The sequence below is a fragment of the Protomyctophum bolini genome (genome assembly GCF_963924005.1).
Source record: "Protomyctophum bolini genome assembly, chromosome: 11".
Classification (NCBI taxonomy): domain Eukaryota; kingdom Metazoa; phylum Chordata; class Actinopteri; order Myctophiformes; family Myctophidae; genus Protomyctophum; species Protomyctophum bolini.
In genome coordinates this window covers 31,617,546-31,761,031 of record NC_137872.1, presented here as the reverse complement: position 1 = coordinate 31,761,031, position 143,486 = coordinate 31,617,546, and the positions used below count along the sequence as shown (strand labels likewise).

Here is a 143,486-nt window from a genome sequence, read left to right as displayed (position 1 = left end):
CAGTGTGGCGCAGGTGATAAACCGGGGGTTTGTAAACAGGACATTCAGGGTTCAAGTCCCCTGAAGAACATTTTCAATGTCCATCTAAATTCTAAAAGGATGGTTAAATATGAGTTCCCGGTAATTCCTTACATGCCAGTGTGGCGCAGGTGATAAACCGGGGGTTTGTAAACAGGACATTCAGGGTTCAAGTCCCCTGAAGAACCTTTTCAATGTCCATCTAAATTCTAAAAGGCTTGTTAAATATGAGTTCCCGGTTAAACCTTACATGCCAGTGTGGCGCAGGTGATAAACCGGGGGTTTGTAAACAGGACATTCAGGTTTCAAGTCCCCTGAAGAACATTTTCAATGTCCATCTAAATTCTAAAAGGCTGGTTAAATATGAGTTCCCGGTAATTCCTTACATGCCAGTGTGGCGCAGGTGATAAACCGGGGGTTTGTAAACAGGACATTCAGGGTTCAAGTCCCCTGAAGAACATTTTCAATGTCCATCTAAATTCTAAAAGGATGGTTAAATATGAGTTCCCGGTAATTCCTTACATGCCAGTGTGGCGCAGGTGATAAACCGGGGGTTTGTAAACAGGACATTCAGGGTTCAAGTCCCCTGAAGAACCTTTTCAATGTCCATCTAAATTCTAAAAGGCTTGTTAAATATGAGTTCCCGGTTAAACCTTACATGCCAGTGTGGCGCAGGTGATAAACCGGGGGTTTGTAAACAGGACATTCAGGTTTCAAGTCCCCTGAAGAACATTTTCAATGTCCATCTAAATTCTAAAAGGCTGGTTAAATATGAGTTCCCGGTAATTCCTTACATGCCAGTGTGGCGCAGGTGATAAACCGGGGGTTTGTAAACAGGACATTCAGGGTTCAAGTCCCCTGAAGAACATTTTCAATGTCCATCTAAATTCTAAAAGGATGGTTAAATATGAGTTCCCGGTAATTCCTTACATGCCAGTGTGGCGCAGGTGATAAACCGGGGGTTTGTAAACAGGACATTCAGGGTTCAAGTCCCCTGAAGAACCTTTTCAATGTCCATCTAAATTCTAAAAGGCTTGTTAAATATGAGTTCCCGGTTAAACCTTACATGCCAGTGTGGCGCAGGTGATAAACCGGGGGTTTGTAAACAGGACATTCAGGGTTCAAGTCCCCTGAAGAACATTTTCAATGTCCATCTAAATTCTAAAAGGATGGTTAAATATGAGTTCCCGGTAATTCCTTACATGCCAGTGTGGCGCAGGTGATAAACCGGGGGTTTGTAAACAGGACATTCAGGGTTCAAGTCCCCTGAAGAACATTTTCAATGTCCATCTAAATTCTAAAAGGATGGTTAAATATGAGTTCCCGGTAATTCCTTACATGCCAGTGTGGCGCAGGTGATAAACCGTGGGTTTGTAAACAGGACATTCAGGGTTCAAGTCCCCTGAAGAACCTTTTCAATGTCCATCTAAATTCTAAAAGGCTTGTTAAATATGAGTTCCCGGTTAAACCTTACATGCCAGTGTGGCGCAGGTGATAAACCGGGGGTTTGTAAACAGGACATTCAGGTTTCAAGTCCCCTGAAGAACATTTTCAATGTCCATCTAAATTCTAAAAGGCTGGTTAAATATGAGTTCCCGGTAATTCCTTACATGCCAGTGTGGCGCAGGTGATAAACCGGGGGTTTGTAAACAGGACATTCAGGGTTCAAGTCCCCTGAAGAACATTTTCAATGTCCATCTAAATTCTAAAAGGATGGTTAAATATGAGTTCCCGGTAATTCCTTACATGCCAGTGTGGCGCAGGTGATAAACCGGGGGTTTGTAAACAGGACATTCAGGGTTCAAGTCCCCTGAAGAACCTTTTCAATGTCCATCTAAATTCTAAAAGGCTTGTTAAATATGAGTTCCCGGTTAAACCTTACATGCCAGTGTGGCGCAGGTGATAAACCGGGGGTTTGTAAACAGGACATTCAGGTTTCAAGTCCCCTGAAGAACATTTTCAATGTCCATCTAAATTCTAAAAGGCTGGTTAAATATGAGTTCCCGGTAATTCCTTACATGCCAGTGTGGCGCAGGTGATAAACCGGGGGTTTGTAAACAGGACATTCAGGGTTCAAGTCCCCTGAAGAACATTTTCAATGTCCATCTAAATTCTAAAAGGATGGTTAAATATGAGTTCCCGGTAATTCCTTACATGCCAGTGTGGCGCAGGTGATAAACCGGGGGTTTGTAAACAGGACATTCAGGGTTCAAGTCCCCTGAAGAACATTTTCAATGTCCATCTAAATTCTAAAAGGATGGTTAAATATGAGTTCCCGGTAATTCCTTACATGCCAGTGTGGCGCAGGTGATAAACCGTGGGTTTGTAAACAGGACATTCAGGGTTCAAGTCCCCTTAAGAACATTTTCAATGTCCATCTAAATTCTAAAAGGCTGGTTAAATATGAGTTCCCGGTAATTCCTTACATGCCAGTGTGGCGCAGGTGATAAACCGGGGGTTTGTAAACAGGACATTCAGGGTTATACCTAGTAGAAGTGTGCCGGTTCGAACCTGACTCATATCTTTACGTTCAAGACCGATTTCAGAAGAAGAAAACAAACAAAAAAGCTTTGTATTAGTATCCAGCAGTTAGCTCAGTGTGATGAGTGGCAGTGCTTGTGATCCACAGGTCCAGGGTTCAAATCCAGGTCAAAACTGTGACACTTTGCTTTACACACTGATTTCCAGAAGGACAACTTTAAAGCAGCCCAGAAATTCACCATGTTTGTGTGCCTCAATGGCCCAGTGGATAAGTCAAATTATATCCGTAGTATACCTAGTAGAAGTGTGCCGGTTCGATCCCGACTCACTCCTAGTAGGCGGTGATGGTTCAAATCACTGACACCTAGAGTTGGAGTGGCCCAGTGGATAAATCAGATGATATCCATAGAATACCTAGTACAAGTATGCTGGTTCAAATCACCAACACCTAGAGTAGGAGGAGAGTAGGGGGCAGGTAGGAGGAGATTAGGGGTCAGGTAGGAGGAGATTAGGGGTCAGGTAGGAGGAGATTAGGGGTCAGGTAGGAGGAGAGTAGGGTTCCGTTAGGAGGAGAGCAGGGTGGTCAGGTAGGAGGAGAGTAGAGGTCAGGCAGGAGGAGAGTATGGGTGAGGTAGGAGGAGAGTAAGGTTCAGGTAGGAGGAGAGCAGGGTGGTCAGGTAGGAGGAGAGTAGGAAGACAGTAGGGGTCAGGTAGGAAGAGAGTAGGGGTCAGGTAGGAAGAGAGTGGGGAGGGCCAGGCAGGGGGAGAGTAGGAAGGGGAGGGGCCAGGCAGGGAGAGAGTAGGAAGGAGAGGGGTCAGGCAGGAGTAGAGTCGGAAGGGGAGGGGTCAGGCAGGAGGATAGTAGGAAGGGGAGGGGCCAGGCAGGAGGAGAGTATGAAGGGGAGGGGCCAGGCAGGGGGATAGTAGGAAGGGGATGGGCCAGGCATAGGGATAGTAGGAAGGCGAGGGGCCAGGAAGGGGAGGGGCCAGGAATGGGAGGGGCCACGCATTAGGAGAGTAGGAAGGGTACGGGCCAGGCAGGAGGAGAGTAGGAAGGGGACGGGCCAGGCAGGAGGAGAGTAGGAAGGGGAGGGGCCAGGCAGGGGGAGAGTAGGAAGGGGAGGGGCCAGGCAGGGGGAGAGTTGGAAGGGGAGGGGCCAAGCAGTGGGAGAGTGGGGAGGACCCAGGCAGGAGTATGGGGAAGGCCCAGGCAGGAGGAGATTAGGAAGGGGAGGGGCCAGGCAGGGGGAGAGTAGGAAGGGGAGGGGCCAGGCAGGGGGAGAGTAGGAAGGGGAGGGGCCAGGCAGGGGGAGAGTAGGAAGGGGAGGGGCCAGGCAGGGGGAGAGTAGGAAGAGGAGTAGCAAGTAGCAAGTAGCAAGTAGCAAGTAGCAAGTAGCAAGTAGCAAGTAGCAAGTAGCAAGTAGCAAGTAGCAAGTAGCAAGTAGCAAGTAGCAAGTAGCAAGTAGCAAGTAGCAAGTAGCAAGTAGCAAGTAGCAAGTAGCAAGTAGCAAGTAGCAAGTAGCAAGTAGCAAGTAGCAAGTAGCAAGTAGCAAGTAGCAAGTAGCAAGTAGCAAGTAGCAAGTAGCAAGTAGCAAGTAGCAAGTAGCAAGTAGCAAGTAGCAAGTAGCAAGTAGCAAGTAGCAAGTAGCAAGTAGCAAGTAGCAAGTAGCAAGTAGCAAGTAGCAAGTAGCAAGTAGCAAGTAGCAAGTAGCAAGTAGCAAGTAGCAAGTAGCAAGTAGCAAGTAGCAAGTAGCAAGTAGCAAGTAGCAAGTAGCAAGTAGCAAGTAGCAAGTAGCAAGTAGCAAGTAGCAAGTAGCAAGTAGCAAGTAGCAAGTAGCAAGTAGCAAGTAGCAAGTAGCAAGTAGCAAGTAGCAAGTAGCAAGTAGCAAGTAGCAAGTAGCAAGTAGCAAGTAGCAAGTAGCAAGTAGCAAGTAGCAAGTAGCAAGTAGCAAGTAGCAAGTAGCAAGTAGCAAGTAGCAAGTAGCAAGTAGCAAGTAGCAAGTAGCAAGTAGCAAGTAGCAAGTAGCAAGTAGCAAGTAGCAAGTAGCAAGTAGCAAGTAGCAAGTAGCAAGTAGCAAGTAGCAAGTAGCAAGTAGCAAGTAGCAAGTAGCAAGTAGCAAGTAGCAAGTAGCAAGTAGCAAGTAGCAAGTAGCAAGTAGCAAGTAGCAAGTAGCAAGTAGCAAGTAGCAAGTAGCAAGTAGCAAGTAGCAAGTAGCAAGTAGCAAGTAGCAAGTAGCAAGTAGCAAGTAGCAAGTAGCAAGTAGCAAGTAGCAAGTAGCAAGTAGCAAGTAGCAAGTAGCAAGTAGCAAGTAGCAAGTAGCAAGTAGCAAGTAGCAAGTAGCAAGTAGCAAGTAGCAAGTAGCAAGTAGCAAGTAGCAAGTAGCAAGTAGCAAGTAGCAAGTAGCAAGTAGCAAGTAGCAAGTAGCAAGTAGCAAGTAGCAAGTAGCAAGTAGCAAGTAGCAAGTAGCAAGTAGCAAGTAGCAAGTAGCAAGTAGCAAGTAGCAAGTAGCAAGTAGCAAGTAGCAAGTAGCAAGTAGCAAGTAGCAAGTAGCAAGTAGCAAGTAGCAAGTAGCAAGTAGCAAGTAGCAAGTAGCAAGTAGCAAGTAGCAAGTAGCAAGTAGCAAGTAGCAAGTAGCAAGTAGCAAGTAGCAAGTAGCAAGTAGCAAGTAGCAAGTAGCAAGTAGCAAGTAGCAAGTAGCAAGTAGCAAGTAGCAAGTAGCAAGTAGCAAGTAGCAAGTAGCAAGTAGCAAGTAGCAAGTAGCAAGTAGCAAGTAGCAAGTAGCAAGTAGCAAGTAGCAAGTAGCAAGTAGCAAGTAGCAAGTAGCAAGTAGCAAGTAGCAAGTAGCAAGTAGCAAGTAGCAAGTAGCAAGTAGCAAGTAGCAAGTAGCAAGTAGCAAGTAGCAAGTAGCAAGTAGCAAGTAGCAAGTAGCAAGTAGCAAGTAGCAAGTAGCAAGTAGCAAGTAGCAAGTAGCAAGTAGCAAGTAGCAAGTAGCAAGTAGCAAGTAGCAAGTAGCAAGTAGCAAGTAGCAAGTAGCAAGTAGCAAGTAGCAAGTAGCAAGTAGCAAGTAGCAAGTAGCAAGTAGCAAGTAGCAAGTAGCAAGTAGCAAGTAGCAAGTAGCAAGTAGCAAGTAGCAAGTAGCAAGTAGCAAGTAGCAAGTAGCAAGTAGCAAGTAGCAAGTAGCAAGTAGCAAGTAGCAAGTAGCAAGTAGCAAGTAGCAAGTAGCAAGTAGCAAGTAGCAAGTAGCAAGTAGCAAGTAGCAAGTAGCAAGTAGCAAGTAGCAAGTAGCAAGTAGCAAGTAGCAAGTAGCAAGTAGCAAGTAGCAAGTAGCAAGTAGCAAGTAGCAAGTAGCAAGTAGCAAGTAGCAAGTAGCAAGTAGCAAGTAGCAAGTAGCAAGTAGCAAGTAGCAAGTAGCAAGTAGCAAGTAGCAAGTAGCAAGTAGCAAGTAGCAAGTAGCAAGTAGCAAGTAGCAAGTAGCAAGTAGCAAGTAGCAAGTAGCAAGTAGCAAGTAGCAAGTAGCAAGTAGCAAGTAGCAAGTAGCAAGTAGCAAGTAGCAAGTAGCAAGTAGCAAGTAGCAAGTAGCAAGTAGCAAGTAGCAAGTAGCAAGTAGCAAGTAGCAAGTAGCAAGTAGCAAGTAGCAAGTAGCAAGTAGCAAGTAGCAAGTAGCAAGTAGCAAGTAGCAAGTAGCAAGTAGCAAGTAGCAAGTAGCAAGTAGCAAGTAGCAAGTAGCAAGTAGCAAGTAGCAAGTAGCAAGTAGCAAGTAGCAAGTAGCAAGTAGCAAGTAGCAAGTAGCAAGTAGCAAGTAGCAAGTAGCAAGTAGCAAGTAGCAAGTAGCAAGTAGCAAGTAGCAAGTAGCAAGTAGCAAGTAGCAAGTAGCAAGTAGCAAGTAGCAAGTAGCAAGTAGCAAGTAGCAAGTAGCAAGTAGCAAGTAGCAAGTAGCAAGTAGCAAGTAGCAAGTAGCAAGTAGCAAGTAGCAAGTAGCAAGTAGCAAGTAGCAAGTAGCAAGTAGCAAGTAGCAAGTAGCAAGTAGCAAGTAGCAAGTAGCAAGTAGCAAGTAGCAAGTAGCAAGTAGCAAGTAGCAAGTAGCAAGTAGCAAGTAGCAAGTAGCAAGTAGCAAGTAGCAAGTAGCAAGTAGCAAGTAGCAAGTAGCAAGTAGCAAGTAGCAAGTAGCAAGTAGCAAGTAGCAAGTAGCAAGTAGCAAGTAGCAAGTAGCAAGTAGCAAGTAGCAAGTAGCAAGTAGCAAGTAGCAAGTAGCAAGTAGCAAGTAGCAAGTAGCAAGTAGCAAGTAGCAAGTAGCAAGTAGCAAGTAGCAAGTAGCAAGTAGCAAGTAGCAAGTAGCAAGTAGCAAGTAGCAAGTAGCAAGTAGCAAGTAGCAAGTAGCAAGTAGCAAGTAGCAAGTAGCAAGTAGCAAGTAGCAAGTAGCAAGTAGCAAGTAGCAAGTAGCAAGTAGCAAGTAGCAAGTAGCAAGTAGCAAGTAGCAAGTAGCAAGTAGCAAGTAGCAAGTAGCAAGTAGCAAGTAGCAAGTAGCAAGTAGCAAGTAGCAAGTAGCAAGTAGCAAGTAGCAAGTAGCAAGTAGCAAGTAGCAAGTAGCAAGTAGCAAGTAGCAAGTAGCAAGTAGCAAGTAGCAAGTAGCAAGTAGCAAGTAGCAAGTAGCAAGTAGCAAGTAGCAAGTAGCAAGTAGCAAGTAGCAAGTAGCAAGTAGCAAGTAGCAAGTAGCAAGTAGCAAGTAGCAAGTAGCAAGTAGCAAGTAGCAAGTAGCAAGTAGCAAGTAGCAAGTAGCAAGTAGCAAGTAGCAAGTAGCAAGTAGCAAGTAGCAAGTAGCAAGTAGCAAGTAGCAAGTAGCAAGTAGCAAGTAGCAAGTAGCAAGTAGCAAGTAGCAAGTAGCAAGTAGCAAGTAGCAAGTAGCAAGTAGCAAGTAGCAAGTAGCAAGTAGCAAGTAGCAAGTAGCAAGTAGCAAGTAGCAAGTAGCAAGTAGCAAGTAGCAAGTAGCAAGTAGCAAGTAGCAAGTAGCAAGTAGCAAGTAGCAAGTAGCAAGTAGCAAGTAGCAAGTAGCAAGTAGCAAGTAGCAAGTAGCAAGTAGCAAGTAGCAAGTAGCAAGTAGCAAGTAGCAAGTAGCAAGTAGCAAGTAGCAAGTAGCAAGTAGCAAGTAGCAAGTAGCAAGTAGCAAGTAGCAAGTAGCAAGTAGCAAGTAGCAAGTAGCAAGTAGCAAGTAGCAAGTAGCAAGTAGCAAGTAGCAAGTAGCAAGTAGCAAGTAGCAAGTAGCAAGTAGCAAGTAGCAAGTAGCAAGTAGCAAGTAGCAAGTAGCAAGTAGCAAGTAGCAAGTAGCAAGTAGCAAGTAGCAAGTAGCAAGTAGCAAGTAGCAAGTAGCAAGTAGCAAGTAGCAAGTAGCAAGTAGCAAGTAGCAAGTAGCAAGTAGCAAGTAGCAAGTAGCAAGTAGCAAGTAGCAAGTAGCAAGTAGCAAGTAGCAAGTAGCAAGTAGCAAGTAGCAAGTAGCAAGTAGCAAGTAGCAAGTAGCAAGTAGCAAGTAGCAAGTAGCAAGTAGCAAGTAGCAAGTAGCAAGTAGCAAGTAGCAAGTAGCAAGTAGCAAGTAGCAAGTAGCAAGTAGCAAGTAGCAAGTAGCAAGTAGCAAGTAGCAAGTAGCAAGTAGCAAGTAGCAAGTAGCAAGTAGCAAGTAGCAAGTAGCAAGTAGCAAGTAGCAAGTAGCAAGTAGCAAGTAGCAAGTAGCAAGTAGCAAGTAGCAAGTAGCAAGTAGCAAGTAGCAAGTAGCAAGTAGCAAGTAGCAAGTAGCAAGTAGCAAGTAGCAAGTAGCAAGTAGCAAGTAGCAAGTAGCAAGTAGCAAGTAGCAAGTAGCAAGTAGCAAGTAGCAAGTAGCAAGTAGCAAGTAGCAAGTAGCAAGTAGCAAGTAGCAAGTAGCAAGTAGCAAGTAGCAAGTAGCAAGTAGCAAGTAGCAAGTAGCAAGTAGCAAGTAGCAAGTAGCAAGTAGCAAGTAGCAAGTAGCAAGTAGCAAGTAGCAAGTAGCAAGTAGCAAGTAGCAAGTAGCAAGTAGCAAGTAGCAAGTAGCAAGTAGCAAGTAGCAAGTAGCAAGTAGCAAGTAGCAAGTAGCAAGTAGCAAGTAGCAAGTAGCAAGTAGCAAGTAGCAAGTAGCAAGTAGCAAGTAGCAAGTAGCAAGTAGCAAGTAGCAAGTAGCAAGTAGCAAGTAGCAAGTAGCAAGTAGCAAGTAGCAAGTAGCAAGTAGCAAGTAGCAAGTAGCAAGTAGCAAGTAGCAAGTAGCAAGTAGCAAGTAGCAAGTAGCAAGTAGCAAGTAGCAAGTAGCAAGTAGCAAGTAGCAAGTAGCAAGTAGCAAGTAGCAAGTAGCAAGTAGCAAGTAGCAAGTAGCAAGTAGCAAGTAGCAAGTAGCAAGTAGCAAGTAGCAAGTAGCAAGTAGCAAGTAGCAAGTAGCAAGTAGCAAGTAGCAAGTAGCAAGTAGCAAGTAGCAAGTAGCAAGTAGCAAGTAGCAAGTAGCAAGTAGCAAGTAGCAAGTAGCAAGTAGCAAGTAGCAAGTAGCAAGTAGCAAGTAGCAAGTAGCAAGTAGCAAGTAGCAAGTAGCAAGTAGCAAGTAGCAAGTAGCAAGTAGCAAGTAGCAAGTAGCAAGTAGCAAGTAGCAAGTAGCAAGTAGCAAGTAGCAAGTAGCAAGTAGCAAGTAGCAAGTAGCAAGTAGCAAGTAGCAAGTAGCAAGTAGCAAGTAGCAAGTAGCAAGTAGCAAGTAGCAAGTAGCAAGTAGCAAGTAGCAAGTAGCAAGTAGCAAGTAGCAAGTAGCAAGTAGCAAGTAGCAAGTAGCAAGTAGCAAGTAGCAAGTAGCAAGTAGCAAGTAGCAAGTAGCAAGTAGCAAGTAGCAAGTAGCAAGTAGCAAGTAGCAAGTAGCAAGTAGCAAGTAGCAAGTAGCAAGTAGCAAGTAGCAAGTAGCAAGTAGCAAGTAGCAAGTAGCAAGTAGCAAGTAGCAAGTAGCAAGTAGCAAGTAGCAAGTAGCAAGTAGCAAGTAGCAAGTAGCAAGTAGCAAGTAGCAAGTAGCAAGTAGCAAGTAGCAAGTAGCAAGTAGCAAGTAGCAAGTAGCAAGTAGCAAGTAGCAAGTAGCAAGTAGCAAGTAGCAAGTAGCAAGTAGCAAGTAGCAAGTAGCAAGTAGCAAGTAGCAAGTAGCAAGTAGCAAGTAGCAAGTAGCAAGTAGCAAGTAGCAAGTAGCAAGTAGCAAGTAGCAAGTAGCAAGTAGCAAGTAGCAAGTAGCAAGTAGCAAGTAGCAAGTAGCAAGTAGCAAGTAGCAAGTAGCAAGTAGCAAGTAGCAAGTAGCAAGTAGCAAGTAGCAAGTAGCAAGTAGCAAGTAGCAAGTAGCAAGTAGCAAGTAGCAAGTAGCAAGTAGCAAGTAGCAAGTAGCAAGTAGCAAGTAGCAAGTAGCAAGTAGCAAGTAGCAAGTAGCAAGTAGCAAGTAGCAAGTAGCAAGTAGCAAGTAGCAAGTAGCAAGTAGCAAGTAGCAAGTAGCAAGTAGCAAGTAGCAAGTAGCAAGTAGCAAGTAGCAAGTAGCAAGTAGCAAGTAGCAAGTAGCAAGTAGCAAGTAGCAAGTAGCAAGTAGCAAGTAGCAAGTAGCAAGTAGCAAGTAGCAAGTAGCAAGTAGCAAGTAGCAAGTAGCAAGTAGCAAGTAGCAAGTAGCAAGTAGCAAGTAGCAAGTAGCAAGTAGCAAGTAGCAAGTAGCAAGTAGCAAGTAGCAAGTAGCAAGTAGCAAGTAGCAAGTAGCAAGTAGCAAGTAGCAAGTAGCAAGTAGCAAGTAGCAAGTAGCAAGTAGCAAGTAGCAAGTAGCAAGTAGCAAGTAGCAAGTAGCAAGTAGCAAGTAGCAAGTAGCAAGTAGCAAGTAGCAAGTAGCAAGTAGCAAGTAGCAAGTAGCAAGTAGCAAGTAGCAAGTAGCAAGTAGCAAGTAGCAAGTAGCAAGTAGCAAGTAGCAAGTAGCAGACTTTTTTTTATAAATTTTAAATTTTAAATTTCAAATTTCAAATTTCTAAATTTCTAAATTTTTAAAATTGTTCCTAGTCTCCCCCTGCCTGGCCCCTCCCCTTCCTACTCTCCCCCTGCCTGGCCCCTCCACTTCCTACTCTCCCTCTGCCTGGCCCCTCCACTTCCTACTCTCCCCTGCCTGGCCCCTCCCCTTCCTACTCTCCTCCTGCCTGGCCCCTCCCTACTGTCCCCCTGCCTGGCCCGTCCCCTTCCTACTCTCCCCCTGCCTGGCCCCTCCCCTTCCTACTCTCCCCCTGCCTGGCCCCTCCCCATACTCCTGCCTGGGTCCTCCCCACTCTCCCCCTGCCTGGCCCCTCCCCTTCCTACTCTCCCCCTGCCTGGCCCCTCCACTTCCTACTCTCCCTCTGCCTGGCCCCTCCACTTCCTACTCTCCTCCTGCCTGGCCCCTCCCCTTCCTACTCTCCTCCTGCCTGGCCCCTCCCCTTCCTACTGTCCCCCTGCCTGGCCCGTCCCCTTCCTACTCTCCTCCTGCCTGGCCCCTCCCCTTCCTACTATACCCCTGCCTGGCCCCTCCCCTTCATACTCTCCTCCTGCCTGGCCCCTCCCCTTCCTACTATCCTCCTGCCTGACCCCTCCCCTTCCGACTCTACTCCTGCCTGACCCCTCTCCTTCCTACTCTCTCCCTGCCTGGCCCCTCTCCTTCCTACCTGACCCCTACTCTCTTCCTACCTGACCCCTACTGTCTTCCTACTCTCCTCCTACCTGACCACCCTGCTCTCCTCCTACCTGAACCTTACTCTCCTCCTACCTCACCCATACTCTCCTCCTGCCTGACATCTACTCTCCTCCTACCTGACCACCCTGCTCTCCTCCTAACGGAACCCTACTCTCCTCCTACCTGACCCCTACTCTCCTCCTACCTGACCCCTACTCTCCTCCTACCTGCCCCCTACTCTCCTCCTACTCTAGGTGTTGGTGATTTGAACCAGCATACTTGTACTAGGTATTCTATGGATATCATCTGATTTATCCACTGGGCCACTCCAACTCTAGGTGTCAGTGATTTGAACCATCACCGCCTACTAGGAGTGAGTCGGGTTCGAACCGGCACACTTCTACTAGGTATACTACGGATATCATTTGACTTATCCATTGGGCCATTGAGGCACACAAACATGGTGAATTTCTGGGCTGCTTTAAAGTTGTCCTTCTGGAAATCAGTGTGTAAAGCAAAGTGTCACAGTTTTGACCAGGATTTGAACCCTGGACCTGTGGCTCTCAATGACAGCCTCTCATCACAGTGAGCTAACTGCTGGATACTAATACAAAGCTTTTTTGTTTGTTTTCTTCTTCTGAAATCGGTCTTGAACGTAAAGATATGAGTCAGGTTCGAACCGGCACACTTCTACTAGGTATACTTTTGGTATACATTTGACTTATCCACTGGGCCATTGAGGCACACAAACATGGTGAATTTCTGGGCTGCTTTAAAGTTGTCCTTCTGGAAATCAGTGTGTAAAGCAAAGTGTCACAGTTTTGACCAGGATTTGAACCCTGGACCTGTGGCTCTCAATGACAGCTTCTCATCACAGTGAGCTAACTGCTGGATACTAATACAAAGCTTTTTTGTTTGTTTTCTTCTTCTGAAATCGGTCTTGAACGTAAAGATATGAGTCAGGTTCGAACCGGCACACTTCTACTAGGTATACTTTTGGTATACATTTGACTTATCCACTGGGCCATTGAGGCACACAAACATGGTGAATTTCTGGGCTGCTTTAAAGTTGTCCTTCTGGAAATCAGTGTGTAAAGCAAAGTGTCACAGTTTTGACCAGGATTTGAACCCTGGACCTGTGGCTCTCAATGACAGCCTCTCATCACAGTGAGCTAACTGCTGGATACTAATACAAAGCTTTTTTGTTTGTTTTCTTCTTCTGAAATCGGTCTTGAACGTAAAGATATGAGTCAGGTTCGAACCGGCACACTTCTACTAGGTATACTTTTGGTATACATTTGACTTATCCACTGGGCCATTGAGGCACACAAACATGGTGAATTTCTGGGCTGCTTTAAAGTTGTCCTTCTGGAAATCAGTGTGTAAAGCAAAGTGTCACAGTTTTGACCAGGATTTGAACCCTGGACCTGTGGCTCTCAATGACAGCCTCTCATCACAGTGAGCTAACTGCTGGATACTAATACAAAGCTTTTTTGTTTGTTTTCTTCTTCTGAAATCGGTCTTGAACGTAAAGATATGAGTCAGGTTCGAACCGGCACACTTCTACTAGGTATACTTTTGGTATACATTTGACTTATCCACTGGGCCATTGAGGCACACAAACATGGTGAATTTCTGGGCTGCTTTAAAGTTGTCCTTCTGGAAATCAGTGTGTAAAGCAAAGTGTCACAGTTTTGACTAATGTGGGATTCGAACCGTGGACCTGTGGCTCTCAATGACACCTCTGATCACAGTGAGCTAACTGCTGGATACTACTACACACCTTTTTTGTTTGTTTTCTTCTTCTGAAATCGGTCTTGAACGTAAAGATATGAGTCAGGTTTGAACCGGCACACTTCTACTAGGTATACTACGGATATCATTTGACTTATCCACTGTGCCATTGAGGCACACAAACATGTTGAATTTCTGGGCTGCTTTAAAGTTGTCCTTCTGGAAATCAGTGTGTAAAGGAAAATGTCACAGTTTTGACTAATGTGGGATTTATAACCCATCGTTTTTTTCATTTTTTCATTTTTTTCAAATCCTCCAAAATGATGAAAAACGGCGTGCTATAGTATGCCGTACGATATGGGCTATAGCCCATGGTCCAAAATGATGAGAAACGAGGATAACTTTTTTTTTCCAAAAAAAAAAAAACATGGGCTATAACCCATCGTTTTTTCATTTTTTCATTTTTTTCAAATCCTCAAAAATGATGAAAAACGGCGTGCTATAGTATGCCGTACGATATGGGCTATAGCCCATGGTCCAAAATGATGAGAAACGAGGATACTTTTTTTTTTCAAAATTTCAAAAAACATGGGCTATAAGCCATCGTTTTTTTCATTTTTTCATTTTTTTCAAATCCTCAAAAATGATGAAAAACTACGTGCTATAGTATGCCGTACGATATGGGTTATAGCCCATGGTCCAAAATGATGAGAAACGATGATAACTTTTTTTTTTCAAAATTAAAAAAAAACATGGGCTATAACCCATCGTTTTTTTAATTTTACATTTTTTTTCAAATCCTCAAAAATGATGAAAAATGGCGTGCTATAGTACGCCGTACGATATGGGCTATAGCCCATGGTCTAAAATGATGAGAAACGAGGATAACTTTTTTTCAAAATTAAAAAAAACATGGGCTATAACCCATCGTTTTTTCATTTTCTCATTTTTTTCAAATCCTCAAAAATGATGAAAAACGGCGTGCTATAGTATGCCGTACGATATGGGCTATAGCCTGTGACGGCGGATGCCGTCACTATACCTAATGCAGAGGCTAACACAATTCTATGTATAATGTAAATAAGGACACAAATTGTAACAAATGCATTTATTGAAGTTAAGGGGGGACACTGAGTTGTCGGTGATTCTCTGAAGTGGTGGATCTCCTCATACACCTACAAATGAGCAGAGATAAGGCACATTAGTTTAGGAATAAATAGGACAGCATACTTTCTAATTGACCAGTATAAGGAGAAGACTTGTAAAGAAGGAATGTAAATCTCTGTCTAAACTTACCTCTGTTTATTCTCATCCTCCTCTCAGGGTGGTGTTCGGGCAAATGAGTTCCCTCTGGGTATAGGCACCCCTCTTATAGTTCCGGGAGGGACCAAGTGGGAAATGGAGCAGGGGGGATTGGGATGGACTATAGTCTATAATGAATGTAATCCTGTATGTGTTGTATATATATTCTATGCTAACTACTAATTGTAAATAGGTATGGAGGGTGCATAATAGGGGGAGTAAGTTTATATAAAATGGCATTGTGTGATTCTAAGAATGGGGAATATGGTTATGGTTACCCATGGGGAATGGTATGGGCTAACCAGGGAATGGACTGCACTATAAAAAGCAGTCAGTTGTATTGAACCCGAGATATGACAGGTTGTTATGCATAGGCCTGTCAAAGTGATGGAGAAATAAAGCCTTATTGAAGGTGCCCTGGACTGGTCTCTATTCATTTGTTGCCTTGGCCGCTCGACACTCTCACATAGCCCATGGTCCAAAATGATGAGAAACGAGGATAACTTTTTTTTTTCAAAATTTCAAAAAACATGGGCTATAACCCATCGTTTTTTTCATTTTTTTCAAATCCTCAAAAATGATGAAAAACTACGTGCTATAGTATACCGTACGATATAGGCTATAGCCCATGGTCCAAAATGATGAGAAACGAGGATAACTTTTTTTTCAAAATTTCAAAAAACATGGGCTATAACCCATCGTTTTTTTCATTTTTTCATTTTTTTCAAATCCTCAAAAATGATGAAAAACTACGTGCTATAGTATACCGTACGATATAGGATATAGCCCATGGTCCAAAATGATGAGAAACGAGGATAACTTTTTTTTTCAAAAATTAAAAAAAAACATGGGCTATAACCCATCGTTTTTTTGATTTTTTTCAAATCCTCAAAAATGATGAAAAATGGCGTGCTATAGTATGCCGTACGATATGGGCTATAGCCCATGGTCCAAAATGATGAGAAACGAGGATAACCTTTAAAAAAAAACAAAAAAAAAAACATGGGCTATAACCCATCGTTTTTTTTTTCTTTTGAAATCCTCAAAAATGATGAAAAACGGCGTGCTAGAGTATGCCGTACGATATGGGCTATAGCCCATGGTCCAAAATGATGAGAAACGAGGATAACTTTTTTTTTCAAAGTTTCAAAAAACATGGGCTATAACCCATCGTTTTTTTCATTTTTTCATTTTTTTCAAATCCTCCAAAATGATTAAAAACGGCGTGCTATAGTATGCCGTACGATATGGGCTATAGCCCATGGTCCAAAATGTTGAGAAACGAGGATAATTTTTTTTTCCAAAGTTTCAAAAAACATGGGCTATAACCCATCGTTTTTTTCAAATCCTCAAAAATGATGAAAAACGGCGTGCTATAGTATGCCGTACGATATGGGCTATAGCCCATGGTCCAAAATGATGAGAAACGAGGATAACTTTTTTTTTTTCAAAATTTCAAAAAAAGTCCTCCGTATTCCTCCGCAACATTTGCTAATGTTTCTCATCCTCCGCAACACTCCTCCGCAACTATCTTAATATATAACAAGGTTGGATGGTCCTCCCTGACAAGAGAGACGAGAACTACATTGGCACCTGTTCTTGTATAAAGCCATGCTTGGAGATTGTCCTAAATAAATCTCATCTTTCCTGAAAAGGGACTCTGAACCCTACCACACCCGTTCAAGTAATTCCCCCAAATTCAAGTTATCAAAAGTTAACTCTGAACTTGGTAGATCTGCTTTTAGCTTCTATGGCCCTAATTGCCTAATACATGGAATGACCTGCAAACAACATTAAAATGTACCACATTGGTACCCTTGAGTCGTTTTAAAACCTTGGTGAGCATACAAACCCCCACAATATGTAACTGTTTTATATCGTTTTGAATCTTTTTCAAATTGTGCAATGCGAGTGTGATATCTGGGGTGCATAGTGCATACATTTGTTAGACATACTATCAGTCCGACAAGCATTAGTCCGACAACACCGTCGCTCCCGACATGCATATACAGTACAGTATGGAGGCGTGGGACGGACGGACGGGAGATGCAGGTTTTCATAGTAAATGCGACCTATGGTCGCAACAATATCTCACACTTATATAGCACCTTTCTGAGTACCCAAAGATGCTTTACATGAGGCAAGAGGAAGCAACAAAAATAAAAACAACTTTATTATCCCATGCCATCAAAACCTCAAATGTCCTTTTGAACATAGTCCAATACCCTCACACAATAGTCCACATTTCACATAAAAAAACCTGTATTCCAATACCTTAAAATCTCGGCCACTCCCTCACACTCGGTCACTCCAGCATGGTGGTGTTACGATGAAATTGGTGACCTGCTGAAATATGTGAAAATCGTGTAGACAATCACAATGTCAATGTCTGCTGATAAATGAAACGTAACAATTTACATTCAGAGTAAAAAAACCTAGTGATATTTAGGCCTTGTATTTAAAGATCTCCATAAAGTTGTGTGAAGTCCACAAGATCGATGGTCACATATTTCAGCAGGTCACCAATATCACCGTAACACTACCATGCTGGACTGTGCGAGTGAGCAAGTGGCCGAGATTTGGGGTATTGGAATTTAGAAGAAACATCAAGCAGAACCCGACTATGTCGGGGGAGAGAAAGAGGAAATACAGGCAATAGCAGTAGCAATAGAAATAAACATAATAGTGATATATAGTACAACAATGTCAGATAATACGTATATAGTGGAATAAGAATGTTAAGATAAAATACAGTGTAGTGGTGTGGTGTAATATAACATGGTAGCAGTGCATGGTTGTGCTCTGTGAGGAGGCAGAGTCCATAGTCACATAGGCTCTGTGAAGAGGGTTACAGCAAAACATCAAATGGAGATGGTGATGGTTCTAATTCTACCATTATGAGAATGTTTTTATTTTATATGTGAATAATGTAAGTCTGAACCAGGACCTTAAATTAAAATATGTCCAGACCACCATGAAAATGTAAATAAAACCCAAATAAATTATCCTAATATAGGAATATAGGACTGTCAGTTTAAGACAGTAAGAAACTTTTTCAAAAACCTTAGGCCTAGTTGTCAAATATAGTGCGCTGTCAATTTAAGATAGCACAATGGATAAACCTTTGAGAGAACTTTGAATGGAACCAAATTAATCGGTATACATTATCTTTTGCAAATGAGTGAAATACCCTTTGAATAAAATCCTTTAGTCACCTTAACCAATCCTAGAAAAACCCTTTGAACACAATCCAGGCAATGGATAAAACACCTTGTTAAAAGACCTTTAAAAAGTAATTGGAAGACGAAGGAATTCAGACCACACCTAATTATAAAGTTTAGAGGAATTTATATAAATTGATTCTCAGTGAAATGATGTTACAGATCCAGGCTTGACATAGCGTTATTCCATGACTGAATCACAACATTATTCCACAGTTTTACAACTTAATATAGTAGGGACAGAGACCAGGGGGTTAATCTGGCAACATAAATATCGTAAGTGATAGGCCCTGAAATATTTGTTATGCATAACAGGATGGGGACAACACAAAAGTGGACTCAGATAAAGAAACCCTTCTTTATCTGAGTCCACTTTTGTGGCAGTTGAAGCAGAGAGAGGTACTCACCCATCTCTTCCAAAACAAGTCAACGAGATACTGCACTTTTTCACCCTTCAGCAAAGTCTTTACAAGTCTTTTGTGCATTTCCATTGCTGACACACGGCAAAGGCCAGGTCTGGGTTGCTACCAGTGGGAGTGAGTGAATTCACATCATATATCTTCTGCAGATCAGCTTCCACCAATATGGAAGGAGGTGGTGTTAGGTGGTGTTAGGATGTGTTAGAAGGAGGTGGTGTTAGAAGTTGGTGGAAGCTGATCTGCTGATCTACTTGCACCTGTCATATATACAGGGGACTTCAATTCCCAACACAAGGTTTGGGGTTACAGTCAAACATCAAATGAAGATACACAGAGCTAATGGGCCTCTAACACACTACTGTTTGACCAAAAAGAGCCCCCAAGCTTCTTTCTCGTGGGTCAGCAATGGAAATATAATTATCAGCACCTCAGTCATGCCACTTGAGCTTGTTGACTTGTTTTGGAAGAGATGGGCGAGTACCTGCCTCTGCTTCAAGAGCCACAAAAATGCACTCGGATTAAGAAGAACCTGGCAATGGCAGACGTTATGATTATGGACGATTCAGTGCCAGAGAGGTTGTGGGTGTGTCGGGAAGAGTCAAGCAGATGATACCTGATGCAAAGGGAAGAGTCGCATACCTAAGCCACTACAAGCAATAACATTCACCCACTTGTTCCCACATACATAATGCCTGCTACAAGCGACTGTCCTTTTATTTCGCCCTTTTTGACATGATTTCTGACATCATTGTTGCCACAATGATGTCAGATCATATGAAGTATTACTTTTAAGATAAAATGCAGCGTTGTGATGTACTATGATATGGTAGCAGTCCATGGTCGTGCTCTGTGAGGAGGCCGGGTCCACAGTCACACTCTTCATAGGCTGAGTGAAGGCTCTGTGAAGAAGCCTGGTCCACAGTCACACTCTTGATAGGCAGCTGGGGGTCCATATTACAAGTCCATGGAACTGCAGAGTGTGAGACAAAAATAAACACCAGGGAGTGGCTCCCCGGATGATGAGTTAGTGGCAGGCCTTACTGGACAGTGAGTCAGTCTGTACAATGTTTATTTATTTATTTGACAGGGAAAATGCTCATTAATCAACATGTCAGTTTTCACATCCATGTAAATGGGCCAGAGTTAGCCAAAAGCTAGTTTACATCTGTAGTCCCTGAGTAGGCTCTTAAAAACGATGATAAAACTATCCATACAAAAACACATACAATAAGTGTTAAACAAACAAGTGTTAACTGATTGGAAATGATCCCACACAACCAAGGGGTTAGGAGAGGAGAAAAGTTAGGGGGATTTTTTTTTTTTACATGTACTGTATATAGAGCAAAGGTCCGACAGAGATACTACCCAGAGCAAGCAATTTTACAGGCAAATACATTACAATATAATGATATAATTGTGAATACAATTATATATTATCTGACCACATTGATATACCATAACAAGAGGTTGTCATGGTAAAGTTTATTTGAAACAATAAAAATGAAAATAAATGGTACAGGGAATGGGTTAACGATGAACGTGTCTGCTTTACTACATATTTTCTAAATTTCACATGACTTCATGACAGATCAGCTTCCACCACATAATTCAAGGAGGTGGTGTTAGGTGGTGTTAGAAGGAGGTGGTGTTAGGAGTTGGTATTAGAAGGAAATAGTAGAGGAGGTGGTGGAAGCTGATCTTCAGAAGACAAGAAAATGTGAATTCACTCACTACCGCTTTTACCTGCACGTGCTATCTATACAACACTCAAATATCATTCCCAACACAAGGATTAGCCGTTACAGCTAAACATCAAATGGAGAGACACTTGTCCACCCTTGTCCACAGGTCTTTCCAGTGTGCTTGTCTTGGCCTGCACACAAATGACCAGCTCCTTTCCTACTGTATAGTATCGATGCATAGTTTATTATATAGAAATTTTAACGGTTAGGTTCTTCACTTACATATGATACTTGATGACTATTCCCTGCAGGCAGGCAGACACTCTGTTGCTGGCTCCATGAAGAGGCCTGGTCCACGGTCACACTCTTGAGGCAGCTGGGGGTCCATAGTAGAAGTCCATCGACCTGCAGAGTGGGAGACGAAAAACTCCGGGGAGTGTCTCCCCGGACGATGAGTTAGTGGCACGCCTTACTGGACCGTGAGTCTGTACAGTGTTAATAACAGCCACACTGATGGGAAACACAGGGGGGGGAGGAAAGGGAGGAGGGGGCAGGGAATATAAAATGCCGCCCCCAGGCTAAAAAAAAACTTGAATAACCTCCCTATTCTGCATCATACCGACACTTTACATGTAGAGCAAAGGACCGACAGAGATACTAGCCAGAGCAAGCAATTTTACAGGAAAATACATTACAATATAATATTATATCATTATTATATTCACAATAATATAATCTGACATTGATATACCATAACAAAAGGTTTTCATGATAAAGTTTATTTGACACTTATATGGTTAACATTGAAGGTGTCTGTTTTTCTCCATGTTTTTAGTGATGGGAGATTAATCGGCAAACACATCGGTATCGGCCAATTTGAGTTGTTTTTAGATCAATCGGCATCGGTTCGATGAATCAATTAGACCGAATAATTCATCGGTCCGATTAATCGGTCTGTCTTCACAGATAAACAAGCCCAAAATAACAGCTTGAACAGATCTACAAGCTCACAATATTAAATATAAAGGTATTTAAGTTAAATCTGACTTGCCTAAGCCTGTAGTGCAGTTACCCTGTTACATGTATTTTTCAGAATGGACAAAATCATTAAAAAAATCAATACAGAATGACATATCAACATCGGTAATATCGGTTATCGGCCATAACAGCAATTATTTATATCGGATATCGATATCGGCCAAAATGTCTCATCGGCACATCCCTAATTACCTTTACATATATTTTCTAAATTTCACATGTCTTCTGCAGATCAGCTTCCACCACATTATGGAAGGAGGTGGTGTTAGGAGGTAGTGTTAGAAGGAAGTGGTGTAAGGAGGTGGTGTTAGGTGGTATTAGGAGGTGGTGTTAGAAGGAAATTGTAGAGGAGGTGGTGGCAGCTGATCTGCAGAAGACACGGAAATGTGAATTCACTCACTACCGCTTTTACCTGCACGTTCTATCTATACAAGGGACTATCATTCCGGGTTACAGCTAACATCATTAAATGGAGAGATACTGCTCCAAAAAAAAGATTTATCATGAAAACAATAAACTTAAGTGTCAGTCTGTGTCAGATGAGGCATAACTTGTCCACAGGTATTTCCAGTGTGCTTGTCTTGGCCTGCACACAAATGACCAGCCCCTTTCCTCAGGTATCATCTGTGTGACTCTATGCATAGATACTGCTACTGTATGTCAAGTTTCATTACATAGACATTTCAACAATTAGGTTCTTCGCTTACATATGATACTTGACTATTTCCAGGCAGGCAGGCACTCTGTTGCTGGCTCCATGAAGAGGCCTGGTCCACAGTCACACTCTTGAGGCAGCTGGGGGTCCATAATAGAAGTCCATGGACCTGCAGAGGGGGAGACATAAACTCCGGGGAGTGTCTCCCCGGACGATGAGTTAGTGGCAGGCCTTACTGGACCGTGAGTCTGTACAGTGTTAACAACCGCACTGATGGGAAACACAACCAGGATCATACCGATCAGTCCCCAAGACACTTTACATGTAGCTAAAAGGACCGACAGATACTAGCCAGAGCAAGCAATTTTACAGGCAAATACATTACAATATAATGATATAATTGTGAATACAAATATTATCTGACATAATTTATATACCATGACAAAAGGTTGTCATGGTAACGTTTATTTGACACTTATGTAGTAAAGCAGACACGTTCATAGTTAACCATACCCTGTACATGTCTTTTTCATTTTTATACATATTTTCTAAATTTCACATGTCTTCTGCAGATCAGCTACTACCACATAATGGAAGGAGGTGGTCCAGCCTTACTGGACTGTGAATCTGTACAGAAGAGGAGAAAAGGGAGGAGTGGATGGGGAAATAAAAAATGCTACAATATCAAATATAAAAGTATTTAAGTTAAATCTGACTTGCCTAAGCCTGCAGTGCAGTTACCCCGTATGTATTTTTCAGAATGGACAAATTATAATTTTTCAATACAGAATGAGATCATATTGACATCGGTAATATCGGTTATCGGCCATAACAGCAATTAATTATATCGGATCTCGATATCGGCCAAAATGTCTCATCGGCACATCCCTATATTTTCTAAATTTCACATGTCTTCTGCAGATCAGCTTCCACCACATCATGGAAGGAGGTGGTGTTAGGAGGTGATGTTAGAAGGAGGTGGTATTAGGAGGTGGTGTTAGGAGGTGGTATTAGGAGGTGGTGGTGGTAGAAGGAAATGGTAGAGGAGGTGGTGGAAGCTATTCCGCAGAAGACGGAAATGTGAATTGACTCACTACCGCTTTTACCTGCTATCTATACAAGGGACTATCATTCCCAACAGAAGGATTAGGGTTACAGCTAAACATCAAATGGAGACATTGAGCCAATAAATAAAATGTATCATGAAAACAATAAATGCAAGTGTCCGGTCTCACAGATGAGGCATAGCTTGTCCACAGGTCTTTCCAGTGTGTGCCCACGCGCCTACTGTGGCCTCTAAACTAACCGTACACAGCAGATTAAACATAAAAATAAGATAAATACACCATACCAAAAGCAAATAAAGTACATAGCAGCAACATCTAAACCACATCAATCAATATTAATAATGGCCCAGTATGCGCCCAATCATTGCACATTAGGCCATGGGACAACGGCTTCTAAAAGCTTTAGATTTTGAGATAGTTTGCCCCCAGCCAGCACACAGCAAATAAACAAATCAAAATAAGATAAATATGCCAAACCAAATTCACATAGTAAAGTAAATATATTGTAAATATATATTTTATAAATAAAACATTAGGGCAATAATCAGTGAGGCAAGATACTAAGATAATAAAGTGACAAGTTTATAATTAGCTCTCCTAGGGAACATTTGATTATTAAGGTCAAACAAGACAACATGGAAACAGACTAAAGTGCACAAATGAACAATATGGCCAACAGTGGCATATGCTCAACCAAACAAAAGCCATTAGCAACATTGGCTGCAACAAACAAGGCCTACCATGTGCTTTCTCCTTCACCCTGCATGAGAGGGTACCCCATTTCCTGCAGCAGAGGCAAAATGGCTCTCAACTAGGAGGAACAAGACTTTTGTGCTTCCTGCTGGTCATGTGACTAGGTCAGGTGCAGTAGGTTTGATTGATTGATTGATTGAAATCTTTATTAACAGTTTGCAGAATTACAGTACATTTCAAGCACAAACTCAATACAAAGACTGTTAACTGTGAGTGGACGACCCAATTAAGCCTTACACTTGTTTACAACAGGGTCCACATTGTTCAATTCATCAAAAAGGTGCACCCATTTACCTGGATTCCCACATACATTTTGACCATATTTGAAAATAGCCGATCTACAAGCTCGCAATGCGGCGCATTGTTTGAGCTTGTACAGCTGCTATTTTCTAAAAGGTTTTTATACATTGGAAAAGTTGAAATGGGACATTCTGCACAATGAGCATAGGCGGATCTAGAGATAAAGGGCCCCTGGGCCACCGACCCCCCGAACCCCGAATGTTTTTTTGATTGTTTTTTACACCGAGCACATGACATAGAAGTAGGCTACACAGCAAGCAATTTCAAAAAATAAATAAAATATAATTGGTCCTCACTAATTAATGTTCCTGATAAAATACAATTTTCTAACACACTGAGCCACTGGGTCCAGACAAGTCACATTGCATTGGAGTTCCAGACCCACAGGAACGCACCCAGAGTGCCGGCCCGATTCCAAAGCGAGCCGCCCCGCGTTCGAAACGGTTGAGAAATGACAGAGTTACAACCATGCCGTTTTCGTGCTCACACATACCCAGCCAGCCAGGCAGGGACCCACCCACACACATACTCACTTAAGGAAGTGACACTGATTGTGTACATATTTTGACAGGTTTTACATGAATGTGTGGATGTACATGTACGACAATACGGATAAATACTTCCAGGCTAGCAGGTTCAACAAATTGTCCAACATGAAACGTTTATTAAGAAAATATGACGGGTAGACACTGATGTTATACTGTACAAGAACAATGCATTGTAGTTAATAGTTTCAAGCAATCGCATGCAGGTGTGATTGAAAACTGATGTCTAGAACTCTAGATGATTCCTCATGATTGATATAAAGAAAAATAAGTGTGCCATGTCAATGTTTACAACAGTAGAGAACTAAGTATATTGTGTTGGTATCTGTGACTGTGACACAGAAATGTGATCCGATGTGATGAAACAAGTTGTCTGGAGTGATAAGTCTAGAACAGTGGTTCCCAAACCTTTTAGCTCAAGACCCAAAAGAGAAATTAGACGATTGCCCGGAACCCAAACTAGTGAAAATAACAGATCTACAAGCTCACAACACGTCGCTTCGCACAGCGTTGCACGCTTGTAGATTGGCTATTTTCACTATTTCTTAAAATTTGATTTGTTTTTCGAATTTATGGAATTTCTTAGATTGGTTGTTTGGAAATGTTTTTTGAAAGTGTTTTGAAATAATTAAAAACGTAGGAAACACAGAAATAGCATACTTTTTACACCAAGTGATCCAGTCGTTTGTGGAGTACTAGGGCTGTATTTTGCGTGTCTTATTCCCTAACTTGAGTAAACTAAAGACCTGGAGGCGTGATCAATGCTCTTTGGCCACTCAGAATAGCCAAATGGCATTGATTACGCCTCCAGGTCTTTAGTTTACTCAAGTTAGGGAATAAGACCTGGTACTTAAGACACGCAAAATACAGCCCAAAGTGTGATATATGAACACAATAATAGAGAAAATAGACCCATAATATCACCGCTGTCAGGTCAAGTGTAAACCGTGTTTGTCCAAAACCATTACTTTTCAGTAAACAACAAAAATAATAACCTGTGTTCCAAGGGATCTAATAATAATAATTTTAAACACCCGTGTCAATAGCTTTCATTGGTTGAATATTTATAGAAACCCTCTGACATACGTAACCACTTCCAACCATTAATTTATGAAAAAAATAACAAAATGAAATATGGAGATGCATGGTTTCAGCAACATGATATATACATTTAAAAGCCCCATGCGACTTAATTGCAGACAGAAAACAGATGCACCAAAATGATAACAAATGAAAACAAACCTATTTTAAAAACAATTTATCCATAATTCTATATTACATTTCTACCGTAACTGAAATTCTCATTTGGTGCAATTTCATGGACAATGGCCAAGATCCAGAATGTCAATTCTTGATTCATGTTGTATTATATAAGTATTAATTATAGGTTGAGACTGCTTGCATTTGAAAGCTTGTCTCGGTTCAGTTTCTTGCATTATGTTTCCTATTGTAGATCATAATATAAAATAATAAATGTACATTGAAGTTGTGGCATTTTAGTAGCTCAACAATGCCTCTAGGTGTACCCATTTTTATTCGTCAACGATAAAGTACTAAAAACATTAACATACAAAGCCTTGGGGAGCTGACCTCCTCCATCATGTCATTTTATAAAATGCATTGTTTTGTGTGGAGGAAATACAGTAAGGGTACTTCTCCAGACTGTATGAAAAATTATATTATGTACAGTCCATTTTTGTTCATGTTCTGTGTGCTTAAGTGCGACTCCATGCACACATTACAAGTAGAAGTGTCTGGGCTCAGGTATCCTGTCGTGGCGTTGCTCTCCGGCCGTCTGTCGGTCTGTAGGGAGCTTTCTTCAGGTCTGAGACAGAACACAGACAAGTTGACTTATATTTCTGATTTACAGTATACTCAGAAAAACTAAAAACAGCCAATCCACAAGCTCATAATGCGTTGCACCGCACGCTGCATCGTGAGCTTGTAGAGCTGCGATTTTCAGACGCTATCGTACAACGGAAAATAAATTAGACGTTAGACAGAGGGAGAGCTAGCAGAACTCATAGCATTGTTGTAGAGAGAACGTGCGTGTGTGATTATGAATCATTAATCCATCCACACTTCATTTCACTTTGTGCCGCGCTGAGATATTGTACGTCTGCTATTTTTGAAAAATCTTGAAAGTGTGAGAACTACTGGTTTAAGCCTCGGGTCTTAATGGGTTAATGTGTTCCGTTGAATGTACACCGTTTCAGTTTGAGCGACACTTGTCAAAAGAGTTTGTGTACAAAAGAAAAAGAGTTGATATACAACAACACACCTGTGATGATGTCCTCCAGACCTCCGTCCTTCACCTGCGGCTTCACCTGCCTCTTCTTCAGCTCTGCTATCAGGTCCATCTGGGGCATCCTGGGAGTCATGGGGGACTGCAAACAAACAAGATGGATACTGTAGCAACATACTTAAAAATCACCCGTGTGAAGTGAGGGGCGCTCTTATCGCCATACATCATCAATGATACCGTCATCTCATGAACAACTGAATTCATGCGATTGGTTATAGGCAATTTGCTGTAACTTTTCCCTTCATTGTCAATGGCATTTAATGTTTGTGTTGCCACAAATTTACATCATATTCTCCTTTCATTGTCAATGGCAAATATGAGACGTTAGGGGACAAAAGATGTATCAAACATCATTTTTTTGTATGGTATTTGTACCATACTTTTTTTATTTGTATGTCTGTCTGTACGTCTGTAATGCACATAACCTCGAGAACCCGGTGTTGAGTCTGTCGGATAGCCAGTTAGATAGATAGATAGATAGATAGATAGATAGATAGATAGATAGATAGATAGATAGATAGATAGATAGATAGATAGATAGATAGATAGATAGATAGATAGATAGATAGATAGATAGATAGATAGATACTTCATTTGTCCTTTCAGAAATTTGTTTTGTGCACAGCAGTCATCAGTACATAGACAATAAAGAAACAGTGCCAACAGAAGGCCACCAGTCATAGTTCCAAGAGGCATCACATCACACTTTATGCACGGAACTGAGATGGGGCCTGCTTGTTCATAGGTCCTATACTTATGGGAACAAACGATCTTGAGGCCCTAGCCTGCAGGGAAGGTACCATATACCGTCGCCCTGATGGTAAAAGATGGTATTGGCTGTGTAACAGAACCATCACAAAGGCCTCTGCCCAGGCTCTGGACCTTCATATTTGGGCATGCCTGACACAGAACTCCATATATAGGAATAAAGTGACACAGAGAGACAGATACAGAAATATCCATATATGGGCATAAAAAGTACACAGACAGATGGGTGGAACGGGTACTCTGACACAGGTACAACAGGTATTGCATAGCCTGGTGGGAGGGGCACCAACTCGGTGCTCTACAGCTGGGCACCGGTCTAGTAAGACAAACATTAAAAGTTAGTTAGCTGACTGGGGTACCCCTGGGCTCTATACCAAGTCTGCAGTATACACTAGACTAGATTAAAATGTTAGGGGGGGATCTGAGGGTCTAGTGGAGAAGAGAGGACAAGGCATTTTATGCTTGGTTGTGCTAGGGTGTTGCTGAAAATGAGTATACAGGAAATCTATTGAAAATACAGGATCAACCTCAAACTATAATTGCAAAAGAACCAAACTGATTTTGTATCTTCAATATTTCCTGAACAACAATATAAGGCAAATATTTTCTAGATTTCCTTTTGCTTTAAGTAGCATGTGACATGTCAAACTAGAGGGTTATCATGATGCTGAATCCATTCCAAGCATTAGTTTTGCATAAAAAACACTCCTTGGGCTAAAAACGGCCATAGTCGTCAGCACATTGCCCAAATTTAGCCCAATGAGTGTTTTTATGCAAAACGAATGCTTGGAATGGATTCAGCATCATGAAAACCCCCTAGTTTGACATGTCACATGCTACTTAAGGCGAGACACCCCAGGTGAATAGGGAAAAAAAGTTAAATAATAGCTATCACACTGAAACTTCTCCAGTTGATTACTTATATTAAAACTAAGATTTTTTGTATTACAAGTTTTCTGAAATTATATGTTTAAATATGCAAATTATGCATTATATGCGCTAATTTGCATACATTTCGGGACGATAAATCTGAAGATCGGATAAAGCCAGGTTCAAAATTATCATTTCATTTTGTTGACACATTAGAGACAAAGAAAATTACACATGGGATTTTTGATATCTCTAATTATCACTCCACAAATCAGAAAATAGTGTCAACAGGCATAAAAAACCCAATTTTCGGCATTTTTTTGGTATAAAATGTGATGTAAATCAGGCTGTGAATGATATATCAACAAATCCATGTGTAAATGTCTGCGGAATATAGTTAGGAATAAGACTGGAAAGTTTGGTGTATGTGAGTTCAACTGAAGTGGAGATTCTTTGTCCCAAGTATGAGGAAAACTCATTTTGAGAAAACGGCCTTTAAAGATTTGTATTGTAAAATTCCAAAACGTTTTATTTGAAGCCACTATTTTGAGACAAAATATCTCATCCAAACCTTGGCAACAACATATAATGGCATATATCATTGGAAAGGTCTGGACCTCAAGCTGACTGTGGTCTGATCCAAATATGGTCACTTCCTTTGTACCAACAACCAATCATGAAAATAGAGATGGTGGCTTTTCACCCCGAAAAACGAGCTGTCATTGGCTAAAATAAACTATCCAACTAAACATCTAAATCTGTATTTTGAATGTGTATTTTGCTTTAGTTTGAAAGAAAACATGTTTAGGAAGCAAAATAGCAAAAAAAAAAAAAAAAGAAAAATCATGATTTCACCTGGGGTGTCTCACCTTAAAGCAAAAGGAAAATTAGAAAATATTTACCTTATATAGGATGTCAATACTGTATACAGGCCATTTTCTAAACTTTATTTCGTCGCAAAACTCTCGTTCTCAACTAATACTAATCGAAAAATAATCAATATCATAATATTCCGAGGATTGAGGTGGTGAGTGACGTGCGTTATGTTGCATTTAATCCACGTGCTTTAACTGTTTTGAGCCCCGTTTGGCTTACCATTGGCAAGACAAAGGAAAAACAGCGCCCCCTTAAGAAAAGTCAGTATTTGACTGTTGAAAAGTAAAAACGTGACTTTTCCATGCGATGAAAAGAAGTGGAATGTGTATCGGAGGAGGCACGTGTTTTCAATACCATGCCTAGGAGCAACCAGTCCGAAGGCAAACCAGAAGAGGGTTGGCAATTGGCATGAAGACAAAATTAGAAAAAAAAAGGGTGGGAAATTGGCGCACACACAAAAACGTTAGCGTATCAAGGGGTGATCATGTATACCTGTTGTGCCCCAGACTTGTTTGGAGAAGTTGTTTGGAGAACTTTTTCCTCAGTGCTCTCCCTTTCCAGTTTATTTTTCTGCTCAATGTCCTGTTCTGCTTTCTGGGGAAATAAAACAAACAAGACACTAGAACAATGGTTCCCAAAGTGGAGTCCTGGGACCCCAAGGGGTCCTTGAGGGAGTTCCAGGGGGTCCCCAGCTAAATGATAGTGTGGAACCAAATGGATCCTTGTGGGTCTGTAACTCTGAGAGTGTACAAATGGAACCAAATGGACTCAGAGTTAAATTAACATTGATTTTACAATATAAATTGGGGGTCCCAGAGATAGAAATGCCATTAAATGGGGGTCCGTAGACTAACGCATGTAAAACTGGGGGTCCTTAATGGTAAATGGTGCATTTATATAGTGCCTTTATCCAAGGCGCTTTACAGAGATTGTGTATTACATTCACACACCGATGCCGGAGGAAACCCATGCAAGGCACCAACCTGCACATCAGGAGCAATTAGGGGTTCAGAGTCTTGCTCAAGGACACGTCAACTCTGGGGGAGCCCGGGTTCGAACTGAGAACCTTGCGGTTCCCATCCGATCACTCTACCGCTGAGCCACTGCCGCCGCAGAGAATCACTGCTAGAGCCGTAAACATCTTCTCTTATGGGGGTCCTTGGCATATCTTTTCAAATGGGGGGTCCGCAGGCTAATGAGTGTCAATTTGGGGGTCCTTGACATGAAAAAGTTTGGGAACCCGATGATTGAGGCCTTTGAACATATACTTTCAGAACACCACAAGCCAGTTGGTTGGGACACATCCTCACCTTATAGGCCTTCACAAAGCGGACGAATGTGGGGAAGAACATCGAGGGTTGCGTGGTTTTGGGGTTCTCTCCGAAATACTCCACCGCAAAGCCATAGGCCTCCTAGAGGAGGAGCAGGGAATGTGAGAGGAGAGCGAGGAACACTACGTTTATGATTAGTGCGTTGCTCAAAGACGTTTTGTCATGTCCCACCACCAACCTGTGCATTCTTGCTGTCTTTGATCAAAGCATCCAACTGTTCACTGTTCGTCTTGATGAACTCCTTCAACACCGTGTTGTCTTCCTGCACCAAGAACTCCTTCTTACTCAGCTCCATTCCCCGCTCTAAGGAGCGAATGTCCTGGAGAATACCGTCCAAGGAGACTGGCAAAGAATAAAAACAAATAAGAGTCAATCACTTAAACCCTCCAGTCCACACGGTGTGCATCGATAGAGAAGATAGCTGTTCTACAAGCTCATGTGTTGTGAGCCCAGAATCAGGATGCTAGGGTTCATGTAATCACTAAAGAACAGATTCCGAGCTGTGCTATCAATCTGTCGGCAGGGGTATTCAGAACCTGTATAGGCTACATTGTCGTTAGTGGCAATGAAAAAAATAGGCACCCCACCAGAAGGCGGACCTCACCAAACAGGCAACATCCTGCCATCCAGAGTTAAATTCCAAGGAAAACAGGGCACTGTTTTTTCTTTTTTTTTTTGCTAATGGGTTCCCAGATTGGGGTTCGCATGGTTAAATCAGGGTTTTACTGGCATGTCTACTTTAGCGGACGAGTCTTGGTATGTTGTGACATTTTTATTACACATTTATAAATGATACGTTTGAAAAGTCTATTTTACCTAGAGCAGCCTTGTCCAAAAAGTGCAGCTCCGAGTGAAAAGGGTATTTTTTGAGGTCAGGGTATTTCTCCTGGACTATGCTGCAGATGAAGTGAAGGAGAGTCTGGGAGCGGTCCGTGGACTTTGTCTCCAACAACTGAAGAAAAAAAAAATGAAAACAATAATAAGAGTGATTGACGGGGTCCCAGGTGGTCCCCAGCTAAATGGAGAGTTGATAAGCAAAATGGACCCATGTGTGTGTATTTACAATTTAGGCATTTAGCAGACGCTCTTAATCCAGAGCGACTTAACAAAACAGAACAAAAGCATGGGAATACATCACATAAAAACATTTATCATGAAACATGCGTAAGCTAAGAAAGTAACAGTGGAATATCTATATAATGAAACTTATACATATAAACTATACCTGTATATACTACTATGCTATACATATGTACTATGGCGTGCTATGACTATATACAATGCAATTCTAGTGCTGTCTACATAACATGCTATAAGTCTGTATTGTATTCTTTTGTTTTGGGTCTGCAAGGCTAAATCTCATGGTGGTCCGTGGCTCAAATGCAGAATAAATAATGGGCCTTGATAAGAAAAGAGTTGAAAACCACTGTTTTAACCCATTTTAGGCAGGAACCCCCTTTGGTGTTTTAAGCATTATGTTATGCTTTAGCTATTGAAAAATAGCAGATCTACAAGCTCATAGCACGCCACCGAGTGGTGCTCTACGAGCTTGTATAGGTCTGCTATTTTTTGAAAAGTCGTTCAAATGTGTCGCAAATCATTGAATATATATTTCAGAGCGAACATTTAACTAAAATATTTGCTTCTGGGGGGTCCCTGGAACTACATATTTTGAGATGGGGGGTCCGTGGCCCAATAGAGATAATTCTGGGGGTCCTTGACATGAAAAAGGTTGAGCACCACTGACATTTTAATCGACCTCAGTCCAAAATGGGTTAAAGGCAGAACGAAGGAACTGACCAGGTCCAGGCTCTGCAGGCGAAACCCGCCGGCTGCTCCCCTCTTACTGCTGTTCATGTAGTTACCGAAGGCTAGGATGATCTGTAGGACAACGGAGGAGATGGAGAACATCACACACACACCCACTGCTAGGACTGCACCATCTGTACCTGCTGTGCTCGCTGCCATACTCACTTCTAGCATCTTTTTTAGTTTGGCTGAAGACTTTATGGACAAGGATGCAGCGATGATGGAGTCCAGTTGCTGTGGATGAGAGATAAATAAAATGCGTTTCTGCTTGTAAAATAAACCTCAAATCTTAACACACACACACACACACACACACACACACACACACACACACACACAGTAAAAGTGTCCCATCCTCAGTATTCCAGACATGATGCTAACCGGCTGCAGGCGCTTCACGGTCTCCGGGAAGTTTCCCATGTAGGTGAGGGTGTTGATTCGCTGGCTCAGGCGAGGGATCTTCCCGAAACGAATCATGAACTGGTCTTCGTCGGACAGCTCCTCCACGGGACGGCCCTCCTTCTCGTAGTTGAGCAGGAGCTTCAGCTCATAGTCCGACGGGACAAAGTGCTCCAGCAGCTCCAGGAAGTCCAACTCCAAAGCCTGCTGGTCATAGCTGGACAGACCAGACGATACAGGATCAGTGAAATCATGTGCAAAGTATTAATAATCACATTCATAGCGTGCAAACATTTGACGACAATACGCAAACGTTCATTGAAAAAAACGGCAAATCTATAAGCTCACAAGGCCTTGCGTCACAAAGCGTTGTGAGCTTGTAGATAAAAAAAAAATCACACTCGTGTGAAGTGAGACGCCATTTCTGAAAGCCAGACGTTGGGAGGGGCTAGCGAACCTCATGAAGGAGGGGTCCGTACCCTGATCAACGAGGTGTATATGGGGTTTAAGTAGTTCATATTTATAATTATAATGTGATAATGATAATAGCTGTAGTGTTTATTGTTGAGATGATCAAAGCAGTGAGATCAGTGCATACGTCTCTATAGCGGAGCAGATGTCCACTGGGCTCATATGCGCCTTGCGGAGCGTGATGGCCAGGTTCTTGGCCTTGTTGCCCTCGATCAGGGCCACCTTGCTGGGGGTCTTCTTGGACGCCTTCATGGACACCCTCACCGTGGACAGAGCCTTCGGCGTGCCCTGGGCTTTGGTCTTGAACTGCTCTGCAAATAGATCCATGTCCAATTCCTAATGAAACACACAGTGAGAGAGAGAAAGTAACCCGGGCTGCAGGGAGTGAACGAACGAGCTCTGCGTCATCATCGGTTGGAAGAACGGAGGACGTGATGATTCACCGTACCTCCAACACCTGCTCGTCATCCAGGTCACTGAACACGGTGCCCGACACCTGGTTGGGTTTCAACGCCTGCCAGTTTAACAGTGGCATCTTGAACTTGGTCTCAATGGGCTTCCTCTTCTTCGCCGCTGAGGAGAGAAATACAATGTAGGCATTTAGCAGAGGCCATTTAGACCCGAGTTAAAAACATTCACTTTGAAGAAATATATATTCAAAGATTTGCTCCACATTTTTACGATTTTTCAAAGATAGCAGAACTACAAGCTAATAGCGCGCCACTCGGTGGCGCCCTATGAGCTTGTAGATCTGCTATCTTTCAATAGCTAAATTATAACATAATGTTAAAAGACCAAAAGGGGTTCCCGCCCCAAAATGGGTTAATCCAGTGACATTTACAGTAAGCAAGAAAAACACATGGTGATACATCAAATACATGGAAATAGTCATCAAGAATCATAAGCTAGCTAAGAACCTAACATCCGTCCAACAGTATAATAAGAAAGAAAGAAAGAAAGTGATTAAACAGTAAGAACGATAAATGCAATACAAGAAGTGCCTTCAGGAATGATGGCGTTATACGATTGTACATGAACGTTCCATAACATAGGGCTGGTCCTCAGCCAGTCTCTTTACCGGGTTCACTGCCCGGGGCAGGTGGCGCTCCAGGGGGAGGTGGGGGTCCGGGTGGGGGTGGCGCTCCGGGAGGGGGTGGGGGTCCAAAGCCAGGCGGGGGAGGAGGAGGAGGAGGAGGCAAACATCCAGGCGGGGGAGGAGGAGGAGGAGGAACGGGAACAGAAGAACCCAGTGAGGGAGGAGGAGGTGGTGGTGGTGGTGGAGGAGGAGAAGCAGTCACCCCTCCTAGACCACCAGGCAGAGGAGGAGGAGGAGGAGGAGGAGGAGGAGGAGGTGGAGCGGTGGCGGCAGGGAGGACGGACGGTGACGGTGAAGAAGCGGAATCGGGCGTGTCGCTTTGGGAGGGCGTGGTGGGCCGCGGGGGGTCGGAGGCCGCCGTGGCGGCGGCGGGGGCGGGGGCGGGGACGTACTCCACCACGGTGACGGGGACCACCTGGAGGTCCAGGCCCCCGGAGGGGGAGCGGCCCAGGCGGAGCAGCCCCTTGTGCTGCAGCTCCTGGACCTTCTGCTCCAGCTCCGTGTGGCTCACGCGGCGCTCCCGGTCCTTCTCCCGCTCCCTGTCGAGCTCTCTCTCTCGCTCCCTCTGCTGCAGGGAGCCCACCTGAGAGCTGTACTCCCGCAGGCTTTCCTGTGTTAAGGAGGAGCGCGTGCACAAACACACACACACACACACACACACACACACACAGCAGACGGTGGGGATGGATTTAGAATGCCATTTATAAAGCTCTGACGGGGATGGAAATAAATACCACCAAAAAAAGATGTGATGTAAAAGTCACGCACACACAATATCTCAGCGAGATATAAAGGCTATTCTGGAAATTCTGAATACTCCCTCCATTAATTACCAGCTCAGTGGCTTTGAGGTTACAGCGTCCGCCGCGATACTAGTAGGTCTGTGTTCAATCCCCGGTCTGGTCATACCAAAGACTATATTCATTCTTACTTTGCTATCTGAAGAAGGCGGACGCTCTTTCTCCCTCCCTCTCTCTCCCACCTTCTATTCCCTGCTACCGCGTGGTCCCTCTCCACTGTCTCCTGTCTATCTCTGAACAAACATGGAACTAATTAATTGGTCTTTGAGCGCTTTCGACAAGATCTTCTCGGACAAACACTCCGGTGCCGACGAACCGACCTGCCCACCAGGTTCTTTCCCGGCTGGGTACGCCAGAGATGGTTACCGTGAAAATTGGAATATCCTCTGTCTCTCCGTGCTTACGGTGGTAGACATTGAAGACATCTGGATTATTGGCATAATGGTGGTAAAAGGGCTGCTTTTTGGACTAGGCGGCGGCCTGATCTACCGGAAAATTATTCAAATTGCTAAAATGTTGAAGGGAGGTGTCGCCAGCACCGGCGGGCCTTCCATACCGCTCGCCGTGACAAATGATCTTTGTAAACTAGTGGGGAGCATGTCCATGACTTTGGCTGAGTTGATTCGCAGGAATGACAACAACGCGCAGAGACTTTCAGAACGGCTCAGCGCCTTGGAGCAGAGGCTGGGTATAAGCACGGATCGAGAGACTAAGTTTCAGGGATCTTCTTCACGGGCAAAATTTACTAAAGAAGATGAGTGAAATAAAACTTTCTCTCGCCATAATCTGAGAACTCGGCCCAAGGATGGAAGACAGCGGACAGGAACGAAAGCACGTGCCCCCCCCCCCCTATCCCTCCCACAACCTACTGTGGAGCCTTGCGCCTGGGAACCAAGGCCGTAACGTCTGTACAGCTTGCTGTTATTCCTCTCACTATCTGGGACTCTGAGACGACGTGACCTCTGGCGACCAGATACGATAGGAGCCCAGGAAACGCTAACATAAACAACGAACTCTACACAGACTATTGATCTCCACACACACACCTCCACGACACACCGCCTTCACCCACACCCCCCCCACTCTACCCCCCCCCCCCCCCCCCCCCCGCTGCCGGCTGAACGTTTTTTTTTCCTGCCCTAAGGCAGCCCTTCAAAGAAGCGTGGCGTTAGGATCAGTGTTTTTTATCTGTTCAGACCCAAAATCAACCCCACCCCCACCCAAGTCATTTCGTGCCTGCACAATGCAACTGTAATGTGTGTGATAATCTGCCCCTACCCCCCCCCCCTCCCTATCTGTCATTACCCCCCCCCCCCCCCCCCCCCCCACCCAAGTCTTCTTACCCCCCCCCCCCCCCTCTCCACCCCCCCTATCCTTCTTCTTCCTCTTTTTTTCTATGATGCAAGAAAGATGTATTTGGCGCTGCACTGTGGCGACATGGACTAGGGCTACGCTTGCATGCGGGCCCTTTGTCTAAGACTAATTTCTTCCTCGGGAGACTAATAAAGTATATCTCTATCTCTATATCTCTATATAAAATGAGTACCCATTGCCTCCCTGCTTGGCACTGAGCATTATATAAGCACATATAAGTACTCTATTATACGCCATTTAAAAAGACACATCATGAATGCATTTTTTTAATAAATGTATTACTGTCTTATTAATGTCTTATTCTGAAGCCCTTATGTTCACCAGCTCACAACCCGGAAGTAAACCGTGTTATATTCGCTGGCTCGACAGAACTCTTGGTGGGTAATTTCCATCGCCTGTGCACTATTACGCACTGAGAAAACATTTAGTCCAGGAAGTAAGTGAGTCCATTGTCCATGACATCAGAGAGACACTGGGCTCACTGCTAAAATCTGAAATATCTAAAACCACATATTATATTAAACGATTAACATAATTATATTTTTTTGGAAAAAGGGTGAAGTTTCCCTTTAACCACTGTCTTAAAGCCTCCAGTCAGAGACTTAGTAAACAAGACCAGCTTTGGCCCTGTACTCGCGGGTTCTTTTTTCTGTCACACTAAATGTCTTAGCCCAAAATAGCGTAGATCGGCTATTTTGGGCAATGTTCCCCCGCAGAATGTGGATGCCGGCGGGGTTTTAAGTGGTTTTGAGTTCATCAGGCTGTACACGCAGAGTTGGTCCACACGAGGCAGTACAGCGCGGTGGTACTCACCTTGAGCAGGCCGTTCTCCTTGGTGCGCTGCATGAGCTGAGTCTCCAGCTCAGCGGCTCTCTCTGCAGTCAGAGTCTCAGCCTCCTGCAGCCTCTCGCTCAGCTAGAACAGCACATAATATAAGAAAGAGTCCCGCAGGATTTTAATGACATTTACATAAAGGCTCGGTTATATTATGGACAGACCAGGGACTCTTATGCCAGATTTAGACGTGGATTGCCGATCTACGAGCTCACAACGGGTGAGCTTGTAGATCCGCTGTTTTTGATGTGCAACGTCATGCGGCTCACGACCATACAGTTTTTACTTTCTTCCTGAAATGATATTGACTTTTGTTGTCTATCCCTTTTAGACTAATGCTGTCCATGCTCAGCTATACCCTTTATCCCTAAACTTCTTTGCCTTTTTTTACTATTTTGAAAACATTTTTGAATAGTTCAACTAGCCGATCTACATCGACACATTGTGAGCTTGTAAATTGGCTATTTTAACTATTCAAAACTTTCCAAATAGTAAAAGAAAAGGCAAAGTAGTTTAGGGATAAGGGGTTTAGCATGGACAAAAATAGAGCCCTCTGTGTTACTACTGTACTCCGTTGCTGTTTTTACATAATGTCTAATAAAACTATAAAAATATTTTGTTGACTACATGGTAAATGGTACATTCATCTAGCGCTTTCATCCAATGCGCTTTACATGGATTTATTGTGCATTATTTACATCCACACACACCGATGGCGGAGGAAACCATGCAAGGCACCAACCTGCAATTAGGGGTTCAGAGCCTATAAAAACTTAGCAGAATGTTATTCAAAAGACTAGATGACTAAAACTAAATCAAAATCAACTCCTGCACACGACCGAGCGTGAGCGGGACCTCCTGGGCGTGCCATGCCGCGGGCTGACCTGTGCGTTGTGCTCCTGGGGGGCTAACCTGTGCGTTGTGCTCCTGGGGGGCTAACCTGTGCGTTGTGCTCCTGGGGGGCTAACCTGTGCGTTGTGCTCCTGGGGGGCTAACCTGTGCGTTGTGCTCCTGGGGGGCTGACCTGTGCGTTGTGCTCCTGGGGGGCTAACCTGTGCGTTGTGCTCCTGGGGGGCTAACCTGTGCGTTGTGCTCCTGGGGGGCTAACCTGTGCGTTGTGCTCCTGCAGCTGGTTGACGTGATCGAGCACCGGCCCTCTGCTCTCTGCATCCTCCAGCAGAGCTCCAACGTCCAGCACGTTGTCCAGGTACGCCTGGATCTGCACCTGGAGCTTCTCGCTCTCCGTCAGCGACAGAGTCTGATGCACACGCGCACACACACACACACACACACACACACACACACACACACACACACACACACACACACACACACACACACACACACACACACACACACACACACACACACACACACACACACACACACACACACACACACACACACACACACACACACACACACACACACACACACACACACACACACACCTTTATTTGCATTCACATTTTACAATACATTTCTTGAACACAAACAATAGTGGATGCGCACACTTGAAAAAAACTCTACAACAAGTGCTTCAGGATACAGAAACGGGTACAGAAAGCATCACCTTCTCCATATATGGCGACTGCCAATTATTGCAGACACTGAACAGAATGTTGCCGATGCCTTAGCTCTCGGCTTATTGGGCATGCCTGCAATCTGCAGGCCCCTCGTTTGTAGCCAAGCTGTATAATAGCATCCTTAAGGTGCTGGTACTTAAGCACCTTGGTTAAGGAATGCCTCTTCCAGACTGTGGTCAAATGTACATGCCACTTCCAAAATGGTCACTTCTCTACTGTCCTCATCAACAACAACAATATCACAAGTAATGGAGGTAGTCTCGGGACCGATCGAAGTGTACGGATCGATTAAAATAGGGTGCATTTTGCATCCCAAAATGCAGTTTATAGTTGAGGGACACAATAAAACAACGACCTCTGCATCCACAGGATGCACTACTGTACTGTTTTTTTATTCTAGTTTATTTTGCTAGCTTTAGTTCTAATAATCATTTATTATTCTGTTTTCTTACTTTTCTACATGAATATAACCAGTTAAAATGCTGCAATTTGTAAAAATGGCAAAATATGACTCCTAACGTTGTTGAAGTGGGACTCATAAAATGTGCCTGGTACTCATTTCTAAAAAGACCATCCATGCATCCCGGGACTCATTACATTGAAAACATATTTACATCACTGTCAAGCATCAGCTTACCTCCAGATACTGGTCTAGGCCGAGGTGAGTGAACTCGTACTGGAGATGGACACGGAAGTTCATGTTCTCCACCGAGTGGACCACGATGTTGATGAACTGCATGCAGGCCACCTGGGGAGATGTACACATTTGGTCATAACCACAGCTTCGGGGCTCACGTTTGTAAGCAAATTATTTTCTAGGCATTATCTGTGCCTCGTAACTCGTTGGTATTGAACAGGACAGTGGAGACAGGCAGGAAGACATAGATGGACGAGGACTCATGCAACACTGGTTCCAAACTGGGGATTCGAACTCAGGACATTGACATTTTTAATACTGCATTCTAATACGTGATGTACCCGAGTCGCACAGCGATAACAACTTGTGTTTAGGCAAAAGGCACGTCATGTTTTACACTTAAAAATCACTTGTCTGTGTCAAACAGTGACATCTTCTTTTATTGTGATGACATGAAATTAGGCTTAACTGCTTGTACCCCCGAGGATACCATCCCTCCTTTTTTGATTGGCCAAAGTGTCAGCCATTATCTAGACCAGTGGTTCTTCTTAATGTCCTGGGGGGGGAAGCTTTACACGTTCAAATAAAAACGAGAGATTGTTCAAGAATGGCATTATCGCTATGTCTACTATATAAAGAATAATGGACCAAAGGACAAAATATCAGACAGAATCATGGGATCCCAGAGATAAAGATCTTGTGGTCCGTGGCCTAATCATACACATTAATGTCGATCACATACCATGAAGTCAATGTTGCTGTCGTCATTGGCGAAGTAATCCATCAGCTTCTCAAAGCGGTTCTTCTCTCTGCTCACCTGAGAGAGAGAATGTGTTAAAAAGAAAGTCTTATATATTGTTTTTATTGTCTTGTTGTGTTTTGAATGTTCTTTGGTTGTCTTGATTTGGAGTTTGTGCTTTGTTATTGTGTGTGTTTTAGTTTTTTTTGTATTTGTCACTCTGTTTTTATTTCTCAATTTACTTCTATATTTGTAAAAAACAATAATGTAAAAATCAATAAACCGAACATAAAAAAAAAAAAAGAATGTCCACTCCACCAAAGATCATGTTCTTTTGCGAGTTCGTTTCTGAAGCCAACCCATGAAAGTCCTCATTTGTTTTTGCACTCTGCATATTTCTAAAAGCAAGCAAACATCTGGTATTCAGATCGCCACTCAAAACCAGTGTGAAGTACTGTAGTGCACGCAACTCAGTTGTGGTGTAATTACAACACTCACCACCTCATCAAAGACAAACGTAATCACCTGATATACAGTATGTCTTTAATCAGCCTCTCATTGAACAACAGACCAGCATGGGACTGCCAGACTAACAGGAAGTTAGTGTTTGCAAGCGCTGCTTTCTCAAGCAGTGTGTGTGTGACAGACACACACACACACACACACACACACCGACACGCGAGCACCACACGCAACGTGTGTTGCAGAGAATTGTATCTAATCTAGGAGGCTACTAGACAGAAATAAGTGAAGAGGGCAAGTGAAGAATTGCATTTTATGTAGTCATAGCACTTTATAGTACACATGTAATATATATAATATAGTATAGTATAGTATGTATACCGGTAGTTTACATAGTTACTCCACTGTTACGTTCTTAGTTTATACATGATTCATGATAACTACTTTTTATATATGTGATGTATGCCATGCTTTTGTTATTGCTTAACGTAAGTCGCTCTGGATTAAGAGCGTCTGCTAAATGCCTAAATTGTAAATCGTAGAACATTATTGCTCAATTGATCATCGGTGTGTGAGTGCGAGTTCCTCTAGCAGAGACGAGGAAAAGTGGAGCACGAACGATACCGACAAATAACCACTGAGCATTGAAACCATTGCCTATTGAAAAGTGTGTATTTATGATACTAAACCTCATTGATGTGTACATTAGAATGCAACAACGCATAACGGCCGCCTGACGTTGATCCCTTCCTCCTCTCGTCTCGGAACACCAGGCTGTGCATTCTAATCTATGCTATACAGTTTGCACAGAAGCTCACACTTCATTGTAGAATTGCCTACACCGTGTTATACAGTATACATTATGGCAAAAACTAGGGGTACAATATTTACATTGCAATTAATGTATGGGCAAATCAAATGGGCTACCAAAACGAACAAATAAAAACCTCAGTTCAATCAGAGTGGATTAGACCAAAGGGTCCTCCTCTGGAGCCATTGTTCTCACAGTGCTGTGGAGATTTGGGCGTTTTGCTTCTATTGGCATATTAATGATGGATTGATTCTACAGGCATATAGAGGGCCGAAGTCTTGATGCCACTCGCTCATCCTGGTTTGTAATTTCTCTATGGAGAACAACATGGGGTCATCTTAAAATCGTCTCATATAAAAATTGTGGTCCAAAAATTGTCTCCGCGATATTGGCGGGGAGGTGTCTCTGTATAGTTTACAACTTTACACCATGAGTCACTCATATTTGAAACTGTCTGTTTCTAGCAAAAATGTAACAAATTCGTTAATTTTCCTCATAGACTTTTCAAAAAGTATTTATTTAAAGACGTTTACGCCACGCGGACGCGATTGTCATGATTTGTCACAACTCGAGTTGGCTTTGTCCGCGGCGTAAAAGTCTTTAAATAAATACGTTTTGAAAAGTCTATGAGGAAAATGAACGGGGAATTATTTTCCGGGTCTCTCGAGGGGGCGGGACTGCGACGCTCTATTGGCATACTTAACAGGCCCTGTAATGCTAAATGAGGGCAAAGATAGAGCCAAGTTTGAGGTACTATAAAACTCCTTTATGGCCCTTTTGTGGGTGAGACTTGATATCAACATTGAATTGATAAGAAATTGTTTTTTCTGAGGATGTAAACCCCTTCGGACATGTGGAATGGGACTTTTAAGGTTTACCAAAAAAGAAAACATGCATTAACATTGATAAACCACAGGGGGGCATAAGGAACCCAGATGCCTGGCTTCTGCTTCTCAAACTTGTATACTTTTTACCTGATGAAGGTCGTTTAGACCGAAACGCTGTCATCTAATAAAACTACTACTCTATAAGTGAAAGACAGTGTGCGGGACCCTTTTCTTCTCATACTTTTTACACCTGCCATGAATGTAAACCTGGTCTTCCATCAAACAGATATCCTGATGCATGTAAACCTGGTCTTCCATGATCAAACAGATATCCTGGCTCACTGATATATGCTTCAGTTGCACAACAGTATACAGATTGGCGCCTGCTGGCCAAGTGGTCCAGGTACATGCCACATATAGGCAGCCAGCGTGTCACATGTTCGAGTCCCGTTCATGACAACCTTAGCTGCGTGTCTCTCCCCTTCTCTCTCCCTCTTTCCTGTCTATCTTCACTTGAAACTATCAATAAAAACTTTTTTTGTACTCATAGTCTGGTAAACTACAGTTCTGCAATACAGGCCTGTTGGGTTAGTGGGTTTACATTTAGAGCTCTTGCTCTACGACCTGTGTGCGCACACAGCTCTGCGCTTTCTAAATAAGAGTATGTATTGGATATATTGTGCCAGGAAGTTTAGCCCGATTTATACTTGGTTGCGCACCGGAAACAAGCAGATATGCAAGCTCACATCGCATTACTGCCTGATGCGTCGCAAGCTTGTTGATCGCCTATTTTCGGTGGGCGACACCCACACCCGCACGCAACTAAGTATGACTCAGGCTGCAGTCAGAGGACGAGTCGTCAGAGAAGGGAAGTTTGGAAAGAAATGGCACAAATGAACAGATGTGATGAAATTATAAAACCATATGACGATGACGCCTCACCTCTCTGAAGTTGTCAAAAGCAGAGAGAATGATGTCGTGGCCTCCTCTCACCAGACACACGGCAGCCAGCAACTCCAACACCAGCGCCTTAGTTCTGTCACAGAGGATGGAGAATAAATGAGAGTTCTCATTGTGCACTTAATGTCCTCAAAGTCACGCATCCAACAAGCTTTGAACTGAGCAGATTGAACCAGAGATAATGGCCAAAACACCTTGAAAACACACTTAACCCCCATTTTTAGATTGCCGATTTTCAGATTGAGTTTTGGCCATTGTTGCCGTTTTTGAGTGGTGCAACCACTCCTACAACCAGCAATGTCCATGTACCTGTATCATGTTGTCATGAGCACGAGTATGTGACTTAATAATACCAGTAGGGGGCGCCAGAAACAGAGAGAGGGGTATTGCTGTGCCTGCTGCCTGCTAATGAGAGAGAGAGAGAGAGAGAGAGAGAGAGAGAGAGAGGTGGGGGGGGGGGGGAATTGCACCACTCAGTTCACACAGGTGTGATTTTTCTTTAATAACACAGGCTAGGAAGGTCGGACAGCTACAAACTAGATAACGTAGTAAAGTTCACTTTGGGCTGCATCCAACACATCCACTTCCGTTGGTCTTACCGTTCGGCTGCTATAGGGGCAGTTGAAATGTAACATTTTATGGGGTAGTAGACCCGACAACGTCGGGTTGTGTCGGGTTCGGGCAGGGTCGGGCAGAATTTGAGAACTCTGACTAAGATATGGACGCACGCATTTATGTACGTACCTGCCATTCTTGCTGTTGAGACTGAGGGTGATCTCATTGACACAGCGCGGATGAGTCATCACCAGGTTAAAGCCAGACTGCAAGAAAAGGAGAAATGAGTGTTTTAGCACTTGAGACAGATTTCTAAGAATAGAAGATCACAATGCATTCAGATCGGAAGGCAACATCCTCTCTTTTTATCTGGCCAACAAGGTGTTCAATGTCGTAGACGGGGTCAGATATATATATCTGGGTCACATCATTAGGTATGACCTCAGTGATGATGATGATTGCATAAGCCAACATGTTATCTCAAATTTTGCATGTGTACTGATGATGTCAAGATAGCCCTTTTTAGCTTAATGTACGCCACTGTATACTGCCCACTTGTGCAGCTACAGTAAAGGTAAATACAATAAGTTGCAGGTACTCTTCCGGTTTCTGAAAACACTGGAGAGAGTGTCTGTATGTTTTTTAGATTTTTGTATGTTTTTGTTGCCGTTTTTAATTTCTGTTGTATTGTCCCCTGTATTGTTAATTGTTATGTACCATGTAGTCTGAAATAAAGATTGATTGATTGAATGAATCACATCAAAACGTATTGTAAGGTTGTAGATATGCTGTGTGTGTGCGTTACCAGAATGGTTTAATTATACTTAATTATACACCTGTTGTTTTTGTTGACACCAGTTACAAGACACCGATTCTAGAAGTAGGCTGGGTTTCTGATTTGTACATGGACAAGGCTTTTCAAGAACCATTCAAAGTGCCAACAGTTACTTAGAATCATAACAAACTTCGGGTACAGATAGACTCTCCATATCTATTTTATATTATTATTTTCATTGGTGTACGTTTTCTTTTTGTTTCTGTGCTAAATGTATTATTTTTCCCCCTTTGAATGGGGGGGTGGGAAGGGTTTGTGTGTGTATTATGTGTATGTGATGTGATTGTTTGTCAAGTATGTCTTGTCTTTAAACCTGAAAATGTATAAATAAATTTGTAAAAAAAAAAAAAGAAAAAAAAAGATACTCTCCATACTAATATTTGGAAGCCTGGGCCATGTACTGTATATAAACTGACCATCAGTTCAAGCCTGAACATCGCTGGCATGAGAAAGAGCAAAGCCAAACAACTTTTATTGCTCTGTTTCAGCTGTTATAGGCAGTTTGTCTGTGTGGAGGGGAAGCTGCTATATGTACCTTTAGGTGCCCATCAACTGTCTAACACCATTACATGCGTGCGTGCGTGTGAGCGTGTGTGCGTGCGTAAGAAGCAAAGGGCAGGTTGAGTACCTGATAGTTCATGATGGCTCTCAGACACATGATGCACACGTGCACATCATCCCGCTGGTTGGCTGAATGTGGCTTCTTAATATGGATCCTGTGTGTCAGAGTGCCTAGCCTGCAAAGGTGACATGTCAGATGATCGATTAAAGTTTTTGATTTACAGTTTGTAGGATGGGTACATTTCAATACAAAAACTGCTACAATGATAAAACCAGAAAGAAAACTAAGACTTGTTTACATCAGGGTCCTCCACTTTCAATTCATCAGAACATTTAAAGACGTACAAATACACTTCTATGGAAAAAAATTGAAAACATCATAGTTAAAAAAAAAATGGGGAAAAACGTGTACAGTATTGAAAAATCACACCCGTGTGAAGTGAGGGGCGCTATACTACAACCACAGTATACTGCTAATCAACTTACAAATTACATAATTCATACATATAATTTACATATACATACATGTATATGTAATCTGAAACCTATCTTTATTACGTCGCCATTGTGAGCCAGAGATCTGAAAGTTCGTAGCGGTTGACAGTACTTGAGCACTAATAGGCTTGGTCATTTATGGCCTACTTGTGTGCAAAGCGCAAGTAGGCACTCGACAGTGCAGTTCTAGTTGTCAATGCGTTTACAAAACAAACTTTGAACTAAAGATTTCTGATTTTTATTGAAGGGACAGCCCCTTGAGATGCAGCATCTCATTTTCAAGAGGGACCCATAAACAGACAAAATAAATACAAAAAAGCATACTGTACAGTGTACACAAAAACACAAACATACAAATACATACATAGACGAATAACTTGCTCACCCTCTTCCACCTACCACCACATAATCAGCTGTTACACAATGGAGATAAGGTCACCATCAGGTTAGAATAGACAATAGACAAGTTGAGTCTAGATGTGAATATAAGGAAGTCCTGAAACTACTAAATTATGAGATGGATCTAAGAGATAGAGGGAGATTGTTCCAATCAAATGGGGCTTTGTAGCAGAAAGGCCTCCGCCCAACCACACTGGAGATTTTGGGGATTTTAAAGTACGGGTATTGTAGATGTTTTAGTGCAGAGGTTCCCAACCACTGGTACTAGTAGTAGTGGTACTTGAGCCCTCTTCTGGTGGTACTCAGAGGAGTCACCCAAAAAAGGAGAAAAAAGACAAAAGTGGAATGATATATATATTACTACCGGAATTCCTTCTGACCAAGCCATTGGTTGAAAAAAGCTATCCAGCCGTGCTGAAATGAGCATGACAGCACACCTAGCCGTTAATAGAAGATTTGAGAACGGATTAATCACATTAGAAACATCATCAGTTGTGCTGATTAGTGATTAGACGGTTTTGTCAGAGCAGCAGCATTATTGGCTTAGGAATGGAACAAAAAGGGCAGGTATACGCTCCTGTATTTTATATCATATATATATATCAGTTATTATGGTGGTACTTATGGAGAGCCAAATATTTTCTGAGGTGGTACTTCAGTATAAAAAGGTTGGGAACCAATGTCTTAGTGGATATGTCGAGGTAGACTGAGTCTAGGTACTGCTTCAGGGCACCTAAAATAAATGCATTTATAAATGAAGAGATACCAGTGTAGTTGCCGTCTTGCTTTAGGCTGCAGCCAATTGAGTGATTTGTACATGAGGCAGTGGTGGGTATCATATGGAGATCTCAATACAAACCTGCACAGGGAGTCATATAAGACAAACATTAAACCTGTGTAGGAGGGGCTAGCGGGGGGTAGAAGTTGCTGTACTCGGTCGTCAACCCTAAGCCATTGCAGCCTATCAAAAAGGGGAGAGGTGAGGTGGGTTCTGGCAGTAAGGACCGTAGTAGCCTGACGAGTTTGTTTTGGGATGGGCCTTTGAGGTGCTGTGGTACCATGAGGTGCATGCATAGTCACTAATTGGATAGTGTCTGGAGTGTGAAGGAAGTAGGGAAGGGGCCCAAGTTCTTTCCAAAATGGCGTGTGTGACGTGTGTGCATAGAGCCCATTAGGGGTCCGGTGTCTTCCTCAAGGACACTTCGACAGCAACTGTGGGGGAGCCCTCTGAACGACGACGATGATGATGATGATGCTAAGCATTGACAAAATACAGTCCATTACTGAACCTGTATGTTCCTATCTGTGGTTCCTACCTTATAGTGAGGGCACGGGCTCTGGTCATCTGCTGGGGGCTGATGACACTCTTATGCAAGTCCTCCAGTGACAGCTTTCCTCTGTCTGATATTGTGCCACCATTTTCAACTGAGTCAACATCAAACCTATGGAGAGGAAAAAAATGTATACAAGATATACTTTCATTCACAACACAAATGCTCAATTTATGTATTTTTGGCACTTTGACCAGATCACTTGAAAGAGTTACGATAAGTTCACATGGTTTATGCATCGTAAAAAATAAAACACATTTGTCTTGTTCTTGGTATCATGTCTGAGCACACAGAAGCGAATTCCAAATCATAATTTGTTTTGTTGCAAAAGATTATGTTATTGCGAGTCTATGTCATATCTCTCTCTCTAAATGGCTCTGCCAGGATGTCAGAGGCCAATGTCCACTCACGAGGAGTCGCTCTGTGCATGTGACAGGTACTCCACCAAAACATCCAAGCCATTGTTCTGGTCATTGAGAAACTCCTGGGCCCACCTACAATCAAATGTGATGGAAAAACAGAAAGAGGAATGGATTAAGTGACTATTTATATATCAAATGACTGATGATGATGATGATGTATACAGACAATGTCGGAAGCTGTATGCTCAAGCAAACACTATTGCCCAAAAGTTCTGTCATTGTTCCACCAAAGTGAAAGTGTCCTTGTTCAAGGCATACTGCAGTGCACACCGCTTTATACTGCACACCTGTGGTCATGTTATAAAAAGTCTAGCATGCACAGGTTGCAAGTTGCATAATAATGATGCCATGAGAATACAACTTAAACAACCCAGAGGGGGGAGTGCTAGCCAGATGTTTGTCACTGCTGGAGTGAGGACTTTTAAAGCACTCCTAAGAAATCTAATGTTTAAGTCTGGATGTGTCAACAAAGAGTATCATTGTAGCGCTTTCAAGCCCCTCAGTGAGCTGTTCACGTTATACATCAAGATTAAGGGTACACTGGCTAAAATGCCTGTATGTTTTGCCTGTTATGTAAGTTATGTATTTGTTTTACATTCTTTTATGATTTTTATTGCCTATTGTATCTCTGTATGTTAACCCCGTGTATGTATCCCTATGGACCTGAGTCTGCTAATAAAGTTGAATTGAATATATATACACTTCTATGAAAATAATGTGTTCTTGTTCAGCTAGACACCAGGAAAACACCTACGGCTGCTTGCCATAGGTGTCACAGCTGTAAATCCGTTGTTGAGCAACACATGGCGTCCGTGACACTTTGTCAAAGCTTAAATTAGGCTTTTTGGCGCTTACCCAATGTGATTGGTGCGAAGGGATATCTCCAAGTCTTTAAGGATCTGGGTGGCATCTTGGTCACGCTTCCTGAACTAGAATGAGTGAAAGAAAGCATCCATAAGGCATTAGAGTGACTGTGGAATTACTTTGATTGTTTCATTGAATTTTAGGCTGCTAAATTTGTATTTAAATACCAATACCATTATTGTGGCGCTTGTCTCTATTCCATTCAGCATACTCGCTTCCATTTATTATTATGCCAAGTCCTTCTCTACATGTTTTTATGTTTTTTTTTTAAAGCATTGGGAAAGTAATACAAGACATCACTCTGCAGGGAAGTAATGTATTGTTTATAATTGAAATCAAATAGGTAATATATAATTATTTAGACATTTTTATTGAGTTGTCATGATATTATTATTTAAAGTTGTAGACAATGTACTGTAGACAATGTAAACATGTCTATCAATTCAGGCAACATATGAATTGCATTACTAATGTTACAGTTCGTTTCTTTTTGTCTTGGTGGTGTGGGTGTTTCTTCTTAACCATGATATAGAGGACTGTTTATGTTACATAAACATAATACAAAAAAGAATGAACACAACAGGAGAGGGATTCTGAATACCAACCCTGCGTGGCACCCCGCCTTGGTCCTGGTAGAAGCTCTTGATCTTTGTCAGATAGATGGAAGGAGGGTTCTTCACTTGGAAGCGTTCCTACATGGGACAGGTGGACAGAGACATGTGGAGGAGGGAATCAGTGAGATGATGTGACCCTGTAAAGCAGTGGTTCCCAAACTTTTTAGCTTGTGACGCAAATGTAAAAAGAACCACAGCTCATCTGCTGAAAATAACTTAAGTGAGGTGCTGGAGTCACAAAGGGATAATGAAAAAAAATAAAGGGGAGCTCTGCACACTCAGATCTGTGCACAATCAAAGGATTTATTTTGCAAGCTTTCGGTCTACTGACCTTCTTCAGGCGTCTTGTGACCCAAAAAAAGAAATGAGACGTTTGCCCGGGACCCAATGAAACTAGTGAAAATAGCAGATCTACAAGCTCACAACACGCCGCGAAGCGCCGCGTTGTGAAAAATCTTTGAAATTTGTTTTTAATGCAAGAAGTTTGGCTTTTTTGGGGGAATGTTTTTTGAAAATGTCTTGAAATTAGAAACAAAAATGTTGGAAACAAAAATTATAAAAGGGACCATACAAATGTGTCCCCGAACCACAAATGGGTCCCGACCCAGTGATTGGGAACCAGTGCTGTAACAGTACATGTGTGACGTAACAACAACAGTGTGTTCTCTTAAACTGTTAAGAGCCACAAACCCTCAGACATCCGCTGCCGCCACAGGGTCCATGGGTCTAAGCTACAGGGACTCTTTTTTTGTTCAAAATGAGTACAAAAAACAAGAGCATACAAAAAGGCACATGTTACCCATCCCAGCCCCAAGGTTCCCGCTCCGAAAGAGCCACAACCCTGGATTCTACTACCATTAGCAAACTAAAATACAAATGTACAAAAACTAAAAACTAAAGTATACAAGACATATTAACATAGATAAACAAGTCAAAGAAGTTAAGTATACACACACACCACACGCTACAGTGACTTCCTACAAAATCATGACTTGTATTTTGCATGGTGCCATGCATTACACAGCAAAGTTTTGGGATTATATACTGTGTGTGTATATATATATATATATATATATACTAATGTACTGTAAAACTGGAAGACTGGAAAATGATACTGTTGAGCTAATCTGTTCATTGTATAATGTTGTAAACGTGAAACTCTCACGCATGTATTTGTATGAGTACTATTTTAGGTGTGCCTAAAATAGTCCATCTACAACTATCTCAGACTGCGCAAGAGGATGTAGAAATCAGGCTCTACTGTACCTGATCACAAACCAGCTCCCATTTCTTATCGTTGTCATACTGACTTAAAAGCTTCAGTTTGTCTGGGGGTAGGTTCATGTGGCCCTGAAAGACAAGTCGGGGGTTAGTAAATGCAACAGACACAACAGTGCACAAATGTAGGTCTCAGTTTAAGAATACAGACATGGTTTTGTTCAAATATCAGGGAAAAGCCTAATATTTTATATCGCCAGCTCCTGCCTGTACACTAGAGAAAAACCTGAGAAGGTTGAGATCCACATGGACACCGTTAGATGCCGTCTTGTTACTTACTTGGTGTGAGTTTTAAATATTTCTGCAGTAGGACCAACTACTTTCACCAGCTAGGAGAAAAATTAATCATTTTCTGTAGTAAAATGAAAGAATATCAAAACTGTTTATGCCCCAATACCTCATCAAGGGATTTAAGGCCAATTCTTGCTTACTCTAAGATACTCATTTGCATAGTGATTTCTATTTTCATGTAATGCTTTAAAACATTATGCCTTTCTGGGGCAAAACGTTTTTTTTGGTGTCAGGAGGAGGAACAAAACCCCTAATAATGTCTGGCAAGTGGCAACAGCTTGTGGTTTCATTTTCATACACAATAAAACCCCCGCCTAGGCGGGTTTACAGGCCCTTGCTTTGCAAGTGAACGACAAACTCATGGTAGGGGTGATTGAGGGTTCTCATTGTGGTTCTGTGGAATAATAAAAAAAAACTCAGTAAGCACAATGTGTCTTTAAATTACATTAACCTGTACTTTTTAAAACACTATTTGGAAACATAGCAGAAATGTGTTCGCCGTTCTTCTTACTGATGCGTTTCCCATTCACTGCTGAACGACCTTCACCTACTCTCACTCTCAGTTGTTGATGGAACAAATTGTTGTAGTTTAGTGTAAAGGGAAGTGACGTGAGATCATATTTTCATTCTTCTAGATATTGTAGGCGTTGGGCAGGAAATGTTGGGTAGGGACTATACTTGCTCAGTTTAACGAAGCATAACGGAATATCTTTTATGCACATATTCTGAAATACGAATGTCATCTCAATATGCTGCATATTAATTCCCTTCATTTTGGAACTCAGACGTTCTACCATGTGACATTTGTATTCTATTTGAGGGGGGAAAGATTCATAATCTGAGTAGATGCAAGGGGTGATGGATGATTCATGGGTAAAGAAAATTATGCATATTTATCCAATTCTGTCATATTATTTACAGACTGTTACTGTTAATTATTGAATTAATATTGTGGGGGTTTTACTTAAGGGCCTAAGGTAAAACCTCCACAATAATTCCATAGACTGAAAATGGCTCAAATAGCGAGAGTGATAGAGTGATACAAGCGGTATTCCTCCTGCTTCTAAATACTGGAGCCAATGTTTATTTTTCCAACTGATTTGGGCTTAATGGAGTGACCTTTCATTCTGGTACTTGGGCTATCCCTGTTGTTTTTGTTTAGGACCTATTGTGTCTGAAATAAAGTTTCGGCTGGACCTTCATCAGGCATCATTGATTAAATCTAATTACTCCGACGCACATGTCCCTCCATAGGTGTGCATAAAGACTTTTTCTTCAAAGCCACCATTGCATAAAAACATAAAGGCAAAATAATAAAACTGAATTAAGTAGAGTCACAAAATGTTTTCAGTTCTTTAGGGCTCTAAGGAAGGGGTCTGTCAATCACTCATTCAACATTTTACTCGTGCAACATATCTCTTATAGGGCAGATTAATTTTAGTCCTATTTATTCTCTAAAAATAGCAGTATGAATCAGCCTAAAAGCTACTGGTTGGATTGCCATAGAGCTTGCTGTGATTGTGAACCTTCATGCTCCCCACAAGCTGAACTCTATAATGATTATTTTGGATGACCCCATGGCCTTTCGTCTAACAAAACCGTTTTTTACGCTAAACCAGTAAAACCACAACCACATTGGTGTGGTCTACCTTAAAAACCGTTTTGTCCCTTTTTTTTGTTTTGTCCTTTTGACCCTTTTTGTGTGGTTTGGGCTTTAGACCTCAATTTGTAATTGCACACACTATGGGCTGTATTTTGCGTGTCTTAAGTACCAGGTCTTATTCCCTAACTTGAGTAAACTAAAGACCTGGAGGGGTGATCAATGCTCTTTGGCCACTCAGAATAGCCAAATGGCATTGATACTTTGTTAGATACTTTAGAAGGTGTTTAGCCTACTATGTATGTAACATGTTGCTCATTTTCATTCTTCTATAAAAAAGGAGGATCTAGCTTTGCTAGAATGATCTAAAACGTTAAATTACTTAATTATAAAACGAGACTATTTCAGCAATTTGATTTTATCAACATGTAATTCAAAGGTTTTAAACTGACCGGTCAAAAAAGAAGCATGCGTGTCATTATTGTAAAGCTGTGTAAATCTGTGTTTTCCATGCAACATTTTGAAACGGTTGACATAATGTTGAAACATGTCTCTTCCGGTCTCGTGATTCTCGTAAAATGTGTTGCTTAACTTCCTCTTGACAACACTTCTATCCTCCCCAGATAAAAGAGAAGGGAAATACTTATAATAATATAAAGTATATTTATTTGACTATATTAATTTAAAGATCCTTCTTCTGCCACTGTACTCAATAAAAGTGGTGGAATTTAGAATTTAAGTAACCTTTACTTAAGTACATTTTCTTAAGTAGTACTGTACTTTAGTACAATTTTGAGGTATTTGACCTTTACTTGAGTATTTCCAATTTCAAATACTACTTCTATCTCAGAGGCAAATATTGTACTTTTACTCCATTACATTTAAATGAAACTTTAGTTACTAGTTACTTTGTAGATGTTGAATATTATCACAAAACATAGGCTACATTAACCACTTCAGCCCTATAGACCTTTGGGCCATTTAACAATAGCCGATATACAAGCTCACAACGTGTCGCGACTCGCTATGAGATGCATTGTGAGCTTGTAGATCTGCTATCTTCGAAGGACACATACATTTGAAATCTTTAAATGGGACAGTCTGCATAATGAGTACTTTCACCTTTGCTACTTTATTGTAGGCTACATGTTGATGCCAATACTTTTACTTCCAGGCGTTTACTTGTAACAGTATTTCTATAATGCAGTATTGTTATTCTTACTTTTACGTACTTTTAAGTAAAACATTTGAGTAGCCTAGTAGTTTTTCCACCATACATAGACTGCCAGCCAGTGACTCACCAGCACCACGTTGAATCTTTCCACCAGCTCCTGCTCAGGGGGCATGGGCAGTTTGGGGGGCGCCGGCTGCTTCTTCTGGAAGGCCGGTGGTGTCGGGTCAGAACTCACAGAGCTCCTGGACTCCCGGTGGCTCTGCCGGTGGCCCTGAGTCACCGCCTGCTGCTCAGAGCCCCCCGCCACATTGCCCATCACTAATCTCCAAAAGTACATCCAGGACAGGAAAAAATAACAAACACCTTCCTCAGAGAGAGAAAAGAAAAACACTTGTATTCCACAACAAAGTGTGGAAGCCGCCTTGGCTTCAACTCAAACCAAAACACAAAAACTGTCTGTTCAGTCCCCAAAAGCCTTCAGAACTTAAGCCTCAGACTAACTTCCTAGCAGGTCCTTTTGGACTGTCTGTCAGTGAGAGAAAACATCAAGTCACCGGTCTACTGCACCTGTCTTAGTCCTGTGGTGTAGCTGGGCAACTGAGAAAACACATTTTGTTTGATGCTCATGCCTGTCCTGTCCACTCTTCAAACTGTCCTTACTGTCTCTTTCCTTCTACAAGTATAGGCCTACTTCTAAGAAGAACAGTAGGCTAGTAGGCCTGGATCCAGTTTGGGCCCAACTATAGAGCACAGTGAAATGCCCTCCCAGTAGCTTACAGTTACACACTCTTACCTTAGCTCTATATCTTTAGTTCAGAGATCTGCACAGAGGGTGTGGGCGGAAGGAGAGGAGTTTGACACTGACAGAAAAACCACAGCCGCACAAAAGCAGAACTTTAACTTCCTGTGTGAAACAGCCAGAAGAAGGGGGTGCAGGGCTGGATGAAAACACGGTAGGCACAACAAGAGAATGGAAATACAAATAGGCCTACGTACAACAAATGATGCCATTCTATGATTGGAAAGCCATGAGAATGGCCTGATTAAGAAAAAACATTCCCTCACACATTCATGAGTGCTGTCACTGCTGTGCAAAGTGGTACATTTTCATGAGGAAAGTTAATTTGCACAAGCCTAACATCAGCACCATGCACGGAGTCGAATACATTCATCATGTGATCATGTCAAGTCCATTCATTGGTGAGAATTGTTTGTAACAGGATTGATTGTGTGCAGGTGAGCCGGTGAGGTGGTCCACTGGAGCATTGTCCAATAGCGCCACCCTGCGTTTGAAGCCACACGCTGCATGCAGTAAAGAGCAAAGAAACTGAAAGCATTATAAAGCTATTATTAGACACCACAGCCTGGATGGATGTCGCATCAGCGGAATTTACCTGACAGCTGACGAAAAGCCAAATAACGTAGCTTTTATTAACTTTAATTAAAATAATAATTAATAAGAATAAAATAAGAAAAACCATTGAAAACATACAAAAGAAAATCATAACTCAACTGTCGCCACGGGCAATGGGATGGGATTTAGACAAACCAATGTGTTTTCGGCGTTGGCAGTTGCTTGACAACCACCCAGCCAATCACAGAACAGTCACCCCTCCGGGCTATGGGACACAGACTCTCCCATAATAACAAGTAAGTTGGTCAAAGATGACTGATCCAACGTTGCCAGAGGACCATTGGAAAGTAAGTAACTTCAATGTAAATCATCTCAATTAAATTGCTTTGCGCGTGTGATTAGTTATAAAAAACGAATAAGGACAAACATTGATGTTTAGCATATCACTGGCGCTGTGGTCGCAGAAGTTTAGCGTTGTTAGCTTGCCTTGGCAGCTAACTTGCTAACAGCTAACGTAGTAATAGTGGAGTAGTAAGTTACTTATTAGTTAATTGGAGTAAAGTACGAATGTCATGTTATAAATGATCTCTGTCTGTTCTGCTCTTTGTCCATCAGTTGTAGTTGTCCTTTATGTTGATTGCTGACTGCCTGGTCATAAATAGGACACAGTCAGCCTACACTACACTTAATGTAACTATTATAACTGTGGTCGGTGTCCTAGATTAGACAATGGACCGAGGCTGGGTTCCTGGAAGCAGTAATACACTACTGGGTGCTTCTCTTTATGCCCTCCCCGACTACCAATTACCCAAATCGGGACGATTCTCAGCAGGACTCAGAGTGACCACCTATCAAGACGCTGGGCTATTATTATAGCAAATATAGCCCCTTTTGTTACACTACTTTGGGTAGCTCATTTTAACTTGTGATGCCTCCCCTCCTCATCTCTCTCTCTTTTTGATCTCCTTATATTTCATATTTCACTGCCTGCCTTGGTGATGATGGCTCAACAGGCTGATGGTGCTTTCAGTGACAACGGCTTCGACCACAGTGAGTATTGCAGCATCATTCTTGCTGACAGATTGAAAATTGTATTAACAGTAGATTTGGTACAGTTCAAGGAAAGTAAAGGTCAATACAAAAACTGGTGAGAGGAGACTTGTTTACATAAGGGTCCTCCATTTTTCAATTAATCAGAACACTTAAGACAGAAATATACACTTTATGCAAAAATGGTCGTTCCATGTTGTGAGAATTGCTTTGACGACTCTTGTTATCCTGTTAGGTTTCTTTGCCGAGACTGCCAGAAAGGGTGCTCCAGGTGTCTCCAGGGCTAACAGCATCGGATCCACAAGTGCCTCGTCGGTTCCAAACACTGGTATGGTTTGTCGATTTCACTGATGGTGCTGCAGTCTGCTGTGACCAACATTTATTACAGAGTAACATTTACATAGCGTTTAGAACAATATAATATCTTAATGCATAGATGGGTTTTTATTCTCACCCTTTTCTATCCAAGTCTTTAAATTAAAAGTTAAGTGTGTTTTGCGTGAGTGTGCTTTTTGTTATCAAACTGTCATTACTCATTATGTGTGTTGCCAGTCACAGTCTAATATGTGTCTGTAACTGTATTTTCTGGTTATAGATGATGAAGACAGTGACTACAGGCATGAGACGTCATACAAGGACTCTTATAAAGACAGACGGCGACAAGCACACACACAGGCTGAGCAGAAACGCAGGGACGCTATCAAGGTAAGTAGATGGCAGGCCATTGTATTAAAACCTATTTAGACCTGAGGACGATTATACAAATGTCTTCTAAATCACGACAGTTTTCTGAAAAACCTATGTTTCTATCTCAGTGGTTCTCAAAGTGTTTCATGTCAAGGAACCCAAAAACTATGTAATTCGCCGTCGACCCCCATCTGAAAATATGTTGTTCCAGGGACCCCCCCCCAGGAGCAAAGATTTGAGTTGAAAACGTTCGCGCTGAAAGAATATATATTCAAAGATCTGCGCCACATTTTCGTGATTTTTGAAAAGTAGCAGACCTACAAGCTTGTTGTAGATCTAAAGTATAACATAATGCTTAAAACATCAAGTGGGGTTCCCGCCCAGAGTGGGTTAGATAAGATAAGATCTTTATTTGTCACTGTATGAGACAAAACTTTGAATCGAGTAGTGTTTTCACAGCCTTTGGGGGAAAAGCTGTTACTCAGCCTGTTGTATTACTCGTATCACAAAGACGGATCAATATGGAAATCAACTTTTTTAAATTTGCATATTTTTCCCCCGATTTAGTCTTTAGTCTACTCTGTACTAATCAAGGAATGTTTATTGTCACTCTAGAAAGGCTATGATGACCTCCAGTCCATCGTGCCCACCTGCCAACAGCAGTCTGACTTTGCTGTTGGAACGCAGAAGATCAGCAAGGCTACTATACTACAGAAAAGTAAGAGCAATAACTATAGTGCTCCATAGCTATTTCTACAGTAACACTTGATGCAAGTAATGGTTAAATTAAAATCATCAGCAGGTAGATTTTCGAGCTATTCACAGCCCGCCTTTGAGACAGATTGAGTAGCTAGAAATGGTTCTAAATGGTCCTTTAACCACTCAGCTGCTGTTCTACCAAGCGTTTTAATGCTCGTCTAAGTCAATAAATCCCTGACCAGTGCATTTTGGTGTTTCTCACAGCCATCGACTACATCCAGTTCCTTCACAAAGAGAAGAAGAAACAAGAGGAGGAAGTGTCCATGCTGAGGAAGGAAGTGATGGCTCTGAAAATCATGAAAACGTAAGATGATAGCTGTTTTCAGGTAAAATGTACTACTGTACAGAGGCGGAAAGTTCTTATAACGGCAGGGGGTTCAAGCAGCCACGCCCCCCCCAGCGGTGGAAAAAAAACGAGTTTTGTTTTTTCGAACAAAAGCCACCTTATTAGCATTTGAATGCGGCATGCGCGGCGGCCCAACACCTATCTTGTAACCCCTTTGAATTGAATTGTAACCCCTCGTAAAGGTATGTGACTGTATACGTGTATTTTGCCAAAATGCAGTGGGTTCAGTCGCGCCTTTGCCAAAATGCCAGGGGGTTCAATCGCGCCTCTGAACCCACAGAGTTTCCGCCACTGCTACTGTACATTCATATAAATAGAAATAATTTGGATTATTTGGAACAGCTGGATTCTGGACTCTGTCAGGTGGAGGAGAAAATGGGATTTCGGGATTCGTCTGAGGAGCCGAACAAAAATAAATGTTACACTTAGAAAGATAAAGACCACCTTGAACCTTGATGATCCAATTACTACTAAACTGTAAAATTGGTGGAAAAATAACAATGCCAATGTCCTTTATTTGTATAGGAACTATGAGCACATAGTTAAGGCCCACCAGAACAACCCTCAGCAGGGAGAGGAGCAAGTGTCGGACCAGGTCAAGTTCAGCATCTTTCAGAGCATCATGGACTCTCTGTTCCAGTCCTTCAGCAACTCTGTGTCAATGAACAGCTTCCAAGAACTTTCTGCCTGTGTCTTCAGTTGGATTGAGGAGCACTGCAAACCCCAGGTAAGGAACACGCTGATGTAGCACTCAGACCAAACACATTGGCTTGTGAGAACTGAGAAACATTAGTTCTTGCTGTTAGATATGTTGAGATACAAGTCCCATGACTGTATTAGGTATACGTTTGAATATTCATGCCAGTTGATATAACAAGATTAATGTTTTTGTTCATGAAAACCGGTAGATGCAATACTGTTATCATAGGCTATGATGGTGAAATTTAGATTCATGGCGATAACATTCTTTCTGTTGTTTTGGTCTGTCATGCACATCCCTACTACAGTATGTAACCTGTGACCCCTCTTTTCTTTCCTAGACACTGAGAGAGTTTGTGGTTGGAGTGTTAAGGCAGCTCAATGGCCAGCTGTACTGATCCTCTACTACCACTGGACTGATCACTCTCCCCAGAGATGGACCGTGGGCCCACTCTGGTCTTGGGGTGTTGTAAAAACTCGTGTTTGCCAGTTTGGTCACCCATTAGGCCAGTCTGCACTGCAGTATTTACAAAGTCCTCATGTGTTGTGTAGGCTGCAATTGGATTATCTCTATGGAAAGCATGCAATGTGACTGCAGTATACCAATCGTAACTGTTAACGTGGGCAAGAGATACCACATTGTCGTAAATGGTAAAATATATCTTTTCTCCAAAGCGCGTTACATAGTGCATTACATTCACACACACATTCATACACCGATGGCAGAGGAAACCATGCAAGGCACCAACCTGCACATCGGGAGGAATTAGGGTTTCAAAGTCTTACTCAAGGACACCGACACTAACTTTGGCATAACTACAAGATTTGCATAGATAAAATACAGTTGTAGTCTGCAGTAGACCTCTGAATGAAGTGGAGACTATATATAGCCATGTTAATAGTTTCATGGCAAAGAATCTCCTCTTTACACAGTATGAAAGCCAATAGTTTAAACATTTGCTTCAAAAATGTTGACTGGCTGCTTTCAAATAGATAATTCTAGTATTGTATAAATTGTACAGGAGAATTCCATATTAATCTTAAAAATAGAGTAGATAGGACTGTGAGGGGGTGTCTGAGAATGTTTTGACGACTGACTGTTGTAATTGTGAGTGTTCAGTGAAGAGTTGTTTTTACTTTTTTGCATTGTTTGAATGAAGACTTCAATATGAGCTGTCAGCAATCATAGCGTTAGGTACTGTCTGTCACCGTTTTGTGTTTGTACTTGAAATGGTCTTTTTCTAGTTAATTGTCTGGTATGAGTTCTTGCCCTTTTTTAAAATCAAATCATGAAATCAATGTTTATTTTCCATGTGATAAATGAGGGCTTGTTTTATCACCGTTTCATTTTCATGATTAGGGAGGGTCTCAAAAACATTTCAACATGAATGTGCAAACCGATCAGATCTCAGATAATTCAAGTTTGACGCTTTCAACTATTATCAAGGCACCACAGCTGCAACATTGTTGCATCGTCTGTCCATGGTCTGAATTTATAATAAACCACAGATGTGGTTTTCAGAATGCCTGTAGCTTCTAAAAGGTTTGTTTCTAACAAATGTATTATGGTCTGCTTGAGTAATTGATGCTGTCAGTATTTTTTTTAAATCATTTTTCCTGGATACTTTACATACTGAAATTATTTACATCTATTCATGCTGTAAATGTTATGTTTACCAAATGTAAACAACTCTGAATGAAAAAGGGAATGGCTACAAGATGCTGGACAGGAGTATAAGAGCAGAACAATGGTCTCAGTTCTCAGTGTAACCAATGTGCCTGTGACACATTTATTTTTGTAGATGATGGGAGAACATTGTTTCTACACACGAGGGCTGATCATCATGATTAAGTCATGGTTCCAAAACTTTCCCATGCCAAGAACCCCCAATAGCATCTTGCTGTGGCCCCCTATTGCGAAATGGCTTGTAAAATAAAAATGGCCTGTAGCTCGTAGATCTATTTTAGAATGTTGTAAATGTTAACAATGACATGCCCAAAATAGCTATGCTAGGTTGGAAGTGTTACTGTTTATACTGGAACAATAAACCTTATCGTATTTTCCCTCACCTTTCCAGTTGCTCCCACTCACTATGCATTTGTCCCAATGTGCCTGCCCAGGCAGATGACCAGGCCTTCAGTTCAGTGCCAGACTTACCTTTTTTGATCAGATTGTGTACATGATTAGGAGCAATATTCTGTTCTCCGTTCTGTTTATATGTAACATTTTGACGACTCTAAATCAAATATGCTTAAACGAGTGCATGATTGTTTTGCAATTGATACCAAAACAAATGTCTACATGCTATCATGCTATAAATTATTGGCAAGCCACAAGCATATGTGTAAACGTAAAGAATCAAACTGTCAAATGTATTTATGTCAAAATAAATAGCTAGATTATATTCTCAATTAAGCTCAGGAAATCAATGTTGCAAATATTATCAGGATCTATTGATTTCATGTTTGAAAAGGGAATTTATATATCACTATTTCTGGGATTTTGAGATGAGCATCTCAGTGGAGTGCTGGTTTGATTAAATCAGGTCTGTTAATGTTGTGCTGTGTGCAGATTACAGGCAGCTATTTTTTTTTATTGTAAAGAAATACTGCATAATTCAATGTTTTATCAATCTGTATTTTATTGGAAATGTTCCTTCAAAAATAAAACATAAATCTTAGATATATAAATACAATTATTTCCTCTGGTTTGTAGTTTTCACCAGTGAACCACATTGGTTGGCAAGGTGACAGTATGTGTTCCCTCAAACACTTGGTACCGCTACCTTACAGTCCTCATCAGTCTCCACACCAACTTCTTCCTATAAAAAGCATCCAAATTATCACTAAGTAATTTAAAAAAGATAACCATGATTTCACATTACTCTGTTGCACTGCATATTGTCAGTGCCATTAACAGATCTAGCATAGTGTATGTCTGTATGATGACTCACCAGGAACTCCTTCTTGCTCTTAGGATATCCCTCCAAAATTGAATCCATCATGTCTGATGCCTGAGAGAAACACAGAACAAAAGCAATGTAGGAATCCATGCGTATTTTTGTGTAGTCATTTAAAGACCCATGTTTCATTAAATTAAAAGTAATATTACCAATCTCTTCCTCTTTTTCCATTCCTTCACATAAACAGTCTGCTCTTTGTAAACCTGAACAAACACAATTAGCAAAGATTACATTTTATATTTAGGTAAATTAGGTAATAATAAAAAAGACCATCCTTTGCTGGATTTCTAACAATGTGAATTTCAACTTGACAATAAAACAATCATTACTCACCCTGTCTCTCTCTTGCGGTGAGACGTGATTTGTGGCTGACTTTATCTTCTCTGTGCGTAACCTGTATCCAGAACACTCTGTCTTCAGCTCTTGGATCTCCGTCATCATTTCCTCTGTAGTCAGGGCACTGTTAAGCCCTTTCAGCTCTGTAGGCATACAATTCATCACATTACAATTAAAATACAGATCCCAAAATGCAGTAAAACAAATTGATAAAAAATATATAATACATGCTAAATATAATTCTTATGCATACCGATACATACAACATACTGATTGATTATTGATTGTGATGATTATTGGCACTGTGTAATGTAATGATAGACATAAGGAACATGTCTAAAGCAAACACTGCATTTACTGAAAGTGTATCCCACCTGCATCCAGCTGTTTACAGCTTTGGGTAAGGGCCTGAACTTGTTCATTGAGGTCTGAGATCTGTTTGTCCATTGCTTTTAGGTCCCCATCATTCACCTCCTCGAACTGAGCCTAAGGGAAGAATACATTAAAGTCAGGCAGGGGCTAGAACTAAAGAAAATGGTTGTGCCAATATGTGTAAATCATCCAACTATAAATTCACACACTAACCTGATCAGCAAAATAAATCTTTTGCTTCCCATATATTTTCTCTTTGATCTTCCCCTGTAGAGCCAATTGTTCCATTGCTTTGGTCACTGCCTGGTAACGTGAATAACCAATGAGGAACTTAGCATAATTATTGTACTGTGCATGTAAACAATGTCAATGTTATAAATCTTATAAATCTCACCGTTTTCCCCAATCCATGTTGTTTTTGTAAATTACAAAAGACATCTTGGGCACTGTATGGGCGATTCTTTTCATTCAGATAAGAAAGAATGAGTGCCACACCTGTGAATGAATGTGTTCAGCAATGGGAACTGATTACTTCACTATGGTCAGGTGAAATTAAATTTGTGTGACCATGGGCCATGGCATGAGGAATCTAAACAAAATTAGACGATCAGTTAAAAAGAGATGCCAAAATTCGGTTGACTACGCTAGCGCCGGGAAGCATTTTGGCCCTGCCTGTGATAGCTTAGCAATAGCAGCTGTTGTTTTATACTACAGCACAAACGTGGCAGACGACACTATAGTCACGACCAAAACAGAAATGTAAAGTGGACTGACCTCCGCTGTCTTTCTTGGACATTTTCTTCCTCTCCTTTCACAACAACCTGTCTTTGGAATTTGGAGAAGAGTCGTGCTCGCGCGAAATATACGTCACAGAACAAAACATTCAGGGTAGTCACTCAGCTCTGTTCTTACGCAGAGGGTTAGACAGGAGACTCACCCCTGCGCGTTTATACGCATGGCAATGTTGGAACATGGAGACCATGATGAACTGAACTCAAATATCAGCTAAATAAATTATGTTATGTATAGTTGTATACTGAAACTGCCCCTAATCCATCTCAGTATTGTCACAAAATGATTGCACTGAAAACATTGATGATCAACAATGTTAATCATGTAAACAACATTTCTACTTTACGTTACGTATAAGGCTCTTATAACTGTCAAGGGTGCTAAACCTGAACATGGCCCCCTGCAGCAGCAGAAAAACAAATGTATTTTTCTCCGTTGGGTACTTTATTTAGTTTTCTAATAATATTAGAAAACTAAATGATATTATCAGAGACAGTGGTACGATTTCACAACAAATGATTCATAATGTATCCATGTTTGTTTGTGATTGTGACTTCTGTTGCTATATGTTCCTTCTCACAGAATGTCATTAATTTTGACGGCTCATTACCAAATTAATTTGTGGGCAGTCCACAATTATGTATAGGCGACTATTTAATAGTCCAAAACATGAATTGATATACAGCCTAGTCTGAGACTAGGCTGTATATCAATTCATGTTTTGGTCAAATTGTTATTTTAATTGAAAGCCCATCTACGATGTAATTGCGAACGCAGTGAGCACTTACTATATAATAAAAAGGGCACATCTGCACAAACTAATAATTCCAAACATTCTATTTAATAAGATGTCCACATCAAAACATATCAAAAACAATTACAGCGAAGGAAGAAATACACTACTGTGCACATTACATTGTCTGGATATATATATTGAGGAAATGATTCTATGTAGAGATGGTGGACATCATCAGAACTGGAGTAGCCAAATCATATACAAACGTTTTAACCACATCAACCCTATAATTAATTGACTGGGATCCCCAAGGTCTCTATACAATCCCTTCTTTTCCGCCCTACACCAAATCTCTTCCCATAAATAGCCAATTTGCCGCAGAATAGGGATGCTAGGGTTGAATATGTGGTTAAAAACCAAACAATTGTTTTTTTAAAGGCGACCTCCTTGAATTCCTGGAACTCCTTAGTTCCAGCAGTTCAATCTTCCATCTCCCACAGCTTTTCTTTACAAAATGAAAATGTAATTGAGCAATTTGCCATTTCTATAAAAAAAAGGAAGGGAAAAAAAGGGAAGTCAACATTACCATGTCATGTGATTGTTTGATACAGCTATTTCAGTACCACAGCTGTGGCTCATTTGAGTTTGAATGTCCACGTGCCAGTCCCATTTTTTTTTTTTTTAATAATACTTACAGCACCAACATCTTCTTTTAATTAAATAAACTATATAAAGCAGGTCAGGCCCTATCATTTATATTCTCGCTCCGGTTAAGTTTGAATATGGTTGCATTTTGTCCCACATCTTTCCTTAAACAGCACAGGTTTATGAAAGAAGTAATATTGAGCTCTATGATCAACGCGGTTGGATCATGTCAATTTGTTGAAATTAAAAAGGGGAACCAAAATGGGTTGATGTTGCTGGGGGGGGGGGATTGAACATACATGGCATAGATGGCCTTTTTCCACACAGAAATAAGTACCTCACCTTGAGGGACAGATGCAAGGGAGCATCATAACATCTATATATATATATATATATATATATATCATATATCTTTATGGTTTAAAAACATTACAAGTTTCTCTGAGATCTGTATCATAAGATAGTCACATTTACTCTTTAGGATGGAGAACATAAAAGCAGTACATTGCGTAAACATGTCTTCTTAGGATAATCAGATGATAACAATAGGAAGTAAGATAAATTGAACCTTATCGACGCAATAACTTTTGTCCAAACTGCAAACCCATGCTTCAGCAAAAACTATTCACATCTACACACAAGCCTTTTGAATTCGTTCTGAAAAGATGTGAATTTAAATGTCCCCAAATGGTCCACAGCCAAATGTCACTTGAAAGGTTATTTAAAAAAAACAAAAAACACATTTCAATAATAATGAATATTTTTGTAAACATCAAAAAAAGACATTGGGGGGATGCTGAACATAGTTGATTATTCCTAACAAATAAGCAAATGTTCCAAAATGGTAAGACCAATGAGATATTGCTCAAATCTTTCGCTGGAGGTTGTGTTAAGTTGTAACAATTTAACGTGAACCAACAGGAATGTAGTATTTGGTCCCATGTTAAATAGCCCTGTATGTTTCTGGATATTGTATCGTTCTCTTCCTTGTGATCAGTGAAGAATTTTTATTACTCAGAGGTGCATATAACTCAATAACGCTGGTTCGTTTTAAATATTTTAAGTTTTTCTTACCTTTTTTTTGTAGCGGTTATGTAGCTCAGCCTAAAAAAAATAAAAGTTTTACTAGATAATGGTGAATTCATTTAAAAGCATAGGAGGAAGATTTAAAATAAAATGTACTTCACAGTGATATCAACTGAAAACAATCAGGATGCATGGCTGCTGGAACCAAACAACATCTCACACACGCACACACAGACGCACTCGCGCAAAGACAAACACACTTGCACACCAACCTCACAATGGTCAAATTCTAATACCCAAAATCTCGGCCACTCGCTCAGTCCCACTCGATCACCCCAGCATGGCGGTGTAATGGTAAAACTGGTTACCTGCCTAGGTTGAACTCTGCTGATAAACAAACTGCAAACGATTTACATTCGGACACTGACATTGTCCGCCATTTCTACAGCCAAAGTACGGATCTCCAGACTCTTTGGGTCCCACTTGAAGTTGATGTTGGTGCTGTTGATGGCCGTCATGTTGTCGCATATCTTTAAAGAGTGTGAGTGAGCGAGTGGCCAAGATATTTAGGTATTGGAATTGGGCTAAAGACACACGCATACACACCAGGACACCTCACTGTGGTTTCCCCAACAAGTTGGACAAGAACCCCTGGCCCTCCCCCCGCCTGCTGTTACCCCCTGCTAAGGGATCCATCTGGTTCAGTTCAGACTGATCCAGCATTTCAAAGTCCTCTCCGTCCAAGTCTGTGTCCAGCTCGGAGCTGGACTGCTTGCGGTAGCTTCGTTGTTGGGTCCCCTGCGGGGGCCTCTCTCTCTCCCTACGTTGGGGTCGCGGCTGCAACGCCCCGGCCAGCGCCGCTTGGATCATGTTGCTGGCGATGACTCCTGCTAGTTCACCTGCGAAGTCAGAGGCGGGCGGCAGGCCGCTGAGGGACAGCTCTGCGTCCAGGTCGTCCTGGTCCGAGTCCAGGTGATCCACGTCCAGCCCCCGGGGACCACCTGCCCGCCCAGACATGCCCAGGCTGGGCAGCCCAATGCTGGTGTCATCGTCATCGTCCATCAAAGTGGCATCTGGGTTTATAGAGGGGAAGTCTGGAAGATCCTGTGCAAAGGACTCCTCAGGGTCACTGTGCCTGTCCAGATCTGATGATGATGGGGAAACAGAGCAGACTGTAAGACAAGATAATATTTACTGAAAGCGTCACTGACTAAATTAAAGGCCACCTCTACATCTCCAGTGACTGGGCGCTCACCTTCAGAACCCTCTGTGAGAGGTGTCTGGCCACGGGACAGGTTGAAGGTGCAATTTTCAGTGTAAGACACCTCCGCATCAGAGTGCTCAGAATCAGTCAGCGAAAGTTCCTTTGCCACAACATCGTCATCAAACTAGAAAAAGATCGATACGTTTTCAATATAATTCATTATGCAGTTTCACAGATGTTAGGACATACTGCACAGGAAAAAGCATGTTATTTTCAATATGACTTGTAGTGATATTATGCAAAAACAATACCGTTTGTACAGATGAACAAGGATTAAAGATATTCACATTTGTTTTTTATGACCTATTAATAGTAGCGATCTTTAGAGTTTAGAAGTCTAGTGTGTTCTATTTTACATGGACCACACTAATGTAAAGCGCAGAACATTTCTATTTCAAACAGCATTTGAAATAGAACATATAAATTACTGTGGGGCAGAAAGCAGCCAGCTCCTCCTCGCTGTCACTTGCTTCACCCGAGGCTGCACCGTGGATAGGCTTACGCAGGACTGTAGAGTAAACAGACGTATGCAGAGTCAGACCAAAGTTCATAGATATTACTGTACTGCTCTGAATCTCTGACATTAAGGTGCACAACCGAAATAGCCTACTTCTCATATGACATATAACATAAATATATATATAGCTTGGAAATGTGTGTTTGGAGTTGACAAATGATGCTTGTAAAACAGTGGTGTACTACTTACACTGATTGTCCATAGGCTTTGACATCATGAATCCGCGGACGCTGAAGTCCAGCCGCTGCAGGACTGGCTCCAGCTTCACACACACATGCTGCAAAACTCGATGATAGGCTGCTAATGGCGCCAAGAGAACCGCCAACACTGGTAGGGAGAGAGAGGGGAGACGAATAGACAGGATAATTCCCTCTTTAGTTTTTGCATAAGGGATGCAATACACAATGCATGATATGCTATAGTGCGAACAAAAACTGTCCAATTGCTACTCTCCTTTGCCCATTTACACAAACCTATTCTAATTATATCCTTTCAAAACACGTGAATATTAACTGATACATAGACACGGTTAACATGCACAGACTACATTGGATTGTTTGTGACATCAGTGTGCACTAGACGGCCTTCAAAGACTCTCTCCGGTCTACACTAGTGTTAGAGGTTAGGAGATTAGCCCTTTCTCGGCTTGACCTCCTTAACCAGCTAGGTAGCTTCCCCCTTCGTGGCATTAATCACCACACAGACTAGGCTCTGCTCGCTGCTAAGGCTCCCCAGATCTGGTTTCACTTCCCATGCATTTTTAACACTGGCAACCAGGCTGTATGTTCCCTGCCAATTACGCCCTCTGAATGGGCTGGGGTTTACAACCGGACTCACCAGCAGAGTAGGACAGCACCAATCCAGGAATATAGCGTCCAATCATGGCCAGAGAGGTGAGGACTCCACAGCTCATGAGGCAAAACTGACACCACGAAGCACAAGCACGCACGACAAAGTCAGCAAGTGTCACTTAAACCATTACATTGTTAAAGTTAATGTTGCTACTTTGCGCCAGGTAAAATAAACACCATCGTTGTGTGTGACGGCTCTAGGTAGTTTGTGTTCTTTACCTTGCCTGGATTAAGTCCTTTGTACTGCGCCATACTGGACATGAGGGCTGTTCCAGTAACCCAGGTATCAGCAATGTGGTGGCACAGTTCAGGCACACTCAGAACCCCAGGCTGCACCAGGCCCCAACTAGACAGACAGAACATGTTACTAATCATCATAATCATCTCTCAGCGGCTGCTGGCTACAGTACATACTATACCATAGTCACAGGAACATACCCTTCATTTTCTGATTCGTCCAGTTTTTTGACTGTGGAACGAGAGAGAATATCCATGATATTATTATAAAACCACAAACAAAGTGTACAATACACATCTTTTACCAGTGTTTTCATTTTCATGTAGCATATATTTAGTGGATATCTGTTCTGTACATGATCATATCATCATACTGTAGTTATCAGTAAAGATTTATGGAGCTATGAAGATTTAAGAGGAGCATCAATTGTGTCTGGTATAATCAATAGCACTTGCAAAGTCCAGACAGAGTTCTTGGCTTTCACAGCAGAATTTATCTTAAAGCAATTACATTTCACACAAAGGAAAGGAGAGGAGAGTGGAATAAAGGTCTCTGCACACTGCTGCGTTTTTCAGATTTTTAGCTGCACTTTTCCACTGTTTTTCCAAAAAACCCGTCCACTGAGTCTGCAAGGATCTTAACCCATTTAGGCATGACGTCGAAATTAAAAAGATGTCTTCCTGACAGTTTTCTGAAATACCTATGTTTCTGTATCAGTGATGCTCAATATTTCCTGTCAAGGACCCCAAATAATGTATGTAATTGGCCTCCGACCCCCATCTCAAAATATGTTATTCCAGGCACCCCCCCAGAAGCAAATATTTGAGTAAAAAAAAATAGCAAGCTTGTATCGCGGCACTCAGTGCCGCGCTATGAGCTTGTAGATTTGCTATTTTTCAACAGCTAAAGTATAACATAATCATGCTTAAAACACTACTAAAAGGGGTTCCCGCCCAGAATGGGTTAGGCCTGGCGTCGAAATAAATAAAAAGTATTCTGAAAGAATATATATTTAAAGATCTGTGCCACATTTTCACGATTTTTCAAAAATAGCAGACCTACAAGCTCGTAGCTCTATGAGCTTGTAGATCTGCCATTTTTCAATAGCTAAAGTATAACATAATGCTTAGTTAAAACACCAAAAGGGATTCCCGCCCAAAATGGGTTAAGAGCCATGAACTTTTTCAGATTAATTAGAGCTATGGTATAATTAAAGAGGGCCATTGGACTCTGCAGGGAAGGTAAGGAGTGGACACAGACAGAATCAGAGCAGAGCCCCTAAAGTATTTGTTGCACAACAATGTCACTGAATGAAAATAACTGATTTATAAGCAACGTTTCGCTTACAAATCGGTTATATTCGTGAGTGACACTGTTGAAGTAGATTTAGACTTAAGAATACAGATGAACTACAAAGAGAGATCCCCCAGATAGATACCTCTGATTTGAGGCCAGATCTTATTCTTCCAGGTATCCACACAAACAACAAAAAACAGTCCAGAGGCCACCAGGAAGAGCAGGCGAAACGAGGTCAAAGCAAAGAACCTACGACACAAAGAGAGAATACAAATGTGAGCACGAGGTGTGTGCTGCTAAAGCATAGTAACCGTTTTAGTACAATGTTCAGCTAGAGACTAAAAGTTGACAATGGATGATGATTCGAGGGTAAAGTGAAATTTAATTAGGGCTGCAATTGCAACTGTTGGTTATTTTCTTAGCATTGTTCTATTGATTACCATTTCTATTAATCGAATAGCACATTTAATATAAATTGTTTATTTTTTATAAGATCAATGAATCGATCTTTAAGCCTGATTTTATAACTTGTACTACAATGTCGCACAACAGGCAGTGTCACTTCTAATGCCAATAAAGTAATCAATCAATCAATAACATGGACCCATGTCGTACCGTAGAACATCTACCCTGCGTCGCCGGGTAGATGTTCAAGGCAGGAATCGAGTCATGGTCATTGCTGTTTATGTGGTCGGCTGAGTCACTGGGATGTCTCGTGATGTTATTCAGAACCCATTTAGCTTAAGCTCAGGTTTATTCCTTAATTCAATTAAAATGAATAGTGATCCAGAGTCTGCAGACTATGTTTTGACCATATACTGTACATTTGCACAGTCATTGTTCCACAAACTGTTGCCCTTCGACTTCCACAGCTATGAGCACTGTACTTTAGCACTGCAGCAAATATACATTACAAGACTTGGGCTGCCCCTGTTACAGTACACCACTTCAAAGGTAGCTAGTCAGTAATCCAATGTTATACAATGTCTTTACAAATTCTTTAAGTATTTAACTATTTATCAACATATAGTCATCCCCAATCACTAAGAAATAGGGATACTATAAATGAACCAATAGCATGTGATAACCTTAGGCTTAGTGAAGTGAACCCATGTGATAATTGTTTTTAGGGAAAGCAAAGCAAACCTACTGCAATTTGATATATTTTTAAGCATAATAAGCTTTCCTGTTTCCTCCTAAGAGATTGTCAGCACACCATCCAGTCATTAAACATACTCTGACTGTTGCACGCACAGCCTTGTCACACCGACACTAGTCGATCTAAGTGCACAACGCGTTGTGAGCTTGTAGATCGGGAACATGTGAAGATCAGGAAGCGGCTCAGAGATCACAGGAGGAGTGGTTTGTTCTTTGGTTTCTAGCTCTGGGAGAAAGTTATTCACATTCACTGGCTGGAGTGCTTTACATATTAGGAGGAAGGAATAACATATGCCCTGTGAGACTCATCAGACTCTATGGAACCACTGTACCCTCTGTAAGAACACACGTCACGGTTCATTTAACCACCACAACAGAGTAACATGATTCAGTCATCTCACCAGAATTATAAAAAGATCAATCAAATAACTAGTGGTAAAGCGAGATAGGAAGCAAACCCTAATAAAAGGAAAACTTTTGTAGTGTGTTTGTAATTGTTGATGTAGTTACGTTTATTGCTATGTTTGTTGACATGTTTGATGTATTGTTTTGTCTATGTGTTGCGCCCGCGCTTATCCTTTTAAATGTATGTATATATATATATATATATAATATATATATATATAATATATATATATATATACACACACTTAAGTAAGACAATATCCTATTGGATGATTTGGATCTCCCAGTTGTTTAATCAAGGCCACAAGTTCTGTTGATGGATGGGAAGAATGAGATACGGTGCCCATTATTCCTTACCCTTCCTCATAATGCATACGATTTTCCATTCCCTGTCATTCCATGCATTTTCTTTGGGATACTGTATCAATCCTGGGCTGAAACTAATGTTCACCGACGCACAAGTAACCGGGAGAGGGAGAGAGAGAGAGAGAGAGAGAGACACAGTAGAGTGCCTAATATGCCCAGTGGTCTAATCAAATAAAGGGTGGATTCCTGAACTGGAAGAGCAGGCCTCCCTGTGCCTCCAGGCTGCAGGTCAAGTGATTTATGTCACAGGGCAACATTAAACTACTTTATTGTTTATTCTTTACTTTAGTGTATACGACAACTGTGTTCAGCATTTTTAGAGACCCAATGGGAAGCTAAGGCACATAAACACAGCATGCCATGATATCATTACAATGTAATACATATTAAGATTGCCCTGTCAATTAAATTGAATTACATTTGTGGTCTCAATGACAAACTCAGCTGGCTCAGTTTGCTCATTTGTGTTTTGATCGTTAAGCCACATGTCAGACACATTTAGGTTATGGGTGCTGTGTACACCCCTCTGGTCTGGGCCCTAGATACAGAGGATACTTTATGTCACTCCATAAATAGCCACTCTAGCGAGAGCCATCTGGCTTGTCTTGAATTGACAGGTGACATGCTTGTATTGTGCTCAAGCATCGCATTATAACGGCCAAGCGTTGTTTCCTATATACAACAACAGTAGACGCAGTCAAATCCTCACAGTGTTCGTGTTATAGTGAATCTATTTGTACACTCTTCTGTGTTTACTGTGCAAAAAAAACAAAAACAAACAGATAAAGACAGCATCACTCACCAGAACACAACGTTGACCGCCACGTACGTTAGACCACACTGGACGGGTCTCTCCCACACCAGCACGGACTGCAGGTAGGTGAGCAGCCGCTCGTAGGGACCCAGCCTCGCCTGGAGGGCGACTTTGACAGCCCGCACCTGGCCGTCTCTCTCGCTGGAGCCGGGGCGAGTCCTCAGGCCGACGCTACTAGTACTAGAGCCCTGCTGCTGCTTGGTGGCGGCGTCTTCCTCCATCTTCTTGGCGTGCAGCATATTGATTCAAGGAGTGTGCTGCAAATAGACCGTTAGTCACTCACCGAACAGGTACAGCTCGCTATGACACCACGGACTCAGGACGGTTGCTAGCTAACGTTAGCTTAGCAACCTAAGCTAACGTTAGCAACCGTGTGCAAACGCCGGGCCAGCCTAGGCTAGTAGCAGCAGCTAAACCGTCAGACACGCTACTCGGTGTCAGACCATCACAGGGAAGGACAAGGAAAGAGACGCAACAACAACATCTGACCCTGACTTGTTGTTATATCATGGCTATTCTTCTGACATTTTGGCAGAAAGAATAACGTCGTAGCCTATCTTTGACGTCTTCTTCACAAATATGGCGTCACCTGTTTTTGTTTTACGCGAACACGGTAGGCTAGGCTGGAAGCACGTGACTTCACGTGAGGGGATCTTGCTCGTCCAATCAGAGTCCACGTCAGTGCGGTGCTCGTGCTTCCTGCGCAGCGGCGCGCCCCTGTGATGGAGACGTTACAGAGAACCTCGATTATGAAATTATATTTAATAAATTAATAATATATGTAATAAGAATGTAATAATGTAATAATAATACATATGATGTACAAAAATAGTAGTATTCTAGTATTAATTACAGACCGAACACACATATAGGTAGGGATATTGTTATATTCCAAATGTAAAATAAATATTAAAAGGGTAATTAAATAATAACACACATGCAAAAAGATTTTTTTTTAATAATGAATTCAAAATACTCAAACGTTTATTATGTTCCACAAAAACAAATTTTGCTTTACTTTTTTTTAAATTAAAAGAAAACGACGCAGTCTCTCAACACAGTGAGTGTGAGCTGGAACGCAACCACGTCGTGAACTGCTGTGTTGTGTTTCCAGCGGGAAGGAACTGGGTTGCAGCGCACTGACTGACTCACAACAAACATCTCTGCGTCTCTGCTTCTGACTGTTCTGTTTGTACTGTAGCTAGCTGGCTAGCTAAACAACACCCATACGAAGAGGAGAGGAAGTACCATGCCGCGAGAAATCATCACTCTCCAACTAGGACAATGTGGAAATCAAAGTATGTTTTATATACCATACCATGGATCTTTCCATGCTAGCCTGTGGCTAGCCAACTGGCTATTGTGTATGTGTAGACTAGAGTGAGTGGATGTAGCTAACTGCATGGGCTAAAGATGTGTTGTATTTTTTGATCAGCTGGATACAGTGATCAGCTATTAGTACAGTGGTTTTCAACCCTTTTCATATCAAGGCAAATTATTAATTAATTCTGCATTTGAGCCACGGTCACGGACCACAACTTGATGAGATTTTTAGCCTTGCAGACCCAAAACTAAACTAATATGTACACATCACACATTTGACGTCCATGCTAGGAGACACAACAGGCAAAGTGGCAACCGTTGATCAAAATAAATATTCTTCTACATGATCTAGTAGCTCTGGTCCATAGCTGCAACGGCAGCAAAGGGCATTAGGTCAGGGATATGGACCAGAGCTACTAATGCAGATGTTTAACAATGTTACGGGTCCATTTGGTTTTACACTCTCAAGAATTAAAGATAAGGGTCCATTTGGTTACCAACTCTCCATCATTTAGCTGGGGACCACCTGGCTGGCAATATGTTGAACTGAGTGATGGTGAATGAAGTCACGTGTGTGGATGGATCGGATGTCCCACTCCTTAATATAATAGATCCAAATGTGAAACATTGGATATTGATCAGCCCAAGATTTAGACTCTTAGACGTATTACGTAGTTTGAATGAATGTAGATTAGAATGTAATTTGCATACAGATATGAGACTTAATTTAACCGACTACATTTAGAAAAACATAAGACATTTCTTAATGGCCGTTGGTTGGTAAGGTGTTCCACGTTTTATTAGCATAGGAGCGGAATTAATTTAACCCCTTTGAGCCGAATCTGGGTTGCACATGGTTTGTTGAACTCCTTCTGGTGTGATTGTGGACTTTGTTGAGGCAAACGGCCATGTTTCTGTAGTTCATGTTGTTGTTAACGTGCCTGACCTCCCATCTATTTTCCGTGTTCCAGTTGGGTTCGAGTTCTGGAAGCAGCTGTGTGCGGAACACGGCATCAGTCCGGAGGGGATCGTGGAGGAGTTTGCAACCGAAGGGAACGACAGAAAGGACGTGTTCTTCTATCAGGTAATGAATGACTGACTGACTGACTGTTCTCATCCAGCTGGAGCTGACCTCGGCAGGACTTACAGTATGTTGTTATAAACTAGGGGTTTTCAACCTTTTTCACATCAAGGTCCATTATGTATTCAGCATTTCAGCCACGGACCACCATTTGATGACATTTAGCCTCTCGAACCCAAGACTAAAGAATCATTTTTTGTCGGTGGATAAGATTTTGTCCACAATTCCATGTTGTAATGATGTTGTACCATAGGAGAGAAAACAGGCAAAAAGTGATCAAAATAACAATTCTTCTACGTTCTCTAATTGTGTAGACATCTTGTAAATTAAGTAATGCAGATAATAGATCATTTTAATCTTGAGAGCGTGATTGGTTACATTTTATGCTCTCAAGAGTTAAAGATCTTAAAAGGGTCAATTTGGTTTTCTCCCTTTAGCTGGGGTCCACCTGGTGGTCCCTGGACCACTAGTTGAAAACCACTGCTTGTCAAATTTTAAATAAAGCTGAGTAGGAAATAATTGATCCATCCATTTACAGTATATGCAATAACCCTACGCACATCTCCACTGCAGCGCCTCCATCGGACACTAGATGGAGTAGTTGTAGTGTAAACTGGAGTAAGGTGGCTGTTAAAAAGACACTACAGCACTGTTTCCCACACATTTGTGGGACACAGACCAATTTTTATGGGCCACGACTCGATTAAAAATCCAATTTTCTTTTCCTACATAAAAAAGTATAAATATATATAATATATTTTAAAATAATTGTATACATTTTAAAACAAACATCTAAGAAATCCCATGAATAAAAAAATATAATAATTAAGAAGTACTGAAAATAGCCGATCTCTACAAGCTCACAGTGCGAAGCGACATGTTGTGCGCTTGTAGAGCTGCTATTGTCACTAGTTTGGGTCCTGGCCGGGGAAACGTCTCTAATGCCTCTTTTGGGTCTCGCCCTGAAAAGTTTGGTAACCACTGACATACAGCAGCATGTATAGAATATAAGAGATGACCCTCATTGTTCAGGATATTCCTATTGGAAATGTATTTAGTCTGGACCGTGCCGTCCTCCTAAAAGCCCTTTCCCCGTGTGAACTGCACTAGGCGGATGACGAACACTACATCCCCCGGGCCGTCCTCCTGGACCTGGAGCCCAGGGTCATCCACTCCATCCTCAACTCCCCGTACGCCAACCTGTACAACCCAGAAAACATCTACCTGTCTGAGCACGGCGGAGGAGCAGGCAACAACTGGGCCAGTGGGTTCTCACAGGTTAGTGATCCCAGGGAGCAACTGGGCCAGTGGGTTCACGGGTCGTAATCAGTCGCACCATAACAAGTCACTGCTCCACCATTGCTTTGTTTGAATTTAACACATTCAATTACGTTAAATAAATAAAAAAACAATGCTGTACTTAATCTTTTCCAGGGAGAGAAAATCCACGAAGACATCTTTGACATCATTGACCGGGAGGCGGATGGCAGCGACAGTTTGGAGGCAAGCTCAGTTTTATTTTTACCTTTGCATTCATGATGGGTTACAGAAGCAGGTTTACATTAGGTGGGTTTACAGAAGGTTTACATTAGTTGGGATGTTAGACTGACAGATGCACGATAGTAAAATCACGAGCATTGCTGTACCTCATTTACACTTTACAGGTATAATTAATCGATACTGCAAGAGCCACAAGGCCCACAACAAAACATTGCAAACTATGTGAAAATAGAAGCAATTTTAAAATGTGTAGCTTAATGATGAGTGTTTTGTTTTCAGTTTTGAACTGTAGCTGGCATATGATGCCTGCAAAAAAGGGGGCAAAGCAGAACATTTGAGATAATGCTGGCATGCTTTGTGTCATATTGTTGATTAAAGGAATATCACACTGACTGCCTGTCAGGCATGAAAGGCCAGATGTTACAATAACATGTCATCTCCAACAGCAGAGAGATAGTTTTTGTACCAATCTCACCAGCAGACAATAATTCTCTGTTAGACTGAGTGTGGACATGGCTTGCATCACTCAACAGCAGAGTTTGTGTATAAATAAACACACAATGGAGAGGAAGAATGGTGTTTGGACGTGCGGATTGGGCCTTTAAGGAGCTGCTTCGGGGTGAAAAATGAGAAATGGGTTAGATTATTTTGACTGATAGGTGTTAACCTATACAGAGTATAGACCCGCCCGCCCCACTTCCAATACCTCTTAAAATAATGGTTTGGTAGAAAATGTTTTCCTTGAGCATTGAATGACCAACTTGGTAGAGAGTCCATGTAAAACGGGTGCTGCTCAGTGCTCACGCATGTCCTCGTAAAGCCCAAGCTATGCTCGGTATTATTCTGAGACTTTCCTCAACAGCCAGCCACCCCATAAAACAACATTCAGACCTCCCCTTGGAGCTCTGAGCTCTGTTATTCATTCACATTATGACCCCACATTATTATTTAGTGTGTGTGTGTGTGTGTGTGTGTGTGTGTGTGTGTGTGTGTGTGTGTGTGTGTGTGTGTGTGTGTGCTGGGTTGGACGGTAGGTAGGTGGAGTGCTCGTGTGTATGTGTGTGTTGGCAGGGTGTGGCGTGTTGGAGGTCGGGTGATAATAGCTGGGCTAGTGTAGAAGGCAGGTATTACAGGAGAGGGAGCCTATTTGTGAGGTGGGGCTGCACTCCCATTTATATAACTGCCAACTGCCTAGGGAGGGAGGCAATTGCTCCCTCCCACACACACGCACAGACGTTTGAGTTGGGCACGGCGTTATAGTATGGGGCGAAACGCGAACGTGGCATATTGTACAGTAGCAGTGGTTCTGCCTTGAGTTGGACAGGGCTGTCACCATTACACATTTAAGTTGGCGATTGTCACTCAAATAATTGTGATTAACGATTTAACTGTGAGTTTGGCATTGAACATTGTGAATACATTTGACATTTAATCACAAATTGCACAGGGCAGATTATGACAAATATACAAATGGAAACGACGACTGTTTTGTTTTAATAATTGCGATAGGCCTATTGAGCTGCACATACTGTACTAAGTCACCTTCTGTCCTTTCCTGGCAGGGCTTTGTCTTGTGTCACTCCATCGCTGGTGGGACGGGCTCAGGCTTGGGGTCCTACTTACTGGAGAGAATCAATGACAGGTCAGCACACACACACACACACACACACCGTGAATATGGGGTCAATAACTGAAAGCGGCTCTTCTAAGTGTTGATCTTTTTCACCATGTGCCCTTTTCCCTGTACGCGCGTCATTGAACTAGCATGTTTTGTGAACACTATACCCCCACCCCACCCCTTTGCCTCTGTGATCTTCAGGTACCCAAAGAAACTGGTGCAGACGTATTCTGTCTTCCCCAACCAGGACGAGATGAGTGACGTGGTGGTCCAGCCCTACAACTCTCTGCTCACACTCAAGAGGCTCACCCAGAATGCAGACTGTGTGGCAAGTAGCCCTAATAATAGATTCACCATAGGTTAATTTGAACCATTAATTCTTAACAACATTTCCACACCGGAGATACTGTATATATGCTGCTTTCTGTAACAGGGTAACAAGGAGGCAAATTACAGTGCCAGAAGTCACTACAAATCTAATCTTATTAAATCTCAGTCTTAGATTGATGTGGTATTGCTTGGGCTGAGAGATGCTCCGATGGGCTAAACGGTGCACAGTGAAATCCCAGTGCTGATTTAACTCTGAAGAGTACAAAAATGGAACCAAAGTCCCATTTGGCCACTCTTAGGAGCTAAGTTAACACCAACGGTTTTTCTGCGTGTCCTCTCCAATACCTACTTCCTCCAGTGCCTTACATAAGGCCGTCATATTGATTAAATTAGGCAGAAAGCTAATAGAATCTGCTCAAGACTTGACCTGCCCCCCTCCCCCCTCTCCTAAACAACAGCATACTGTGTTGCTTTTCAAGAGGTTCCCTGACTACATGACTCAAAGGCACGCTCAGTCTTTCTACATTTCAGCAGCATATTGCCTTTCTTCATTAGAAAGAAATGCAACGTTTCTTCCCACACACTTGTCTAACGTTCACCCTCGCCTTTGTGTCTTTTTGTCAGGTGGTGTTGGATAACACTGCTCTGAATCGGATCGCCACAGACAGGCTGCACATCCAGAACCCGTCCTTCTCCCAGATCAACCAGCTGGTACGTGACCGATTGGCACTCCCATCATCATCAGGGCTTTTAACCCATTTTGGGGCGGGAACCCCTTTGTGTTTGAAACATTATGTTATAATTTAGCTATTGATAGCAGATCTACATCGCCACTGAGTGGCGCACTACGAGCTTGTAGGTCTGCTATTTTTGAAAAATCATGAACATGTGGTACAAAGCTTCAAAAAATTCAAAATTCAAAAAATAATGTTTTTTAAATTTCGCCGTCAGGCCTAAATGGGTTAAAACGGGACTAGTTTGCAGCATGCCTGTATTTGATGAAGAACAAATAGTCTGTTTAGAAGAGAGGTAAATGGAAGGTCACGCTCATGCCTAAAATAAAAGGGATTTACGAACTAGTTTTACAAGTTCCTCACACGTCAGACTGGATCTTTCTTTAGCTTCCCTCTGAAATCAGCAGCTAGTGCGTGTGCAGTTGTCAAAGCATAGCTTGGTTGTGTCACTGGATGTGGATTGCTTACGCCCCAACTCGACTATGAATGTAATTGAACTAACAACTAGCCCAACATCCTTTTCCCTAATTTGTCTCCTGTACCTAACTTAAACTTTCTACATACAGGTTTCCACCATCATGTCTGCCAGCACAACCACCCTACGTTATCCAGGATACATGAACAACGACCTGATTGGTCTGATCGCCTCCCTCATCCCTACGCCCCGCCTCCACTTCCTTATGACGGGTTACACTCCACTCACCACTGACCAATCTGTACGTTGTTCATTTTAACAGAACAAAATATAGTAACATAATATTGTGCAGTGTTGCATGCAGTGCAGTTTTTTTATATTTATCTATACCTGTATTTTTTATTAGTGACAGAATGTGTTATTCTTAGCTTTATTTTGTCTATTGTAAGATATTTAACTTGTTGCCCGTCTCTCAGGTGGCCAGTATAAGAAAAACTACGGTGTTGGATGTGATGAGAAGGCTTCTGCAACCCAAGAATGTCATGGTGTCCACGGGCAGGGACAGACAGGCCAACCACTGCTACATCGCCATCCTCAACATCATCCAGGGAGAGGTGGATCCCACACAGGTATGTGCTGCGCGTATTAATAGTGCCGATTATATAATCTCCATTACCTTGTATAGATCTATATCCAGTTAGTGTTTTGCATTGTTCATTGGACCGCATACTAAGCCCATTTCTGCTCCATGATTCTGTAGGTGCACAAAAGCCTCCAGCGCATCCGAGAACGGAAGCTGGCCAGTTTCATCCCCTGGGGTCCTGCCAGCATCCAGGTGGCCTTGTCAAAGAAGTCGCCATACCTGCCGTCTGCCCACCGAGTCAGTGGCCTCATGATGGCCAATCACACCAGCATCTCGTGTGTATGTGCAAACCAGACATTTCTCTTACTATACACCCGTTGGGTTCAATTAGCCCGTCGCTGTTGTTGAACACATATCCAGCTTAATGTCGGGAAAGTTACACGACTGACCCACTCAGGTGATGGCAATAATACTAATCCACGTAGTCTTGCCGTGCATTACATGAAAACTCCTGTCGGACGGTCGTTAAAGTTGATTGAGTTGGATAGTTCTCCCTCTAACATTACCACGTATGTCTACATTATTTAAATAATGTCATGCACATTTGTCCAGCGCATAGCTTACTGCAGGCCTTGTTGACTAGATTTAGAAGACATTATGAAGAAATCCCATCATTTAACATTCTTCTCAATGCGTGAGAAGGACCGCTTGCCATCGTGGAGTGGGTGGGACTTTGCGAAGGGCTAATTCTGTTACAACTAGTTATTTACGTGTGCTTGAGGATAGACATGATCGTTCACTCACGCTTCTGTTGTCTGACTTCCCGCAGCTGTTTGAACGAACGTGTCGCCAGTACGACAAACTGCGTAAGCGTGAGGCCTTCCTGGAGCAGTTCCGTAAGGAGGACATCTTCAAGGACAACTTTGACGAGCTGGACAACTCTCGCGAAGTGGTCCAACAGCTGATCGACGAGTACCAAGCAGCCACGCGACCCGACTACATCTCCTGGGGCACACAGGAACAGTGAACACACCGTCGCTAAACTACAGCCTAACAGTGTGTTTTAACAGCGGGTGAGCATCGGGCGACACATTGCCTAATCGCCCGCTATCGGGCGAAAAGATTAATCATTTTTATCTTTCGGGCGACGTTCCTCCGCTATCGGCGGTAGTCGCCGGGTCCCATAGACAAATAATGCACTTTCAGAAAATTCATCTGGCTGTCGCCTGCTGTTAAAATGCACTGTCAGAAGCATATTTGCTGCTGGGATCTTTACCTTTGTATTGAGTAAAGTCACATTTAGAACTCTAAATGTGAAGATATAAGTAGATATGTATATAAATGTTAACATTTTTGAACCCTCCCATGTCCCATTAATTAATCTGCTCTAGCATGAAGCCCACTGAATGTGAGGGTGTACTGTAGGATATAATGTCATGAACATTAAACCAAATTATAGCCAAATAATAAAGTAACTTAGTCCTCTCAAGAACCAAGCTCCACTTAAACCCAAACCTGCACTATGTTAGCGAGTCCTGTGTAAGGTTTCAGTCTGTGCTGAAAGCAGGGACACATCAATGTCTACATTTCTCTGCCTGGAGACAACCTCTACTTATGGTCAACATCGGTATATGGTTTCATCTCTCCTACACTCTTGCCTTTCCCTCTCATTACATTTGAACACAATGCAAGAGTATACGTTGCCTTGTTGCCGGTCTATTTTTCTATTGAGTTCAGTGGTTCCGTTCTAGCGGTGTTGGTTTACAGTGGTGTAAAGCCTGCACATCCTGACAGGTAATTACATTATGACGGCCGGAATGTGTGACATGACAAAGTCCACGTTCCGGACATTGCTGGCATGGTGTGTTGTCTGCTGCTGTGTTCTAGTATATTAACGCAAACACAATCAGTACTCATGACAATATCCATGTTGTACACCTTCGCTGTTGCTGTACATGCAGTTACTACATGATTGTAACAATTTCATGATGGATTGTCAAACTATGTTCAAAGAAGGAATTTGCACAGACAGGGCTGCACAAAAATGAAACTAGTTTGAACCTCGTGCCTGTATGTATACCTTCAAAGTCAAAAGTTCTTCTCTCCAGCTATCCAGATGTAAATAGCATTACATGTTTCTTTGTTGGACCTGTTTGAAATATTAATAAAGATGTTTTCTAGTAATCCGTCTTTAGTGTATGTGTATATTAATAAGGTGGATTGTATGTTTATCAGAACGATAATAGTCCTTTTCATTCATAGTGAGCAGTTAACACAATATTGCAAAGTTATACAACACCTGGATCTGCAGTGGCCTTGCAGCTGTTCATCCAACTTAGTTGAGGCTCAATTACCACCAGGGAATGCTGAGGCAATTAGCAACTCTTGCTCAAGCAGCCATTCTTTCTAAGCAGGAAGGCCATTGGGAGAGGCAGCTATGCTGCATGGGCCACATTTCACCCTGAAAAACACCCTCTGCAGAGAAGAAGCAGGCAATGACCTCCGTAACCTTGATGGCCTCTCTTGCTGACTGAGTTACTGGCAGAGATACTTCGCAGAGGCTCACACTCCTGGCAGAAGTAGCAATGCAAATGAAAGACATATACTGTGTATCCCTATTCCCTGACATAATTTTATAGCTAAACGGACAGAATTCTATTTTATTTGAATGATGAAACCCAGCTGCCATTAATAGTTGGAAATGGAAATTGCGGAAATTGCGGAAATGGAAATTGTAATTGCGGAAATGGAAATTGCGGAAATGGTAATTGCGGAAACGGTGGAAATTGCGGAAATGGAAATTGAGGAAATTGTACCCATTTAGACCTGAGTTAAAAACATTCAAGAATATATATTCAAAGATTTGCGCCACATTTTTACGATCTTTCAAAAATAGCAGACCTACAAGCTGGTGGCGCGCTATGAGCTTGTACTGTAGATCTATTTTTCAATAACTAAATTATAACATGTTTAAAACACCAAAATGGGTTAACCTCCACAGCGCTATGGCGGGTACAGCCATGACGTCCTCCACGTCCCACATACGTAGCACTGGAGACGTCGGAGACAACTGTGGACAGACTGGACGGCCCTGAATGAATCACACAGTCGCTAGGCATCTGCAACATAGGAAACATCTACTTTGTCTTATATCGAAAATGTTGTAGGTGGTATAGTCAACATAAAACATGTTAGTTGTAGTAATATTGTTTATTACTACTACCGTACTGTATATTTTTGAGCTACTTTCCCTTTGGTTAGCAGATCAAGTTTAAATTGAAGCATTTATTCTAATTCAATATTTCATTGTTCATAAAATACACCAACAGTGCTATGTAGGTTTATTTGGGGGTTCATGCCGCTGTAATAAGCCAGATTAATTCAGTCAACGTGTGGCCTGCTAAATATATTTGACTATTTATTGATTTTGACACGTAATAATGATGAACAACAACACACCAATAACGAAACTGCCACTCACCAACCGGAGACAGATGAACAAGCGTTCCTCAGCTGTTTGTGTCCATTCACGGGCCACTGATGAGAGGCCTTGTGTACTTCACATCAAGTTTTTTGACTGAATGTGAATAAAAGTAGCAAGGATAGATATGGTACAATGGTGCTGACTTTAATACAGTATTTATAGTTTTTATTGCACTTCCAAGTTAGTCAAAATAAAAATAGTGCAATTAACTATACACACATTACGTAAAAAGGTACCATGCAACGTACAAACAAGCTTAATACAAAGCGACAACATCTGCAGTTTGATTTCTATTTTTTTTTCTTAAGCCCAGTTTGCACTTCATTGTATGAACTCGATTATGAAAAAAGGAGAAAAAAAAGAACTTTTGGCGCGTGCCGTGGTCATACAACATGGTGTAAACTGGGCTTCACATAGCTCAGAGCTGCCTGCAGCTGCGGTAGAAAAAGCGAGTGGGCCTGTGTGGAGGCAGGGGGACAGGGTTGGGCTGGCTGTGTGGAGGCAGGGGGACAGGGTTGGGCTGGCTGTGTGGAGGCAGGGGGACAGGGTTGGGCTGGCTGTGTGGAGGCAGGGGGACAGGGTTGGGCTGGCTGCGTGGAGGCAGGAGGACAGGGTTGGGCTGGCTGTGTGGAGGCAGGGGGACAGGGCTGGGCTGGCTGCGTGGAGGCAGGGTTGGGCTGGCTGCGTGGAGGCAGGGGGACAGGGTTGGGCTGGCTGTGTGGAGGCAGGGGGACAGGGTTGGGTTGCCTGCGTGGAGGCAGGGGGACAGGGTTGGGTTGCCTGCGTGGAGGCAGGGGGACAGGGTTGGGCTGGGTGTGTGGAGGCAGGGGGACAGGGTTGGGCTGGGTGTGTGGAGGCAGGAGGACAGGGCTGGGTTGCCTGCGTGGAGGCAGGGGGACAGGGTTGGGCTGGGTGTGTGGAGGCAGGAGGACAGGGCTGGGTTGCCTGCGTGGAGGCAGGGGGACAGGGTTGGGCTGGGTGTGTGGAGGCAGGGGGACAGGGTTGGGCTGGGTGTGTGGAGGCAGGGGGACAGGGTTGGGCTGGGTGTGTGGAGGCAGGGGGACAGGGTTGGGCTGGGTGTGTGGAGGCAGGGGGACAGGGTTGGGCTGGCTGTGTGGAGGCAGGAGGACAGGGTTGGGCTGGGTGTGTGGAGGCAGGGGGACAGGGTTGGGTTGCCTGCGTGGAGGCAGGGGGACAGGGTTGGGTTGGGCTGGCTGTGCAAAGACTTGTCAAGACCTTCCTTCAATGGTGAGGAGAAGACCACAGTCTGGTTCATCAGGGGAAGTAAACTCACTGGATTACAAAAAAAATATCCGTAGAAAAGTTCTAACAATCACCTACTAAAATAACAGACTCGTCTTTATATTTGGCAGAAAGTATTTACTCGAGTCTATTGAAAAGAAAAAGCGATGACAGATTCCATTTGTGAATCGCTATCCGGGGCGTCTTAGCTGCTTTGGGGGGTTCTTGTTAATAAAAGCTTATACAAAAACATCTTTGGTCCAATACCCAAACCATGACATGGCAAAAACTTTGGCTTCATGAATAAACGCCAAATCATACGCCCAAAAAAGTTTAAACACACATTTAGGCACTCGTGTGCCTAAAGCAGACGGGGGGACGGGACTGGTGGTTACACAGGATTCACATCTCTAAAAAGGCAAAAAATAATAATTGTGTGATCAAACAAAGCAAACCCCAAATAAAATGCACCTAGGTCTGCATTTAAGACATACAAAAGGACAAAAGAAATACAAATTTACAAGTGTTACATAAATAAACACTACTACACTACATCAATGGGCCTATTAGGATATTGTACTAAATGGCATGGAGAGATGTGGATCTATATATGGTCATTTAAAATGTTTAATTCGTTAATACTTGTGGTACAACGGTTTCTCTCTCTAGGAGGTGGTCATCAGACGTCTAGCAGACTAGCACCCGTCCAGAGACTTCTGTAGGACAGGCAGACGACACCACTGTACAACCAAGTATAAATCAGGCTTCATGCTGCTTACAAACAGCTCCGTTTTACGCCAAATTACGTTAACTTGTGGGAACGAGAAGGGAACCCGGGGGGGGAAAGCACCTGTCATTTTCAATTGAAAGATCGCCACACCAGCGGATAAATGCACACAGACATGTGAACGCTCCAAGCAAATCAAGTGTTAGCCAAAGTAGAGACAGTTTTATGTTGAGGATTACAGCTCAGACAGACAAGCAGCACAATGTGAGGGACTAGTCGGAGCGTTTTGGTGGAAAACGACACCGACAGAGCCCCCAAAGCCTTTGGTTTCTGTGAAACAGAATTATCCCAGATCCTGAATGTCCCATCCAAGAAACGCTTTCCCATCCTTTATCTCACTCTCACTCACATACACACGCACGCACGCACGCACGCACGCACTCACACACGCACGCACATCTCACACACACACACACACACAAATGATAATCCCAGAGGGGAAGAGTCCATATGACCGAGCGCGGCAGCCAAAGTGACTTAGCTACAGAACTCAAACATCTGTTTCCAGTTCAAGTTCACATGGCTCTGCTGCATCAACAGTTCCAGGTAATAGAAGCCCGGCTGGGGTCTTATGAAAACGGCCCCGCTTTCTGACCAACGTGTCAGCGTGAGAGAGAGAGAGAGAGAGAGGGCGCGCGCAAGAGTGTGGGAGTGAGTGAGCGAGTGGGTGAGTCAGTGAGCGAGCGTGTCAGAGAGGAAAAGAGTCATGGACGGGGTGCGTGACACCAGAGCGCTTTCTCACCGCGCTCTTCCAGCAGCGCATGAAGGACCGCCTTCTAGGAGAGGGGGAAAAAACAGAGCAAACATGGCACCCTTTGAGAAACAGAGAGAGACATGGGAAGAAGTAGTGTTCACTAGTCTGAGCTATACCTTCACACGGCAAATGCTCTCTCTCTCTCTCTCTCTCTCTCTCTCTCTCTCTCTCTCTCTCTCTCCCCCCCTCCCATCCCATGGTCCGTGCCAATGTCTCACGTTGTCCCGGGGTTTGCTGTTGGTTTGGGGGTGAGGCGGTGGCGAGGCAGCGGAGGCTTGCGTGACAGGACGGGGGTGGTGGGGTGTGTGTGACACCTCATCAGCAGCCACATTGGTTTCTGTGGCTTTCTGGCCTCACTCGCATTGCAAAACAAGACCCCCGGACCCCTCCCCACCACCACCACCACCCCACAAGCCCCCCCACCCCCCCCCCCTCTTCTCCCTGCTCGCCCCGGCTCCTTCAGTCGGAAAGCTCGCCAAGGTTTATTTTCACGGGCGTGGGGGTGGGCCAGTGGGGGAGTGAAAACAGCCCTCTCTTTGTTTTGGCTGCTGTGCCGTTTCCCCCAGCGGAGGAGGAGGAGGAGGAGGAGCAGGGGTCCTGACTGAGGGGCCGGCCTCTGTGCACGATGGGGGCCTGTGTGGAGGGATATAGGAAGGACTGTTGGTGATAAGGCGGGCGGGGCGGGCGGAGGGATACGCGGTGGCGAGTGTCTTCTCACACTTGGTGCGAGGGCAGCTCCATCAGGGTGGGCGTCGGCCCCAGGTGGCAGAAGCCCACCTCGCCCGAGCTCTCCTTGATGGAGAGGCTCACGTCTGTCTCGCCTTTACCTCCTCCTCCTCGCTGTCGACGGATGGCGCTGAAATATGCGTTCATCTGCTGCATGATCTCAGTCAACTGAGGGGGAGGGGGGGTGGAGAGAGAGAGAGAGAGAGAGAGAGAGAGAGAGAGAGAGAGAGAGAGAGGAGTCAGATGGTTATCCATCTCAGTGTCTGGATTGTGATGTCATCCAGCTGCTGGAAAAAGACAGAGAGCTCTAGAGATAGTCATGTGATCTGATGTGTCATCATGGCACGTTCTGAAGGACACATGCGCGCACACACGCACACACACACACACACACACACACACACACACACACACACACACACACACTACTAAAACACCGTTTCCCAAACAGTGGGTCGCATACACATTTGCATGGGTCCCTTTATTATTTATTTTTCCTGCATTTTGTTTTTAATTATTATTTCCAAACATTAAAAAGAAAAGAACATTCCCCCAAATATGTAAATGTTTCATGAATTCAAAACAAATTCAATTTTTCTTTCTCTGTAATTTCACAAAGATAATAAAAGAAAATTCTAATAAATTCCATACATTAGAAAACAAGTGAAAACGAGTAAAGAAATAGTTTGGCTCCCGGGCGGGCAAATTAATCTAATCTCTCTCTCTTTGGGTCTCGGCCTGAATAGTTCTGAACCACTGAACTAAAACGTAGCATTGCGTGAGTGTGCATTTCTACATCCGTGTGGTTGTTCTGCTATCCTGCTTGTTTTGCAAATCAAGTTGGAAGGTCCATTGCAAACCATTTAATTTGTTTATCGTTCAGGCCTGCAGCACGGCAGTACAGTACAGTATAAGTGCAATTTTTATGTATTTGTACTTTGAGTATTTACAATTTCCAATACTTTTACTTCTACTCCACTACATTTCGGATCAAAATATTGTACTTTTACTCATTAGTTGTTTACTAGTTACTTTGTAGATTTAGATTATTATGAAAAAACATACATTAATCACTAAGTTCAGCCCTTATATACATTTTGGCCATTTGAAAATAGCCGATCTTGTGAGCTTGTAGATCCGTTATTTAAAAAAAAAAAAAATTTAAATAAATGTGATGAGTTGAAATGGGACATTCTGCATAATGAGTACTTTTACCTTTTTTTATGGCTTTCGCCTTTATTTTATATATTTTATGGAGGGACAGACAGTAGGCTGACAGGAAATGAGGAAAGAGATGGGGGGTGGGGGGGAAGATATGCAGTAAAGGCCGCCGGGATCGGGAGTCGAACCCGCGGCACACTGCCAGACTGGATTACCAGCCAAGGTGCCTGGACCACTGAGCCATGACCCAGGCCAACTTTTGGTACTTTTTAACATTTTGAGCAACACAGGCTCTTCCTCGGACTACTTCAATTGTTTTTTATTTGTTTTGGAGCGGTGCCTAACCGCTGCAATGACTGGCCGTGTGTGCGTGTCTGTACGTCTGTCTGTCCATCTGTTTAAGAGTACGAACAGCTGCAATACCGCAGGGTGACCTAAAGTGACACTGTTGAGCAGCCTAAAAGGGCCATTCTTCACACTGAGCACTATACAACTATAGCCGCAGCCAGCCAGCTGTGTTGTTGAGCAGCCTGCGCCGCTCAGTTCACACGGGTGTGATCTTTTTGTAAAGCACGACAATAATTGTCACCAGTGGGTTTCTAAAGCCTGGTGCCTTTCTGCGTCGCCCCTCCGTCGGCCCGTCCGTGTCTGCACCCATAAATAAATAAAAGATACTTTTGTGCGGGTCCGGAGATCACAGAGGGATTTTTGTTCCCACGTGGGACGATGCAAACAAAATGTGCCCCAGTGAAAGGGATGATTTGTTCTCCTCTGAAGAGAAAAAAAAGGGGCCGCTTGGAAGAATATCCGGGTTTCTGAGAAATGTTTTGGCGGATTTTCTAATCCTACCACTGCAATAAAACTCAACCCCCATGTTGCCATTTAATGCCAGGAAGTGAGATGCTCGGTGGTTAGGGGTCGGTTGGGAGAGCAGCACAGGTTGTGTGTGCTCTCTTTTTTAGACCAAATTAATGAGTGTTTTTTAAAGTGGGTCACAGAGCTGGGGCTGGGGGGGTGAAATATCACCGGCAGACACACAGCACAGCGTGCCTCTTTCAGTGACTGTGCAGAAGTCCGTGTGGTGGTGATAAGGCCTCCCGGGCCACCGTGCACATCACACTCTCCATGCTCTACACAGCACTGGCTCCCAAAGCAGTGGTCCGGGGACCACCAGTGGTCCTTGAGGGGGTTCCAGGTGGTCCCCCGGCTAAATAAAGGAGAGCTGTTAACCAAATGGACCCTTATTAGATCTTTAACTCAAGAGTTATTGTTAGACATCTGCATTACTTGATTTACAAGAAGTCTACACATTTTTGACCTGTTGTCTCTCCTGGTACCAACATCAACAATACAGCATGGAATTGTGGAAAAACGATAACAAAATATCCTTTTCAGTTTTGGGTCTGTGAGGGTAAATCTCATAAAATGGTGGTCCGTGGCTCAAATACCGAATAAATAATGAGCCTTGATACTTGAGCCTTGGGTTGAAAACCACTGTTCTACACAGCACTGGCTCCCAAACAGTGGACCCATTTGTGTGTCGCGGACACATTTGTATGGGTAAAAATCTCGTTATTTTTTGTCTTCTACATTTTGTTTTTAATTATGATCGTTTCAAAACATTTATTAAAACATTTATTTAACTTTTCTTTTTTTTTTAAATGATTTTTCTAAAGAATTTAATGAAAAAAATCTAAATCAAAGAAATTCAAGAGGTTTCTATTTTTTTATGTTCACCTTTATTGGCCAGGAAAGGGGATTTTTGGCGGGAACCCCTTTTGGTGTTTTAAACATTATGTTATAATTTAGCTATTGAAAAATAGCAGATCTACAAGCTCATAGCGCGCCACCGAGTGGCGCGCTACGAGCTTGTAGGTCTGCTATTTTTTGAAAAATCGTGAAAATATTTATTTCAGAAAAACTGGAGGATTTAGAATATTTTTTGATTTAATTTTGAGGTCCGCCCTAAATGGGTTAAACCACCATAACGTGGTACAGTACCTTGGTGGTCTCAAAAAGCAGGTCGCGGTCTAAATGGGTTAAACCACCATAACGTGGTACAGTACCTTGGTGGTCTCAAACAGCAAGTCGCGGTCTCCGGCCGTGATCTTGAAGGTGTTGCTGTCGGAGACGCCGTAGGAGCAGATCTGTCCGTAGGGGAAGGACTCCAGGGCCTCGGCCTCTCCCTGGCGGTACAGAGACACCGACGTGGCGGCCACGCCCAGCCACAGCTTCTGGGAGTGGGAGAAGCTGCCCGTCGAACTCTGGATGGATGGAAGGAAGGGGAGGCAGGGAGTCAGAGTCAGAGTCGTACGATTTGTCACACACGTTATACCCTATACCGCAGTGAAACGATGTGTTCTCCACATTTGACACATCTATTGGAGCGGCGACGAGCCGCAGCCAAGGAGCGGTGAGCTGCAGCCAAGGAGCGGTGAGCTGCAGCCAAGGAGCGGCGAGCCGCAGCCAAGGAGCGGTGAGCTGCAGCCAAGGAGCGGTGAGCTGCAGCCAAGGAGCGGCGAGCCGCAGCCAAGGAGCGGTGAGCTGCAGCCAAGGAGCGGTGAGCTGCAGCCAAGGAGCGGTGAGCTGCAGCCAAGGAGCGGCGAGCCGCAGCCAAGGAGCGGCGAGCTGCAGCCAAGGAGCGGTGAGCTGCAGCCAAGGAGCGGCGAGCCGCAGCCAAGGAGCGGTGAGCTGCAGCCAAGGAGCGGTGAGCTGCAGCCAAGGAGCGGTGAGCTGCAGCCAAGGAGCGGTGAGCTGCAGCCAAGGAGCGGTGAGCTGCAGCCAAGGAGCGGTGAGCTGCAGCCAAGGAGCGGTGAGCTGCAGCCAAGGAGCGGTGAGCTGCAGCCAAGGAGCGGTGAGCTGCAGCCAAGGAGCGGTGAGCTGCAGCCAAGGAGCGGTGAGCTGCAGCCGTGCCACGCTCGAGAATCATTTGATTAAAATTACTCAAATGTTGTACAAAAGTATTGGCATCAAAAAGTACTCATTTCAAGTTTTCAAGTGTGTGGAAAATATTTCGACAATAGCAGATCTATCCAGCTCACAATTTTTAAATGGCCGAAATGTATATAGGGCTGAAGTGGTTAATGTATGTTTTGTATTAATAATCAACGTAACTAGTAAATAAAGTTTTCAAATAAATGCAGTGGAGTGAAAGTACAATATTTGCCTCTGAGATGTAGTGGAGTAGAAGTAAAAGTATTGGAATTTAGAAATACTGCCTACAGAAGTAAAATGCCTCAAAATTACACTGAAGCACAGTACTTGCAAATGACGGTATAGTGAACACTGAGGTTACAAACCGTACCAAAATTCTCTCACTCTATATCTTTCCGTTCCGAATGGCTGATATTGTAAACTGGACTCTGAACTAATGGTGAATGACAACATGAAGGTCTAAACGACCCAAACGTTGAATAAAGAGCAACATTTATTTGCAGGTTCATGACAGTGTGCGTCTTCTCTTCTCTTGTTATTCAGAGATCCCCGTTTTGAGTATTGGCTATCTTTGAAAAGAAGATCAGGTTTAGAAGATTAGATTCGTAGAGTCGGCCTATAGGGATCTTAATGGGTTAATATACTCACGATGTAGAAGTCCACCTTGTAGAGCGTGCAGCCGAACCCCGACCACTGCCGGGCGATGGTGAGGTAGGCGGCCATGCTGTCCCTACGGCTGTAGCCGGCCAGGCCTTTCCATCGCTCCACGATGGCGCTCAGGATGGCCGCGCCCTCCTCCTTCAGCCGCATGCGCAGCCGCAGGTCCTGCTCCACCTGGTCCGTTGATTGATTGATTGATTACTTTATTAGACGGCAACATGTCAAACACCTGGCCTAAAACGATAGCACCAAAAGAAAGTCCTTGCCGTCTGCAGCCTCTGTAGACATTTTTAAAGCACAGCTTTAAAAAATACCCACTTCTACACTCTTGCTTTTAATTGATCTTTTACATTTTTTGTTATTCCTGTACTCACTGTATTGCATTACTGCTATTATTTTGTTATGTTTTATGCCTTGCTTTTCTTTCCGTTCTTTCTCCATTGCTCTGTAAAGCACTTTGAGCTGCATTTCATGTCATGAAAGGGGCTATACAAATAAAGTTATATTATTATTATTATTATTATTGTTTCAATCTTTGAAAAATCGTCAAAATGTGTGCCAATCTTTGAATATAATAGTCTTTCTCAGCGAACGTTTTTAACTCAAATCTTTGCTTCTGGGAGGTCCCTGGAACAAAACATTTTCAGATGGGAAGACGGCGTCCGAATAGTATAATATACATTTTGGGGTTCCTTGACATGAAATAGTTTTGAGCACCACCGATTATATCGTTTTTTTCTCAGAAAACCGTCAGGATTTCAAGAAGACATTTGTAGAATCTGGTCTCATGTCTAAATTAATGGGTTATGTTATAATTTAGCTATTGAAAAATAGCAGATCTACGGTGGCGCGCTACGAGCTTGTAGGTCTGCTATTTTCCTTTAATCGTGAATTATTATTATCACCTGCTGCTTGTGAGCGGCCGTGGCCGTGTGGCTCCACAGCGTGCCCGCCAGCAGGCCGGTGGGGAAGCGCTGATGCGTGGCCACCGGGGGAGGAGGAGGAGGGGGGCAGCCGTTGTTGTTGGGGGTTGGCGGCGGCCCCCCCTGTCCCTGTCCCAGCGGGCAGGACGACGGGGGCAGCACGGCCTGGGGCGGCGCCGACAGGGACATGAGGACCCGGGCCTCCACCATGTCGCCGGGGAACACCTCGTCCAGCGGCGGGCAGGGGGAGTGCGTGCCGAAGTCCCCGATCACACACTGCAGCCTAAGGGCGGCCAACGCCTGCAGGTCCTCCTCGCAGGCCGGCAGCTGGCCGCGCACCACCATCTCGTGACACTGTGGAGCACAACACGCATACGCAGCGCACGCACACATGTTCCTGTTACTATGCCATGTGAGGCCATCGCCAGCGTTTTCGGACGGCAATGAATGCAATTGTTTCTTGCACACCTAAAAGGCGACGGGTGCTTAGGAGAAGACTCCCACATACGGTCTTCAAATGCAATAAGAACGTTTTAAATATCTTCATGAAGATATCCTGATGAAGCTCTTACAGACCGAAATGTTGTGATTTCCTATTAAAACCGTTTAACTGCATTTTGAAGACAGTGTGCAGGAGTTCTTTTTTTCATTTCTTTCATGAATGCAATTAATTATACGCATCAGGTATAACTCAAAACCCCAACCTGAATGTTAACCTAAGCTCTAAATGCCTCATCCTAACGCAAACCTGAATCTATGAATGAATCTTTTTTAACCATAAAACCTCGCAATGTCTATTTCTCAATTCTACTATACTTGTGGGGACATTTGGCCCTCGCGAGTAGTACAGTGATAGACACACTCACACAAACACACAAGACGACACGATAAGGACAGAAAAGACAGCGAAGGAGAGACAGAGAGAGAGAGAGAGAGAGAGAGAGAGAGAGAGAGAGAGAGAAGAGAATGAACTAAAGCCCAGTGTGTCAGTAATAGCCTCCATACATCCTCCCCCGCCCTGTTTAACACCGTCCCATAACTCTTTTATTGGAGTTCTGGGTAAAAAAAGAGGCTCTAATGAAGCCATTGCTGGCGTTCTCTTGTACCTCTGCTGCTGCAACAACCAGTGCTCTTAGTCACGCTTTTAAACCATCGTGTTTTATTACAATTATGGCCCATAAGACTTTAATCATTGTTAAGTGTGTGAAAAAAACAAAACAAGCAACGCAACGAAATACGAGGATTGAGTCATTGGCGGCGTTGGCCGTTAAATTAACCCATTTTAGACCTGAGGGCTGATTCTACGAGTCATCTTGTCGGCAACGAAATGCCTAAATCTAAACCGTTTTCAGAAAAACCTACATTGCTAAATATTAAGTTTAGAGCAGGTCGTCCAATGATCCGTGAGGTCAGCGGTTTGAATCCCGGCCCCTCCTGTCCACATGTAGAAGTGTCCTTGGGCAAGACACTGAACCTCACATTGACTCCAATGAGTCGGTCGGTGTTGGCTCGACACCATCGGTGTGTGTGAACGTGGGAAGTGAGGACGCTGGCCTCGACTGTTCGCCGCGTCACCTCCCAGTGTATGAAAAGAATGAACCATTGTAAAGCGCTTTGAGTGCTTGGAAAAGCACTCTGAAAATGCCATTCATTCATCATTACCTGTTCAAAGAGGAAGAGGTACTCGATGCTGTCCACAGAGATGCCGTCGGCGTCCAGCAGACAGTACAGCTTGAAGCAGAGCTTCCACTGGGACTCAGACTCTTTGTTGCAGGAGCTGCTGGTCACAAAGAAAGGGACACACAAAGGGTTAGATATAGCGCCGTGTTCTCAAAACACGTATCTGGTTGGAAAATTAGTAAATTACCGCCATATATTTCATCCCCGTTACTTCAGGACCCTAGTCGCATTCTGCCTCGCTCTAGCAAAATGGCTAGTCCTTTCAGGTTCCTTTATTTGCCAAATGTGAACTGGCAAAGACTGCTTTCAGCATCGGTGCACGTGGTTCTTGGAACCTCTTGCAACAAGATCTTAAACTAAATACCCTAACAATAGCATCTATTGGCCGTTTTAGGAATTTACTCAATAACCGTTCATTACCTGTATGCAACCGTTTTAACAGATTGCTGTCAATATATTGTCAGTTTTTGATGTTCTTGTGATATTTATTATGTGTAATCTGGGCATCATTGTAAATTAGGGTCTCCCTCAATGATCTCTCCGAGAATCTTAAATAAAAGGTTGAATGAATGAATTTGAAATGACTCTGGGTCCATTTGGTTCCATTTGTACACTCTCAGAGTCACACACTTTTAAGGGCCCCCGCTCAAGGGGAACGACTGAGACACTGTACTAATGTCAAACCTACACAGTAAAAGCTTACGGTCGTTCGAATGAGTATAAATAGCTTCCTGCCATTACGTCATCGCTATGCGTTACATGGCCCGACGTCGGGTAACGAGGCAGCTTGCTGAGTTTCATGTTTGCCCTGTCACTCAGCGCCGTGTGCGTGAGGACGCAGACACACACACGCCTCTTAGAACAACACTGATCTCTTTCATTCCAGCCTGGAGGCCCTTTATCGCCACAACACTGGAGCCTTTCGCCTTTCACAATCAAATAAATGACATCAGCTGCTGCTGCTGATAGTCTGTCAACAAGGTGACACAAGTCCAGTTTCCCAGCAGTGTGACAATGTTTGACTAACGGAAGAAAGGGGGGGGGGGGAAACGAACCGGCTAACAACCTGTCATGGGAGTTTGAACTGGGAGGAAGATAAATACACAATCAACCACTCTGGTGACATTCTTCAAACTAACGACAGATAGTTGGGATTCCAAGCAATTATTTTGCATCCGGGGAGATGCATTGCGTATTCGCCATGGTTTTATCTGTACTATTAGAGCTTTTTTACAATTTCATTACTTTATTCTTCCCAGTATCTTGTCGTTATATTGCGTTGGTTTTGTTAGCAGTCTTTGCGGAACATGCCAACATGCTGCGTGTGACAATGAACATGACAAGTGACAAATAAAAGCCTCTTGGATCCTTGCCGTGTGGCGTTTTATGTGGTAAAAAAAGAAAAGTAGCCTGCCTGTGTGATTTCTGCTCTAGACCAGGGGTTCTCAGGGGTTCTCAACGTTTTTGGACCCCCAAAAATAATTCTTTTTTTTTTAAATAATTTGGGACCCCTTTTCTTTTTGAGTCGAATGCGAACGAAAACAAAAGCCTGACTCTACTGAGGCTAGTCAGAGAGTAAAGCCTGACTTTACTGAGGCTAGTCAGAGAGTAAAGCCTGACTCTACTGAGGCTAGTCAGAGAGTAAAGCCTGACTCTACTGAGGCTAGTCAGAGAGTAAAGCCTGACTCTACTGAGGCTAGTCAGAGAGTAAAGCCTGGCTCTACTGAGGCTAGTCAGAGAGTAAAGCCTGGCTCTACTGAGGCTAGTCAGAGAGTAAAGCCTGACTCTACTGAGGCTAGTCAGAGAGTAAAGCCTGACTCTACTGAGGCTAGTCAGAGAGTAAAGCCTGACTCTACTGAGGCTAGTCAGAGAGTAAAGCCTGACTCTACTGAGGCTAGTCAGAGAGTAAAGCCTGACTCTACTGAGGCTAGTCAGAGAGTAAAGCCTGACTCTACTGAGGCTAGTCAGAGAGTAAAGCCTGACTCTACTGAGGCTAGTCAGAGAGTAAAGCCTGACTCTACTGAGGCTAGTCAGAGAGTAAAGCCTGACTCTACTGAGGCTAGTCAGAGAGTAAAGCCTGACTCTACTGAGGCTAGTCAGAGAGTAAAGCCTGACTCTACCGAGGCTAGTCAGAGAGTAAAGCCTGACTCTACTGAGGCTAGTCAGAGAGTAAAGCCTGACTCTACTGAGGCTAGTCAGAGAGTAAAGCCTGACTCTACTGAGGCTAGTCAGAGAGTAAAGCCTGACTCTACTGAGGCTAGTCAGAGAGTAAAGCCTGACTCTACTGAGGCTAGTCAGAGAGTAAAGCCTGACTCTACTGAGGCTAGTCAGAGAGTAAAGCCTGACTCTACTGAGGCTAGTCAGAGAGTGACATTTACTTTTCAAACCTGGTGAGGATGTCGGCGACGAGGGCGCCGCCCGCCACCGGATGCTCCCACAATGCATTCTGCTCGTACAACGCGAACGTGTTCTTACTCTCCTGAAGACCCAGCTTCTCCTGCATCCTCCGCACCACCTGGTGAAGGAAGGCAACACGAGAGAGGTGGTCAATACCTTGAGCGCAAAAAAAAACTAACACTTTCAACCATATTTTGGGCTTGTCATTCTAGGACGAAAAACCAACATTTATCCGATGGTATACTAGTGTAAGAAGGTTGCGCCCTCCTAACTAACCTCATCGGCAGTAGTGTGTGAGCTGACAGGCTCCCGGCCCTGGGTAGTGCACTCACTTCATCGGCAGTAGTGTGTGGTCTGACAGGCTCCCGGTCCTGGGTAGTGCACTCACCTCATTGGCAGTAATGTGGGAGCTGACAGGATCCCGGCCCTGGGTAGTGCACTCACCTCATTGGCAGTAGTGTGGGAGCTGACAGGATCCCGGCCCTGGGTAGTGCACTCACCTCATTGGCGGTGGTGTGTGAGCTGACAGGATCCCGGCCCTGGGTAGTGCACTCACCTCATTCGCGGTGGTGTGTGAGCTGATGTAGAGCGGTGTGGACCCCGGCCCGGGGTAGTGCACTCACCTCATTGGCGGTGGTGTGTGAGCTGATGTAGAGCTGTGTGGATCCCGGCCCTGGGCAGTGCACTCACCTCATTGGCGGTGGTGTGAGAGCTGATGTAGAGCGGTGTGGACCCCGGCCCGGGGTAGTGCACTCACCTCATTGGCGGTGGTGTGTGAGCTGATGTAGAGCGGTGTGGACCCCGGCCCTGGGCAGTGCACTCACCTCATTGGCGGTGGTGTGTGAGCTGATGTAGAGCGGTGTGGACCCCGGCCCGGGGTAGTGCACGGTGCACAGCATCTCCTGTCGGCCCATCAGCATGTGGATCTCGTCCCAGGACGGCACGCGCTCCCGACACTTGGTCTTCTCCAGCGCCTCGCCGATGAACGACGCGTAGTTGTCCATCTCGGACTCGGGGCTCTGGCACTGGACCCTGCAGGGAAGAGGGAACACGCCATATGTACAATTACAATTTAGGCATTTGGCAGACTCTCTTAATCCAGAGCGATTTACAGTAAGCAAGAACTAACAACACATAGGTAATACATCAAATACATGGAAATAGTCATCAAGAATCATAAGCAAGCTAAGAACCTAGCATCTGTCTAACAGAGTACAGTAAAGCTATGAGTATACAGTACACTATAGATGTCTGTATGTGTGTGTGTGTGTGTGTGTGTGTGTGTGTGTGTGTGTGTGTGTGTGTGTGTGTCCTGTACATGTGTGGTTATGCAAGTGCAAACACGCGTCTAACACATCTGCGCGCGTGCCAACGCACCTTCGCCAGCTAAGATGAACATGTGCCATAAACCGTTTACCGTTCGCCGATGCCCGTACTGATCAAAAGTCTGTGATTATAGGCTCTGCGTCATCCTTTTGATCGGACAGAGTTCTTTATTTGCTTTGGGCCGGCGATGTGAGCGAGTCAATGAGGCGAGGAATGACAAATGTTCTCACTTTTGCTCTTAAGAAGAAAAAAAAAAAGAAGAAAAAAAAGGGCTCGGCGTCTCTCGATCCTTCAAAGAAAAAGTAGAAAGCCCAAAGAAAACATGTTTGATTTTGGACAGCGCACGAAACAGGAAAAGGTGTTTCCGCTCACGTGAACCAGAGTGACCCGTTACTTCCTCCCTGTGGATTGGACAAAAAGGAGCGTGTACATATGCGCGCGTGTGTGTGTGTGTGTGTGTGTGTGTGTGGCTGTGCACACACACACACACACACACACACATCTCACACTCAAAAGGAGTGCATAATGCAATGTGAACGGGGCCCGAAGTCTCTGACACCTTGCAGAGTGTGCGAGGTGTGAAACCCAACCTGACGGAAAGCTACGAGCTAAACCCAGTGTAAACATGGAGGGGGGGGGGGAATAGGAAGGAAACAATTATACTGCACTGTTGTTCCCAAAATAAACAGAGCAGAGAGGGAGAGAGAGAGAGAGAGAGAGAGAGAGAGAGAGAGAGAGAGAGAGAGAGAGAGAGCGTCATTCCCTCCTCTGTCCAACTCTTATGGATGTATGACTGGCCACAGGGTGGCTTTTGTCCTGACGAAACATAATTAAGGAATGTTCCACTGAGACTTTGTGAAAGCCCCCCCTCCTCCATATTCTCCCTTCATTCTTCCTTCTTTTCCCCTTGCTCCCTCTGCATTGCTGGCCATGCCCCGCTCTCCCCTTCTCCGACTGTGGAGTGGACATTCCCTGGGGGGGGTTTCTCAGGGCACTGAGGGGTGGTGGTGGTGGTGGTGGTGTTGTGGGCCGGGACGGGGGGAGGGAGGGGTGGGTTTCTGGGCAGCGTGCCCACCAGCTCCTACCCTGAACTGTGGCCCGCGCCAACACTGAACCACAGAGAGGGATGTCGAATGCAACAGGCAGCGCGTTCCAAGAAGGAGTGCACGCTATATTACAGCATGTTCCATTAGTTCATCAGGGGCGATCCAGAGAGTACACACACACACACACATATAGATAGAAACATATAGCAGGGGGTGTTTCGTGACATGGTGCTGGAGAGAGAGAGAGAGAGAGAGAGAGAGAGAGAGAGAGAGGCTCCCGGTCCGGGAGGAAGATTAGCACCGCTAATATAACTCAGATTAACATGCCGGACAGACACCGGGAGTGGGCTAATTCGGAGCTGCAAATCCAGCGCTATAACACTGGATCCGTCTGGGGCAGTACGGTGCACTGACAAAGCCAGGGAATATCACACACGCTACTATATCTAAACTAAGGAGGGACGGCGCCAGCATTCTGCCCCGTGTCTGGACACTTGTCAGCACCACTAGTAGTAGGCCTATAGACTATTGCTGTACATGTGTGGGTCACTCCCAGCCCCCCCCCCCCCCCCCCCACCCCCCAACCAAGTACCAATCTCTTCATTTCCACTGGGGTTGAACCGGTTCGATTCTTTTTCCCCCCCGCCTAAATATTGAACCAGTTCAGAGTGGTTTCCACTGGAAATGAATTGGTTCAGAACCCTAAAAAGTTAGTTCGGAACCTGAAACAAAAAAAAAGGCTTCCGGTTATACGTAAAAAAGCACCGAAGGTTCCCCAAGCATCTAGAAACGGGAACCAGTTCTAGACCCACAGAGTTATTTTCGGTGGGGAAAAGGGGAGCCACATTGTGGCGTCTACTCTACACCACGGTCTCACCTCTTGAGGTGGAAGCGCAGGTACTTGAGCACGGCGGCGCCCGGCACGAAGGTGCAGCTCATGCACGTGAGCAGCTGCCAGTAGCGCAGGTGCGCGGCCGTGTGCGGCGCCGGCGTGCAGCTGGTCTGCTTCACCAGCTGGCAGTAGAGCTCGTCGCGCAGCGGCCGCAGGTCCAGGCACGTCTGCAGCACGCCCTGGATGATAGGCACGGGCTCCCGCGCGCACTCCAGCTGCTGCAGGCAGTGGAAGAGTCGCACGGCCTCCTCGCGCACGCTGCCGTAGCCCTTCCCGTTGTGGTCTGAGAGAGAGAGGGGGAGTGGGATGGAGACGTCACCAAACACACACACACACACACAGTACAGTGGTTTTCAACCCTTTTCAGAATGTCGAGGTCCATTATTTATTCAGGATTTGAGCCACGGACCACCATTCGATGAGATTTAGCCTCTCGAGACCCAAGACTTAGAATATGCTATCGTCGTAAAGGATTTTGTCCCCAATTCCATCCTGTATTGATGTTGGTACCGTAGGAGAGATAACAGGCAAAACGTCAAGATAGCAATTCTTCTGCATTCTCTAATTGCGTGGACTTCTTGTGAATAAAGTAATGCAGATAGATGTTTAACAATATTTTGCGTGTTCATTTTACACTCTCAAGAGTTAATGATCTACAAGGGTCCATTTGGTTACCAACTCTCCATCATTTAGCTGGGGACCACCTGGAACCCCCTCAAGGACCACTGGTGGTCCCCGGACCACTGGTTGAGAACCTCTTATCTAATACCACATGTCTAAATGATCTCTGTTCAGAAACCCTTCAAAAACGAACATGCACCTGTTCCTATTCTGTTCAGCAATGTGCAATTTGTATTTTGTACTGCATTATATTAGGCTTATTTTATGACCATTTTGATTGACTACATTTTATTTGTGTCCACAATGCGTGTGCGTATTGATTAATACGGGATGTCACTCATGACATAGAATTTCGATGTTATTAGTTCCGCTTTTGACTCAGAAGAACAAAAGAGCGTCGCTACGAAACCGAAAAGTCCATTCTATGCCTTTTGCCATTTCTACGCGGAAAGACCACTGGAAGAACGTTGAAAGACCAGGAAGAACGTTGAAAGACCAGGAAGAACGTTGAAAGACCAGGAAGAACGTTGCTCGAGGCGAGCTATCGGGTTCTTCCTGGCCACCGAGGCGCCTCCGCCAGGCACCGCTCCTCAAGAAGTTGAGGGGTACATGGAGGAGGGGTACATGGAGGAGGGGTACATGGAGGATGGGTACATGCCAGTACTTACATGTGTGCTCCAGGCTGCCGTAGGGGAAGGGGAGCAGGGGAGCGTACAGAGGGCTCTGGGTGTACTTCAGCACGGGGTTGTGCTGGTAGATGTGCTCCACCACCTCAGGGTTGAACTTGTTCTCCTGAAAGAGAGAGAGGAGACAACGAGGGAAGAACGGTAGAGTTTAATAACGTCAACACAAACGAAAGAAGAGAGGAGAGACGAGAAGAAAACTGTCCAAATGCCTTTAAGATGTCTCAAGCCCACCCGAGCAAGTGATTGAGCAGGCTAGCGTGCACGCCCCTGTGTGTGTGTGTGTGTGTGTGTGTGTGTGTGTGTGTGTGTGTGTGTGTGTGTGTGTGTGTGTGTGTGTGCTGCACACCAGGGGCAAGGGGGTGAGTCGGGGTCAACTTGGAGCAGAATCCCGCGCACTGGCAACTTTCAAAGAAGCGGGAAGGTCAAGTGATGACCCGACAAAACCACCGCAGCATGACTGACGCATTATGTTTTACGTGCCGGTGTCAAAGAGTTTAGCGTGCACGTTATGCGTTTGTGTGTGTGTGTGTGTGTGTGTGTGTGTGTGTGTGTGTGTGTGTGTGTGCTGCTCCACTGCCCTGCTCCTGTGTGCGTGCATCTCCCTTCAAGATCTACAAGCTCACAACGCGTCGGTTCGCACCGCGTTGTGAGCTTTATACATCGGCCATTTTCACTACTTCTTAAACATTTTGTTTTCCTAATTTATGGAATTTCGTAGATTCTTCTTTGATTTCTTCATGACATCACTGACAAAAATCATTGAATGTGTGTGTCGAATGATGTGTTGAATGTGTTTTGGGGTTATGTTTTTTTCAAAATGTTTTTAAATAATAATAATTAAAAACAAAATGTGGGGAAACAAAAATAAATAAAAAAGGGACACATAAAAATGTGTCCACCACGACCACCACGAATGGCTCCCGACTCCCGACCCACTGTTTGGGGTGAACTGTGACCTCCACACTACTGCCCTCCTTCCGCACCTGTTAGCCATTAGTAATGTTGCCAGTTCTCTCAGCACGACCCCTCCCCCACCTTCCTCCTCCATGGGCCAAAACACAAGCGGCGGTTCCCCCGGCCTCCGTCCGCTGCGGGACAGAGTTGACACATCGTTCTGCAGCAGCCAGTGTTTGGACCGTGCCGATGACAGACCGGCGTGTCTGTTTGAACCGCAGCAGGGGCATGAATGGAGATGTGCTGCTCTGTTTTATGTGGGCCACGTGGAGCCACGGAGCAGAACACAACACCACGCCGTGGGGATGTGGGTGTAGTCGCTGTACTGTAGGTTTGTCCCAAATTATTACATAATCGCCGGCATTCTTTCTTCTTTTCCCTTTTCCCTTTCAGGCGTCGCCAGCACCACGAATCATCCTCTGCCTCCCTCTTCTCTCACGCCAACTAACTTCCATGTCACTACGTCCATAAATCTTCTCTCTTTGGTCTTCTTCCAACCTCAACATCCTTCTACCGATATACTCATCTCAAGTCTGGCCTCTCTGGCTTTATCTCCAAAACATCTTAACGTGCGGCCCTGTGATGTACTCGTTCCTGATCCCATCCATCCTCGTTACTCCCAGAGAGAACCTGGACATTTTAGTCTCCGCTACCTCCAGCTCTGCTTCCTGTCTTCTCCTCAGTGCGACCGTCTCTATTCTTGCTGACACTTTCCTATTTATTTTTCCAAAATCGTCAAACGTTTCCAATGTTGAAAAATGTCCATACATTTAAAAAAAAATGCAGAAATCTACAAGGGACATGTCTGTTAGTCTAAAAGGCAAACTTGTAATGTTCTAATGTTCAATGTAAAAAACACAATGAAATCGTTAATCGCAAGTTATTTGTGTGACAATGAATGGTCTTGTAATCGTAACAGTCCTTCAGTGTTGTGTACATGGTACACCAGCATTGTTTTTGGCAGCACATTTCTATTTTAGTTTTAGTCGTAGTCTCTTGAAACGTTTTCATTTAGTTTGTCACATTTTAGTCACCTGGAATGTTTTCGTTTGAGTAGTCTAGTTTTAGTCGACTAAATGTCATAAGATTTTTGTCGACAAAATTTACGGTTGATTCAGTCGACTAAAATTTATTTTGGTGGGCCTTGATGACGTCGGAATGGCTGATTTTACACTTGCTGAAAATAGCCGATCTACAAGCTCAACGCACCGCAGCGCGACGCGTTGTGAGCTTGTAGATCTGCCATTTTCAGCATGCAACCAAGTGTAAAATGACTTATACCGGATCTCTAGTCTCTTCCTAACAGTTTTTATTGGTTGACGAAATCGACAGTATATTTAGTCTTAGTTTTAGTCACCATAGCTTAGTTTTCGTCAGTGAAAAAGGGTAGTCGACGAACATTTTTCGTCATAGTTTTAGTCGACGAAAACAACACTGCTGTACATGGTACATGGCACATTGCTTCTACGTTTTCGTGTCAAGAGGCTTTGTGCCGCATGAGAGAATAGTCAATACTTGCGTTATACAACTTTAAATACAAATTGTTCACGATTCTTTGAAATATTTAGAAAATTGTCTTTGTACACAATATAGTAGCATTATAATATATAGCAGCATAGAGCAGGTAGCAACATTGTAGACAGGGCAGTGAACTTCTTAGTCCTAAAGCTCCGTCTCCATACCATGTCCACTACAGTACGTCACATGCATGTTGAAGATAGTGTACAAACTCACTCGGGACAACGCATGAAAGATAAAACTGGCACTTAACGCCTCTCTCTCGCCTTCCTTCCAACTTCTCTAATCTTCACATTATGGCCACAGATCTCTGGATCATCATCATCATGGGCATGGCTAAAGCTGCAATCTCTGCTCTCTCCCCTGTGTCTGCCACAGAGATACACGTATCCACGCTCAAAGATAAGCGGGCAGTCCTGTACACAAAGTATCTCTCACGTCAGAGTCTCTTCCCCCGGCCTTGGTTCTATTCTCACAAGGAAAAATCCTATAGACTATGTTAAGTAAAGCCTTATTCATGTCTGTGTCATGCACTGAAAAATGCAACGCGACGCATTGTGAGCTTGAAGATGGCCTATTGTCGGTACGCAACACAGCGTGCAACCAAGAACAAAATCAGGGAAAGGTGTGAGTCACAAGGTGTGAGACAGAGATAGTCTGACGGACGCAAGAAAGGAAGCAACAGTTGAGAGACTTTGTGGAGAAAACACAGAGAGTGTGAGAGACCGAGGAGGAGCGCTTTGAAACGTAGGAGGCCCCTCTCTTCCCCTTCGTGGCACTCCAGCGAGCGCACGGGGGCAGACGGAGACAGACAGATTAAACACCCCGTTTGAGATTAGAGACTCTCGCTGGGAGATTATGGAGCCCGGAGGCCGAGCAGAGTGCTTATCTGGCCCTGCTGGTTGAGGCCCTGCTAGCTCCTGATCTGCCAAAATGCCCCCCGGCCCTCTCTCTCTCTCTCTCTCTCTCCACCCGGCCCGGAGGCAGAGTGATGCAAGACAAGTCATCTGTGTCTGCTACTTGTATATGGTATGCATGCGCCCTAACCACTCAGCTATCAGGTGCCCCCACTGGAGGGGTTTAAAGGGGATATACTTTGAGAACCACTGACGTAGGGCAGTAACGTATGACAAAAACGTAAAAAGATGATATATATACAGAGATACGAGGTGTCTGCCTGACAAGAGCGATACGCGCCGTCTGTCCGTTAATGCAAAGCACACCCTGGCACCAGGAGTATACGTGGAACTTTTAGTTTGACACACAACTACTATTGTTCACTTGCAACGGTGCGTGTCCATTTAGCCAAGGCACTTCACAGAGACGTCATGACTGTCCATACGGCACCGAGATGAATTCTACTGTACAGTAAACGCTGTGGCACGGCATCAAGTAAATCTGTGGCGGTATGGAGCAACTAAAGCCTCCTGCACAGCGAGCTGAAGAGGACGGGACTGATGATGATAATTGGAAGACTGAGGGAAAACCTGATTCAGTAGTTCATGGGCGCATGCATCCCTGGGTTGCCATTAAATGAATTAAAGTGATGTGATGGGAAGTTCTACTGCAATAAAATAATGAAGTTTTCATGCTGTTTATCAGCATTGTAAAATAAAAACTGTAAAATAAATAAATTCCTTTATTATTTAAACTAGTGAAAAAGCACGGTTATTCTTGGACTTAGATATAAACCTAGATATTTACAGCATGATGGCAATGGGATGGTCACGTCCGCTTCTTGGGTTGTTTTCTTTTTATGGTCAAATGACACATTCTCACACACACACACATAAACACACACACACCCACATCAAGTCATTTCTTGGCTTGCCAAGTAAGTGTTCTCTTCTGTATACCTGAAAATGAGCCGCTTCTTAAAATAGCCCAGGGCATGTTTTAGCAGTTCAACTGCAGCTATTATGGGCCCCGGCACAGTGGAATAACATGAGGTAAGCCAACAGACAAAGACATGGTGGTACACAGAGGAAACTTTGGACTCCCGTGTTGTTTCCATGGTTATAGAGCGGGGTGGGGAGGGGTGGGGGGGGTTCGTTAACTAGGACCGTTGCTCGTGTTTTGTGACCCTTGCAATGGGACAGTTTAGCAGCAGCTGTGCGTGTGAGCGTTTTTTTTTGCGACTATGCAGTGTGTGTGCGTGAGAGAAAGAGAGAGAGAGAGAGAGAAGATCTGGGGCGCACCTCGATGTCTCGGATGAGGAGCTGCGTGGGGGTCTCCACCGGGGCTTTGGTATCGATGACCTTCTGGACGGCGCAGGCCCAGTGCACGGCCTCGTTGAAGTGCTTGGTGTAGAGCCGGTAGCAGTGCTTACGGCCGTACACGGTGATGCTCCAGTAACCTGGGGGAGAGACACACACACACACAACAAATTAGATTGATTAAAGAGCAGTATCATTCAACCCTTTTCATGTGAAGGTCCATTATTTATTCTGCATTTGCGCCCACGGACCACCATTTGGTGACATTCAGAGCCTCTCAGACCCGTTGGATAAGACGTTGTCCATTTGGTGATATTCAGCGCCTCTCAGACCCGTTGGATAAGACGTTGTCCACAGTTCCATGGTGTAATGATGTACCATCCATAGGAGAGATAACAGGCAAACATGTCATCAGAATAACTATTCTTCAAATTCTCTAATCGTGTAGACTTCTTGTAAATTAAGTAATGCAGTAAGAGTGCATTTGGTTTCATTTTATGCTCTCCTAGAGAGTTAAAGATCTATAATGGTTCATTTGGTTACTAACTCTCCATTATTTAAGTTTAACTGGGGACCACCTGGAAACCCCTCCCCCGAACCACTGGTTGAAAACCACTGATATAGAGGCTATGCACGTGACATCATCGTACCCAGATGTTATGCACGTGACATCATCGTACCCAGATGTTATGCACGTGACATCATCGTACCCAGATGTTATGCACGTGACATCATCGTACCCAGATGTTATGCACGTGACATCATCGTACCCAGATGTTATGCACGTGACATCATCGTACCCAGATGTTATGCACGTGACATCATCGTACCTAGATGTTATGCACGTGACATCATCGTACCCAGATGTTATGCACGTGACATTATCGTACCCAGATGTTATGCACGTGACATCATCGTACCCAGATGTTATGCACGTGACATTATCGTACCCAGATGTTATGCGGGAACGCCTGAGTGGAAAAATAAACAAAAAAATAATAGTTTCTGGTCTTGACAGCACACACATCCAAACAGCAAAGTCAGATCTGCTTGTATTAAACAATGTTAAAGTCACCAACATTGTAGCTGTACAGAAAGCTTGAATTTCTATATGCAAGTTTTTGTTTCATAAAAATCCACATGTTATGAGCTACTTTCTGTGAAGAAATACCGTGCAAGTGATAATTTTGTGTCGGAGTTGGAAGCTCTCGTTTTCAATAACGCAACGTCCTGCTGCCTTCTGCATTATGTGCAATTTAGAAACGGGTGATACGCAGGACCATCATTGAGTGATTTCGAACGAGCACTTTCAAACTCCAACGATCCATGCCGCTCAATGTTTTGCCACTCAATTTAGATGAGGGGGGCTCCGGACTTGTCCCGGTGCAAAAGTTATTGCTAATGAGGTTTACAAATAAAACCACTGCGTTTGAATGAGCTTGGGCTAGATTGTGATGTCATCCTGAAAAGCAGATGCCTGAGGAGAGAAAACAAACAAAGTGCACGAAAAGAACCTGCACGTAGACTCGGTTTGGCGGAGAGTGACTCACGACTGTGCGATTTGAAGGTAAACAGGGACCCCTGTCCCAGTGGTATTGGGTCATGACACCCACCATTGTCTGGCATGACTCCCCCTTTCCCCCCCGCCACTTCCTCTCTAAGTTTCACTGGGGGGGGGGGGGGGGGGGGGGGGACAAAGTTCAGCCATGGGGAGGAGCCTCGGACCACGCCATTTGACAGATGAGTTCGGACGCGAGTGTTAGAGCCCCTCGGTGAGTCTACCCTCGGACGACCTGCAATAAAAGTGAGGAAAAGTCACGCTTCCCCCCCCTTGTTGCAGAGGAAGTATTAGACATACCCCCGGCAGCCAGGACAGAGCTGCAGACATACCCCCGGCAGCCAGGACAGAGCTGCAGACATACCCCCGGCAGCCAGGACAGAGCTGCAGACATACCCCCGGCAGCCAGGACAGAGCTGCAGACATACCCCCGGCAGCCAGGACAGAGCTGCAGACATACCCCCAGCAGCCAGGACAGAGCTGCAGACATACCCCCGGCAGCCAGGACAGAGCTGCAGACATACGCCCGGCAGCCAGGACAGAGCTGCAGACATACCCCCGGCAGCCAGGACAGAGCTGCAGACATACCCCCGGCAGCCTGCAGGACACTGAAGACAGAGCTGCAACCCTGACCGTTATTATTATCAGCCTTTCCTGCTACGTGACTTGGCACCAACGCCGTCTTTGTTTAGCTTCTCTTGGTTAAGTTCAAATGCAAAGTGAGGCTGCGTTGTGTGTGTGTGTGTGTGTGTGTGTGTGTGTGTGTGTGTGTGTGTGTGTGTGTGTGTGTGTTTGGGGGTTGATATGCAGCCGCGGTGGTCAAAGCCACCAACCAGATTCCAAATCCATTTAGCACTCTGTCAAAACTGCGCCGCTGAAAAGGCCAGCGAGGTTAAGAATGCAACCCTTTGGAAGGGAACTAATATTCCACGGCAACCCCGAGACATATCGAGAGGAAGTTAAGTACGTTTCACGCCATTTTGTCTGTGACAGATTCCTCTGCGGTTTTTAAAGAGGAACACACGGCCATTCAGTGGTGAAATGGCCCGTGAAAAGCCTGTGACAAAGCACAACTCCTCCTATCCAGGAAAGTCCCCGGGCATATTGAGTTAGTAAGTGCTATGTTTGGGTTTGGGGTTTGTATTTGGGGACATTTTAAACGGTTTGGCTGAAGACGGGGCACGACGTAATCCCTTCCCCCGACAGACAGACAGACAGACAGACAGTCAGACAGTCCCATGTATCAGCCCATACACAACAATGTACTTTAATCATTGTTCTCTGTCTGTCTGTCTGTCTGTCTCTTGTTCCTCTCATCCCCCAGGATGGAAAGGGAGATGGTCACGCTGATTAGTCCAAATTTGAGGTTTCCAGACCAAGCTTAAGCCCACATTCTGGAACCAAACGTAGACTGGCGGGGCTTCCCCAGAACTTAGTCAGAGTTACAGCGCTCACGGGAAGGGAAAGGGGATTTGCTTTGTGGTCGTCGCAAGCCAACAACCTCGCGAAAAAAGAAACCGAGATACTTCCCTGCCTGGGCCGTTTCAAATTGGTCGAACACCCCCCTCCCAACACCGCATGAATACAGGGAAACTAACTTCGGCCTTCCTGGAATCTAAACGGAGATTACGGGCAATGATGATGAGTGGGCGTTTTAATCGATAATGTCAGATCTTTGATGTGTGCGGAAAGTGCAAGGGTCATCACCATGCTGGCTTGCGGTGGACATTTGTCAAAATTCCATTTTTACCACGCCCGTACAAAATGAGTGAACAATAATATTGTGTGTGTGTGTGTGTGTGTGTGTGTGTGTGTGTGTGTGTGTGTGTGTGTGTGTGTCTCTCTCTCACCCGTCTCCTTGTAGGTCTGTTTGTCGGGCCAGATGACGGAGCACAGGTTGGTGAGGACCAGAGTGCCCAGTCTGCGTGCTCCTCTCTCCGCTCCAGAGTGGTAGTCCAGAGAGTCCTGGGTCAGCACGAACCAGTAGCGCCGCTGCTTGATCCAGCTGCCACGCACCTCCCGAAATAGCCATCCTATTAAAGAACAAACACACGCGCGCACGCACGGATCAATCAAATTATCCCAAAAGTGCCATTGTAGCGACTTTCTTGTTAAGTCTCGTTAGGTTGAATCTACCTCAGCAGGACAATGCAATTAAGTAAGTTGTCAATCACAGAAAAGTGCAGTAAGGGTTCGCACCGAGGAGCCACCGTTCTATTTTTCAGGCGTTGCCGCGCGGCAACGCCTGTGCCGCGTCGCTGCGCACCCAGTGTGTGTGATGGGCTTAAGCTAGCAAGGGAAGCATTTAGTACATCACCATACATCAATTGTTCATCATTTACCTTGGCACATGTTTTAACTGGGTAAAACGACCAGTTTTAACCAGTTGAAAAAAACATTCCCTGCACGCATTATCCAAACGCACCCTAAATGAACTTGATGTTACGTTAAATCCTGATGTCACAACAACCCCCTGGAAATTAACCGACATCTAGGAAAGGAGGGATATACAGTAGAAAGGCAACATGTAGCTCAGATAATCTACCAACTAAAGGAGGGATATACAGTAGAAAGGCAACATGTAGCTCAGATAATCTACCAAATAAAGGAGGGATATACAGTAGAAAGGCAACATGTAGCTCAGATAATCTACCAACTACAGTAGTACGTCTGAACTAAGGGGTAATCCCTATTGCATGTAAATTGTCCACAACTTCGGTCGGTGTCAGCACTAGTGGAGTTAATTAGACCGGGCTAAAGATAATCACACAAGACCTTAATTATCTCTATGACATGGCGGGAGAGCGAGTTAAAAATACTGTCGGCTAATGGCACATATATCAAGGCAAAAAAAACATTAAGGCCTGCCCTGCACGCAACCGGCGTAATTACCACTTTAGAGGTTGAGAGAGACGGAGGGGGGGGGGGAGAGAGAGAGAGAGAGAGAGAGAGAGAGAGAGAGAGAGAGAAAGAGAGAGAGGTTGCTAGAAATCATTTTTATTAGCTCTCAGAGGGATAAGAGGGACTGACTTATAGTACAGTATCTCCGTTCCCACAGTACTTCCATATTAGCCCCAGTAAGGCTGCCTCATGGCCTCCCACGGCCATATCAGCCCCAGTAAGGCTGCAGCATGGCCTCCCACGGCCATATTCAGCACCGCTGGTGGAAAACATACGTTTACTGAAGTAAAAGTATCAACACTGCAGTGTAGAAATACTGCTTGTATATACTACAATGTACTTGAGTAAAAGTACCAAAAATATTGTGAGCTTGCAGATCGGCTATTTTCAAATGGTCGAAATGTGTGCAGGGCTGAAGTGGTTAATGTTAATGTTTTCGAATGATAATCTACAAAGTAACTAGTAACTCAAGTTTTCAAATAAATGCCTAAATGGAGTAAAAGTACAATGTAGAAGTAAAATGATTGGAAATTGGAAATACTCTAAAGTAAAGTACAAAGACCTCAAAATTACACAGTACTTGAGTAAATGTACTCAGTTACTTTCCAGCACTGTTCAGCATAGCTCTTGTCGGGGGGGGGGGGGGGAGGGGACTGCAACACCCTCCTTCCTTCAGCTTCAAGTGTTTGCCAGATTGTTCCTAATAAATATTTAATCACACACAAGATAAATAAAGCAATTTGGCAGCACTCCGCCCAGACACTGCCCGGAGGGCAGGAGAGGGGCACGAGGGGAGAGGACAGAGGAAGTGGGGATGATGATGAAGTAAGGCCAACCCCCCCCCCTGGGTCCCCCCCCCCCCCCTGGGTCCCCCCCTAGTCCCGGTGAAAAGGTCATCCTGAGGAGAGGACTGACGGAGGGGGATAGCGGAGGCCAGCTGGATCCAGAGCAGTGGCTCTCAAACGCTTTTGGACTCAGGGAACCCCTGTAAATATATAACCTCCACGGCACCCCTGAATTATACACCACGGTTAAGTCAATCTTACTAAACGCAAATAATCACCCGCCAAGATACAGTATATCAAAAACTTGAGAATATCACTTTCCACTTATAAAGGACAAATTACTTAATACTTCACGATTAACCACTTTAACCCCAGCATCCCTATTCTGGAGGGAGAGAGCCAGGCGGGTACAGGACAGTGTCCTACAGCCTTACTTTTGGTACATTTTTATACCAATACTTTTGTATATTACAGTAGTGATACTTTAACTTTGGGTACTTTTTCTACCATGGGCTACCTATAGCCTATAGCGCCGTGACGCTGCCCGCGCGCCTGCATCACAGCTTCCTGTGTGGTTAGCAAGCTGCGTGCCACCTGTCAGCCGGCGTTCATTTTCCTCAACATCCCTCTCCCTCCTCTCTGCCCCCTCTTTCTTTCTTCCCTTCCTTCCCCCATTCACTTTCATCTCACCATTTCTCTACTGTTTGCCGCCACCCCCCCCCCTCCCCTCCCTCCCCTCCCTCCCCTCCCTCCCCCACAACTCTTTCTTGTTTTCTTTTTTTTGTGCCTCAAAGTGGTTTTCTCAGGCAGCTTCACGTGCGAGGACACACACACACACACACACACACACACACACACACACACACACACACACACACGTTCCTCCCAAATTAAACCGTTAAGACCTGGAACGCACCCGTGTGTCACCTTATAGCGTTTAACCTGCCCTTTAACAATGATTTTTTCTTTTTTTAATAGCAGATCTACGAGGTTTTTGTTTAGTTTTTTCATGAAAATGTGCCGCACGTATTTTAATATATATTCTTCTTTCACAGCGAACGTTTTTAACTAAAATATTTGCTTCTGGTTTGTCCCCTGGAAGAACAACATATTTTCAGATGCAGGGTCGACGGCCAAATACAAGACAATTCTAAACTGGGGGCCCTTGACATGAAAAAAAAAGGTTTGAGCACCACCGATACGTTTTCCAGAAACCCCGTCAGGGATTTAGAATAAATGTTCCATGGAATCTGGTCCCGGGTCTTAATGGATTAAGAACCGGTTGTACACAGTGCAGCACGGTGGACTGGAGCAGGAGGAAGGCTCACCCACTCAGGCTATGGTTTCCTGTTTGAGATAGAACGCTCTCTCTCTATACGATGATATAAGTGGCAGGCTCTGAACCCACCATAAACCCACCCCGATATAGCAGGGAGTGTGGAGGGAGTGCAGGGAGCGTGGAGGTACTCGGCACCACATCAGAGACGCACGCACGCAGCGTAAAATAAAATAAAATAAAATCCCCCCCCCCCCCCCCAACATGAAATGGATAAATAAAACCTATATGAGGCCACAGATTCGGGGCTGTGGGGCTTGTTGACAGACCAGCTGTGCGAGAGGGGGGGGGGGTGGGAGGGGTGAGAGAGAGAGAGAGATGGGGGGGGGGGGGGGCTACCTCGACACCTCCGTCGCTGCTAGAACACAGGATGTCCTGCAGCTGTTCATTTTTTGGGAGCTTCCGAGAGTTGCCAGATTGTGTAGATTGAGTGAGAAATCAGCAGAGGACTCAGGAGGTCTATGTGAAAACGAGCCCCAAAAAGAATCAACTAGTATTAGGCTCTACGTGAGCACGTTAAATCACGACGACGTCGGCCATTTGAAAATAGCAGATCTACAAGTTTCTACAAGTCAAACTTGTAGATCTGCCATTTTCAACAAAATAAAATCTTGGGAGAAAAAAAAAGTGACAAATATTTTTGATAACATTTTAGCAACACAATATCTAAATATTTTTAGATGTAGGGTCTTGGACAAATACATGAACCGGGGGGGGGGGGGGGTCCTTGACATGGAAATGTGTGAGAATCACTGGTTTATACAAACATGCAACAACACAAACAAGACCCCCAAAAAACTAAACGCAACGCACCAAATACCAACATTTACAAGCAACTATACAGACAAAGAAGCCCAAAGTCACCTATAATAATATTAAGCAGACATGGCAACACTGGGAGCTTCATGCAGAGAGATAAGGAAGAGGAGGGAGGAGGAGGGAGGAGGGGGGTCCAGGCAGGGACCCCACTATGCACCCCCTCCCATCTGGATCCCATATCTGTGGCCCACTAATGTCTCCCCTGGGGGCCCACGGCTCACCCTTAATTTGTTTCATTTGTGACCCCTGACCTCAACACCCCCCCCCCCCCATCCTCACCCCTAAAACACAGACTGAGCAAACACTGTCCTCTTCTATATCTTTTACCTCATTTCTACGTCGTTGGCTCTCCGTGAGCGTTGAAGGAGAGAATTAGCCGGTTTCTTACCTATATTCCGTTATTATAATCGAAAGTAGAGCGGAAATGACATAACGACGTCCAGAGCACAGCGCAGCTCTGACCGCGCGCGCTGGGTCTCAGGCGAAAAATCGCTTATTTCGATCGCTCGTAAATTATATATATATAAATAATTATGTCTTTATTTTATTTTCCACACATGTCTTTCATAATGACCAAAGTCGTGTGCACAGTGTTTTGTCCCGAAGGGGCTTCTGTAACAAGGCGAGCAAGCTTAACAACCCATATGCACTGCGCATGCTCTGAGGCGCTGCCGCCCGCTCTCAAATGGGGGTCCGCAGGGCTAATGAGTGTCAATGTCCACGTGAAAGGGTTCTGAGGACCACTGATCTAATTTAGATACGAGACGAGCCGGGCAAATTCAACTACAGTGCATGCATCAATAATGATGTCAATACAATAGCAGAGTCAGCATGTGTTTCTATTACCTCATCATCGATTCATTGCTCGCTCTCTCTCTCTCTCTCTCTCTCTCTCTCTCTCTCTCTCTCTCTCTCTCTCTCTCTCTCTGCCACTGTGGTGGCCTAGTTTACACAACAAGGTGACATTGGTGGCCTTGGTAATCAGTCTGGACTTCGTCCCATAGGCAGCTTGAAAAGTGGGCGTGAGGTTGCCTTGACAGACAGACTCATCATCTAGCCAATCAGCCTAACAGAAAGATGACGTCATCACAGTGCTATAGCGCCTAGCGCTAGTGCTAGTGCTTGAAAGCTACCGCGCTAAAAAAAAGTTTCTATACTCTCTACGTGAGCGAGCTATGTCGGATATATGTCAGAGTCTATATCTGAAAGAACTGCACTTAGGGCTGTTTTTATCGTTTGTGGAAACTTAGACTTTTTGCGTCGAGGTCAGCCACGGTTGTTTTTAAAGTACCGCAGCATGTATGTTACCATATAATACACATGGACCAATCAAGAGGCTGCTTTTCACTGTTGTACAGACAGCAGTTGAAAAACGCAGTCACCGATTGGCCCAGATCAATTTTCGGATTTCTCCAGCTTCGGCATGCTCTCTATGGGCCGAAGTCCAGAGTCCAGACTCACATGCATTCCTTCCTAGGACAGTGTGGACTTCCCAAAAGGCCCAGAACCAGATGATCATCTGGGTGTTTCCACACTGCGGGACCCCGCCGAATATATATTTCCGAGCAAACATTTTTAACTAAAATATTGGCTTCTGGGGGGTCCCTGGAACTACATATTTTGAGATGGGGGTCCGTGGCCCAATAGAAATAATTCTGGGGGTCCTTGACATGAAAAAGGTTGAGCACAACTGACATAGAAACATGGGTTTTTCAGAAAACTATTAGGATTTAGAAGCCTTTTTTTTTTATCGACCTCAGTCCAGAATGGGTTAAGGCTTTAACACCAGTTTGGTGTGGATTTTTCCCAGGCAGTGTGGAAACACCAAGATGATCATCTCCTTCTGGGCGCTTGGGGAAAGTCCATGCTGTCCCAGGAAGGAATGCCCCCCGCCCCATCTCCATGCCCTCACCACCCCCGCCCGGCCGTCCAGACAGTGGAACGGGGACAGAGGGCAGGGGGGGGGATGAGGACGGGGGGACGGGGCAGGGATGAGGACGGGGGGGGGGGGCAACCAGCCAAGGATTGCATGGTAACTGCCCCGTCAGAATTAGCCGATCAGACTGCCGCCATCCCCAAACTGGATGTAACTTATCCAAGCGCTGGCATTTTACTGCCAACAATATAGAATATATTTTTAAATCACACGGTCAGGGATAGCCCGTGAGGTCATTCCACGAAAGCATTACACACACACACACACACGCGCGCGCACGCGCGTGCGATACGTCTGCCAATGCTGGTTAGGGCTGTCATGATTACAAATTTAAGTTGTCACGAAATGCCACAGACGAAAAACAGTCCAAGTCCACACTATTTATCCATAATGTAAGGGGTCAGGACAACGAGGCCTTTTCGTGGAGGGGTCAGAATGAAATTTGGACTTGGACTGTTTTTCGTCTGTGGTACTTATTTATTGCGAACATCGGCACGTTACAATTTGTATTTTTGTTTGCCTTTTAGGCTTCGTAATCACAAATTGCACAGGGCAGACATGACAAATAACTTTATCACTGACACTATAGTCACTTGTACTATTTAATCATTTTTTCTTTCCAAAAGATTTACAAAAAAGCCTGTAGATCTGCCATTTCTGCTATTTTTGAAAAATGTATCGACATGTTTCACCGTGGAAACGATTGACGATTATGCAATAATAACTGCGAATATCTCAAATAATAGAGGGTATGCGCATGCATAAAGTGAGCTGCAAATCGAGTGGCAAAGTGAGTTTAACTTTGTTTAATGCAATCAGATATGACTTGGATGTACAGTATCCAAATGTCAAAGCCAGAAAGTAGTTTTTTGCCACTCAGAATACCGGTAGGCGTTCCCACATAACTTCCGGGTATGATGATGATACCCACATACCCACTATTGCTATTAGGCGATCGATTATGTAATAAGGCCTCAGGCCTATGGTAATTATCCCTCCAATCAAAATCAAAATCACTGCAATGACTGCGATCAACCAATCAAAAACATACAGTACGGCCCAGGCGGTGGCGTAACCGTCAGGGCACCCGACTGGTGATCCAGTCGCAGTGTGCCGCGGGTTCGACTCCCGAGCCCGACACGGCCTTTACTGCATGTCATCCCCCCATCTCAGTCTGTCCCTTCAAAAACCAATAAAAAGGCGTAAGCCGCAAAAAAATATCTTAAAAAAAAAACAAAAAAAAAACATACAGTACAACAGAACTCAATAACGAGCGCAGGCCTCCTCCATGACATCATGATGACATCACATCATTCATGACATCGTGATGACTCACCTTTGACCAGCAGCTCAGCGTCTTCCTCCTGGCCCAGTTTGCTCTTCTCAATGATCAGACTCTTCATCTCGTCAGGAGCTTCTGACACCGTGTGCCTGTGTGTGTGTGTGTGTGTGTGTGTGAGAGAGAAAGAGACAGAATGTAAATAAGCGCCCCAGGCCAGAGGCCAGCGTCCCCCTCAACAATCCCTCCCATATGACAGCAGCCAATTGGCCCGGGGACGTGGTGAGTCCCCCCTCTTATGTTGCCGTGCCAACTCCAGGACAGCCCTCCATCCAACACCAACACCCTGAGAGATATAGATAACTGGAAGAAACTTGAAAGCACTCCATATACTTTGCCGCGCACCAAGAATAGCCAATCTACAAGCTCACGGCGGGCCCCGCTGCGCTGCGTCGTGAGCTTGCATGTCGGCTATTCTCGGTGAGCGACAGACAGACACCGGCACGGGACAAAGTATAAATCCGGCCATGAGAGTGCCATGAATATCTCATCTGTTGCGTGTTCCTACTTTCCCTCCCTAGCAGCACGCAAACACGCACACGCACACGTGCACGCAAACACACACACACACACACACACATATCAGGCCACTGTGGGCAGCTCGTCTCTCTTTTATCACGTTGGCTGGCAGGCCGAACCGCGGCACCGAAAATAAAACGTGACAGGAGCGCCACTCTGACTCCCAGCCAGTCTACTCACACACACCGGTCAGAGGGAGACGGAGAGTTCAAAAGGTCACACACACACACACAGCCTTGGATACTTCAAACCATAAACCAACATCAAAAACATCTGTAAATCCCAGTGGAAAATGCTGCTCTCTCTCTCTCCAGTCCAAAGTCCCTCACTGACTGTCACAACAGCTACAACCAGCACACACACACACACACACACACACACACACACACACACACACACACACACACACACACACACACACACACACACACACACACACACACACACACACACACACACACACACACACACACACACACACACACACACACACACACACACACACACACACACACACACACACGTCATGGAGACGAGGCTCTTCAACATCTGGTCAAGCAAGGCTGTGTGGGACAACCTAAGGAAAGGACATGTTGTTATATCTGGACCACGGCCCATTTACTTCCAGCCCCATTACATTCTGCAGAAGGTTTATCTCCTGCTCATTTATTTATCTAATTACTCGTTTATGTTCTCCATTTCCTGCAGCCTAACGAGCGTCGTGAGGCATCTATGGGGACGACAAGGAGCCTCCTCCTCCCTCCTTCGCTCTGCTCCGAGGAGGAGTACTTCTACTCTGAGGAGGACATTACTTCTACTCTGAGGAGGACATTACTTCTACTCTGAGGAGGACATTACTTCTACACTGAGGAGGAGGACATTACTTCTACTCTGAGGAGGAGGACATTACTTCTACTCTGAGGAGGACATTACTTCTACTCTGAGGAGGAGGACATTACTTCTACTCTGAGGAGGACATTACTTCTACTCTGAGGAGGAGGACATTACTTCTACTCTGAGGAGGACATTACTTCTACTCTGAGGAGGACATTACTTCTACACTGAGGAGGAGGACATTACTTCTACTCTGAGGAGGACATTACTTCTACTCTGAGGAGGAGGACATTACTTCTACTCTGAGGAGGAGGACATTACTTCTACTCTGAGGAGGACATTACTTCTACTCTGAGGAGGAGGACATTACTTCTACTCTGAGGAGGAGGACATTACTTCTACTCTGAGGAGGACATTACTTCTACTCTGAGGAGGACATTACTTCTACACTGAGGAGGACATTACTTCTACTCTGAGGAGGACATTACTTCTACTCTGAGGAGGACATTACTTCTACTCTGAGGAGGACATTACTTCTACTCTGAGGAGGACATTACTTCTACTCTGAGGAGGAGGACATTACTTCTACTCTGAGGAGGACATTACTTCTACTCTGAGGAGGACATTACTTCTACTCTGAGGAGGAGGACATTACTTCTACTCTGAGGAGGAGGACATTACTTCTACTCTGAGGAGGACATTACTTCTACTCTGAGGAGGAGGACATTACTTCTACTCTGAGGAGGAGGACATTACTTCTACTCTGAGGAGGACATTACTTCTACTCTGAGGAGGAGGACATTACTTCTACTCTGAGGAGGAGGACATTACTTCTACTCTGAGGAGGACATTACTTCTACTCTGAGGAGGACATTACTTCTACTCGATACAAGTAAAAGTATAGGAATTAAAAATGCAAATTACAAAAGTATTGTAAATGTACTTGATGAAGTACCAAAAGTAGTACTCACTATGCAGAATCAAATCTTTTGAAAATAGTGGATCTACATTGTGTCCCGATGCGACAAATTGTGAGCTTGTAGATCGGCTCAATTCACATGGGCAAAATGTATATAGGGCTGAAGTGGTTATTGGTTTATGTATGTTTTTCGCTTTGTCATAATAATCAAAATCTAGAAAGTAACTAGTAACTAAAGCTGTCAAATAAATGTAGTGGAGTAAAAGTTCAATATTTGGATCCGAGATCCAGATATTGTATTTTAAAATACAAATACCTCAAAATTGTACTTAAGCACACAGTACTTGAGTATACAAGTACTTTACAAGTTACTTCCCAGCAGTGGATATTTGACCTATAGTTAGAGAGCGCTGTCTGTCTTCCACTGGGCTGATTCATGCAGCGTATTGATCGGATAATTCGGGAGCGAGCTCCTCCTTTACGGAAGGCAGAAACAATCAATGCGTCCTAATATAGCACTGATATCTGCTCTGACTCGGCTTACAGACGCGCTGCCCAAAGTAGAACCATTTCCTCTTCTTCTTCCTCCTCCATGCTCCTTCTGCTCTGACCTTATCTCATCTGCACTGTTCTTCCATCCAGTTGACCCTTGTGATATCGGAGAGGAGAGGAGAGGAGAGGAGAGGAGAGGAGAGGAGAGGAGAGGAGAGGAGAGGAGAGGAGAGGAGAGGAGAGGAGAGGAGAGAGGCTGACTCTATGCCTGAATGAACATAATGTGATAAATGCCGGTAAATGGTGCATTTATCTAGCGCTTAAGCGCTTTACATAGATTGTTCATTACATTCACACACACATTCATACACAGATGGCGGAGGAAACCATGCAAGGCACCAACCTGCACATCGGGAGCAATTAGGGGTTCAGACTCAGAGTAATTGTTCAAGGACACTTCGACACTAAACTCCGGGGGAGCCCGGGATCGAACTGCATGGGAAGTTGGGAACGCCCGGCCACTATACCCCTGAGCCACAGCACCATAACACTCCACTACTGCACACAACACACTGTGTGCAGTAGAGTGGCTCACCTGGCTGGTAGAACGCATTACCATTAAGGCTCAGGCCTTGCACGGCAGCCGACCCGGGTTTCAAATCCGACCCGAGAGCCTCGGGAAGGAACAAACCTCTCCTAACATGTCGTGACTCTCTCCACTTCCATCCCCTTCACCTTCAACATGGCAGCACACCATGTGAAAACGGCTTGTAGATCAGCCATTATCGCCAAAGAATGTTCGCGCCCCCCCCCCCCCCCCCCCCCAGAATAGGGAGGGAGGCTGGGATTCATGTGGTGAAGCGAACGCTCACCCGCCGCAGACTAGTGAAACTCTATACAGCAGCAGAGCCCGTCTCAGTGTACGGTACGAGTACGACTGGTACGAGGCATGGTCGTAAACCCGGCCAGGGTGAGAAAGGGAGGGAGAACGAGAGAGAGAGAGAGAGAGGGAGGTCAGGGACCCGTCCCGTCACATTATACTCTGACTGGCTGTATAACTAAGCCTGCCCGCCCGCCTCGGCAGCCAGTCTGACAGAACAGAACCCCCCCCCCACCAGCCGTCCGTGCATTCAAGCGTCCCATTTAAAAGGCATTAAAATAAACCGAGAAATGTGAGGACGTCTCTTATGTGAGGTTGTTAATAACCCCCATGCTTACTTAACCTCGACATGCAAAGCTGACAGACAGAGCTGGCCTATATGGAGCCTTCGAGAGTAGTCCAAACCGGTCGGTCCCAGAACGGGATCCCGTCTATAGGAAACGGCAGCCACAACTGAAGAGTACAGCCTTGTGCACACAGTGGGAGCGTCAAGGGTCTTGATATTCAATGCCTAGGATCTTTTTTTTGTTGCTATTGTCTACATTTGGGCCAGCATCCAAACTTCAGAGGCCAAATTTACGAACCCGTTGTGAGACTCTCCCAGAGTTAGCTTTGGCCTTGTTCAATGGCATAAATACAATGCTGTGTCCGTGACTTGAACTAGTGGCAGCCTCATAAAACTGGTGGTACGTTTCATTTTCATAGTCTATTGAGTATAGGCTATGTGGTGTGCAAGTCCGGGCAGTCTGACTTAGAGGAATATTATTTCTCAGAGTTTAAAAATCCTCCTCTTGGCTCTGCTGCTGCGCAAGCGGGATTTCTAAGAAAGGCTGGCATGCAGCCATACCGCCAGAACAAACAGGATTTTCACCTCTGAGAATGGTCTGGGTCCCTGCCTGGGCCTTGTACCTGAAATACCTTCAAAGTAACTAGTAAGTACATTTACTATATTATTGTACTGTACTTAAGTACAATTTTGAGTTATTTGGTCTGTATTTGAGTATTTCCAACACTTTTACGCCTACTCCATTACGTCTCGGATCCAAATATTGTATAATTACACTACATTTATTTGAAAACATTACATTGTGAGCTTGTAGATCGGCTAGTATTTTCAAAAGAGGGGGGGACAGTAAAGACTAAAGAGGGTGGGAGACAGAGGGACTGGCATGGAGGGGGACAGTAAAGAGAGAGGGTGGGAGACAGAGGGACTGGCATGGAGGGGGACAGTAAAGAGAGAGGGTGGGAGACAGAGGGACTGGCATGGAGGGGGACAGTAAAGACTAAAGAGGGTGGGAGACAGAGGGACTGGCATGGAGGGGGACAGTAAAGAGAGAGGGTGGGAGACAGAGGGACTGGCATGGAGGGGGACAGTAAAGAGAGAGGGTGGGAGACAGAGGGACTGGCATGGAGGGGGACAGTAAAGAGAGAGGGTGGGAGACAGAGGGACTGGCATGGAGGGGGACAGTAAAGACTAAAGAGGGTGGGAGACAGAGGGACTGGCATGAAGGGGGACAGTAAAGCGGGTGGGAGACAGAGAGACTGGCATGGGGAGGGACAGTAAAGAGAGAGGGTGGGAGACAGAGGGACTGGCATGGGGAGGGACAGTAAAGAGAGAGGGTGGGAGACAGAGGGACTGGCATGGGGAGGGACAGTAAAGAGAGAGGGTGGGAGACAGAGGGACTGGCATGGGGAGGGACAGTAAAGAGAGAGGGTGGGAGACAGAGGGACTGGCATGGAGGGGGACAGTAAAGAGAGAGGGTGGGAGACAGAGGGACTGGCATGGAGGGGGACAGTAAAGACTAAAGAGGGTGGGAGACAGAGGGACTGGCATGGGGAGGGACAGTAAAGACTAAAGAGGGTGGGAGACAGAGGGACTGGCATGGGGAGGGACAGTAAAGAGAGAGGGTGGGAGACAGAGAGACTGGCATGGAGGAGGACAGTAAAGAGAGAGGGTGGGAGACAGAGGGACTGGCATGGGGAGGGACAAGCATGGACCCAAACACCACCAGTCAGTGTGTTGACCTTTCATAAGTACTACAAACAAGCCTGACCTTCACTTTAAAAAGAAACGGGTGGCGGGCAGCCCCCAGCCCAGACCAGCCCAGACAGAACCACGACGAGACCATCTGTGTGCCTCGGCCCCACCTTAACGTCTAGCAACACAATCTACCATTGTGACTGACCGGAGACAGGCAGCGCCACATCAAAGTCACCACTTTGCTACATTAAAGGCCCCACCGTTCTATCAACTTTAAGAGAGGAAGTACGGTTCTTTTTTGTGTGTGACGTGTCCCTTAACATTGCGGTTGTTGGGGTTTTTTTGTGGGTTGGGGGCAACTAAAGTGCGTCCTATACTTTGGGAACCGGCACCCGAGCACAATCAAAATGTAAACGCTTCAGGTGTGGAGGAGTGGTGGAACAGAGGCTAAATATCTGGAAGTTTGACCCAGTTCCACTCGGCCGCCGAACGGAGTATATCTGGAGCAATGGTTGGTTCTCAAAACCTTTCAGACGTGTAGCTCGGGACCCAAACTAGTGAAAATAGCCGATCTACAAGCGCACAACACGCCACTTTGCGCCGCGTTGCAAGCTTGTAGATCGGCTATTTTCCTCACTAATTCTTCATCTCTTTTTTTTTCCTTTAGCCTCTGCTACAGCTGGAGCCACATGTTAGCACACTGTCAGACAGACAGACAGACAGACAGCTCTGGGATCTCCACAGCTGTCCAGCAGCCATGCCCCCCCCCCCCCCCCCCCCGCCCCCCCTCTCTCTCTCTCTCCTCTCCCAAGCTATTGCCCTGGCGTTCCCACTAGAAGCCCCAGCAGCCATGCACCCCCACCCCCCCTCCGCCCCTCCCCTCCTCCTGGCGTTCCCACTAGAATCCCCAGCAGCAGTATAGAGGCCCCGAGTGCTCACTTCCTGTGGAGTGCAGGAAACAATTTGACACAGGGATTAGACGGCATGGAGTGGAACGAGTGGCGATCCCAGATCCACAGTCACACAGCATCTCTCTCTCTCTCTCTCTCTCTCTCTCTCTCTTTAAGTGGGGGAGGGTCATCCTCACATCACTTTACTGTTGCACTGCTCAAGTTTCAACGTTTCGAATGATGTGTTGAAAATGGAAGCCAGGTATTAGTATTATTACTTTACATTCTTTGTGCTGTGGGGGCGGTTTTGGAGTCTGGTTCACATTGAACACAGTTTTTGTGTGTTTGAAATGTCGGTGGTTTTTTGTACTTTGGGTTCAAAAGAAGAGAGCTCAACATGAATGGGCAAATACCACTGGGCCTTTTTTTGTTTATAGAAGTGAAAAGGAGCACATGGACAAGCTCACACAACTTCTGCATTTGTTTTTGCATTTGTCATTCTTTATCAAATGTGTGTGTGACGTGTGTGTGTGTGTGTGTGTGTGTGTGTGTGTGTGTGTGTGTGTGTGTGTGTGTGTGTGTGTGTGTGTGTGTGTGTGTGTGTGTGTGTAGGGGGGATCACATGACTGTACACACCACCAGGCAGCAAACGGCGAGTCATGACATCAACAAGACTAACAACGCCATTGTGAGCTGTGATCAGATTACTTTTGTTGGTGCGCACGCACGCACGCACAAAAGAAAACACACTATTTTCACTATAGTTTGAATCCCAGGCGAATATCTAATTTCTGTTTTGGATCACGGGCAAAAAAAGAAACGTTTGGGAAACACTGCTGCACAGTATATGCATGAGTGATGGGGAGATCTTCTGGAGAGAGCAGAGAGAGAGAGAGACTGTTTATACAATGAATCCTGGTAAAGCCATCAAGGCACACTGTCCACACACTGTTCACGTGGCTGAGAGTGAGAGCATCATTACTCAATACCCATCTATTAGCCATATTCACCGCCACTTCTCCTTTGTGTGTGTGTGTGTGTGTGTGTGTGTGTGTGTGTGTGTGTGTGTGTGTGTGTGTGTGTGTGGGGTCCACTCTCCCATGCTCCCACCAACTCTAACGAAAACGTGGATATAAAAGCTACGCTTCCCGTTATTGCAAGAATAGAACATAGGCTTCAGCAAAACAGAGTCATGGTGAGAGGACGACAATATTTTGCCTGCAGCAAAATATTGTATTTTCACAGCAGGGCTGTCGATGTATGCTTCTCTCAGCCAGTGGTGTAAAGTAACTAAGTACATTTAAGTACTGCAATTAAGTGCAATTGAGGTATTTGTACTTTACTAGTTAGTTACTTTGTATATTTTGATAGCAGATCTACAAGCTAATAGCGGATCTACAAGGTCACAATACGATGCGACGCATTGTGAGCTTGTACGTAGATCCGCTATTTTCAAAGGATTATTATACACTTTGAACTCTTAAAATGGGATGTTCTGCACAATGACTACTTTTAACTTTTGGTACTTAAAGTACATTTTGAATTCCGGACTTTTTACTTGTAACACAGAGTATTTCTACACTGCATTGCCGTATTGATACTTTTACTAAAGTAAAAAAAAATGTGAGTATACTTTTTGGGACGCACACGCAGATTAGACACACCATCACCAACGGACCGGCATGCGGAAACAACGTTGGGAAATGCGGTGGAACATGCGCTGCTGCCGTGCTTGCGGTTAGAGTTAGGTTAGGGTTGGAGCCAGGTAGGTTGTCGGTCTAATGACAGTCGGACCAATAGTATGTCTGAAAACTCTTTTTTCCAGCCACTGCTCTCAGCATGGTCACACAGTCCACAGCGTACAGGACGAGCATCACAGCGTGTTGATTAGGGCGGCCGGCCGTGGCCATGGCCGGAGCGATGAGTAATTGATTTCAGCCTGTCAGGGGTCTAATCAAAACGCAGAGACGCTAATTAAAAGTCAGAAAGGCAGAGTGTCCTTTATGCTCCCGGGCTGGGCTGACCGCAGTGAAAACCCAGAGCAGAGCAGAGTGGAGAGCGCAGCGAGCAGAAACATGTCATGCTTGCAAAGCGTGTCCTCGTGCCTCAAGAGTCACACCACGCCCCATGGGTCACCAGATCCCAAACGCTGGTGACCACGGAAACTCAAGAGTCTCAGACGTTTTTATTTCAGGCCAATTGTTGATATCAGCCAGGGTGCGGGAGTCTATCCCCGTTTCAATGACCTCTGGGAGATGGAATGCTGAGGTGGAGCGCAACACCTACCATCAGCTCCCATCCCGGTGCTTACCGCACCACTCAATCTACTCATAAGGCTGAGTTGGCCGCAGCAGTGCCCAGGTTCCAACCTATGACCTTGTGGTCAAAAGGTGAGTGCTCTACCGACTGAGCTACCCGCACACAAATATGATTTTCATGATTCTGAATCCATTGCAAGCATTAGTTTTATACACGAAAAAAAAACACTCCTTGGGCTAAAAACATCACAAATGTGATGAGGTCAGGCCGATATTTAGTTTAGTTTGTTTTGTCTTATATAAGTTGTTAAAGTTTTCCTTCATGGATTTAGGTGAACATACTTTTTTCCCAGGTCAAACGTTATGATGTAGGAGGGTATTAGGAGGACCAATAAAAACGATATCACGTTACTATTGCAATGTCTTTTGGGTCACGCCCTCCTCATTAGCTTAGATTGAAGAGCCAACGTCGCCACAGACGAGTCTACGAAAGGTATGACAGGAATGAGTTCAATCCGACGCATCCAGAACTGCTAGACGAGCATCATTGTGGCCTCTCTGGTCTCTAGACATGAATGGATGCCACACGGCCACAGATCTATATTTGACCCAGAGAGTTCATTAGACAAACAAACAAACAGCTAACAGAGTGAGCAAGAGGCCACACCAGTCCTCCTCTGCCCCGTGGCGTGATACTCCTTCCAGGATAAAGATCACAGTCTCTCTGAGAGGAAACTGTCAATCCGAGGCAGATACAGAAATATGCAATAATCACACACAGACGTCTCTCTGTAGAAATCTACCTCTCGCTCGCTACCGGTCACCTTGCCTCTCTCTCCCTCTCTCTCTCCCAGTCACCCTCTCTCCGTCTCTCTCTACCAGTCACCCTCTCTCTCTCTCTCTCTCTCTACCAGTCACCCTCTCTCTCTCTCTCTACCAGTCACCCTCTCTCTCTCCCTCCTCCACACACAGTGGGCCGACTTCGTGCATGCATGGGCCTCTGGCTGAAACCGGACTGGTGGGAAAATGGGAATGTGGTGATTAAGAGTGGGCCTATATGACCTCCCCAGCTAAAAATACTCTGTTTACTCAAGACCACTGCCAAGGAATTCATTCTGGACTAGGCAGAGGAGGTAGGGGGGGGAAAAAGTGTTTTTAGAGAGGGGGCAGGAAGTCACAGTTTGTTACTCTGTAAGAGTGCATTTATCAGCTAGAAAAACTTTTGATGGGAGGAGGGAGCTCTTCAACACAACTGGGTCCAAGTTTAGTGTAAGAACTTGAATAAAGTCTACCAGCAATTAAACTAATTGATGCAAATGAATCCATTAAAACCAGAAAAGCAGCCATGTCATTTTAGCTATATATATATATATATATATATATAAGAATAAATAATTTACCTCACAGCACGAGCTTGTACATCTGCTATTTTTGGAACATTCATTTCATCCATTGGTTGGAAATTGAAATGGTTTGTGATTGACAGACAATTAGCCGGGGGGTGCATCTACCAAGTTCAAAAATACATACAAACACACACACACACACACACACACACACAATGTCTGTCATGAGTTATCAGAGGGAAGGAGGTGGGGATGGGGGTGTAATGAGAAGACAGATATTAAGGTGTCCACTCCACTGTGCTTCCTGGTTGTCCTCAAGGTATATGAAAAGGAAGGTAAGGTCACCGATGTCATTTTCGCTATCATATTCCAATTCCAGGCAGCAGATTTGTCACACCATGGGAGCTAAACTACACCCGGAAGTTTGGTGGAATGCATTGGAGTCATTGAGAGCCCGGTGACCAGCTCATGAACACATTTCTGAATGACTGAGAGACCTTTGTAAAAGTAATCGCTTCTGGAAAATAACAGAAGATATTTAACACATTATCGTATGCAGTGTTGCTTTTCGATCGTCATTTTATAGAGGTATCTAAAGGGCACAAAGCAGTACGATTCTGACTGTCCACCGTTTCTGGCAGCCAAATAACTCGCGATAACTGGCTCAGAGACAGAAACGATACATGCAGCTGTTTAGATCCTCAAATAAAACGATGTACTGTGCACATCGACAAAGCAAGTGATCAGAAAACAACATGTGATATGTCTTCTTTTATATTCATGAACCGATTATATGACCACCATTCACCAGACAAACACGAATGCTTAAATTGATCACAATCATATCACGGTCATTATTCCCAGCTCGTACTGTGTAGTTAGTTATTAATGATGAATGACTCTTCAAGCCTGGCAGTAGCCAAATAAAAAGATACAGATTAAACTTCAAGTGGCACCAAGGAGGAGGCAGTCAGTCAGTCAGCCTACAGCTGGGTGTGTCCATCGTTAGTAGGCCAGGTAATGACCCACCCAGCTGGGTGTGGCCAGCTGTATAGTAGGCCAGGTAATGACCGAGCGAGCTGAGCATGCAGGCTGCTCTCTAATCTCCTCACACAGCGTGCATGATTACACAGACGTTTAACACACTCCCTCCAAGAACCAGTAGTAAATCAAGCCATGTGAATGCCCCGAGGGCCTCCCGCACTGTGCTGCGTAGGTGACACACACACGCACAAACACACTTGCATGCACACATGCTTGCCTTGCACACACACGTGCGTGCGCCTAGCCACACCTTTTCTTGGAGTCTTTGCTGAAGTGCGAGTCACACAGTCCAGTTAGTAGACGAAGCCATGCATGCTACACCCTGGGGCTCGTTTCCTTTCCCTCTCTCCCTCTCCACCTATCTCTCTCTCTCTCTCTCTCAGACAGTCAGTACGTCCCATTTGATTATTACAGCATAATGGACCTGCCCTGCAGGCCCCCTGCACCCCCCACTGCTTTCTTGTCCTTGAGAGTTGGTGGCGCTACGGAGACCGCTCCGCAGCGGTGTGTGACTCATCCATCGGCCGTCTGCGAACCACCAGATGGAGTGGGGTTTTTTTGAGCGAGGGGGCGAGCGAGGGCAACAATGAGGATGACATGTGATTCCAGGGATGAGATATACTGTAAGAGATCACTCCATCTATACAGTCATTTATCTCCTTTGCATTCACATATATAAAAAAAGAAACGTGTGACTATTTGAATGATGTGCTTCACAGAAACACTGGCGGTTCTGTGATTGAATCGTCACATCGTGAAGACGGTGAACCTCCGAGGTTCAATCTAACCTCACACACGTCATCATGGCCCGTTCCTATGTGAGCCAGTGTGAAGAAGTTGACAACTCCTTGGTAGGACAGTCACAGTCATTACATAATCGATGATCGTGACAAACCTGTGCATGTGTACATAACAGTGTGAATTCGCGTGCATGTGTACAGTAACAGTGTGATCTATGCTGGTATGGTAACCTCGGTATCAGACAGAAAGAATGCCCTTAACGGGGTTGTTAAGGGGGCTAGCAAAAGTGTGGGGGCAAAATTCAGCTGTCTGAGTCATACTGTATATATATGATGAGCAGGTGCTATTAGGGTGGACAGCTCTCACCCCCTATACCGGGAATATTAATTCCTGCCATCCGGCCAATGGTTAAAGACCCCCGTTACTAAAACCAACAGGTACAAATTCTCAATTATACCTACCTCTAGTTGCACTTTATATTTAATGTAACATCTGTATCGTGTGATAATGTATACGTACGTTTGTCTGTTGTTGTTGTTATGCATGTTCTACTGTTTGTATTGTAATGAGCTTTTATTATCTGCTGCAAAACGAAGTGGGGACATATGAATAAACTTGACCTTGACCCGTGCGTGTGCATGTGTACAGTAACGGTGTGATCTACGCGTGTATCAGTGTGATCTATGCGTGTGGTCAGAAGGTGTCAATGTTCTCTCTGGAGAGGGAAGTAAAAGATATTGAGAATTGGGACTGCATGCTCTGGTGATGACACACTCTGCACTAACCTGCTCGTAAATGTACAAATTACACCGTGCTTAGAGGAACTCTACAGTAGAGAACAAGGAACTGATGCTTCCTAAAAAATTGGGGGTATGAATTGAAAGAAGAAGAAAAAAGAAAACACACAAAACTCGCTGTGACATTTTAAGCTGTGTCGACACTACAATGCCAGTATATATTTACAGTTAAGAAATTAACATTGCATAGGCAGTGTGATTCAGTTTCACACACACACACACCTCCTTACCGTCTTGTCACTGTTGCCACAAGAACTTACGGGCACAGCACTTAGTTCATATTTGCACAAATATGTGTCTCTACGCACACGAGACTAGGCATTTGGGATGATACCAACAGGTTGGCAGACTAATAATCATCAGGGTCTCTTCTCTCCATTGTCTCTCCAGGACCCCCAATTGAATTGTTTGGCCACAGACAGACCCCTATCTGAAAATATATTGTGCCAGGGGGGACCTCCATATGTGTTCCACATTTTTTTAAGATGTTTTGAAAATATCAGATCTACAAGCTCACAACGTGTCACACCGCGAATAGCCGATGTAAATAGGGACTGATTTTGATGCTATATTAACAAAATTAGCAGGAACCACCTGGCTGGAACAACCCCCTCAGGGTCCCAAGACCCCACTTTGAGAAGCGCTGACCTGCACACCACAACAGATCACCCTGCTGGCGCACGCACACACACACACACACACACACCCCCCTTCCCACACCAACGTACCTCGATTTAGGAAATGCTAAAATGCAAACCTCTAATCCCCCTCTGAGGTCTAAAACAAACTCTGATGTCTATATACATTTTTAGAGAGAGATATAGAATTAGTATACACTTAGTCCACCGTTTCTGTCACCCGAAAGGGCCATAGCCTTCTATACAGTGGCCTGCCGGGTCTAACGTTCAGAACCCAGAGCGAAGCCACATCACGTATAAAACCCGTTTACACAGGCCAATAGCGTTTCTTATGAAGACAGCTGTTGATAGAACAACAGTGTGTTGTTCATAGGACTAATGTCTCTCAAGTAAGAGTCTGACGCGTCATTATTGTACCATTATGACGCACTGCGTTTTGACTAGACGGAAAGGGGGAGGGGGGGTCACTACTCTCCACATATGTCTACCATTATTCAAAGTCTGTGTATGTTCACAAATATACCAGTAAGGCTACAGGCATTTCAAGCTAGTGTGGAATGAGGTTTATGTCTCTCGCCCCTCTCTCCTTATCCACTTTCCACTTCTATACCATTTTAGAACACTTAACTGCTAACGGCTCCCCGGGTGCTGTATTAATGGCAGCGCCACCCAGGGCTCCTAATAGCTGGATGGGTGAATGTTAGTGGACTCAATTCACCTATGTGTGCAAAATGTACTGTGACCACAAAATACCCCAAAAGGAGTGGGGACCAAATCAACATTATTACCCATTAGTTCCATTGGCTGTGCATGTCGGTTGAGTAGTAGTCACTTCAGTTGGACCCTGTCAAAAGAGAGAGAGAGACAATGTAAAGGGAGGGGGTGGTGGGAAAAGTACTCAAATGTTTTACTTAAGTAGTAATAAGTAGTAAGGTATCAATACTGCAATGTAGAAATACTCCTCCGTTACGTAAAAGTCTGGAATTGAACATTTACTTGAGTAAAAGTACATAAGTATTTGTATCAAAAATGTCCTCAAAGTACCAAATGTAGAAAGTACTTATTGTGTAGAATGTCCCATTTCACAAGTTTTCAAATGTATAAAAATATTCTGAACCTGGCAGATCAATCTCCCAATGCGGTGCATCAAAATTGTACTTAAGTAAAGTACTTTAATAAATGTACTTCGTTACTTTACACCACTGGGAGAGGAAAAAAAAGTATATAAATAAATATACTTATAATAATGTTGTACAAACAATAAGTCTGTTCCCCCGTCTAATCGTCTATATAGCTCTGGAGCTGAAATGATCCCTCCAACAGGTTTACACACTCGGTGCTAATGTTACATAGAGCCTGCAGCCGCTGCTGGCAATCACGACACATAGCTGGCCCTTTCCTGTAATGCTTGGCTTCCACTTGCAAGGGTGAGCTGCTCAGGAGAAAATATGGCATGCAAAACAGGCCCATTTAACACAGGAGTGCATGGGGAACAGAGGAATCTTTTGTGCTTTAGCCGAACCCCCCGGCAGCAAACCCCCAGAAAACACTTTTTATTCAGATATACAGTCGGTTCTATGAGGTGGTTGGTTGTTAACTAAAAATAGGCCTCGTCTAACAAGCCAAACACGGTTGTTTTCTGACCACATATCTACTTGTATGTACATGTACTGTATATGTACTGTATGTGACTATGCGTGCATGCATGTGTGAGTGCGCACACACACACACACACACACACACACACACAATACAGTGTTTGACAGCCTATCCAGACGCCATCTCTCGTGTACATAATGAGAAATTGCCGATTATGGCAACAAACCAAGTCTATACACAGCAACAAATATGATAGCCTCTCCCAACGGGCTCTCCGAGGCTTCTTATGGAAATCAGGGTGAGTGCATAATTTCCGACTACACACAGGGCCCCCGCTGGCAGACGAGCTAAATCACATTTCACGGGCAGAACACTGAACTTTTCATTCCAAAATGCCCCTCCTGTGAAGCAGGAGATGGAGAGGAGGCGGAGGTTTTCTTTCACGGCGCAGCCGGCCCTTTAGATTCCCGCACCCTGACCTCGGAAAACCCTGCCAGACATCACAGCGCGCCTGTGTGTGCGACTTGGACAGGTTTCCCGGTGTGCACGGCAGCGCCGCGTGTCCCCGTGGCCGGAGTTGTTGTCTGTGTGTGTGTGTGTGTGTGTGTGTGTGTGTGTGTGTGTGTGTGTGTGTGTGTGTGTGTGACCTGGAGCCGCCACAACCTTAAGCCAATGTCCTGTGGCCGCTGTAGCCTAACCTGGGGTATTGGCCTATAGTATACCTGAAACACTATCCAGGTCAGCTCTGGGCCCAGCTCACATGCACACCACACTTTACTACTGGGCAAGCTGGCCTAAGTATAGGACTCGCTCTAGGAAAACAGCCAGACACTTTGGACAGTTAAAAAAAAAAAGCAAAAGCAAACATGAGCTGCAAATTCATATGGAATCTATTGGGCTGGTTTTATGGCAGATGGGCAGAGTCAAATAAGTAAAAGAGTAGGAAGGTGTGGTTAATGAGATTTAGTTAACGTTTAACCAGAGAGGTACTGTAAATGTTAAACTAGCCTGGCAGGAATTGAATGGCGTTATAAAGCCATTTGTGAATGGAGGTTGGTTTGGAAGGCTTTCCCGAGCTTCTGGCTCGGTCCTGCATCAGTGATTTAGCCAAGCCAACATCCTCACTCAACAGTCAACACAAGAAATCTAAGACAGACCACTGACTGGCAGAGACAAATTAATGACGCCACTAAATGCAAAGTCGCTTCGAGATACAACGAATTAGAAGAAGTTGTTCACTTTTGAATAAGTACTTTCCAACAACAAAACTTCAGAAAGCTTGACTTTTTTTCCCCGAGTCAACTTAATGGCCTATGTGATGGCAACAGGAATATAGCGTGCAAATGCAGAGTTCTGGCAACAACTCTCCCCCTTTTTTGGACAGACAGGGAGATGAATCACTCCAAAGCTGGAGGCAAGGGATTAAGAGATGCCGTGATGCATTCGATGCAAAGTTGCTTCAAGATACAACAAATTAGAATTAGTTGTTCACTTTTGAATAAGTACTTTCCACAAAAACAAGACTTCAGAAAGCTCGACTTTCCCCAGTCCAGTTAATGGGGCTACATGATGGCAACAGGAATAGCGTGCAAATGCAGAGTTCTTCTGGCATCGACTCTCCCCCTTTGGACGGACAGGGAGATGAATCACTCCAAAACTGGAGGGAAAGGGAAAGAGATGCCGTGATGTATTTCGTTCCGTGGCAGACTTCCGCTCTTGTCCTCTTTCCCCCTCCTCTCTCTTCTCCCCCTCCCCCGCCCGGCAGCTCTCCTGGGAGGCTGAGTAACCAGGAGGAAATGCTTGGGCTCTGCCAGTGTCGGCCTGAGGACCAGATGTGTGGCCTGGAGGTGGTGAGGCAGGGACGCAAACGGAAACCAAATATAAACCCGACGTACCGTGACACCTCTGAAGACGTAGGGCGGTAGCAGCGCCGGTTAATAGGACCTGCTGTCAGCGTTAGCCCGGACTGTGCCCGCTTGTTCCTCTTGGTAACAGGATGCGCTGCGGCGTTCCACACTTACAGCTGCCCAGACCTGGGCACTTTGGTGGCAGCGTGTCGGTAAAAAAAAAATCTGAGCTCAGCTCACATCGCAAAAAAGCTGAATAAAGTTTCAGTGGAAAAACATGGAAAGGCGAGAGAGAATGACGGATGTCCTCTCCTAAAATTAGTGCCCTGCTGCTGTCCCAACAACACTGGAGGCATTCAGCTCCAGTGTGACTGTTTGGGCAGCTGTTGGAAGGCAGTTTCTTTGAATGAAGACTGTAAACATGCAGGCAAAAGGTTCTGAACTTCCCTCATACTCAGGCTGAGCCGGGCCAAGCCTGCACAAGCGTCAGAACTGACTCATAGTTCTTCCAACCTCAGTGAGAGTTCTGGCAAGCAGAAGGGTATACTATGTTGCCCTTAGCTTTCTTTGGTACTACGGTGGCTACAAATCATGGCATGTTCTGGCAGCAGGGAGGGAAATGATGCTGGAGATTGTGGTAGATCTGATCAGTGGTTCCCAAACTTTGCAGGTCAAGACCCAAAAGAGAGATTATATGTTTGCCCGGAATCCAAACTAGTGAAAAAGTACAAAGTACAAGTTGCGAGCTTGTAGATCAGCTATTTCTATAAAGCGCAAGCACAAGTTGCGAGCTTGTAGATCAGCTATTTTTATTTAAGGAATTTATTAGATCTTTATGTTTGTTTGTTTCAAAATGTATAATTAAATGTATTTTTTTTAAAGACATCTCTTGAAATATATATTTCTTAATGTAGGAAAAGAAAATGGGATTTTTACTTGAGTCATGGCCCACACAAATCGGTCCGCGGCCCAACCTTGGGTCCCGACCCAGTTTTTGGGAACCAGTGTGGTAGATGATTTTGGGATGGCCCAGGCACGGGAGACACCAGCAGACTGGTGGGCTGCTGCTGCGGTCATCCCTGGCAGCAGCAGCTAGGCAAATGCCTATTAAATGGCTATTTCAGAAAGAGGTAGCCCAAAGCACACACAGAGGGAGGTCTGACCTGCTGTCTGACAATGTGGCCTGTCAAGCACTGGATGTGGGGGGGGGGGGGGGGGAGTGCTCTGAGTAAACGATGGAACAGTGCCCCGAGGGGTTTTCCCTGGGACTCATCCACCCAGCCTTTACCCATCTCCAACCTCTACCATACCCTGTCTTCACCCACCCCCCCCCAACCATGCAGCACTGACGCCGTGGAGCGCTTGAACAGTGCTCTGTGTCACAGGGAGGGCCTTCAGGCAACATAACTAATGGTGTTGGCTTAGAGTGGGTCAGCTGAGGTCTAATTACTGGCTCAGCATGAAGTATTGACAGAGCGTACGATATTCAGCCTACTCCAGTGACACAGGTCAAGAGGAAACACGATTTGCACTGGGGTAACTGAGTGTACCAATGATCAATATACCCTCAGACAGAGATAGCCAAGTAACTGGGTGTAGATTAGATATACCCTCAGACAGAGATAGCCAAGTAGCTGGGTGTAGATTAGACCCGACGGGCGGTTTACTACCTTGGATTACAGTGGACACAATAATCTCTGACAGATAAATGACTAATGCAGTTCCTTCTACCACGGAAGTAGCATGATTAGGAGATTAGACAAAAGAGGATGGGAACTATTGCATACAATTCCTGTGGTTTAGAACAGACTGATATTGATACTAGTATGAACATTTACCAGCTAGAAATCCAGAAAGACATACAGTAATTATAATCTGTGTTGTCTGGCCAATGTGGTAGAAAGCAGCAAAGCAGAGCAGACAGACAGGCCGATATTTATGTCATAAGTTCACACTGCTATCAGTTACCAACTAAAGTAGTTCCCCCCTTCCCCCCCCCCACACACAAAGACCTAACCCCATGAGGACATTAGGAGTGATTTGTGCAGCATGATTTATTCCATTAGGTAGTACAGTACAGTATATGGGGAGAAGTAATAAATGATCAATACATGCATTGCCCGGGTGGCTGGTGTAGGCGCCTGGGCCCTTGGTAATTTACAGCGTGTCGCGGGTTCGAGTCCCGATCCCGACGACCTTTGCTGTGTGTCACCCCCCCCCCCCATCTCTCTCCCCATTTCCTGTCTGATTACTGTTCATCTATCAATAAAAAAAATATCTTAATAAATGATCAATACACAGCGGTGTGGACTGTGCAGTTGCAGACTGGTGCCATTTGGGGACTGGTGTGGAGGACTTACTGGACTAGCCTTTTTTTTTAAAGGAATGAATCCCTCAATCAACCAAATGAATCTCGCAGCAGAACCCTTCTGTTTTCTACAAAGTCCAAGGTCACAATATCATAACACCTGTGCCAATCTGGGTACCCAACTACCCATCGGCAAAACAAAAGGAAAAACTAGCATCAGGCGACAACGGTATCGGCAACTTATGCAGCAGATGCGTCTCAGATTTAACCACTTTGTTGGTGTTCCTATTTTGGGCATTTCACCATAGGTGAATGTTACTCAAAAATAGAAGATCTACAAACTCACAGCGTGACGGATCATTGAATAGGTCTAAAGTGTCTTGGGGTTTGTTCTACCAACTAAAGAAACAACAGTAGTCACTAGTCAGATACAGAGTGGTCGAGGACGTTCTCTCCAAAATCTGGCTCAGACCCAACAATCTGGCATAATTGGCCAGCCGGGCTCTAGAAGGAACCAAGGAAGTTACTTACAGGAGAACGAGACCTCTATATGTCTTAGTTAAAACGCTGTCAGGCGTCTCCACAGGGACATGTTGCTATGATCTAGTATTGATTGAGGATATGGAGTGCGGTTGGATTTCTCTGGCCACCGCTGCCAGACAGATGGTGCACGATGATCAAGACAGGGACGTCTGCCAAGAGGAACAGCGATACACACCGCCACCTCTCTGGATAGTTAGCCGCGGGCAACAGATGTTGCTTTTTACACGCACAATGTTGCCGTTATAGGCCTATATACTTCTGTTGAGATAATAATAACGTTGAAATTCTTATCTATCCTCAACGTTTTCATGCAAATGTCTGGGCGTTCCGCTGGTAGGTACAGTAGCAAGCTATAGACAGGAGCCAACCAATAGATAAGCAGCCTATCTTGCGCATGTAGTACAGTAGGTTCAGGTGGGATAGTTTTAATCAGATGGGCTCTGTTGATGAAAAGCCTATTCTTTCAGAAGCAGAGAGTGACTAGACCTGCCTAACGTACCCAAGACAAGAGGCTCTAGGATGGAATGACCGGGGGGGGGGGGGTAAAGAGGCACACAGAGATCGCAGCATAGCCCTAGTACCCTACACCATGCAGTAGTACTGTACATTGGGTCCTACCACACAAAGAGGTTACCTCAATTCAAGGCAACAATGCCCCCTCACAAGTGGGTGGACAATGCTGAACTCTCTGCCTGATCAGATGACTAACATTACAGAGAAGACAAGGCCACAGTCTTGTTTGCAATTGAGGGGTAGTGGAGGGGGGGGGGGGGGCAAAAACTCAGGATTCAGTTCAATTCAGCACTGGGTGTTTTTTTTTTGTGTGTGGCTTACATCACAGTGTGGGATTGCTCAATGGTGTGCAGGCCTGCCTCAAAGAGCACAGGGCTTGTAATGTAAATACTGGACATCGTTCTGTTCTTTCTCTGAATCATCAATGCAGCCTCTTTAAAGTGTTATGGGCACATGAATGACCAGACACATTCCCAGAAGGGAACAGGACTGCAGCCAACAAACGAAACGCGTCTGTCTGACGCAACCTCTCCTCTCTTCTTACCTCAAAACACACAAACTGTGTTTTAATGTGTCATTGCGTGGAAAAACATCATGCAATGTACGTGAACACACGTGTAGTTTGGCCAGTAATTAACCTTTAAAAAAGGTTTAAAAAAAGAATAGTTCAGAAGGTGACTAGACTTGCAGGATTCATAAAACCTACAGCCGAACGTTCTGGGTTTATGCTGCCATTTACACTTTACACATAGTAAATTATGCAAAAAGTTAGGTGATGAGTTATAACTGATGATGATAAAGTAAACATTCATGGCTGCAGGTGGAGTGGAATGAGAGTATTACCCCTTTCGGGACCCTTGGTTGAAAATAAAAGTTATAACCAATACGGGTTCCGAAAGGGGCTAGAGAATGAGTTAACATTATTATTATTACCCGTCCATTGGAAGTCAAGTCCTCCTTTGCGTTGCGCAATTCAAAAGACTCTTCCTCCTCTTTCTCCCCATAGTCCCGTCCGAGCAACCTGAAGCCCTGCCTGCAGCACAGAAACCAGCAGAGAGCCTGCAAAGGCATTCAAATGGGCTGAAGTCTTATAATCTGCTACTATCCTCCTCTGGTCGTGAAGTCAACATTCACTCACTGTCTCGTTGTCTCAGCGTTTTGCTGCTGCAGGCTGCAGAGAAGAACGGCTCGCTGTGAGTGTGAGTACATCCAGAGCTGATGCGTGTGCGTGGTGGTGGTGAGAGCATGCAGGACACACCACTACTACTCGCCATAGATATCCAAGGAGAAGTACGAAGCAGGGCAGCATAGATATAGGAGGAGGCTTTCTGGATGAAGAAGCCCGAGAAATGTATTAAAAGTCTAAAAGAATGAAAATAACAACACGGCCACAGAGCAGCAACTCCAGCCGTGGGACGCAGAGAGGGGGCTTTGGAAGTTGTCCGAACTATAGTCTCCTTCCAGGACTGCCCGCTGTGTTCAGGACACCTTGCTATGATCGCACCCGTATTTTTACTAACTAAAAACAAAAAAAACAGCTAAACTACGAAGTCCCAAGATGGAACGGCTGTCAGACAACGAGTGAATAATGCCTCCGAGTTGCCAAAAAGCTATAACAATAATGTAGTTGACTTGTCAACCGTTTAAAATAAATGACACATAATATAGCGTAGAAATCCATGCATGCAGGAGGGACTGTGCGTGAGTGTTGAGTTTGAACAAAAGCGTGATGCAGGATCTGACTGGGAGAGAGAGAACGGGGCGGGGCCGACACGCCCCCTCCTCACCTCTCTGGTTGGACGCGTTCACGCCCCGGATAGACACGCCTGCCCGACACGCCCCCTTTACTGACAGATCATCATCACATGCCTTTTGATTAGAACAAGATAATCAGTCCTGTTATGTGGGCTGGCCTGGCAAAGCTTTTTAATGCCTATCAAATTCACATAATCCACCCAGCAAACCTTTATGGCCTGAATACATGTTTACCACCAATGAAAGGAGGGAATGGAAAAATAAAATAAAAACACAGGGACCGTATCAGCTTTCTTTCCATTCAAGTCAACTTTTTGTGTGGACAAAAGTTGACGAAAACATTCAGTAGGCCTACACCTCAAAGTGACATGGATAATGATATCGTTACATTTAATAATGATATGGTAATTTTCAGTTGTAGGCCTATTTAACAAAAGCTATTTACATGAAACATATTAACTTGAGCCGCCTGTCTTTCTCTCTTCTTTTTTTTTAAAGATATGTTTTTGTCTTTTTCTGCCTTTATTGATAGGATTGAAAGTAGTCTGACAGGAAATGGGGAGAGAGATGGGGGGGGGGGAAGACACATGGCAAAGGCCGTCGGTATCTGGACTCGAGCCCACGGCTCTCTTTGAAAACGTTAGTTGCGTTGCATTGTTACTGAGATTGTAGATCTATCTTCAAAAGATTTGTATGCATATATTTTTACATTTGAAAACATGACAAGTTTTCATGGGACATTCTGCATAATACTTCTACCTTCTACCTACTTTTTGATACTTTACTTAACATAACAGAGTGTACATTTCTACAGTGCAGTACTGATACTTAAAAAATGCGAGTACCTTTTCCACCAGTACCCACACACACACACACACGGCAGCCTTTAACTCACTCCTCGCCAAACATTGTTAATCACTGCTCTACCTACTCCCCCAACAGAGTACACATATACAGTCACTGTGCAGTGTGTGTAGGTTTTTCTTTGCAGCGTACATTACTGTCCCCCTCGCACGGTGAACCCTCTCCCCCACTGCACACGTACTGTCCCCCTCGCACGGTGAACCCTCTCCCCCACTGCACACGTACTGTCCCCCTCGCACGGTGAACCCTCTCCCCCACTGCACACGTATACTGTCCCCCTCGCACGGTGAACCCTCTCCCCCACTGCACACGTACTGTCCCCCTCGCACGGTGAACCCTCTCCCCCACTGCACACGTATACTGTCCCCCTCGCACGGTGAACCCTCTCCCCCACTGCACACGTACTACTGTCCCCCTCGCACGGTGAACCCTCTCCCCCACTGCACACGTACTGTCCCCCTCGCACGGTGAACCCTCTCCCCCACTGCACACGTATACTGTCCCCCTCGCACGGTGAACCCTCTCCCCCACTGCACACGTACTGTCCCCCTCGCACGGTGAACCCTCTCCCCCACTGCACACGTACTGTCCCCCTCGCACGGTGAACCCTCTCCCCCACTGCACACGTACTGTCCCCCTCGCACGGTGAACCCTCTCCCCCGTTGCTTCCCTGAGGCCTACCAAGGTTCAGCTCTCATTATGTGCAGCTCAATAATGAAAAAAAAGCCCCATGGATGCCCCTTTTCAGCTGGGATGTACTCAGTGACATGAACCATAAGACTAACCCCCCCGTAACACAAGCACACGCACGCACACACACACAACCGTAAAAAAGTCAGTGGTTAGGAGAAAGAAACCACTAAAGCGATTGTGTGTGTGTGTGTGTGTGTGTGTGTGTGTGTGTGTGTGTGCGCGCACACACACACACACACACACACACACACACACACACACACACACACACACACACACACACACTATACGTTATGCTTATGCTGTTACTTACGTACATGATAACGTAGGCCTACATACTGTAGTAAAGTCCTCACTCACTAATTCACTCGTTTTGTAAATCAGAGAGTCCAAATATAACCAAAATGGTTACATTTGTAACACCATTTACAATGATTGGTCTCTGAGACAGAGCTCTGGTCTTGAGCACACATACAGCAGCCCTGCCCCCAACTCTCCCTCCGTCTGTATCCACTCTGCAGTGTCTTCTCTCTGGGCCACATCTTCCCCACCCACCCCCCTACATCCCAAAACAATATGCTGGGGGCCCACAGCTCCCACAGACCTGCAGAAACATATGTTTTATTTTTAGAGCTCACTCCCTCGGCCCACGCCAGTAACACGGAAAGAAAGGGGGGAAAACAGAGAGATTGAGAGAGAGAGAGAGAGAAAAGCCCTCCCTCCATATATGGTTTCCGAGAGAGCTGCAAGGTTTCTACGAAAAGCAAGCAGTTTATACCGTCCACATCCCCGATAGGGTTTTTGCCAAAAGCTGAAGACTGCCAAATATTGACTATACCTCTCTATTGTTCATTGAAAGAAGGAAGAATGTGGATTATGTAAATAAGCAACATTGGGTTCATTTATCTATTTGTAACCATGAGAGAGTATAAATAAACAGAATTGTGCTGTGTTCAGTGTACACGCACCCAGATAGTTCCTTTGACAAAGTATCGCCCAATTTCTTGCTCTTAACCACTACTCTTCACTCCCCCCCCCCCTTGTTGCTCCTTCTTCCATCCCCTTCCCTCTTCACCTCTCGGTTTCCAGGAGATGACACATGATTCTCCATTAGCGCACACGCACGCGCACACACGCACACACACACACACACACACACACACACACACACACACACACACACACACACACATGCTGCTAACCTGATACAGTGTGTTCAGGTTGAGGCACCGGTTCAGGGGTATGGGGGGCTGGGGCCTGATTTGGTGGGCCTCCCAGTAGGAGCACAGGCCAGGCTGGGTTGCCTCAAGCCAGAGAGGAGAGGAGAGGAGAGGAGAGGAGAGGAGAGGAAGTGTCTATGTTCTAAAGTCAACTGCAGCGATGGCTTCAGTATTATAACAGTGGCATGGTGCAACCAGCGACACACTACGTTGGTTAGACATATACTAACAGTCCGACAACACCGCCGTGGCAGGTTAAAACTAGCCTGTGGCTCCCGGCATGTGTGTCAGGTTAAAATTAACCCATGGCTCCCGACATGCGTGGCAACCTGTGGCAGGTTAAAACTAACCCGTGGTAACCTGTGGCAGGTTCAAACTAACCCGTGGTAACCTGTGGCAGGTTAAAACTAACCCGTGGTAACCTGTGGCAGGTTCAAACTAACCCGTGGTAACCTGTGGCAGGTTCAAACTAACCCATGGCTCCCGGCATGTGTGTCAGGTTAAAACTATTACCTGTACGTGGCTTCCTGTAAGGTTAGGTTTAGCTGGGTTTGGGTTTTGGGTATATAGCTTGTCGGACTGCCGGACCAAACACATGCACCCCACGATAGAGCATGACTAAAGGATAAAGAAAAGACATCATGAACTTTGCGTTTCTGGTTCATCAAATCAGGACATTATTCTTCTGCTCTTGCATTGTTGTGTTGAGTCATTCACCCCCAATCTCTTGTGATCGAGGTATTCATTTAAAGCATTGTCCTCTGCCCCTTTTTCTTCACTGAAGGGAGGCTGATATCCGTTCACTGCCTGCCTGCCACCCCTCTCTGTTCCACTTTAGAAATTGACATTTGGAGTTTCCAGGAGAGATCTAGAATAGACACAAGAGTCAAGACACACATGTCAGGTTGATCGGAGACAGAGCACAGTACTGAGCCGCTGGCAGCCCCTCATCTCTCTCTCTCTCTCTCTCTCTCTCTCTCTCTCTCTCTCTCTCTCTCTCTCTCTCTCTCTCTCTCTCTCTCTCTCTCTCTCTCTCTCCCCCACCTCAGGCAGGATCCTGTAGCAGCCAGCATGACTGCAATGCTCTTATGTTGGTGAACCAGATTGATTGTCAACAGAAATGGATGTGAAACCTTGTCTGCCAAGAGGCTTCCTGCATGGACATGGTTCATGTCTGGGTGACGGTACACCGCGTTGCTTGTTTTAGAATGTTTGCGGGCCGATGATTGATCAAATCCCCTTTGATGTGATTAAGGAGGCAGAGCACAATTTCGGCTTTATACGCGGTTGCATTTGAGACGCAGCTATACACGTTCCAAATGTTAGTGAGATGATGGAATGAAAGGCTCCTTCATGTGCACGGAGCCGGAACCGGCCAATGTCAGAGTTCATCCTCCGACGTCTCCAAACTATAAGGATTTAGGATAAGAAACTAATGCTAAACTTATGTTCTATCGTATGTCAAAGTATAAACGGGGCTTTACCCCCGCAGTGACCCTCCCGTGACTCCAGCAGGCATTCCTGTCCCGGCTGTGTCCAGCATTGAACTTAACCCTCATGCAGCTCATCCATCCCACCATCTCCTTTGCCCCTCACCCCCAACCCCACGTCCCTTTAGATCCAAGAGAGCCTTAAGCCATGGGTTAGTGAACAGAGGACTGCTGTTTGAGGGCCCATTGGCCCATGTAATGGGATAGGGCTGCTGTGGAGCATTTGAACCACCACTGCACCACTTGACCTGAAAGTCCTGCTGAGAAACATCCAGTTGCATATTATGGATCGTTTTTGACAGCAAAGCCGTGTGTGTGTGTATGACCTATAAAGATAATACATCTATCTATAAATGCACCACGTGTGCACGTACAGTACATATACGTATGCACGTCTGTACGCACGCTCGAGAACTGCATGTCCGCCCCACCGACTTCAAATTCGACACGCGTGTTCCACACCACCACAGGGAGGGCAGGGCCCGGTGTCGAGCACCACAGGGAGTGCGGTGCCCGGTGTCGATCACCACAGGGAGGGCAGGGCCCGGTGTCGATCACCACAGGGAGTGCAGGGCCCGGTGTCGATCACCACAGGGAGGGCAGGGCCCGGTGTCGATCACCACAGGGAGTGCAGGGCCCGGTGTCGATCACCACAGGGAGTGCAGGGCCCGGTGTCGATCACCACAGGGAGTGCAGGGCCCGGTGTCGTTCACCACAGGGAGTGCAGGGCCCGGTGTCGGTCACCACAGGGAGTGCAGGGCCCGGTGTCGGTCACCACAGGGAGTGCAGGGCCCGGTGTCGATCACCACAGGGAGTGCAGGGCCCGGTGTCGGTCACCACAGGGAGTGCAGGGCCCGGTGTCGATCACCACAGGGAGTGCAGGGCCCGGTGTCGGTCACCACAGGGAGTGCAGGGCCCGGTGTTGGTCACCACAGGGAGTGCAGGGCCCGGTGTCGATCACCACAGGGAGTGCAGGGCCCGGTGTCGATCACCACAGGGAGTGCAGGGCCCGGTGTCGATTCAGTCGGATAGCCGGTTGTCCAGAACCAGCACAAAAGCCTCCGCCCGGGGTTCTGGACCTGATCACCCCTATATTT

The 143,486-nt window shown here is 44.5% G+C and overlaps 6 protein-coding genes across 10 annotated transcripts; 2 read left to right on the top strand and 4 right to left on the bottom strand.

Annotated features, from left to right (window-relative positions):
* Positions 1–25,590: 25,590 nt before the first annotated feature.
* fmnl1a (formin-like 1a) lies at positions 25,591–54,132 on the bottom strand. 2 transcript variants are annotated; one of them, XM_080776325.1, is made up of 26 exons: positions 54,073–54,132; positions 53,407–53,597; positions 50,203–50,286; positions 48,928–49,014; positions 48,314–48,387; positions 47,447–47,530; positions 47,022–47,147; positions 44,879–44,987; positions 43,605–43,681; positions 42,843–42,936; positions 39,804–39,878; positions 39,062–39,172; positions 37,947–38,096; positions 36,818–36,919; positions 33,813–34,440; positions 33,183–33,307; positions 32,862–33,070; positions 32,246–32,480; positions 32,030–32,098; positions 31,856–31,936; positions 30,872–31,007; positions 30,234–30,397; positions 30,035–30,136; positions 29,217–29,318; positions 26,187–26,292; positions 25,591–25,730 (listed from the first exon to the last, which is right to left on the bottom strand). In XM_080776325.1, the coding sequence occupies exons 2-26, from the start codon at positions 53,593–53,595 to the stop codon at positions 25,666–25,668; spliced, it is 3,384 nt and encodes a 1,127-aa protein (XP_080632451.1). In that variant the 5' UTR covers positions 53,596–53,597; positions 54,073–54,132; the 3' UTR covers positions 25,591–25,665. The 2 variants fall into 2 exon arrangements, with proteins under 2 accessions (XP_080632451.1, XP_080632450.1); XM_080776324.1 differs by lacking the exon at positions 54,073–54,132 and having other exon boundaries at positions 53,407–54,057.
* A 768-nt stretch (positions 54,133–54,900) lies between these two features.
* mlx (MAX dimerization protein MLX) lies at positions 54,901–59,513 on the top strand. The gene is made up of 8 exons (XM_080775822.1): positions 54,901–54,980; positions 55,647–55,683; positions 55,919–56,011; positions 56,279–56,388; positions 56,986–57,088; positions 57,334–57,433; positions 58,001–58,202; positions 58,516–59,513. The coding sequence occupies exons 1-8, from the start codon at positions 54,945–54,947 to the stop codon at positions 58,570–58,572; spliced, it is 738 nt and encodes a 245-aa protein (XP_080631948.1). The 5' UTR covers positions 54,901–54,944; the 3' UTR covers positions 58,573–59,513.
* Positions 59,514–60,864: 1,351 nt separating this feature from the next.
* On the bottom strand, positions 60,865–62,832 carry psmc3ip (PSMC3 interacting protein). Its single transcript, XM_080775823.1, has 8 exons — positions 62,620–62,832; positions 62,240–62,340; positions 62,059–62,148; positions 61,848–61,959; positions 61,471–61,616; positions 61,287–61,340; positions 61,129–61,188; positions 60,865–60,996 (listed from the first exon to the last, which is right to left on the bottom strand). The coding sequence occupies exons 1-8, from the start codon at positions 62,639–62,641 to the stop codon at positions 60,940–60,942; spliced, it is 642 nt and encodes a 213-aa protein (XP_080631949.1). The 5' UTR covers positions 62,642–62,832; the 3' UTR covers positions 60,865–60,939.
* A 624-nt stretch (positions 62,833–63,456) lies between these two features.
* Positions 63,457–72,551, bottom strand: retreg3 (reticulophagy regulator family member 3). Its single transcript, XM_080776843.1, has 9 exons — positions 71,942–72,551; positions 69,353–69,459; positions 68,115–68,145; positions 67,896–68,022; positions 67,663–67,747; positions 67,015–67,152; positions 66,737–66,816; positions 66,300–66,432; positions 63,457–66,189 (listed from the first exon to the last, which is right to left on the bottom strand). Exons 1-9 carry the CDS (start codon positions 72,190–72,192, stop codon positions 65,660–65,662), a joined length of 1,482 nt encoding a protein of 493 aa, XP_080632969.1. The 5' UTR covers positions 72,193–72,551; the 3' UTR covers positions 63,457–65,659.
* A 523-nt stretch (positions 72,552–73,074) lies between these two features.
* Positions 73,075–81,715, top strand: tubg1 (tubulin, gamma 1). The gene is made up of 11 exons (XM_080775840.1): positions 73,075–73,251; positions 74,248–74,360; positions 75,468–75,635; positions 75,792–75,860; positions 77,420–77,499; positions 77,677–77,803; positions 78,430–78,516; positions 79,106–79,255; positions 79,431–79,583; positions 79,715–79,876; positions 80,367–81,715. Exons 1-11 carry the CDS (start codon positions 73,203–73,205, stop codon positions 80,562–80,564), a joined length of 1,356 nt encoding a protein of 451 aa, XP_080631966.1. The 5' UTR covers positions 73,075–73,202; the 3' UTR covers positions 80,565–81,715.
* Positions 81,716–83,144: 1,429 nt separating this feature from the next.
* Positions 83,145–138,065, bottom strand: plekhh3 (pleckstrin homology, MyTH4 and FERM domain containing H3). Of its 4 annotated transcripts, none has more exons than XM_080776366.1 (14): positions 137,301–138,065; positions 130,346–130,401; positions 116,216–116,310; positions 108,953–109,135; positions 105,527–105,684; positions 100,839–100,962; positions 99,535–99,832; positions 97,110–97,317; positions 96,267–96,403; positions 93,871–93,988; positions 92,191–92,562; positions 91,274–91,459; positions 89,758–89,955; positions 83,145–86,698 (listed from the first exon to the last, which is right to left on the bottom strand). In XM_080776366.1, the coding sequence occupies exons 1-14, from the start codon at positions 137,436–137,438 to the stop codon at positions 86,519–86,521; spliced, it is 2,451 nt and encodes an 816-aa protein (XP_080632492.1). In that variant the 5' UTR covers positions 137,439–138,065; the 3' UTR covers positions 83,145–86,518. The 4 variants fall into 4 exon arrangements, with proteins under 4 accessions (XP_080632492.1, XP_080632493.1, XP_080632494.1 ...); XM_080776367.1 differs by having other exon boundaries at positions 93,871–93,985; XM_080776368.1 differs by having other exon boundaries at positions 96,276–96,403.
* Between the last annotated feature and the right edge of the window lie 5,421 nt (positions 138,066–143,486).

Coding starts and splice junctions, on each gene's coding strand:
- retreg3 (XM_080776843.1), bottom strand. CDS start 72,192: ATGCTGCACGCCAAGAAGATGGAGGAAGACGCCGCCACCAAGCAGCAG. Junction 69,460..71,941: donor GCGGTCAACGTTGTGTTCTG/GTGAGTGATGCT, acceptor TTTGTGTCGTAG/GTTCTTTGCTTTGACCTCGT. Junction 66,433..66,736: donor TGGCTGCTTTCTGCCCCACA/GTAATTTATATG, acceptor ATCTTTTTCTAG/TTTGATGACGATGTTGTGGC.
- psmc3ip (XM_080775823.1), bottom strand. CDS start 62,641: ATGTCCAAGAAAGACAGCGGAG. Junction 61,617..61,847: donor CTGTAAACAGCTGGATGCAG/GTGGGATACACT, acceptor GTATGCCTACAG/AGCTGAAAGGGCTTAACAGT. Junction 61,341..61,470: donor CACCGCAAGAGAGAGACAGG/GTGAGTAATGAT, acceptor GTGTTTGTTCAG/GTTTACAAAGAGCAGACTGT.
- tubg1 (XM_080775840.1), top strand. CDS start 73,203: ATGCCGCGAGAAATCATCACTCTCCAACTAGGACAATGTGGAAATCAA. Junction 75,861..77,419: donor ATGGCAGCGACAGTTTGGAG/GCAAGCTCAGTT, acceptor CTTTCCTGGCAG/GGCTTTGTCTTGTGTCACTC. Junction 77,804..78,429: donor CCCAGAATGCAGACTGTGTG/GCAAGTAGCCCT, acceptor TCTTTTTGTCAG/GTGGTGTTGGATAACACTGC.
- mlx (XM_080775822.1), top strand. CDS start 54,945: ATGACTGATCCAACGTTGCCAGAGGACCATTGGAAA. Junction 56,012..56,278: donor CTCGTCGGTTCCAAACACTG/GTATGGTTTGTC, acceptor TTCTGGTTATAG/ATGATGAAGACAGTGACTAC. Junction 57,434..58,000: donor GCTCTGAAAATCATGAAAAC/GTAAGATGATAG, acceptor TTATTTGTATAG/GAACTATGAGCACATAGTTA.
- plekhh3 (XM_080776366.1), bottom strand. CDS start 137,438: ATGCCTTTGCAGGCTCTCTGCTGGTTTCTGTGCTGCAGGCAGGGCTTC. Junction 97,318..99,534: donor CTGCGCTTCCACCTCAAGAG/GTGAGACCGTGG, acceptor TCTTCCCTGCAG/GGTCCAGTGCCAGAGCCCCG. Junction 89,956..91,273: donor ACAAGGTGGACTTCTACATC/GTGAGTATATTA, acceptor CCATCCATCCAG/AGTTCGACGGGCAGCTTCTC.
- fmnl1a (XM_080776324.1), bottom strand. CDS start 53,616: ATGTACTTTTGGAGATTAGTGATGGGCAATGTGGCGGGGGGCTCTGAG. Junction 38,097..39,061: donor GCCTAGACCAGTATCTGGAG/GTAAGCTGATGC, acceptor CGTGTGCATCAG/ACTCTGTCGCTGACGGAGAG. Junction 26,293..29,216: donor ACAAGTCTGGGGCACAACAG/GTATACATGATC, acceptor GTTTGTTTGCAG/TCCCCCATGACTCCCAGGAT.